Source organism: Tigriopus californicus, chromosome 11 (genome assembly GCF_007210705.1).
Source record: "Tigriopus californicus strain San Diego chromosome 11, Tcal_SD_v2.1, whole genome shotgun sequence".
In the NCBI taxonomy this organism is placed as follows: Eukaryota; Metazoa; Arthropoda; class Copepoda; order Harpacticoida; family Harpacticidae; genus Tigriopus; species Tigriopus californicus.
In genome coordinates, this window is record NC_081450.1 from 11,641,829 (window position 1) to 11,749,295 (window position 107,467).

Sequence of the window (107,467 nt, forward strand, 5' to 3'; positions counted from 1 at the left end):
CATTCCAGGGCCTCTTAACCTAATGAAAGCTACTTCACCAGGGGAAGTAAGACCGATGCCCTTGAGCATGGTACACAGTCAGGAAGACCCACATATCCGTCGGTTTTCATACTGTTTATGAAGTACGAGTACTTCAGCATGTGATGAATAGCGTATTTTTGGAAAAGCTGAGAGAGCGATGAAATCAAGACATTTTCCTTATACGACGCATACATTTTTGGATGGTTTTTTTATCTTTGAATAGACCTTATCACAGCAGTAATTGTTTGAAGCATTAAAAGACAGAGGGATGAAGAAAATCTTTGAGGTCATAAAACCCTGATAATGAAAGCAACGAAGCTAATGAAGGACCAGTGGTGTTATGCATGATAACCTAAAACAAAATATTTTCCCACTTTCTAACATGTTATCCCCGAAGTATGTTACGATCATCATCATTACTCGAAAAAATTTGGACTGGCGAACCAGAATTCTTCTTGACCTTTGTACCTAGATTCCCAAGTGCGAGAGTTTATCTTGATTCATTTGTGGGTTTAGCCACGGCTTTAGCTGTTCCTCATTCAAAGGATCGATTTGGAGATCCCGTTTCTTTGATCAAATTGAGCTATTCAATACAAAACCATTACTGGTGAAAAAATGTTATGTTGTAAATCAATTGAAATGCAAACCATTAGGCAAAATTTACAAAAAACGAAAAATACTCGACACTAACCAAAGTGAGTAATGTTCTAGATCAGAATCTAGGATTAACACCAAAACCAATGAGTGAAAAGCACAAGGCAAGGGAAATTTTCTGTCAACCAATTCATTGTTTACAAATTTGCTTTTGTTTTCAAGTTCAACGATATTTTATTAAGAAGATATAAACTGTGAGTGATTCCTAGGGTTCACAAAATCATGCATAAAATGGACCCGAATACGCAAATAAAGATGCAGAAAACAAGCCCAGGATTCAAATAAGGATGCAAATACACTTCAAAGATGCTTTATAGTTGTATAGCATACTGAGTTATCTTAAGCAATTTGTTAAGCTGGACACCAATATTCTAATAGCAGTATGCTCTGCTTCAACTGGATCAGCATCTGAACAGTAACTAAACTTCCATACCAATCACAGATATTGTCAATGAAACAGCCTTGACCAAATATGCAAAAAGATGTTCATAAGGTAGAAAGATGCACTTAAGGGCCCAGGATGCAAATAAATGTAATTTGCGTAAGTTTGAGTACACTAATGATTACAAATATAACAAGATTAAAGGACAAAAACGCCCTCAACATTGCTAAAAGAGCAAGTAGCAATTTGAATTTTGATCTTCACGGTTGAGAATACATAATGACAAGATTTTCTTTGTTATTTTCATGTTTTTGGTATTCGGCAACCACTGCCGAAGATTCTAGAATAAAAACATAAAAGTTGAGGCCGCTTTGGGGGTTGGAAAAAAGGAACAAGTGACAAATATTTTTGGGGCTCTTTGGTCCATTTCAACTACACCATTTGAGTTGTAGTCATATGTAATTGATTTGTCATTGCTGACTTGGGTTTTGCTCGATCTTACACACCTAGGCTTCAACAGTAACTTTTATTTCATTTTTAACATTTCAAATCCCTTAGCATGAATCATTGATCAAAGTTATACAGACAGTCCAGGAGAAAACTTTTCTTTTTCAGACAAATATGTAAATTCGTAAAGAACATTTGAAGGTTTCCAAAGAGCTTCCTGTGTTATACAAAGTTTTCTGTTTGACACATGTACATTAGCACAGATAAAACAGTTACATTACAACTATGCATGAACGGTTTTTGTGCTTTTGGGGGGTAAAAAGCACATTGCTTTCAAGCTTTTCTCGAAGCAATAGTAAGACCTTCTGTTGCCTATGAGTATCTTTCATCGTAGGTTGGGAATGGAATCATTAAGATGTTAACGCTTCGAATAACAGGCAATAACAATGTTCCTGCCCCAAGAAATTTCCATGGATATACACGGTGATTAAAAAGCCGTATCAAATCTCCAGGGAAACACCCAAGCTTATCTTTTTATTTTTCAAGCTCAAGGGTCATAAGTAACACCTTTAATTTCATTATCTGAGCTTGAATCACATAAAATTACAGGCATAAGATATATCGAAAACAATTATCGTCAAAACCTACTGGATTTGCGTTAGGAACACGCCTAGTGAGTACTTGATCAGGCTATTATCTATTTCATCGTAATTGATTTGCATGAGATTAAGCGGTTCTATTTCATTGGTTTGGCTCTAAAATATTCCTGTTATGTTCATATTCAAATCCCGAGACAATTCAGACCGATTTTGAGTCGCATGGAATTAAGCTATTACTTTTCTTCCATAAAAAATAACTAGACCATGAAAATAGTGAAAACATGAAAAACTTTAAAAAAAATATTTTTATGGCTTTTTTGATTTGAAAAAGAAACCCATTTGGGGGCAAATTTTCAATTTTGCAACCTTTCTTAGTTATTTTTGCAACTTTTCCACTTCTACGACATTTTTCAACTCTTTTTTGACTTGCTATCACAGTTTAGAGCATTTTGAGCCATTTGGTCAAGTGGTTCTAGATCTGCTTTATTTTTTTCCTTTGGAGAAGTTTTTTTACCTCCGTGCAGCATTTTCTATTAAATCTAAATCAACTCTCATTTACTGTTTAGGAAAGTTACCAAAATGGTAGCTGCACTTGAGCAAGCCAGACCAGCCATGATGAGTTCAATCCAACCAAAAGCCAAAATCATTTAGTGAACCAAAGCGCCGTAAGCAGTAGCACATGGCACCAGAAGAGAATCAATTGTATGCAACACCATTCGTATTAACAAAAAAACTGTCTTCTTGTCAAGCACTGCTAGAAAGAAATGCTAATTTCTTGTACATAAAAAGAAGCAGCTGAATGTATATAGTAAATCCAAATGTATTTCAGGCAATTTGTAATTGAAAAAAACCGCAGCAAGGGGGCTAAAAACTACCATTTTGTAATTGTAACAACTTTCTGCTTTTGTACTTTTCTCGTCTTTCAACATTTTTTTTCACATTTCAAAACATTTTCGTCTTAAGCCTCCTTTTTCGTATTTTTCCCAAATAAAAAAAACAGTCAGCCAAGTTAGCAACTTCTCTTCTCTAGTCATAACTGAACGCTCTCTTAATATGTAAAGTTCAAAAAATTCATTTTGGAATTAACAACAAAAATCACTTACTTAGCTGGAAAAGCAATGAAGGTTTCATTAAGGTAATGATGTCGCAAAGATTCTTTTTTTCAATTTTGACAAAATCTTCGGGAAAATCCTGAAAGCAGATACAGGACTGTCTGTTGTATCCATTCGCTTCAGAATTCAAGTGCATGCTTTGAGCGAATAAGCTTTATCTTAGCAAATGTTTCAACTTTATTTGGTGTGTTTTAGGCGATGATGCTACATGCCATTTTGAGATTGGTTTCCTTAGACCCTGATTTCTCTACAACTCAGTAGTGATTAAAGAGATCATGCGCCAATTTTTACTCAAGAACTAACTAAGTGTGCCGTCATAATATCCATAAGAAAGGTTTTTGAAAAAAACAATAATTGTACACACGTTTTCAGATATGTAAGTTTTCAATCTGAGCTAGATTTCTTTGAAAACAAGAAAGTCAAAGTTTTTGTTCAATATTTTGCGGGCTTGAATAGTGCCAAGATGTGATTAAAAATCCGATTCATTGCACAACACTCATCAGATATATTTGCCATCAACTTGGTTTTGACAAACATTGTAAAAATATACATATAATGCAAATATGAATTCGCTGAAAACAATAGTTCTCCTTTTAGAGTGGAACAATTCAGTTTGCTGCATATTTCAGGGAGTAAAATCTTTTTTTTTCAGAATAGTTAGCATTACAAAAATGACGTATATTGGGTTATCGTTTTTGGTTTGGTTGGTTTTTCACGGGCTTTTCTAACCGCTAAAGGGAATGTAATCCCCAGTACTATTAAAATGAAAGGCTATTATTCGTTTATTAATTATCTTTCAATCTTTTTTTGATATTTGGTCTACCATCGAATTTGAGTTGTGCAGACCGAGCTAGTCCTTGAATGTAGGCTTAATCTGGAATGCTATCTAAAAGTTAGTGTTACTAATGTCATTTCTTACAATAAAGAAAACAAGCGCAATTTTCTAACTCAATGTTTTGCAATTTTGTACCTACATAAAGTACACTTTGAGGCTTTTTTTTTCGTGTGCCAAAGTTATGTGGTACACTATGTTGGTCGTCCTTTGTGCTCTCATTAAGAGGCCTTTCTCGATCCTCCCATGTTTGTTAGCCATATTCTAGGGGAATGTCGACAAACAACTAACTGTACGACTACTACTACTACTTCTACTACTACTACTACTAAACAGGCCTACCTCCTAGTGACATTGTTAGTCTTTATTGGAGGTGGACAATTCCATAAAATGCACACTCGGAAAGTGCGGTTTTGAGAGGAGGGCTAAACATTCGTTTATTATTCATGGCCGACAAGTGGAAAACGATTAGTTTGCCCTGAAGAGGCAAAATGGTGCAACATGAGGAGGCATTTGAGAGAGCACATCGTTTTGTACCATTCTTTATCCAAAGATCATTGACATTGAGCAATATTTTAATTCAGGGTTCAGTCTTGCAATGATGTTTCCTTTATGATTGGAGAACTTTATGAGAAATACAACTTCAAATGCCATCCATGATCATGATATGAAGAACAAGCTCGTGTAACCTTTCAGACGCGATTTTAGCCTTATTATGTTGAAAACCATCTCTGAAATGCTCAAAGCAATGCCAGACACAACCTTTTTGGACTGGGTTTGTTAGCGAACAAACCTGGGAGTACAATCGACAATTTGCGTGATTCAGGTTTGGTTTTGCACTCTGTTGAACACAAGATTGAAACTTTCTTCTGCCAAGTGCTGGAAAAGACAGATCGATCCCAAAAAGGCAAGAAAAGAACAGCAAGCTCAATATTTATATTTCGTACAAGTCTCTCTCCAATAGAACATCCGTCGTTGTAATGTACATAGTTCTACAAATACTACGGGATCATCTATTTTCAGTCAATAATGGCATGGTGAGAAAATGTTCATGGGACACAATAGGGGACAACCATCCACATTTAAGGGCATAACTGAACCTTACTAATTGGTTATAATCCAAGTTTTCCTATTTTCTGAGTTTGAAGCATCAAGCCACATTTCGAGTCTACGTAAACGGGTTTATAAAATTGCAAATCTCTCATAGCAAGACACAAATTGAACAGGAATCTGTTGACACGTACATGTTAGGGTAGAATAATACATGTGGTTACTATTACTAATATCATGATTATTGTTTCATCAGTTTAGTATCTACTATATCTAAGTAATTGCCGCAAGTAGCACCGTATGGATGTAAAACCCAACGAAATCACAGAAAATTCTACTTTATTATTTTCCTCAGAGTCCTGATGTTTTTTCAGGTTTTCAAGTCAAATCCAATGCTTCGAAGCCAAGCAGACCGGTCCTTTTTTGAGTCGATCACAAGGCATTTTAGATTGCTTCTCAAAATATCAATTTGGAAAGGAACTAATACTGTCTCTAAAAGGAGTTGGCTCACAAAATTCCGATCTGAAGATTTCCAATGATGTCCATTTCCGTTATTATCTACTGCTTTGCAAAGGATTTCCAAAACATACACCAATTTATAATTGGTTGCTGTGCAGAGATACACCAATCAGCCTCCACAGCCTCCACAACCTCCGCATCCACCTCCACCCCCATCTCCTCCTCCATCACCTCCATCGCCATCACCAAAAGATCCTCCCCCGCCTCCGGCCCATTCCGACCAGCCTCCACCTTCCATGCCAGCATATCCACCGCCATCAAAGAACCCGTTACCACCTGCAGCGCCTAGGCCACCACTCCCGCAACCCCCACAGCCTCCACAACCGCCCACGTCACAACCAACTTGGCCTCCCATAGAAGCATCGGCCATGATCAAGGCCCCGCCCACAATACTAATATCGGCCATGCAGCCGGCAGCCGCCCCTTGGCCACAGACGTTCTTCAAAGTGCTGTTGGTGGGGATTTCATTTCGAAATTTCCAACCGCAGTAGGTGAGAAATGCCAGTTGAGCGCACTCGAGGAACATGGGGCGGATTCTGACTCCATCGTTGGCAGTCATGATGATCTTTTTGGAGTCTTCGTCTTCGAAATTGGCAGGGTGAGGTTGGACCATGAGATAGAGGAGTGATGTGGCGAACGCCAAAGTGACTTGTTGAGCCATTTCATACGGCTTGGGAGTGGCGGGCTCTTTGGCCGCAGCTTTCCCATGATGTCCATTGGGGACGGCGCTGGTACTGGTAATGTGATTGGGCGGTGTGATAACCATGGACCCTTTCTCGAGGTCCACGAAGAGGTTTGGAAGGGTGAATCTGTATTTGTGTCCTGAAACCGCGGTGAAATTCTCCGGAAACACGATGCTTTTGTGCTCTTTAGTTCTGGAACGAGAAATTCAAGATGTCTTCGTAGACAGGACCCTAGAGGACTGGATATTTGACGGTTGACCAACCTCAGGTTAAAGAAGTACATCTTGAAATATCCAGGCTTCCCTGGAACCCCTGGGACGCCTCTTCGTCCTCTGGAGGCAGGAATTCCCGGAGTTCCAGCCTTCATTCCAAGCCAAGCGGCAGTGCAAATACCCCAATCCCCATCGTTGTCTTTGATCAGCATTGCTCGGTAGGGCTTATTCCTCAGCTGGAAAATAGTCCAGAAGTCACATGAGATCAAACATCGAGTAGCAGATGTGTTTTCTTGTTGAGGGCTACTTTTTTATCCTAAGCGGATTAATACCTGATCAGCAAAGACTCGACAAGCTTACATAGAAGAACTTGCATGTGACTATGTAATATGTACATGTTAAGTATACGTACATCTTCCGCAAGTCCTAATCTGGTTTCGTCGGTCCCGAGGGTATCTGGACCCACCAGATGGGCCACCGTGGCCATTTTATCGCCGACGAATACTTGAATGGCAGACATCTCCAGCGGCAAGGAATGAATCAAATAGACCGAAAACATTTTCAGGCCATTGGGATCGTAAATCCTGCGGAAAATTACACTTCAGAGATTCCCTTTCATGGGCTATGGACGGCTTAAGTGCTCTTACCCGTGTGTGACAGCTTTGCAGTGATTGTCGACACCCTCTGGTAATCTTTCTAATGGAATTGGTCCCCACATGTTCTCGATATTCTCGGGGATCACACAATCGTAGTAGCTGCCCTCGGCGATGTAGAGCTTCTTCATCATATCTTGGTGCGTGTCGCTTTTTCGGACCACAAACCCAGTGAGGATCCCACCTGGGTAAAGCGATTTTTTCACCGGATTGTCTCCCACTTTCAAGTCCTTACATATTAGCGTCTTTCTGGATTCCCCAATGGACTTGTCTTGGGTGGAGAATCCCAAGCAAGAGAAGATGGAGGGTTTTTGCGTCTTGGAGCGGCGCTCGACCTCGAACTCGATTTCCCCGTCACAGCCTTCGGGGATGGTAAGACACTCCGCTGGATTAACAAATTTGATCACATTGGACTCTGTCCGCTCTCCTTTCAATTTCATGGCATATTTCCTCCGACGTTCGCACTTTCCTCCCAGATCACTTTTCAGCGTGAATACTCGAAGAATGTACTCGTACTTTTCCGAGGCTTTCAGATCTTTCTCGGCCTCGAATTCGAAAGAATGGAAAATTATGACATCCATTGTGCCTGTATGTAGAGACCTCTGGAACTCTTGGGTCAAAGACAGTAATCGTCCTTTGGCTGTCGGTCCTCGATACATCGCTCCTGGCTGGGCAAAGTCCATACCGAAATTATCTGAAAGATCCAAAAGGGAAAAAGGTCCAGTCAGCAAACCATGTTGTTCTCTGAACAAAGTGCGTTTTGAGTGAAAAGATCTTACGATATCCCGGGTGACCACATCATTAATGACCGTCCCCGTGGTCGATGAATAATTGAGCGTCGCTCTTCTTGCCAAGCTCAGCAGTTTGAGAACTTACCTCTCCAGAGAGTTCTGGTTTCCGTATCTGCATTGTTGAGTTTGGATCCAGGACTACGATCGTTAACCGAGTCATCGTGGGGTAAAATGGAGCCGAGGATGGTAATGGTGTCGTTTTGATAATCGGCCGGTATCACTTGGTGCGTGTGCCAAATGATGTCGATGTCATAACATGGGACAAGGAACGTGTTTGGGTTTCTCTGCTTGAGTTTGAGGTACATTTGATAGCGCATGAAGTTCTTTCCTATGAAGCTCTTGAGACGGTAATGAGGCAATGATACTTGATAGAAGAAAGATCTTTGTCTGAGGGCAGCTGCTAGGATATCGTAGCTGAAGTTGGTTTCGAAGGGCACCCCCTCTGGCACCTTCAAAGGATCGACCGAGAGGAAGTCGAAGGGTTCCTTTGGAAACTGTCGCTCCCACAATTTTTGGGTGTGGTTTCTTAGTGTCTGTAAGGTGATCGAGTCCAAGGGTTGATGATGAATGAACCGCCCTAGTTGCGTTCTCTCAAGGTCAGTTTTGTACTTGGTTGGACAAAGCATGTGGCAATGCCAAACCCAATGGACATCTGAGAAAGAAAAGCATAGGTGTCTGGATATGATAACATCTTTCCAAGACTCGTTTCAACCACTTACCCAAAGGTGGGGCCACATTCAAGTCTTTGGCCACGGTATCTCCGGAATGCTCTTTGATGAATGGAATCCAGAAGGTTTCATAGCGCCTGATGGCGTTTTGAATGTATCCCGGGTCGTAATAGATGTGCCCTGCCTCATCAATCGTTTCCAAGAACTCCAATTCGTTTCGAACTGCACTCAAATTTAACTTGGGAGTGATGGCATTGCCCAAGGAGGCCGGAGATCCAGCCTCATCTTTGGGATGATGAGCCTCAGCCACATTCACTCGGGTCACCTCCATCCGATTGCGTTTCATGTTGACGTCTATCACAGTGGTCGAAACTCAAACCCAAGACACCTGTCTCCCTTGGCAGTATGAGTTCATGAATTTTATTGTGGGAGGAACGGTTTCTCCTCGGTCACCGAAAAGATGACCTTCCCAATTCCAAGGAACTAGCACCGAGAAAATATTTGATGATCTCCACCACTGATCCGCCACAACAAGAGGCCCCGCAATGGGTGTACGTATGTATATGTGTGGAATAAGTCACAGACAGTACAAGAGAAGAAAGTGAGACAGAAAAGAAGAGGGAAGAGGGAAGAGAGAGCGAGAAGGAGAGGAGTGTGCGTGTCCCAAACCCTGGTTCCACTTCCAGTTCCCATTCCTCGTTCTCTCCCACTCTTTCTTTCTTTCTTTCGTTCTCTCTTTCTCTCTTTCTCTCCCTCTCGCAGCCTCGGTTTGCAGTCCGTTGTGCGAGCTTGTGGATGTGCAAGGAGTGGTGTGGTCTGCTGTTGCCATCCAACGAGGTCGGCTTGACATGAACGGAGGAAAATTGGCCTCTATCCTCCACCTCCTCCTCCTCCTTCCCTCACCCACTCACTTCTTCCTTCTCCTATGGAGTTCCAAGCTCGAACCCAACCCACATTGGTAGCTCGTTTCTCAGCTTGGGAAGGAGATTCATTGAATTCTCGAGCTGGAAATCAAAGGAAGAATGTGCTAGTTGGTTAAATCCTTGATTCTGAGAAATGCCCCCGATGAAGATGTCCTCGGTGTTCTCGCCAATTGCTCTTTAAATCAACAACCTCGGCCTTGAGATAACGTTAGTCTGCAAAATTCTTGCGCGCCTCATTAGAGCCATCAAGCAGTGCTAGAGTGCAGGCCTGAGAGTATTGTCCACGTAATCGCACAGGGAGGGATCATCCGGATAATGGTTAGAAAAAAGTCCGACCTTATCCTGCGGAGAAGACGCTCACATTCTTCCTCCCGTCTTAAAGGCCCAGTGGCCTTGCCCAGACGGCAACGAAGGTCGTCGGCCTTGCTCGCGCAGCAAGGAAGTGTACTGAACTCAGCTGGCGGGAAATATTCTGACGAGGAACTGGAACTCTATGGAAGCAGGGAAAAACCAGAGGAAATGAGGAACTATAAAGGAAAGCACCTCCCCAAACAGGAAATCGACGTTTGAGTGCTATGTAATGGGCCGTTTGTTTTTGGCCCTCAGAGTAGAAAGGGGTGTGCCAAAGCAGACTCAAGACGATGGCCAAGTGTTGGGGCAAACAATGTTTTTGGAGCCTTCATCTTGGAGGCATTGGAGGGTCCAAAAATATCCCGTCAGAACATGGGAAAATGTAGCAAAATCCGAAAATCGCCCTTCAACACAAAAGACAAACAAGATGCACTATACCTGAGTCAGCATTTATATAAAACTGACTCTGACTCGACGATGCATTTGCAATCTCATAACAAAAGGGCACCAATTCATTTTTAAGCTTGTCTGAGCAAATGAAGAATACAACTTGGAAGAAAAAGATGCATCGAAAAAATGGATGATCAAAGAGACTGACTGAGTTGAGACAAATTATGTGTTCTGGTTATGATTAAGTATGGGGAAGTGTAATAATACATATACGCACTTCGTCAGTTTTGCACCCTTCAGTGCAAGAAGACGGTTGATTAACTTAACATAAGGAGTTAAAAAACGAAAGCAATGTTTAGCTGGATTTCTCACAAGGTCATCATGGGATCCTTGCTATGTTTTGAAATCGTCAATTTTTGTTCCTTGAGCCAATAACGAAGTGAGTACTTTTGTCTTTTGGGCGATTTGTCATTGCTTGTATGCAGCACTTTTATCAACTAAACACATCTTTTCACATGATTATGAATGTACCAGGTACATGGAGGTACGTAAGCACAAGAGTCTTCTTGTTTGTTTTGTTTTTTGTTACGCAAAAGTGGGCTTGGTGACAGCGCCCTCTATCGAGTCTCCCTGCTGATCTATCTGAATGATCTGCATGCAAGCTTAAATCACGACAAAGCACGATTGGATGGAGCTTTGTGGCAATATGGTCAAATTCCTGCATTTTGAAACCACGATTTTAAACAATGTCTTTCAACTGCAATGGATCATTTGCTTTGCCAGTATATTGAAAGTTTGCCTTCAACTAATATCAGACTTCCGCCCAATTTCTTCCTTCAGCATAACCTATGGACACGAAGTCACGTTTTCGTGACCATTTTTCCACGTAAAGGAGGTGCTACGGCTCTAAAGAAACCGAATCTAACTACATTAAATGACATTTTTTGTACTCAGCTTGTCAACGAAATATAATTTATGCGCTCGGTGCAACAATGGCATTTTGGATCATTCTTTGGCTTGGGACTTTTTTTTTTTGGATTGTTCTAGACTCTGTCAAAGTCCCAATTAGTGGCTAATTATCTATTTTCTGTATGTTGTGTACTACAAGCCAGAATATAGTTTATTAACCAGTGGCGGGTAAAAGATGGATATGTACAAATAGGGTCATTTCTACTTGGTAAATCCAGATTCCAAACCTAACAAAACGAGAATCGGGCTATCTGATAATCAAAAAAGCTCGATTTGTCAATATTTTGGGGGGAAAGATGTAGAACATTTTCCTTAAAATCATAACGATATAAAATCGTGATGGAGGTTTTTTGTTTTGCCTTAATTTTTTTCTACCAGGCCAAGAGCCTTAAGATCCGTCCTCCAAATGTGTTGTCCTCCACAAGATCTCATTAGTGGAAGAAGAACCACCCAACTTCAGTGCTTGAGACAAGATGATGGACAATTTTGAGACCTCGGCTATTGATTCCACTCGGAGGGTCTTCAATATTCCAATACTTGAGTGTCGGATATTATTTGCAACTTTTACGTCGTCGGTGGTAAGTGGGACCTCGTTGTTGTTTCTGCCCTCCTCACTTGAATTACTACTGAACACACCTCTGGGATTGGATTTGCAAGCCACGGCTCAAATCACATTAGACTCTCTCACTTGTAACGATAATGAACTCGAGAGCACTTCTAGTGTTGGACCTAGCAATCCTACTTGTCCTTGGATCCCACTCTGTGAGTGGTGGAATTCAAGTGTTCAAGTCCCAAGAACCCATTAAAGGGGCGTGTTTGGAGACATTGGACTCGAAGGACTTCCAAAGCCTGTCCTTTTGTCTCCGCTTCAATACCAATTCGTTGGCAAGTCGATTGATCTCGATCTCATCGTGGATTCGGAACATTGATGACAAGAAAGCTCATGCTGAACTTCTATTCCTGGAGGGACGATGGCCGGTTCCAGCAATGATGGGATTTGGAACGCAGGAGAACTTCTATGCTTACAAGTAAGTGGGGCTGGGTTCGTCATGAAATCTGATTAATTAGACAGATAACCTTGACACTTACTCGATCACTCGGATAGGACTGAATGAACGGAGTGTTAGGACAACTTTTCGACGTCAGAATTTCTTTAACGATCCTTTGAGGTTGGAATAAGGAGGAGTGACTGACGGTCCATTATTTAAGTCTTTGAAAGGATTCTTCTCGCATTTTGAACTGAATTGCTCTTCCGAATTTCTGGAGCAAAAGTTGCTTTTTTTCTCGATACTGTGAGGGCCAAAGGAAGTACTTCGTTTTTGATCAATCTGGCGATAGCTCCTCTAGTAAAGAAACATAGCATTTTTGCCTCTTGCATCGCATTAAGTAGAGCTCTTCCTATGATAAAGTCCTTAATGATTAATCTTGATTGATGGCATAAATTATAATGTCTACAATTTAGTTTTTCAATTTTACAAACGGGAAATTTATCTGCTTAATAATCTAACTCTATCGTAATATCTAGGCTGCTTTTTTTAACGGCAGTGGAAGTGGATTGGTCTTAAGCTTAAAGAAATATAAAAAAAGTATTTCACCCCAGGGTCCAAATAACTTAAATGTAAATGACCTTTTAAAAAGCAACAAATTGCAAAAGCATAGATAGAGAAGACGATCAGAATATAATCAATTACACCTTGGCAAGATTGTTTTTAGTTCTTCAGAGATATTTTCATTGAAACAAACATTCATATATATGACGAAAAAAATATCAAATCAAAATTTCCTTCTTTTACTGCAAAAATATGATTGATTGACTACAAAAGAAACACTACGTGAATATCAGCATCAATAATCAGTTTTTGTATAACTGAGAGTCGCATTAAATGGAATTATCACCATTTAACTATTTTCAAATAGTGTATCATTATGAAAACTGTGCAAAACAGATGCTTGATCCTATGGTAGCACTTGTTTTTTAATTGTTATTAGGTTTGAAAAGGTCTTTTGATGACGTTATGAAAGCACTAGAAGCCTTTTTCAAATGTAATTTGATGGCCAAAACATGTAAAAAGTAATCTAAAACAAACTTCTGGATTCGTCGCCATGTATTCAACTAGAATCATTTTGAAGCTGAGTTTTATTGTAACTTCAAATTTCATGCATATGTTCTTAACGCCAACTTCATATATATTTTTTTTTAAAGTTAAATCGGTCAGGGCATTTGATCGTCAATCTTTATGAAAACAGCGCCATTTAGATTGCGATAGGCAATCACTTACCAGATAATAGTACTAAATACATATTGATGAAATATGAGTTGAGTGTGAAGTAGGCTTGAACACGATTCTAATTTAATATATATTTTAACAAAAACAATTGACAAACGGTATTAGTTACCTGAAATAGATATTTTAGATGAATAACACAGTTTACTTGCCTTTTCATGATAAAAGGTCCTAGCGATATAGGGAATATAAAGTGATTCAAACCACCGCGAAAAACCAGTAGCAGATGTGATTCAATGAATCAGGAGCAACCTGCACCATGCTTGAATAAAAAATGTCAAAGGTACACCAAATATGGCATTTGACTTGGTATTTTATCATAACTAGGCTCCGACAAAATATGTTGGTTTTTTTGGCCCAAATATGTCATTTTTATGTTACTTGAAACAACCCAAATATGCTGATTTTATGTTAACAAAAACGTTTTAGTTTGTTGTTTCTGTCCTGTTCATTTTTCCTTGTATAAAAATAAGGGCCGGCCAAAACTTGCAGATAAATATGGTCTTTATTGTCAGTAAATTTGCATAAAAATCAAACAATTTCACCCAAAAAATTGCGAATACACTTTCCAAAACATAGGCAACAACACGATGGGGGGGGGCTATTTTTGCCTTCCATATCAAGCAGCACATAGATGAAAAGGAATATTACTTTATAATATCTTCAAGCACCGGTAATTGATCCTGCTATCACTAAGAAGCAGATTCTTGCCATGTCCATGCTGGCTCCTGATTAGTAGACCTTGTAGATAAACAGTTGCCATATTGGCCGAACTTTTTTGTTAGTTGGGAAAAGATGAGAAAAAGCTGGAAAATATGCGAAAAAGTTGAAAGAATACCAAAAATATAGCAAGTGCGAAAAAGTCGAGAAAAAAAGTGTTGGGAATGAACAAAAAAAAGCGATGAATTGTAAAAACGTTGCTGCCATGACCAAAGGTCATTGTTAGTAATGTTTATTGCCTTTTTCTGTTACTAAATTCAAGGAAAACAATTGCATATACTGGGTGATCCATTGAGCTTCTTTATTTCATTGACAAAAAACTAAATCTTTTTTATTACAATGCTTGACATTAGGACACTTTTTAAGTGATTCCAAAGTTATGGTACAGTATACAATTGATTCTTTTTGAGAGTCTAGTGCTATTGCTTAGGCAACTTTTGCTCAAATAATGATTAGATTTGTGTCCTATTTGATCCACAACTGAATATAGTCCTTGTTCTCAGAATTCATCTTTCTCTTTGTTACGTATCATCACAGGAAGAAAAGAAAAAAGGTCAAAAAGATGAATATGGACAATCATATTTTTGGAGGGCCTCAAAATCCCAGAATATGTGTAAACTATTTCTTATCTAAAAACATTTTTGGTCTGACTCTAATCATAACTCTTCCGATTATCAACAACTTAGTTAGCTTACAGTGCCAGTGGGTCGTGATATTTGACTTCGTTTTAACATTGCAAAATAACAATAAAGGCCAAAATCTGGGTGCTAAACTTAAGTCATAACTTCGCAAGCGTAATAATTGAAACAAACCAATTGCAGTTATCTCTCAATTCCTCCATCAGCAATCTCCTTAGATACAGATTTCTTTTGCCAAATGAACTTGCTCGGGGTGACCATAAACTGTGTGGACCTGATTAAGGTTATAGGGGTTAACTTTCACTTAGTCCACGGGTAAGCCGCCATAGATGTCCTTGAATAGGTGATCTTTGGCAAAGTCCGCTTCGTCCTCAGGATGTCTGGTTTACTGGAAGAGGATTCTTCTTCGCCTTTGTACTTGGACCCACAGTGCTCTGATCGATCTTGACATGGTGTTCTTAGGGAGCAGCAGTGACCTTAGCTAATTCATTTGAACCCTCTAAGAGAGTAGTAATTTTGATGGTTTTGCTCCACCTTCTACATCAAGCCATTCGGACATTTAGGCAAGCTCTGGTACCAGTAAACAAACTTGCCTGCCAATGACAGTGACGCAAAATTGGCGTTTCAAACTAGCTTGAACGAAACTGACCTTTCCTCGTAAAATAATGTGAATGAAGGGTCAGCTTCTCGATAACGTGTTTGAAGCTCCAAACTTGCATCACTGACATTGATACCAGCAAACAAACGAACCTGCCACAGCTTGCCTAAGCGTCCCCATAATGATTCAAGGGAAACTTGGGCAAAAGGCATTTTCTATATATCTTGGCTTTGGTTGAAGCAACGAAACGCCCTCCGAATGGCTGCAATGGCAGATTAAAATATCTGAACATTCTTTGTATAGCCTTAGTCCTTCTTGTGGCGTGTATTCATTGACACTTTTATCTCAGAACCTAACGCTTTATCTGGTCCTAATTTACTTGCTTATTTGTCCCAAGCGTTTATGTATTTGTTTTTATGTTTCACACAAAACAAGAGAGGATAAAGAATAACGTCCTCGTACATTTCTTCACTGGTTCATGGTTAGATTTTTGCTTGTTTTCATGTCGATTACTTTGAGCTCCATGGTGGAATTTCTACTTTTTGTATATGTACGAGTAACATTCACAGTTCATTTATCATAATCTTTATCAATATTACGAGGCTCCTTGCCTCATTGGATTTTTACAGTTTTTATGTCAGTTTATCATGTTTTGCATTTATTGAGCCCTTTTTGAGTATTGCTGCTAGAGAGGTGCAGGGTGGGGGATGGATCCCTGGATTTAAAGCCGTTCAAAGTGTCTATCCACTACAGTGTTTTTTTGGGAGAGCTATTTAATAACAAAAATTGCCTGTATTGGTATAATGTTTTGCGCTCGGTTCAAAACAAAAGATCAATTCAATTTTAGGGTTGCAAATTTGATCAAAACTCATATATTTTTATCTCAAACCGCCAACGAAAAAATTGCAAATCAAGTGTGGCAAAAAAACTGAATCAATCTGAAAATCTAAGCATCATGGCAAAGCAGAATTTCGAAAAGAAAAAAGTTCAATTTGGTTCATATGGACTGGAACCTCTGACATACTATTCATCTTCATTGCTTTGTTTGATTTAGCACTTTGTCCTGTAATACTGTCATTCTAAGGTGTTTCAATTTAAGGCCAAACCAAGCAATCATCTGGTGCAAGAATTGGGACCAAAGGTTTTTTTTGAGTGACGTTGTTTGATTATTGCTTTCAGTCTTTTAATCAGTAGAACTTCAAGAGTAAACATGATTAGTTCAAGTGTTCATGGACTTTTTAAAGGTGGGCAGTTACTCGATCATTGAGTACGCCCTTGTATGTTAATCTGTCAATTTTCTTGTCATCTGTAGCGTTTACTGAATTATACGTTCTCCAGTGTTGGTTCAAAGAAAAACGTATCTGTTTCTTAGGTTCAGGGCGGTTATTTCCTGTTTCTTCCTGTTTACCGTAGGGTTCTTACTCTTGACAGAAGAAATGTAATTTTTATTTGATTGACATCTGAGGCACTAGATATCTCCCCCAGTTTCAAGTAGAGTTATGCATCAATGAGACCTTAAAGCAAGGTTAGACTAATGCGTTACTTTTTGAGTAACGCTACCGGTAACGCTTTACTTTTGTGCAAAAGTAACCGTAACAGTTTTATTAGCCCACTGGTTAACGTTTCTTTCTTCAGTTTTAAACGATGTATGAAGGTTTCCTTCCCGACTGAAAAAAGGTTCAATCTCATGCATATTCATTGACTCATTTGCTATTTAAGGGATCAAGATAAATAAACAATGGAGGCTCCAAATAGGGTTATCAATATACATATCCGTGGCATATGACATTACTAGTTGCATGACAGAAAACCGTAAGTTAGGCTCAAAATGTAACCCTGATTTTCCTCTCGCCAAAGTAATGGAAAACATACCCAATCTTAACTTTTTTTCAAACCATGAAAAGTTTCATAAAAAATTAGCTGTCATCCTGTTAAGTACAAGTGAAAAAATATTTACACCAAATAACCCTTAATCCTCAAACCCTTGTATCCTTTTACCCTTGTTCCCTCATATATTCATCATTTGTTTCACGTCATATTTACTAAGCGTTAAAAAGAGCGTTTAAATTGGTTTTTTCTTGTACAGGGTGGCCCAGGTCAAGTGTTAAGAACAATAATTCTCACATTTGGCTCTTTTTTCCTAGCAAACCAATTTTTGATAGTCTTGTGATGAAACATTTATACCCATTAAAGAATCGAACTTGTTACTAATTTTGTTGAAATGGACCTCAAAGCCAAGCAGTAGATGGTCATCCAACTTTTGAAGGATTCGCCTAAACCCCAGACCCTTTATGAGAAAGATGTCCAAGGATATGGATGTGAGTAGGACAACTAGCTGAGCATAGTGCAAGAGGACATATCCCATATTAGCTACAACGTCGTCAGCTCCTTAGCCAGGCCACCTAGGCAAAGAGGTTGATGCGGAAACGGGATCGCCTGAAGAGGCTCAGGTCCAGCATGGTGCCAAACTTGGTGTTCTCAGATGAAAAGCTTTTTACAATCAAGTAAGATAATATTGCTCAAAATGACAGGATTCTTGCTCAAACACAATCAAGCAATCCTTCTGGAGCTGGTGTGGTACTCAGGACCCAGAAGTCAGCCAGCATCATGGTCTGGGCCCCCATTAGTACCATGGGCAAGTCCATGGATCTGATCTTTTTTAAGGACGAGGTCAAACCTCACAAAGAAGTGTGTATCAAATCCATCCTGAAGGAAGGCCTCAAGACATGGGCATACGACCCATACAATAAGCTATAGACCTTCCAGCAGAACTGGCATTTAAATAATGCCAAAGTCACCCAAGAGTGGCTCCAGATGAATATTCCAGCTTTCATTTTTAAAGAAGAATGGCCCCGCAGCAATCCTGGCCTTAATACTCTGGACTTTTCCCTGTGGTCGATCATGGAGGCCAAGGCATGTGCCAAGCATCACATGAGCCTGGACCATCGTAGGCGGGACCTTGACCAAGCTTAGGGAAGAAATTCGACAGATGCAAGTAGCGTGAGTTGTCCAAGATTTCAACCGCCGTCTTCAGGCTGTGGTTAAGGTCAAGGGAGTTCATTTTGAAGAATAGGTCTAAAATTCCATAGGATAAACTAAACACAGGTATGTAGCCTATTAGGTCACGTTTTTAAGTTGCTTCATGGCCATCATCAGCTGAAAAATATCTATAACATTTGACCCGAGCCACCCTGTAGCCCTAGGCCATCTTTTTTCTGAGAAAAGTATCGGTAATGCTAACGCGTTACTTTTTCTTAAAAGTAACGATTATTTTTTAGGTAACGTTTCAAGCCTTGCTTAAATGCAGAATCGCCAAATAGGATTGAACCAACCCTGATGTACTACGAATTTTTTCCCCCCACATGTTTTCCTTGTCTGAGGTTGCGTGTGTCAAGCTTTAAAAATGCGTGGCATATATGACATTCATTCTCTCCACTTAAAAAACAGTGTATCAGGACACTTGTTCCATGAGCCACCGAAAGAATATGTTGATTCCGATTTACATATGATCTCTATACTAAAACACTAAAGTGGGGAGCTTTTCAAACTTTTGGTGGATATATCAGATGTTTAAGTCCGGAGATGGTATCTGATAATGAAAATCTTAAAAAGGGCTCCAGGACAACTCGACCCAGAACAACCCGACCCAGGACATCTTGACCCAGTGGAAAACTCGTCCCAGTACAAAAATAAGCCCAATATGCTGGTTTACAAATAGTTAGACTTCAGAGCAAAATTGAAACTAGCAAAATTGAAACTAATGCAAAACATGGGGCTATTTGAAAAGCACAATTCATTTTTTGATTCCTTCAAGAACAGATTTATTTACATCAATAACGGTGGGAAAGTTAAGTTTGCTCATGTTTTTATCAAATTTGATTTTCTTATGTAATGCCTTACTGATGCTAAAATCTTTGCAAGCAAATTGAATGTTAACTCATCAAGCTTCAGTTTTGTTCCATAAGCGAGATTTCATTATAGTCAGTTTGTTCTGTTTAATTATTGCACTGGGTTGAGTTGTTTGTTGCGTCGAGTTATCCGTTGGGTCGAGTTATCCGGTCACCCTTTTTTGCGGACTTCCTCACCGCTACCGGGATTTGAATCCCAGCAGTTCAAGACGAGAAGATTATTCAGATTATTCCTTTAAAAGTATTCTTGAGCTTTGTGCCAAGCCAGGATTTTTTTATTTCATTTTATGGTTCGTATATTTATTACCTTCCAATCTTTAAATGATATTTTGTCTACCAACGAACTAGAGTTGGCAGACCGAGCTAGTCCTTGAATGTAGAGTTGATCTGGAATGCTATCCAAAAATTTGACCAAGTCTGACTTGAAAGATGCAACCGGATCAAAAAAGCCTACATTTTCCCTACGAATATTAGAGGGGAGCAAATTAAACAATGAAGGAGCCCGAGAAAGAAGAGAAGAGAAGTGGACTTCATTGTTCGAACTAGCCTGGATTCTCGAGTGCTTGAAGGTGCTCTCAAAATGCACATTAAGCCTCTACGGTCACTAGAATTGACCCTGAATCCTGGGTTGAGACAAAGCTTATGGAGGCTTTTGAAGACGTACAGTATCAAATCCCTTTCGTACCTTCTCTGAACACTTTACAATCCCATCTTTTTTAGTCTCTCCCAATACGAGAGCTCTCTCATTCCTGTGATGTTCCTAGTGAAACATCTTTGGACTTGTTTGACCTTGTGCAAACCTGCTGAACTCATTGGAGCCCAAAAGGCCATGATCTACTTTATCAGAGGCCCTGGTAAAATCAAGATCGACAACATCAACTGACTCGTGTTTTTCCAGTCCCTCAGAGACCTGCTCTAAATACTCAATCAGTTGGGTAACCGTGCTCGAAACCCGTGCTGGCTAGGAGGAAGGACTTCATTAACTTCAAGAAATTCAACAAGTTTGAACTTCATGATCTTCTCAAACATTTTCTCAATATTTGAACTGAATGAAATCGGCCTATAGTTACTGGGGAGCGGCTTATCTCCCCTTTTTGAAATTGGAGCAACATGAGCTAACTTCAGAGAGAATGATGGTTGCTTGTCCCGATCCAAGATGCAACGCATCAAGTACGAAAATAGAGGAGCCAGAACCTTTAAGCATTGCATCATAAGCTTGGATGTTACATCATCTGCAGCGCTCTACTTGACACTTTATTGTTATAAGTGTTTGATCAAATTTCCCGCATCAACCCTTTATTCAAGGGTTAGTTAGCTCCCTCTGTGACTTGGAATACAGGTCACTGGGGCTAGCAAGATCCGCCAACTTGTTGACAATTTCGAATGGATGAAAGGTGCAAAACATATTTGTTCTGAAAGCATTGTTACATCAACGCCATTAATTGAATACTGTGATAGCAGGTAATCGAAGCCAGACTATGAATGTTCACTAATTGGTCGCACTGACCGCCATGATTGTCCCGAAATATCTTTTTTATGTTCCAATATTTGACAGATTCCAATATCTGACTGTCAGACAAGGTTCCGACACAAAGAGGTTCTAATTTGCACACCAATGACGTGCTGATATTGCTTAACGCTTATCATACACATTAAACATATTTGAGAATCTTCCCTTTTCTCCTACGTGCACCATCACAATTGACTTGTTTTCGAGCTCTGCGGTTGGCTATGTTAGCTCTCGTCTTGGCAATAGCATTGTTAGCTCCACACATGCAAATTAAGGCCTTCAGGACTTTTAAATCAACGCCTAGTGGCAACATTGATCCCAAAGGAATGTATTTGCTATCCAATGATTCGTTTCATTCCGAGAGCTTTTCGTTGTGCGTTCGAGCTGATCCTCAAACATTAGGAGGAGCATGGACCAGTCGGTTGTGGATGATCTCAGATTGGTTCGAATCTAGTAGAATAGAACCCATCTCTATGGTTGAATGGATTTGGCCCAGGTCCTTCTTCATTTTTGGCATCCGCGAACATCAAGGGTAAGACGGTTGGAATAACAGCATTAAGATACCGAAGTTGGTTTCAGATGCCTGCAAATCATAAAGTGAGGTACTAGCAGAAAGTAGAGGCACAATTCCTGGAAATGATTTTGGCCAAATCCGAAAGGCACGTAGTCGGAAATCGTAATCATGAGTGGAAGTAGTGACTGATCTTAAGCATGTGGTAGAGCAAAACGCGTCAATCAAAAATACTTACTGATCAATTATGTCCCCTCCCCCTCGGCACAGTATAGACAAGCTCTAAAATCCTATCCTCAAAATTTCATAAGCGCATTTTTCTAAACCCCAAGGAAGAGTGTTATTTAACTTCGCATAATTGCCATTAAAAAGCGTGTTGATGATAAAAACGATCACGCCTATTTATTAGCAAAACCAACAATGAGATTGTATCACGTTGAACGAGTCTAATCAAGGTGCCACGCGTTGTGAAATGAAAGGAAGGTGGTAGTGCTCAGCCAATGGTCTATGGCTCAGCTTATAGAGCACCAGAAAAGGAATTAAAGATTGATTAGTGGGTGGACGGAACCTGAAGGTTTTGCTTGAAAAGTAATTTTATGAAACCTAGTACATGACCAGAAGTACGTAAACATTCATTTTTCCAAGACACTGTAGATTTCGAACTGCGATCAAGACAATTTGGTCCCCGAAAGTTAACTAGGAATTAGTCTTTATCTGTTGAAGCAGATGATATGGTCAACCATACACGTTAGGTAATGAGCCTTTGATGGAAACGTGATTGTAATGGTGATCGTAAACCGTCCAAGTCTGATTAAAAAGATGCTACTGGATCAACACTTACATATCCCCTGCGAATATTTGAGGCCCTCCTCCTCCCCTCCCCAAAAAAGAGAGTTGGACACTTCGTACTAAGCATCTTTAGTTCGAACTAACCTAGATTCTCGAGGGCTTGAAGGTGCTCTCAAAACGCACGTTAAGCCCCTACGGTCACTAGAATTGACCCGAAATCCTGGGTTGGGACAAAGCTCATGGATACTTTTGAAGACGTACAGTATCAGATACCTTTCGTACCTTCTCTGAGCACTGTACAGTCCCAACCTTTCAAGCCTCTGCCAATATGAGAGCGCTTTCATTCCTGTGATGTTCCTAGTGAAATATCTTTGGATTTATTCGACCTTTTACAAACTTTTTGAACTAGTTGTAGCCCGTTTGAGCGAAGCATATTCAAGATGTGGCTCTAAAGGTTTGCATCTGGTCAGGGAGTGTTGAATCCACAACACCAGGGGAGAAGATGCTGGCCTTGTTTGCGCTGCCTCTCAGACCGCCCGGCTCCACTACCTCTTTGCAAATGATGGTTGCCGTTAGTTACATTATCAAGGATTCAATAAGGGATGATTTTCAACGTTTAAGTGATTTCATTATCTTCTCACCACAACGGCTAAACAGCTCGCCATGAGCCGTTTGTGCACTCTTATGACGACTCTGTAGTCGCCGTTACTTATTTCTGCTTTTTTAGCTGTAACATAGCCTGCATCTTGAATGTTTTAGCTTTGAATCAAAATATAAACACCTAGGCACGCATCCATTCAAAACTGATCAATCATTTATCTGAAGAAAAAATATGCTTCAAACACTTTATCGGGGGTGTTCGGAAAAATAATCTGTACACTTTGTTTTTGCTTTAGCAATCAAGGTTGCGCTCTCAAACAGGCAATGCTTAAATGAACCCGATAAAATAGAAATAGAAGAAAATAAAGAAAAGACAACTCAACTCTGTGGGTTGAAAATTGTCCGAGAAAATAAGGGAATGAATGCCTTGGAGGAAACTCGTTGCCAGGTCTCAGGGCAACTTCCCGGATGGGAATATGATGCTCCAATAAGATATGGCATTGGCACACACCTCCAACGTGGCTCAGAAGGGATTGATGGACAACATCCCTTACTGGTTCAAGAACGGGTGGCCCTCCCTACCCGTTAGATGTGAACCCCTTGGACTTTACTTTTTGGGCGCATGTTGAATCCAATGCATGCACTATCCACCACCCAAATGTTGATACTCTCAAAGCCTCCGTCGGTGAGCACTGGGACACCATGTCCATGGAAAACAAGCACCTGGAGGCCATCATCAATGCCAGTGGAGGCTACATTGATGATCAGTACAGACCAAGCAACCACAAGTAACTTTGAAAATGTTGTAGACCTAATACTACTTGTTGCCGAAATGGCTGTTGATGAAGTTTCAGAGTAAGGGTGTAAATATTTTTTCCGACCACCCGGTAAACTTTTTGAATCAATGAAACTGGTGACTGAATTGAGTTCCGTTTTGCCGCTCGAAATAATATAAGCCAGTGACGATCAGGTTAGTTGATTTGACAACTTTCAACTTGAAATGGAGATAATTGGCTAGCGGGCAAGTAAATGAAATGTTTTGAATGAAATGTGTGCCTAAAGAATCTATCTATGCCTTGATTCTAAACTATAAAATCTATGATTCGGGCCTCTGTAGTGTTTCAAAAAGTGCAAAAAAATAAATAGTGGCCCAAACTAGTCCCATCGCCTCAGAGTGCCCAAATGGCCCATGACACCTTTTTGCAAAGAAGACAATGGAATCACCTAAACCTGCAAAGTCAATCCATACTGAAATGAAAGTTAAATCATTTTTGACTGTGAAATTGCAATTGATTAGATTAGGTCGAGCAATTTGACAATCTCTGATACATAGCAAACCTGACGAAAGAAACACGACTATTAGTTTCTTCATTATATCAAAAGGCGGTAGAATGATGAAAATGTTAAAAAGACGTTCAACAGGGGTTGTATCCAACATGTCAACCGAATAGTTGATAATTTTTTCGATTTCGTCTGTTCATTTTTGAGGGGAGATCGATATTCTTGTTTGCCTTTCCTGAATTCAATTACGAAGACCATGTCAAGTCTTCAACCCATTTGGCAATCAAGTTAACCAATGACGAAAACCAAAACGTTAGTGTCCGTTGGAACATGGCCAACTCCACGTTTCGGTTTTCCATGGTATTGATCTTTGCATTAACTTCAAGAGGTTTCAAAATGATGACACCTATTCGGGATAGTCGAGAGGCTAAAGGGCTTTCACTCATTAATGATAACCCTCTACACTGGGACAGTGTGACAATGTGTTTCTCGTTTCAAGTGAAGAAATTGACCCATTCTAATCATGTCCATTCGCTTCTGTTTGTGTCAGGGTTTAAGGCCCATGGAATATACAATTCCTTCCTTTTAATCGCAAGCCATTATCCTTATTCCTTTTTGGAGTTCGGGAGTAGTTCGGTCTTGCAAGGTTATGGGTAAATTGAGAACTTGCGACACTTCCTACTTGACTTTCAATCATATTTTATCATCCCTCTTTCAGTTCTTGGATTTTGACCGATGGAGAGAGCGGAAGTTCTGAGATCTTCAAAACTCATGAATGGAACCATGTTTGTTTCTCATTTGATTACCACACCAAAATAGTTCGTTTGGGAGTAAACGGAAGGTTTACGAATGTCAATGGAGTGGATCATCGATTAGAAAAGATAAAGCTCCCGTCAGACCTCCTTCAAAAGATTTACTTAGGACGATGTCCGTGGAACTTTACGGACCCCTGCTCCAAACATAACGGTATGTTCACGGATTTCAATTTATGGGATCGGCCATTATCTCCTAAAGAGATTCTTGATTGGACGGGATGCCGGTGAGTTTAGATCATTTTTTGGATTGTTTATCCGATATCTCGAGATGTTCTTTTGTTTTCTAATAAGCAGAGGGGACAAATTCTATGGCAATGTAGTAGATTGGCGGACGTCCAAGTGGAAGATTTGGAATATGGAGGTGGTGGAAGACTACTCTTATGAACAGATCTGTCGATCTCGAGTGCCCGGTATCACCCATTTTCCAACCCAAATGACCTTCGAAGACGCAAGTGTACTTTGCAGTAAAATGAGAAGTTCATTGACTGTCATTTCGGATGAAGCCACTCAAAACAAAACAATAGATATTTTCTTCAAGCATCATGACGACAAGGATCCTCTAGGACTATTATTTTGGAACGGATGGTCCGATCAACACACCGACACCGTTTACCAGTCTCCCGATGGCAGAATTATGGGTAATGACAGTTTCCAACCCTGGTATCCCGGAGAGCCGAATGGCGGGAAATTTGAAAACTGTGGCGTAGTCTGGCCCCATTTAAATGCTTGGAATGACGAGGCCTGTTCCACTTTGGCCAGCTTCTTCTGTACTTTACAAGAAGGGCCAATCTTCTGGATGCGAGGGTTACCCAAGAACTCGAAAATGGATTCGAAGTTCTCATGGACAGGAGAAATTCCTTCCAACAGCAACAGGTACATTCTCCAGGGTTACACCGATAGCCTTATCTTTTGGGACGTGCAAACCCAGTCTTGGAAGCTGGAGCTCTCGAGCAATAAGTCCATATATGCCGAGGCAGACGCATCAGAAAACTATCCGTTAGGGTTGCAAAATTGGACTTTTCATAATGCCCCTGAACTAGGCCGATCACCGGCGTCTTTTACATTGAGCTTGTCAGCGTGTAACGAGGAAGAGTTCAATTGCGCTAATGGTGTCTGCATCAGTATGTCCGAACGCTGCAATAATGTTATAAATTGTCCAGACAAGTCCGATGAGATAGATTGTAAAATGATACAAATTGATGATTCCTATATAAAACATGTGCCACCGATTCCCATACTCGACCAGAAAACGAGTTCCAGGCAATCCAGTCAATCTCACGTGTTCATGAACATGGAGATTTTGGAGATCTTGGAGATATCCGAGGTGGATTACAAATTCACCGTCCAATATCAGCTGAATCTCAAATGGTTTGACCCTGCTCTGACATTTGCCAATCTCAAGGAAAATTCCATATTGAACGCCATCACAGTGGATATGATGGACGATATCTGGTTGCCTCAAATCACCTTTGAGAATACCAAGCAGAAAGACGTAACCCAATTTGATAAAACGGCTTTTGGGTATGTTGTTTTGAAAGGCAGTAAGAGCTATCAACCCCGGGTTCTGTCCAATACTCATACTTATCAAGGGAGTGAGAACCCAATTGTCATGAAAAGAATCTATTCAACAGTCTTCAGTTGTGATTATCAGTTGCGATATTATCCTTTCGAGAAGCAAGAATGCTTCATGGAGTTCTCGACCTTGGGCAAGGACTCATCGTACGTCAGTCTGGAAATCGAAGAGCCTGGGGTTCAGTTTAAGGCTCCCAAAGAATTGACCCAATATTACATTGTCAATTTCACAGCCGAGAAACTTAGTGACCGCGTCCGGATCCGCATTGAAATGAAGCGCCGGATAATTGAAACGATCCTCACCACTTATGTCCCTTCGCTTTTGATCTGCGTCATTTGCCACTGCACAGTCTACTTTCGAGATGGACTTTTCAAGGCCGTAGTCACTGTCAACATCACCTGCCTTCTGTGCTTAATCACAATGTTCACCAGGTAGATATCCAACAAAATATGCCAATTATTCAGGGAAAGTGGCCCATTCTCTAATGTGAAACTGCACTTGAAAGCTAGCCCCTCAATTTCAAATCCTATACATGTCAATATCCGCAATAACCATATTTTTTTACATCCAAAATTGGCCTGCATTTGAATTTGAAAATGCATAAGGGTTATACGTACTTTTTTGTTCGTAAGCTTTACAAGTCATTCAAAGCCATTTTCTGTAAAAAAGAAAGAACTCATGTAAAAAGGCATAAGGCCAAATGCCTTTCTTGATGCATTCCTCAAGAAAACATCTTTTAATAAAATAATTCGACTTTTCTCTGATCAGCGTTTCAGATTCGCTTCCGAAAACTTCATACGTGAAAATGATTGGCATATGGTTGTTTATGACAATATGTGTACCTTTCCTGGAGGTCTTGCTAGCTACTTGGATCCATTGTCACAAGGATGATGTTAATCTAAATCCTGCACCAAAGGAGATTGCGGTTCAACCGTTAAAGCGGTTGAAAAAGGAGAAGGTGCAACCAGTTTTGACAGAACTTGACGGAATCTTCGGTCAACCTGGTGCGCAACCTCCAAAAATGGATGCAATATTACCGATCTTAACATGGATTGCAAATTATGGAATACCGTCTGTTTTCATCTTATTCGTGGCAGTGTATTGGATAATAGGGGTTTCGATCTACATGAAATAAGTTGATGTCATGTTAGAAAACAATGCAATCGAATAAAGGATTCTATCGTGGACTTCGAGGTTCCGTGGCCTCCGATATAATGGATAGAACGTCCTCCAATTTTCTCTGGGAACTCTCTCTCTTTCCATATTTGCCGTACTTGGGTTCATTTTCCACTATGACCGATTTGGCGATGTCTTGTATGACCTCGTAAAGGTTCTCCTCATTAGTTTTCCCATAAACAGAAAGTGGGGCACTTTGTGTGACAGAATTAGCTTTTGAGTAGTAATCCGATTCCTTCAATTGCTTGCTTGATTTTTCCCGCAACACGAAAAATACACATAGGCAAAATAGCACCAAAACCAGAACGAGGCCACAAAATCCGCCTAGTACGAGAGCAAAGCTGACCGAAGGCTCTCCCTGGACCAAAGAAACTAAATTAGAACATACTTCTCAAGTTGGAGCAAAACGAATATTCTCTTACCAAACCAGAATCCATGGCCTCTTTCGAGTTTTGATTGGATCTATATTGGGCGGAATATCCCTCTCGATGAGGTTTCCAAGCGTCCCAAAGATTGGGCTGAACATTGCACCCGTAGAATTTGAGCTCCGCAAACCCGCCGAAGCTCATACCATGGACATCCAAGATATCAATCCGAATAATCGATGCTTTCACTTGGTGTGGCAATGCCAAATTGATCCAGTTGTCGTAGCGACCAAAGTCCTCGGGGATTTGCAGCACGTGTGTTTCATCATTGTTGAACACCAGTCTAAAAATGCCTCGTTCTAACCATAATCATGTTCCACCAAATTCTACAGACCAAAAAGATGCACTTCACGCGTTTTGTTTCCGATGGTTAAACGTGTAGCAATGTTACGCAAAGGTATTGAATTCATTCTAGCTTTAGGCAAAGAAATCGAGCACTATCCTTGATTGTAATATCATTTTTTTGCCATCCTAGCAACATTCATGCAAATAAAAGCTCGTGTAGTACCCTGTTTTGATCTGCAGAATACGTAATCAAAGATTAAGAGACTCGAATCACCTTAATGTTTTGGCCGAACCATGAGCCCATTGGAACTGCAATGCCTTCAAGCCACTGACAAGCACATGTTGATTCAAATGCAATTCGAAGAACACCGGTACACCAGACAACATTCTGTTAATGTTGGGAGTCCATAAGGTGTTTGGGTTCCCATCAATAGCCTTCTGACAAGGAAACGGTCGAACCTCTGAATTGGTGTGACACATGGCCCCAAGGGCCCCTAATCGGAGGATCTCAGGTTGAAAACACGGCTCTGAATGTGCGAATTCAAAGATGCACAAGGAGCAACAGACGATGAGGGCTAACCAGATGGTATTCATCCTCATAGAGTGATTTCTAGTTTAGATCAGACCCTGAGTAAGATGAGTGTCAGATTGATGGAATCTGAACCGGTCCAAGATGTTTGACAAGGTCAGTTGTCTATTGTTTATGTATGAATGACTTACTCACTTCTTACTGGATCGATGATCGTGCAAAAGGATATTCGCTTAGGATCTTGCTCTTGTTTTGAAATATAGAGAGATGCACATTCCCCGTTCGTTTTGACACGATTTTCTTCATGCAGATGAGATAGCCAAATCCGGACAATGCTCTTACAGAAAACGTTTCTCAAAGGTAAAACGGATTCTTACTGATGAATGCAGGTTGATTTCTTAACATAGTAAAGTGGGAAATAAATTGATCAAATATCTTTATCGCAACTAATGAAATCAGTACCATTAATGACCTATTTTTTCTTTCGAAATATGATTGATAATGTAGATATCAAACTTGGACATGTTTCTTCAAATGTTCGTTTCTTCTTCGGCCATAATTCATGGCCTTCTTTATAGTGTCTTTCTTCGTTACCTTCATTTTCTTGTCTGTACCTTCCTTGGAATTTCAAACCCTTTCATGTCGTTACAAGTTTAAATCTCGACGTGCGTTTCCTGCTAATCCTTACCATTACGAGTACTTGTCGACAAGGATACTTGACGAAGTAAACTTTCTCATTGAACTTTAACTTTTATTTGTACTTAAAACGAAATAATGAAACGCAGAAGACGTTTAGAGAAAAAATCCAATCTCCCCTAAAACCTAAGACCTGCGCACCATGAACACCCAATGTAATCAGGGAGAGGCTTTGTTGAATGTTGTTGTTCGTTCTCCCTTGCAATCTCCGCCCAACGACAAGAAGCACGCAACCGTCAAATTGAGTCAAACTTTTTGTGTATTTCGGGATTGGTCCAGTTACTTTTCGCTGGCCTGATGATTCTGAGTCCCTTGTGCATGCTTTGACTTCGTTCGACATGTACCGCAAGAGGCCCTCTGTCATCAAGCAATCCAATATGTTGCTGTTCTTGGGCATAAAACAGGTCTAATTTGATATCTGATCTTTGCGCCTTCAAAGACTTATTGACGAACTTCCCCGTTCTCACATGGGCTTGGCACGTTTTCCGGTTTGAACCAAAGATGCTTGCTCTTCCAAAGCTATTAGCCTAGCTACCAAGACTATGAATGGTTGTGCTCATTAAGCCAAAGCAGTGGTTGATAAGGCTATTTCCTGCTAAGGAGCCGAGTCAAGCCTGTCAGACGCGACCCGCAATCAAGTACAATGAATTGCCCATGAAATGACCCCTCCCCTCCCCTCTCTTGTCAACCACGCCTTCGAGGCTCATTCCTGCGTCACTTCCGCATCAATTCAATTCTTTGAAGAGGTTCAAAGAGTTGCCATTACCTATGCTGGACTTCATACAATCGAGATGGCTCTAAATTGGTAAAGTGTATGATCGACCTCGACATGTGTCACGTTGAGGAAAGGGCTTCAAACAAAGCAACCCTGGATATTTGTAATCTTATTAGATTTGTTCATCTTTACATCTGAACTTGAGACGGAAGGCAGGAAAACGCATCATTTCCCGATTGTAGGACGAAATATTCTAACAAGCTTCACCTCAGTTTGAGTTGTTGGTGGCGAGGAAGGTTTACCATAATTCCTACTTCCCCAATATGACCTTTCTTGCATCGAATGTGCACAGCAATATTGATCGCTTGATCGCCTTGCCAAAATCATATTCAGAGAACCAACACTCAGCTTCGGAATGGAAGTTCCAACCCTCGCCTATTCCTACATACTGTAAGCGTACTGTAAGTGGTAAGGGCATGATGATGACGTTGTTGATCATGATGATGAGGATCAGCATCGTCTTAGGCGTTGGCTCCGACCACCAACCACCACCTTGAAGCATCTCCCAAAATGTTCTTCCTTGCCCGCCAATAGAAACTGCCCGAGGAAACAGAAAGAACGCACCCGAGTTCTGAGTCCACCGTACTGCATATCCGACAAAGACGATTGGGATGAACAAACGGGCGTCAACCACGGACAAGCCCCTCCAAAGCCAGTCTAGAGTACTGTAGGTTACGCTCTGGATTCGGAGGAGTGCCTCAGGGTACAATTGTTGCCTATCTTTTTGGATTGACGCAGGTTTAGCGTCAAGGGTGGGTAAACGGAGAAGGCAAGCCAATCTTACGAGCCAAGGAATCCTGGATCCCAAAAATCAGTCCAATTTGAACTCTCAACCATGAAGGTGAGTGTTGCAGATAAATCATTGTGAAGTTTTTGTCTCTCTTCAAGTGATCTTCCTCTATGTTTGATTTTGTTCTATTGTTTATTCCGTTTATTCCAGTGCTTTGCCGTTATCTCCTCTTTCTTGGTGGCCAGCGCCGTCGCTGACCGTGCCCCTTACCAGCCGGCCCCTTACCAACCTGAGCCCGCCCCTTATCACCCAGAGCCCGCCTACCATCCGGCTCCTGCCCCTTACAAGCCTGCTCCTTACCATCCCGCCCCTTCTTACCATAAGCCCGACCCTTATCACGAGGAAGAGCCCGTAAGTGACTCGGAAGTTACGGCAACACGGATTTAAGTTTCAATTCTTCATGTTTTGTTTTTTGCTTCAAAAATTCCAGAAGAACTACGCTTACGGCTATGACGTGAAAGAGTATGACGAATACGGTAACCCCAATGTGCACTCCAAGCACGAGGAGCGAGATGGATACCAAGTCAAGGGTAAGTGGTTCGCATTGTGACTTGCCATTGGGAATTTATCAAATATCTGAGTTATTTTGTTTGATGGATTTGAAGCGCAGATCAATCCAATTCCGATGGCTTGGCATTCACAATCTATTAGTACTTCCTTGTCATGGTTGGAGTGGCAACATTTTGGAAAGAATCTTCAAAACTATGTTTCGTTTCTCATTCTTGCCTCGATTTTCACCTTGGAGCGCTTTATTTTCGCTGCGGTTGTTTCAGTCCATCAATGGTAAAAACTTACCCATTACCTTGAACGGCAAAGAACTGACAACGTGCTTATACGCACGTCGGCTAAAAGTGCGTGGACGTCTTTTCAATAGCTTACGAAGTTTAGTCTGAAAATTGGAAATTGGCAACGCCAAAGGTCATTACTGCATCCATAAAGGGCCTTCAATTACTTCAGATGATTTGAACCGCGAATGATGCGGAAGTTCTTGAACCAGTCATTCTCACTCTCCCTCATCGTTCTAGGTCAATACCGTGTTCAACTTCCCGACTGCCGCACTCAAATCGTAGACTACTATGTCGATGAATACAAAGCGTACCACGCTGATGTGAAATATGAGGGTGAAATCTGCGAGGATTACACCACCAAGAAGCACCACAAGGCCGAGCATGGTTCTTACCACCCCGCCCCTGCCCCCTACAAGCCCGCTCCTTACAAGCCCGCCCCTTATAAGCCCGCCCCTTACAAACCTGCTCCTTATCAACCTGAGCCTGCTGCTTATAAGGCCGAACCTGCACCTTATAAGCCTGCCCCAGCTCCTTATAAGCCCGCTCCTTATAAGCCCGCTCCTTATAAGCCCGCTCCTTACAGCCCCTACCAGGCCTAGGTCTGTCACCTGCAATATGATCGATGTCAATTATTAAGAATCCTCTTTTCATTTGCCATATTTATTCATATCCATACATTTCCTCTTGTTATTTTAAAGACTGTGATTTCTACTTGAACACAATAAAACTCAACAAAGAGAATAATAACGATGAGCCAACTGAATTGAGCTATGATTAAAAAGAAGTGGTCATGGATAGAATTGCGAGAAGGACAAAAATATACATGTATTGCATTTGGGATTGGAATTGTATTTAGAATGAAATTTGACGGCACCATGTGCAAAAATACCGTGTCAAAATATTACTATGAAGATCTCATTGGCCATCAATATTTTGCTTAGTTTTGTCCAAAAATACTGCAAAATTGTGTGTTTTTGGATGGATATTGTCGTGTTTCTTATTAAAAATATGTTCTGCACATTTTAGATGGGATGCACTTCGCAAGGTATCAATATAATCACGAAACCTCAGACCATTCTGTTTTGATCTTCGGCTTCTCGGTAAGAAGTGCTTGGGTTGGGCGTCCATCTGACTTGATAATTTGGCTGGTGGGGTGGTGTTTCAAATGAGAAGTTGTGCTATCGGGACTGGCCACGTCTGCCAGGGCTTTCGAACCGGAATTCACCAATTTACAGCCATTATTGACGTGCCACCGCAATTCTTGCTTCAATTCATAGATTTGGGCCCGGAGCTTGTCCGAAAAGGACGCAAGTTTTTCATTCTCTTCACGCAACTGCCGGGCTTGGTCGTCCAAGACTGCAATTCGTTCCAACTTCCTCATTCGGCATTTGGAGGCTGCCAGTCTGTTACGGGCTCGTTTTCGTTCCACCTAAAGAGAAGGTTGATTATGACAAAAGTTAACACATTTCAAAATGACATTGAATCGTGCCTTGATGGTATATCAGAAATCGTTGGAAGCGTACCTTTAAAACTTCATTGGCATCCATATCCACTCGCGGCATCATGGTCCTTCCAACTTTGGTTTGGGAGAATATTCCCGCTTTGATATCACTGTCGCCATCCATCTGTCCACTTGAAACCGTGTCTTGGCCAGGGGAGTAAGGTGGAGCATGGCAATTGGACATGGAATGGGTATCTTGATAGGACGGGTGTGGGGGCATATTTGTATATCTTTGTTGGAAGTCATGAGAATGTGTCGAGAGATACCCGGGGCCAGAACTTTGCTCAGGGTAACTTGGATGAGGTAATTCGCTTTCGGGTACTCCATGCAGTACTGAAGAATTATGTTGAGGGCCATGGCCAGCCCCGCTGTTTCCATGATAGTATTGATCTAGTTGGTTCTCGATTCCCCAATCGTACAGTTGTTGGTCATCTTCGATAATAGTGCCGTTGTTTTCAGGGACCATAGCCCCAGCAGGTTTGTTTCCGTCCATAACTGTGGTAGCCCTGAATTACACATAAAAGTCGTCCTAGGTTGAAGCACTCACTTCATTTCACTTTCACACATTTCTATTGAACTCCTCAATAGTAGATTTGCTTCTTGACCGATCCTAAAGCGGCATCATCGAATTCCAACAATGGATCTCTTGATTGAATGGATACTGTTTGGACTCTGGAAGTCAGCTACCCTCGTTCAAGACTCCGAAGACCATCGCCATCCGCTTCCATTTCTATTTTGGAACTGGCCAACAAATGTATTCTCCTTAATTCCACTTGTTTGGAATCAGCCTCCACCACTATGGCACACTCACTCACGCACACTCACCATTCACCCACCACCCTAGCAGGGTTTGTATTGGCAAAAGTTGTCTTCGTTCCCTTCGGGACGCTTGGGTGAACAAGGAACGTGGAATATATCGAGGATTTACTGCCGTACTCCCTTGGTGTGGTGGGTTGGTGCCAAGTCGCTGGCGCCATTTGGATCTCAGACTTGGTCGAGATGGAGGGAAGCGAGTTAGGAGATCCAACGACGATCGTCCATAGAAAGGACCACGATCTAGAAGAAAGATGGAAGGAAAAACGGGGGGGGGAGGGGGGGAGGAGTACGTGGGGGGTAAATATGGCGGTATCTAGAATTGCTGATAATGAACAATCCATCCACCAGCACTTGAAAAGACGGTTCAATTTTTGCGCTATCATTTTTTCCATTTTTGGACCACTTTCATCTGTTAAGGATCCACGGTCCTCGAAACTATTCTAAAAGTCAAGACGAGGATCCGTCCCATGAACGAATCCACTCGGAATATCGATCGTTTCGGAACAGGATCCACGTTTTTCCCTTGGAAGGAAAGGGGAGGAGGGTTGTAGAAGCCCTTGCTCGTGGTCGCTCTTTGTCCTTCGCTCGGTTCTGTTTGTACGCTCAAGGGTGGCACGCGCAAAAGGAGCTTCCCTCGAACTTGGTATCCGTCCCATAGGGCAGGATACGACGTTCTCTCTCTCTCGCTCCATGTGCAATATGTGTATGTGCGAGAGGAAGTTGTAATGGTAGAGAGGGCAATGAGCTTTGCCAGCCAATTCGGTGGCGCTATGCTTTATGCTGTGGAAATCCTTCTTTTATATGTCCAGGACCTATGAGACGACGAGGACAGGGAATGGATACGAGACAGTGATAAAGTGGCAATGTTTCTAGGGTCGCCAACAATACCCTTTTCCTACGTGCTCGAAAGATTGGTCTGGTTTCAAAACTTGAAATTGATAATCAACGTTTTGATTGAAGATCTTCATCCATGGGTATACTTCGGATCCGATTTCATTTCCCCCAAAAAATATCTAGTAGAATCCCTGATATTCATCCTCGTGTGTAATTGCTGATGGCAATTCTTAAAGTGTTCCCGGCAAGACACCGAGCAGTCCTCATCCACCATCATTTGCAACCATGGACTAGAAGTTGGCAAAGACCCATTAACATATATAGCAAACACCGGGGCTCATTCACACCCGGTCCTCGGAGATGTCGAGCTTTTGCCAAAAAATCCAACCCAACCAGATTAGCTACGGTTGCTATGGCGAAGTGCTTTATTAAATGCCATCCATATGTGTGGGGGAAACAGGCATTTTGGAGACCTTTAAAAATGAGCCTCTGGTTCCTAATCAGGCGCTCTATTCAAGTGGGATCAAACACATTGTTGAGCGATTGAGTGGTGAGAAACTAATGGACTTTGATGTTTTCGATGGCTATGTCTGATTAAGGGATACGATACTTGACTCACTTGAGGTTTGGTTCATAGAACGTGATGAACTCAAGCGTTGCTTGGAACAACAAACCGGAATGGTTGTCCGAAATTGGTTTAACTGACAAGGCCAGATGGGTGTATATTATAACTTAGTTTCCCATCATTATGAACAATACTCTGAAGTGTTTGTTCCTTTTTGAAAAAAACACGTCAGATATTTTTGAACGCAAGCTTACATTTTTTCAAACTAGGGATCACAAAGTTCCTTCGAAATTCTCTACATGACAAACTCTCGCTCTCTTCTTAATTTTTTCGATTCTTAAGAAGCCATTTTAAACAAAAATTATTTCAAATAGTCAAGACAAGGCCATATTATTACTGGGACAACTGAAACTACTTTTTTAAAACTGAGGGCTTCAATTGTACGTAATCACTAATTAGCTTGAAAATCTCCCCTTGATTTCTACTTGTCAATTTTTCATGATCCATTTCTTACGAAGTGTAACCTTCAATTTGGTGTACCTAAAAGAGTTGGTCGTTCCCCATTGACATTGCAATGCGAGCAATGCACCGTCATATAAAACAGAAGTTACTGTGGTACATGTACTTACTTTAGTAACATATTGTGTTGAAATACGATTCGTGTTGAATTTTGTTACTTCGTTTATAGCATACATGCGCAAATATTCTCCGCTCTAAGTGTCTCCAAGCATAAATGTACCCTTGCCTAGATCTGGTCAAGCTCTGCAGAGCTACTATATTCTAACAAAGTGGATGTTCCCTGGCAACTTTGAGGAGAAACCCAGCGCAATGCCAAAGCAAAGCATAATTCAGAATTGGTCCAAACCAGTTTGGAGAAATGGAACAAATTAGACCCAAACCAAGCGCGATCACAAAAATGTCTAGCACTTTTCACATTGCAATCACAAGGTTTTTGGGTTTCTTGCTCATCCTATCAGTCTAATTAAGCCTCTTTACACGTACTCAGAGATCCCCCTCAAGCATTTGGATTACACACCAACATAATGAGAACGTTTAAGGTCAAATTGTGTTTGTAAGCACTATTGATTTGTGTCTCCCCAATGTATTCCATGCATTAATCGGGGTTTAGGATTAAGAGTACGACCGTCCAGGTTCAAGTCACAAGGCTAGCAACCGTATCAACGAGAACAGCGACTAAATGATAAAACAATGGCATACGTCGAGATCTCGTTCTAATGTTTGACACTTGAGTGAGCTAGAGAGGAGATGTCCTAATAAAGTGAAAAGCTGCATGGCGTAGAACTGAAGCAATGAATGGAACAAAACGCCTTGCACGGGCATCTCGCCATGTCACGCATTACCTTTTCCCGTGTATTGGAGCCTACTCTCCACGACCACTTAAACCTGATATTGATGGAAAGCAAGCTTCAGATGGGCATTAATAGGTTTCAGCAATTTGCCAACAGTTTTTTCAGGTTGACCAGATTTAGGTGAAGACTCTTAGATTTGGGAGGTTGTAGGAACACAATTTCCAAATTAGCTACGTTTTTGCGCCCGTTGTACCCTGTTTAATGTCCAGTTATTTTAAATTGGCAATCTAGCTTCTTGTATCTCAAACTAAAACTGATGTTCAAACATTGCCAGAGTCTAGGTTTTTCGTGAGCTGATCATTGGGCCACGCTGGATTTCTAGGTACTCTCCCCCACACGACCTCTGACGGTCAAATTATCCCCGACTTGTGCCATTGCCTCAATTCAATTTTCCCTTGTACCTGTTGGAACATTTTAGAACATCTAAGCGTATTTAAGCATCTGTATATTGTACAATAACCACATATAGTTGGTTCTGCAGTAGAACATCTTTTCCATGGTTTTAGTAAAAGTTGGTTCGAATTGTAACTTGTAACGAAAATGTCGTGCAGGCTCAATAACAAAAGCTTTTTAATCAAGAATCTTGTCGTTAGAAGGGGTTTGAAATAGTTTGATTGCTTGGTTTGGCACAATGGAACATGTATCTCCATGGGGAACATTCCGTGTAATGTCGATTCGTCGAAGAAGGCGGTGGTATCATCTTGAGTCGCTTCCCATTCTCAATGTTCTCCCAATGACGGGTGTCGAATTGGTTATCCTCAAAAGCGACAGAGGATCGTGCACGTGCAAGACTATAAAACCACATGGCATGTGTTGCCATTCCGGTGGAACAACTTGGACAACATGATCCCATGATCATTGGAGCTAAGCGAGAGGCTAAGGTTAGATAGAGAGCCAGCGAGAGCCTCTCCTCGGACTGAAAACGAGTACGTACTGTACAGTCAAGACGAGGATGGAACAGAAAATTGGGTCCAAATATGGAAATGGTTTGATGGTCCACGGGGACATTTGTATTTTATGGTACACTTCACTCATTGCTCGCAAATGTGGGCAAACCTGAACTTTCCATTTGTCCATATTGCAACAAAGTCGATGGTTCCTTACCTTCATCTTCAATGATCCATTGGTTCAAAATTTGTATGTTCATCAATTGCACATATGCCGCTTCAGCTCTTCCAACCCATGAAAAGTGGTTAAAATCAAATGCCACGGTTTATTGGGGAGTTCTCATCCGGTTTGTTTTGAGCCTCCTAATCAGATTTGGGAGAGATTTGTTCCAAGACCCATGGCCACTCCTTTTCGTACAAGCTCGCGGACTCAAAGAAGGGGAAGATTTTTTAAAGTGTCCTCGAAAAGATCAAGATGCACTTTGATTTTGAAAATATGCTTTTGGAGGATTTGCTTCAACAGAGAGTGGCTTTCGACTTATCGAAAAAAAAGATAGGCAATGCAATGCAGTCAACAAGACTAAAAGGATTCTGTACATCAAATTTCTAATGCCCTCGCCCACGCTCTAAATTTGTCTTGTTTACTATTTTGCCACATTATTGCGCACAATTCGAACCTCTTGTAGAGAACATTCAAGGTCTTCACGGTCTTTCGAAATGCCCTTTTCTTAATGTTAAAGGGTTTCCTGAATCTAGTAATTTGCCGTGGGAGACATTTTTGTATTTTGTAATATAGCCTGGGTAAATTCTTCTTTTTTTGCCTATGTCTAGCCACGTTCATGACGCCATGTTAAATAGATGGTTAAGACTAGAAGAATTAAGTCTTTTCGAAAGAAATTTTATATAAATCAAACATTTTATTTCAATGAAATATTGGTAATCGAAATCATGAAGTACTCTTGAAGACTCTAGCGTTGACTTTAGCAACAAATGGAAAAGGAGGGGAAATGTAGCAACTTTTTCGTTGAAATAGTAAAGATGATTACATTCTTTTGGGGACTTTTCGTTAAATCTGAGTATTTTTGACAGCATGTTTGAACTTAGTGCTGATGAGTAGTGTAGTTGTCGTGACATTATGAATCTCTTCCCTCCTGTCACTAATGTCACTAGTTCAGCTTGTTCTCCACTCGCTTCTTACCTTCTTCGCCACATACTCGGACAATGAGGCATGCTCTGGTACCACCAAACAAACTACCTTGCCAAAGATTGCTTAAATGTCCCCATTTAAGCTCTGCATGTTCACATACTTCTTTCCCACCCATCCATCCCGTCAACAATTGAATTCATGATCCCCTCAACTATATGGGTTGCGTATTTGGGTGTGCGTGCAACACAAGTAACGGTGGGGAAAGGGAGTTGTTTGCTTTTCGCCACTTTTTAAGAAATTAATTCTGTTACAAGGTGTCTTTTGAAGATGTAGTAGATGTAACTAGAGGGCTAGATGGAACTAAGACAGTAATGCAGTTGAAAATAGGCATAGATATACCTAGAGACTTAAGTACTTTCGTCTCTAGATATTTCCCCGAGTAAGTACACTTCAAGACTGAGAGGCTATGTTTTGGAAAATGGGTGTAGCGCCATCCAACTCACCGAGAGTCTATTTTTTTTCCTCAATGGTGATAGGCCTTTGGTTCAAACTGACCTCAAAATTTGCGGCACATGAGGGCACGAGGAGAATAAGGAGACCGTTCAAATTGACTCCTCGTATGGTTTGTACTGCGCCTCTGGCACCAAGACGCATTTGCTCCGACCCAATGATGTACGAATGCCTAAAAAATTCCTTTGACAGGGCCTAATTAAGACAAGATTGAGCCACGAGATTAAGTCCACCATATTTCGTGCTCGTTCTATTATAAGGATTTTGGTTGCGTGTACGCCTTTTTAGTTATGAACAAAACGTATCATATAATCTCCATTGCCACTCATGGTAATGCCATGGCGAACAAATCAATGAGAAAGTAGGCGGGTACCCAATATACAGGTATGGTTTGATATGTAAAAAGGTTCGAATGGGTTGAGCAATAGATTAGTCAATTATGATTTGATATCACAATGTTCATGACTAGAAATTGGTCAGTGTACTTGAAAGCAGTCAAGAGGGAAAGAGAAGACAGAACATAAACAGGATGGCTGCCCAAGGAAAATAGGATGTTATCAATTCCCTGACCGACAAGGACAATTGGTGTCTGGGAATCACCTCCGGAAAGGTCAGGTTCCCAACAATCTTAGACATTGACCTTCCAAGTCCAATCAATCAATATAAATGTTTTGATTTGGAAGTGACCAAATACAACCCTGTTTAAATAATTGTGCTACTGAAGTCTGGCTTTTCGGTTAAACACTTTTTATTCACCAATTATATTTTAGTTATGTGTATCTCTAAGACAGACTAGCCATAACATTAAATATACAGCAGCTTGTTCTACTTTCCATTGCAGATTACACATCAAATGAAGTCACTTGACGGAAATCTTCGAACCGTTTGGGTTGCTCCCTGATAATCGAGCTAAACGACCCCCGCAGAGATTGCGTGAGTTTGGAGGGCCGGAGATTCCAGCAATATCGCAGTGGGCACCCGTAGGTTTCAGCCCAAGCCAAGCGGAATTTCTCTCCATTCATGTAGTAGATCAAGAAGTTCGCCGCAGAATTGATGCATACCAACAGATGGGATAATCGCATCACTGAGTTACTGATGCCCTCCATAGGGCATTCCTCACCGGGAGAGCACCAATATATTTCGTATAGATCTGGGACGATCTTGAATGACTGACAGACGATGAAAAGCGAGGACAAGCCAACCAAGATGATGCCAAGATGGTGCTCCTCCGCCTGCTTCTGAAGAAAGCGCTTTTTCGGGTACTTCTGACTGACTTCCCTCATCATTAATGAGGTCTGGACATGCGGCTCAGTCTGAATGACTGTTTGTAACGGATACCTGGCCACACTGCCAACCGGTTGAATTTCCTGAACTGGATTGGACCGACCTCCTGATTCGGTCACGTTGAACTTCCGGCGAAACTGTTGGGATTTTCTGATCTTCACGATGATGAAAATGTTACAGATGAGAATCGTCACATACGGGATGATTTCAAAGAAGATGAACTTGCTCCAAAAAACATACAAGGACACATATAACGCGTTTTTCCTCAATGCCGTGGTGAAGACGTGTTTTTGGCCAGACCGCGGGTTGGTCACCACGTCAAACTCGAAAAAGCGCGGAAGATCGTATAGAACAGCAATGATGATCGCCAGTGGAATCAGATATCGTTTCCAACCACATGGCTTAAGTGGAAAGACAATCACACATAATCGATCCACATTGACACTCACGGTAAAACAGACGGATCCAACGCGGGACGTGTGAAGTAATCCGAATAAAAGGTTGATCAGGTCCATGAAGAGGCCCTCCCGATACCAAGGCCACAATTTTGGTAGACCCATGTTAAGAAGAGCCATGAACAGGAAGAAAGTGTCGAAGATAGCAAGACCACGCAGATGATTGGAAAAGGCCGCTCTAGCCGAGCTCTTCAACATCACAATGAGTGATAGGAAGTTCCCAACCATGCCGAATATGCAAACGCAACTCAGGATTATGCCTTCTGTCACGTACGTAAAGATCTGATCTTCACCCATATTGGCTTGATCTTCCTGATCCATTGGCACCACTTCTAAAGACCGATTTACGGTGTGGATCTTCCAAGTTTGGTTCATGGTTCTGTCCCAAGCAGACAAACTTATTGAAAAAATACCATGCTCCTCTTGTCTTGTAAATGCAATCTTCTAATGGAATCCCAGTGCTCAATCTCTCTTCAGACCCCAAGGTTGACTGACGATTGATGTACCTTGAAATTCCCCATCTCCATCCGTCGCAGAGAAATGAGACGATCGGAGAGTGGATAGAGAGGACAAACGTGGATGGACCAAGCCATCGCCGACCGATGATTCTCACGAGGAGAGAAAGACCGAGCGAGTAATCATGGATGGTGTTCTTGCTCTTTCTCTCTCTTGATTCTTTAGAAAGGGAGTGGGGAGGTGATTAAATCAACCTCTGAAGTGGACTAAGATATGAAATCTCATTATCTGTAAGAAAAGCCTGTACTAAGAAAGACCTGGTCACTGGTTCTACGAACAGACGGACCGTGGTTGTAAGAATCCGAATCCCAAGGAATTACCGTCAAAATAAGGCCAAAATTGCCTTCAGTTGCGTTCTTGTGAAATGCCACTTCATCTTGAGTGTTTCCAACTCCTGTGCTTTGTTTCTACTGAAATGGAAGCTACCGAAGAACTTGAAGACAGGATTGGAAGTCTTGCTATCAAAATAATTGGGAATGACTGGCATTAACTGAACGTGTTTGAAATTTGGAAAAAAAACAGATGGACTGATGTTAGGAATGGCGTTAATTGGCATACTGAAAATGTAGAAGCACCTTTCTAGGCAATGAAGTTTGTAGATCCTGTTGTGGGATGCAAATAAAAACACTATTTTTCTTTGCAACGCCTTGGATGCCATATTCATCTTCATGTAAAGAGCACTTAAATATTTCTAGGTATCCGTGCTTAATGTCATTTGGATTAATACTTCATCAATACTGCAATTGAGAGTCAATCATGAGGATTGTCAGATGTGTATTTGAGTAGGGAAAGACAATTAATGTCCCTTAAAGCAGTTTTGTCTAAAAGTAAAACCGTTGGCGAGTATCCTGCTTTTAGCAAGTCATTTTTACCTAAGTACATCTATTTAGGCCCAACAGTGTTAATATTTTGTGTCTGGATCAATCTTTCACAAAGGTTGTTCTTTCCAGGGAATAGCTGAAGGCGTGCCTACATCCACCTCTGTTTCATAAAGAAAGGTGGCTACAAAAAGCGCCACAAAAGGCCATTTTCATCTCGATGTTAAGGTTCCATCACACAGATATGACGATTAATGTTCGCATCCCTGGTTCACCAGACCAACAGAGCTATTCCAAACTTTACTTCGGGTCCTCTTCAGGATGATAAAACGAGTAGCCGTGCAACTGCGGTAGAATGGTATATGAATGAATATCTTGTCAAGTTTGGGTTGGATGAATAAGAATGAAGGAAAACCAAACAGTCATCATGTCAAAATATCACACACCATAATGCATCCTACAAAAACTTTGGATCTAGTTCCATGGATTTGGCACTTATTGGGAAGCACAGGTGGTTGTTGAATGGTACAAAAGAATTCGATGACGGCCCTTGAGAGTTACTTTTCTTCCTTAATTAAGGGAATGCCCAGATCGCCTCATTCTATCTAAATCAACCGTTTTATGAAGTTATGCTCCGCCTATGATGACTAATTTTGGCCCTCCATCGTTTTTTGAAATGGATGGCTCAAAACATTTCTGTAGCAGAACTTACAATACCAGCCCAAACATATTCATGTACAAAATATGAAAGCATAAAAATTTAGTCCAGTTTTAAATCCCAAGCAAGCATTGCCGATTTTGACCTAAATTAAGAGCAAATCATTTTCATTAAAGCGAAAACCTATTGCTTAACAATACCCAACTCTGCCAGAAATGAGGTTATTCCATATTACGCAGTCAACGTACCCAAGAAGTCTCCGTACATCTTCTTATGTAACTTTCGTTAACGAATGTCTCTTTCCGATCCCAAGAAACAGACACACTCCCTAGAGGGATGGCAGAGAGAAGATATTCTCTTCCTTCCGCTTGGCTCAAACTTGGCGCCTTTTTGAACCGTCAGCTGTTTGATAGACACCAACCATCCAATCTCTAGACGTGCGAGACTCTTACCCAAGGTGACCATACTTAAGACATTTTGGCCTCGTTTTATTTTTCTCGGGCTTCTTTGGCCGCTTCCAGGAATTCTATTCCCACTCAATTCGCACTCTATTGAACAGAAAGATTATTTGCTACCATTTGAACTTGATATAATATTTGGTCAGCCAACGACTTTGAGTTGATGGACCAATCTGAATTTACTACCAGCTANTGATAGACACCAACCATCCAATCTCTAGACGTGCGAGACTCTTACCCAAGGTGACCATACTTAAGACATTTTGGCCTCGTTTTATTTTTCACGGGCTTCTTTGGCCGCTTCCAGGAATTCTATTCCTACTCAATTCGCACTCTATTGAAATGAAAGATTATTTGCTACCATTTGAACTTGATGTAATATTTGGTCAGCCAACGACTTTGAGTTGATGGACCAATCTGAATTTACTACCAGCTATAAGACTTGCATTTAGATCCGAACGGATTTTTTATTTTTTGCTTTTAATACATATTTTGACACACTAAAGGTGAGAATACCATATTCTATTTGCATCTCAGCCTCTATGTTGCCATTAGTGCTTTCATTGAGTGATCAATCGAGCTCTCTTGAAAAGAATCCCCCATCCATGATTCTCACCCCGGCTCATAATCTGGTCACCTTGAGGCCGTGTGTCTTATTGTGTGCTCCACTGACTGGCAAAACAAATTCCTATCCAAAAAATCCCGTTTCACAGACAACCATCTCCGTCCAGTTGATGTTGAAGCATGTCTTTCTCCTCGGGCATTAGTAACCGAACTCTGGACGTGATTCGACAAAGTGTCTTCTTGGACGAATCCACACCCACAGCCACTTCCGTTGAACAGGTAATCAAAGCTTGATAGAATCTGCTACCTAGGTATATCAGAATATCAGACTACTTTCACCTTTTTTACGCGGTATGTAGTATATTGATGCATTCCTGAGCTCTATAAATGAAGGTTTATGCACTATAAAAGAGCACAGTGACGTTATCTTGTCATATCAGCTGATGTTCAACGCATTTACAGTTGATATAAAGTTGTAACATGTTTTCATGAGAATTGAGGCCATAACTAAATTTTACATAAGTGTCTTTTCCATGTATGTTTTGTTTGATATATTTTGTTTCCCTCTTCGTTATTATCCACTGATGGATGTAAGAATGAATTCTTAGGATAAGCGTCTTTTACTCAGGGACTTGACGAACTTCGTCCCGCCTTGATTGAATATACCCGCACTTTGGGCGCATCTCAGTTCGGCTGGGAGTCTATTGTATATTCGAATGCCCTTGGTCGCGAAATCTTTCTTAGTGTTTGTTATATTCTAGTCACCGATATCAATCTGCATTTATCACCACTCCTGCTCCTACCATCATACTCGCCATAGACATTTTCCCTTATTATAAACACCTGCACAAACGATCAAACAATATCTAGTCAACAGCCACCATCCGGCAATCCTACAGTGTTGGAGCTGGGATGAAGGATGTAAAGGAAGTTGCTCCCACATGATCTATGGGTGGTGACGCCCGTCGATGCTTGGAACCGGAGATGCTCCGAGAGAGACGAAATGTCGCAAATCAAGGCCTGGAGTATTGAGCCAACCACTAGTTCAATGATAGAGATCACTTCGATGAGGTGCCGAGTGCTGAGCCCATCGCGCAGTTTTTTCCCTCCTACGAAGCGCATAGCGTGATTTTGTGTTACCTGTAGACAGTTTCAATGACGTTTGAACATAATGCGAAAAGCAGATTAGTTAAATTATTGCCCCTGATGTGAAATACCAAATGCCAATTTTTGTACTTTTAATGCATACATGCGATGCACTTTCATTTCTAATGTAATTTGAACACACCAAATATTTCAGTATGAAATATCAATCAATGTCCAGATTACATCGCTCAATGATTAGAACTTACAAAGGGATGCCGTTCCTTCAATGGGAAATCATGTCATGAGAAGTTAATGTACCTTTGACTTTTTGGCGTAACCAGTAAGTGCAAACTGAAGTCTGACCAAAGATTATTGCATTAAGATGAAGCCCCTAGGTCTTAAAATTGGGAAAGCATTTTTCGTTCATAAGTAATGAAGGGTGTGTTTGCTTTCCAGAGGGCCGTGGAGGCCAGTTGTTTGCGATTGTACGAGTCGAGCCACAAAAGTTCAGCTCTTCCTAACCTAAGGCGTTCGGCTACCCAAAAGTTTTGCCGTCGTGGTTTGGAGGAATTGAGCGAAGGCTATGCGTGCCTTGATGCCTCCAGGCCCTGGCTGATCTATTGGATTTTGCATTCATTGGAACTTTGTGATGCTCTCATCGAGGATGAGCTCAAAGAGCGAGTGATCGAGTTTTTGGGAAGGTAGGCCAAAAAACGGACAATAAATGTTTTGACCAAGCTAGTTGGCGGAATGTGCGAGAACCAGGCTTCAACAGTTCCATTACGTTTGCTTCTGTTTTTCGATTGGTGTTTTTTTAAACTCCTGTCTAGATGGAACACATCCCCTATAACTGCTTGAGAAACCATGCCAGTTCAAGAGACTTTGTACCGTCGTCTATGGTATTTTCTGACTCTTGGATTGGAAATCAGGAAACTGATTCCTTGTCTCATGTTTGGGCTTGCACTTTTGATTTTCATGTCGAGTATGAAAAACCCATTTGTTTGTTTTTTGCATGTATTCAATAGCCGCTTTAAGGATCAGACTAAGATAAGAGCCACTTGTTTTACGTATACCAAAGATAGCTCATCCAATCCATGTCGTTTATCTTTTATGCTTACTGGATATGCCCAATCTATGACGCAGGTAGTGCTTATGAATCTTGAAGAGGACCCTTCAAAATAGCGTGAAATGTCGTCGATATTCTCTCTCTATCCGGGAGATTTTGTTCCATTTTTGCCCAACAATTGCGTTGATTCTCAAGGTCTTGTCAAGGTCCTTTGCAACTCTTTTACTTTCGCCGTGGAACAATAATAAATATTTTTTCTTGGGTAGATCAATCAAGTCCCTTTATATGATATCTATTTCACCCATTTTTCTTTTGCCAATTTTATCATCAAAAGAAACAGTTGAATGTAATAACAACACCGATCTGACTTAATAATCGGCAACGCTCATAAAGTACAGTTTGGCTCAAAAAATTGGCAAGGTTTGATATTTTGTCAAATTTAAAGTTTTGGCTCACTATTTGACCACAGGAATGGAGTCAATTGTGCTTTTGGAGTCAAAACGTATAAAATACGGGTTGCAATAAAGTCAACTTTTTTCTTGGTTAAAGTTCATCTACTGTATATTATCGTTAAGGTGCTCTTGAAACTCCATTCGATCATTTTTGTACAGGTAAAAGCGACGATTCCACTCAAGTATGATCAATTGTCATCTTTTCCGAATACGTTAGCTTAATCAGCTTTGGTGAAGGAATTGTGTCCTTTTGTGGTTTTGTAAAAAGGTAGCCTTTTTCTTTCATATTTTACTACGTCCGTGAATGAAGAGACGCATTGAATAGTTAATGAAATCATTTTGTTTCCTTAAAGTTAGACGTTGAAGAAGAGGTGAAATGAAATCTATCCCTACAAGTCACTTATGATGAGATGAATGGTCCAAATGTATTTGAAACGGCATTATTCAAGAAATGCGAGGGTTGCCCAGACACGCACATATGTATGGTTTTAAATGATTGGGGTGGGCTTTCGCAACTGCAGTGCTTTCAAATCCAAATTGACGCCCTTTTCAATAATCGGTTGTTCCTCCTTCATGATGCGAGTATCTAGCACCACGATACTCAGCTCTTGCAGTTATAATTAGCAACGTTCGAGTGTTTTTTTTTCTAAGCAATGAAGAGAAAGAGTAGTGATTTAAAGACAATTGCTTTTTCGGAGGTCGAAAGGCCCTTCCCAGTCGTCTACAATGAAATGGACAATAAGGAAAAGAAATGTCTTTGTTGGCAAGGATATTTGGACTCTTAGCAATCGAGACCTAACTCCTATGAAATATTTTGTTTAGGTCAAAGTTGAATCTAATACCAACAGAAACGCCCATTCAATAATCCATTCAAGCCTTCAATCAATTTTTGAGACTAATATCTATCGTTTCGATCGGAGTTTTCTCCCTCTTAATACCTGTTAGTCATGGTTGCTCACCTTTTCCTCAATATGCGTGCCTTTGTTCATGATTGGCCTATTGGTGTTCTCATGTTCCAGCAGAGACCAATGGAACTGCTCTCTAATGAAGTGGTATAGATATTCAATAAATTGCTAGCTTACAAGGCAGTGCTGCTCAGTAGTAAAAGGATCTAATGAACCAAAGGAACAGCCACATTGTACGCACTGACCGGCAGCAATTGAATGCTGGACGGCGTCAGACATGGACTGAGTTCAGTAATGCGTAGTCAAGCAAAACTGTTTCAACCAATGATATGCCATCTATGTTTGTGTAAGTAAGAAATTAAAGTCGAAGGGGATAGTTTGGCTATGGTCGAACAAACTTTTGACATAACAATTCTGTTTGGGATCAATTTCTGAACGGCCCAATGTTGCTTGTTTGTGTGTAATGGTCACATCATGTGGTGGGCCTAATCATTATGTCCATGATTAATATTCTAGATATTCGGTCAATGTTAGAAGAAGACAATTGTATGAAACAAATCTGCTAATTAGCTTAACTTGTGCCTTGACGTTCTCGGAATAAGATTTAGGGTCAGATAGTAAGGCTGAATGTTCCAAGACCAGTTTTATTGTCATAAAACAGATCTATTCCCCATAACATAACCCAATCGAACACACCTCAATATAAACACAGTTCAATATTGATTTGAAGAGGTCCAAATTATTCAGCAAACTTAACAGTGGTATAAATAAGAAGTTGAACAATCCATTTTCTTTTCATTTCAAGACTACGATCTACACGGATTGAAAATAATTTCGTGTGAAATATCCAATAGCGTGTTTTAAAGTATATTATGTCCCATATTTAGTTGACCACTATATCACCTTTTTGTCTAATGATTTCAAATAGTTTCTTCGGGAAGATATAATTTTATCTTGCAATATGCCGAGCCCTTTAGTCAGTGCACACGTGTTTGTGTTCTGTGTGTGTGTGTCTGACGTAAAATTCCACTTGTAAAAGCCAAGTAACCGCTTTATATCTAGTCAGGATATTTCTACTGAAATTGCAAGTAACACATAAATTGATTTTGTTTTTCTATGCGTTTTGTCAAATGTGCCGTTGTGACAGGTTGAGCCCATGACTAAAAGCCAAATGACACCAAGATAAACATATCCCGCATTCTTGCTCAAATATCATGGTTCAGGATCAACTTGGCTCGTCAGAAAAGCCATAGCTTCCCATCTAGGCGCAAGAAAAGCCAAGATCGACTTTGGTCACGTTGTAAATTTAGCTTCCAAGTCACTTTCATCCCCCTTGGCTTTCTGTAAAGTTGTCAATTTATCGTAGAGTGTGACAGCTGACCATATGTTTCCGTATTTTGAGAATGCCCATTAATTGCCTTGCAAAAGCTACCTTATTGGAATTCGTCACATAACTTGACACGGTGTTACTCACAATACTGATAAAGGTTTTTTTTTGCAAATGCCAAGACTTCTAATAATGATTTTCGTTGTTATTGAAACAAAAGGAACAACTTTTGTAAAAAAAAATCATCTTGGAACCTAGCTCAGATTATTATTATTTATTGGTTTGGATTTTTCACGGGCTTATCTAACCGCTACAGGGAATGTAATCCCCAGTACTATTAAAATGAAAGGTTATAATTCGCTATTTATTGCCTTTCAATCTTTATATGATATTTGGTCTACCAACGAATTTGAGTTGGCAAACCGAGCTAGTCCTTGAATGTAGGGTCGATCTAGAATGCCATCTAAAAATTTGTCCAAGTCTGACTTGAAAGATGCAACCAGATCAACAAGGCCTACTTATTCCCTATGACTATTAACGGGAAGCAAATTAAACAATGAGGGAGACCAAGAAAGAAGAAAAGTGGACTTCATTGTTTAAGCTAGCCTGGATTCTCGAGGGCTTGAAGGTGTTCTCAAAACGCACATTAAGCCTCTACGGTCACTACAATTGACCCTAAATCCTGGATTGGGACAAAGCTCATGGATACTTTTGAAGACGTACAATATCAGATACCTTTCGTACCTTCTCTGAACACTGTATACAGTCCCAACTTTTTTAGTCTCTCCCATCAGGGGTGAGAAATTAATAAAATCCATTTTCTACCCCCTGGCAGATGTTGGTGGCAGAAAATGGCAGAAATTGGTCCAAAATAAGTTTAAAAAAGTTCAATCGTATTCAATAACCATTTTGATGACTATGAAAAAAACCTTAATTGTTGTGTCTAGGCCTTGGATACTGCAAGTGGTCTATGAATACTGTTGTCAATTCAATCAGCCCATCAAACAGTAAAAAAATTATACCCAAATTTCATTTGAGGAACAGTTTGCATTTCAGCCAATGCTATACCAAATTGCTTTTTAGCAAAGTACACTTGAAAATCTTATACAACCCATATGATCCTTCTTGTCTTTGACATCTTTTAGAATCTAGATTGGCCATGGCCACTTTCCATGGCAGAAAGTGGCAGAAAGTGGCAGAAATTCAATCAATCTCGATTTTTCCCATCGCTGAAACCAATGCTTTATNTGGCAGAAAGTGGCAGAAATTCAATCAATCTCGATTTTTCCCATCGCTGAAACCAATGCTTTATCCACAAATTGTTCTATTTTCAAACATGGTCAATATAAAACTGGAACTTCAAACGTACCTGCTTAATTTTTCAAACTTGGAAATTTTCGTGATATTCCTTGAATAACAATTTGTGAACCGAGATGCCCGAAACCATATGTCATAACGTTCCAGTCAAGCCCAACTTAAGCCAAAAGAAAGGCTTGAACTTTTCCATTTCGAACTTGTTGATGCACATTTTCATTTGTTTCACTTTTCGTCGGAGTCAAAGAAGCTTGAATGAAGTTTGATTACATGCATACCTTCAACCTGCCTCTTGCACTGGCTTTTTTCCCGCTTGTTGAAAGAATAAATGGCAGCAAAACTGGCCATTTTATCAACATTATCCAGTACATCCTGAATATCGAAAACAATCCACGGTTTGTGGGAGCAATCTTAATCGTTCAACCGATATTGGCTTTTGCTTGTTATCAAGGAGAGACGATTTCAATTCAAAAACTCCTTTGTAATGTACTCAAAAAATACAACTTGTCACATCTTTATCAGTAAGAAGAGTGCAATTCAAAATAGTGTATAATCGTTCAGATTTTAATTTCTAAATCTCCGATCATATTTTCTCTCGGATGCCTTGAGGATATTTGTCAATTATTTTTCTTCTTTATTTATTATCTTGCCCCGAAAAGTCTTCAGTACATGTTTTCATTATCTTCAATTGTGTTGTAACTTGATTGTTACCACTAATTCTCTGAACAATAGTTCCCTGAGAGTAATCAAGATGATCTTGATGTACTGCCCTCTGTACGAACTTCATTCGAGCAAGAACCTTTTCTTGTGGCCAACTTTCGTGGGCATTGGGTGCGTTTCAAGTGCTCTAACACTTTGTTCAAATGGTCATCTTCTATAGAGCCAAGACAATTGTTAAAGAAAACCTATCAACAAGGTCGATTGTTAGTCCTTCAGTCGCCGACCAATTATCCAAACATTCCCGAGGCTCCGCCCTTGACCTCTGGCCTTGATCTGGGTCATTTATGTATCCATTACTAAATACAAATAAGAGCTGAAGCCAATAAAGCAATGTATTTTTAATTCTATCTGACAGTTGCCAGAACCCTGATGGAGGGTTCGGGGGCGGTCCAGGACAACTCTCTCATCTGGCCCCAACGTATGCCGCCGTGAATGCGTTGGCCATTATTGGAACCCAACGGGCCTTTGAGGTGATCAACCGACAGACTTTGGTCTCGTGGCTTAGTAGCCTTCGAATGGATGATGGAAGTCTGGTAATGCATCAAGATGGTGAGGTGGATATCCGAGGATGCTATTGTGCCTTATCTGTGGCCAACTTGACCAATGTCTACACGCCTGATCTATTTAAGAATACGGAACAATGGCTGATCAGGTGAGCTGGCCATCTACTGAAATGTATTGGTGTGAGATCCTTTGGTTGAAAAATGGTTTCAAAACCTGGTTGACTAAGCTAAAGATTTCCTGTCAGTCTTGTGTGTTCTTGAGGGAAAGAAGGCGCCAAAGTGAAGACATTTCCTCTCGTAAGCGTTGTACTCCCTGATTGTTCCAAGTTTTGGCAGGGACTCAGTCCTAAAATCTATTTTCGTTCTACTTTACCTAATCTACCTACCCCCTAAAATTGCCTTTCAAAATTCAACGTTGACAAAGCCTTTCTTTAAATTGAGTTTTGCCGCAGGTGTCAGACTTACGAAGGTGGGTTTGGTGGAGCCCCTGGAATGGAAGCCCATGGAGGTTACTCGTTCTGTGGGTTTGCCTCCTTAGTGTTTTTGGGCAAAGAACGCTTGTGTAATGAAGATCGATTGTTACGATGGGCTACTAGTCGACAAATGCGACTTGAAGGTGGATTTCAAGGACGTACCAACAAATTGGTAGATGGGTGCTATTCATTCTGGCAAGGAGGAGTCTTCCCAATCCTTCACAAAGTACTCTCTAAAAGAGGTAATATTCACATCTCTGCCAAGATATCGATTGAATATTTCAAAAATGTTCGTTTTAATTGGACTAGTTGTCCCAGAAATTATTGAAGGAGTAAATATTTTGTTAACTAACTCTTTGTTGAAGCGTTATTTGCATAGTGTGACCAACATGTCACCTAGCCATGATAAGTCAGAGAGATCTTGAACTGTCACAGGAATCCTTGGTTAAATAAAGGAATTTCACAAAAATGTAGTCCAGTAGCCAGATTTGGGGTATTTTGCGGACGAAAAGTTTGGGCAAACATCACAATCAACCTGAAACTGGCATTGACTCAATTTGCCGATTATTTCCCTTGTCCGGCTTGTTGAAGTAAACAGAATCCTGATATTGAGCCATGATGTTAGTGTGGTGCTAAACTGCACCAAAAAATGACATTTTTTTGAGTTTTGTAATACAACTTCATTTGATTATTGAAAACTCAAATGGGTCACTGTGCGGGGTGACAGTGATGGTTGTCTCAATTCTCCCCTTCCCCCACACACAAAATGCCCAAAATCAGGGTGTTGCGCTACATATTTCCTCTAGTTTCCTTTACTTCACATGGCTAATACACAGATTTTCCTGTCACTTAAAGAGATCATGGTTATCGTTTGAGGAGGAAACAAACTGATAATTGAAATGTCAATCAGCCAGAATGCACATTGTGGACTAAATTAGAGCAAAAAAGAAATAGCTTTGTAAACTTTTCTAGATGTGTGTTGTTCTGCCGACAGGAGGAGCAGTGTAGGAATCTGTACTTTTTGCACTGTTCATCTATAATTAAGGCCAAGTTCAAGTCATGTATTGCACCCTTTTACGTTAACACGATTGGTATCTTATTTGCTTTTCAGGAATCCAAGTGCACCAGGAAAAGAGTCGTGACCAACCCCAAAGACATCAACCCTTAGTGTCGCAACATCGTTGGCTCTTCAACCAAGAGGCTCTTCAAGAATATTTGCTCATATGTTGTCAGGAATCTCGTGGGGGCCTAATTGATAAGCCCGGAAAATCCCGTGACTTCTACCATACCTGCTACGGTTTGAGCGGACTTTCCATGGCTCAACATGGACCTAACAATGGAGAATCGACAAATGAGTTAATCCTTGGTGCCTCTGGAGACAATAAACTGGTGAGCTTTAAGCTTTGAGGGATAGGAAACTTACTTCACTTTAAGGCCATGAGTCAATTTTTAGACACAAAGAACCCTCTGCATGAATGGGATGATAGCGTTATAACCAAAGTGACGATGTTAACCATCTGTTCCACTGTCAAACTAGAACGCTTCACATCAATACCTCTGTAAACTCCAATCAATCAAGTATGAGCCCACAGGAAGCACTTTGTTGCACGAGAAATTGGAAAGTTATCTTATCCCTTGGTAGATCTAACGTTAAGGAAAACCAATGGACTTACGAAGTACTTTGACATCAAAGGGTCCTCGAAATAAGATCCCTGCAGTTCATTAAAGTGCCGTTTCTCGGGTTTGACCTTGCATCAGGGAGTTATTACTTGAACCGAGAATCTTCGTTTGTGCCGTTTCTATTTTAGTTCGCGAAGATAGCAGGGACCTGATCGATGCATAAAAGAAGAGTATTCGAGGAAAAACAAGAACCGCTCTCAAGGGAACACCTCGAGTTAGTGTGCTTACTTATTTTACTTCACTGGATACTTGGGAAGCTGAGGTCCCCAGGGTTGAACCTCGTTCGGCCATTAAAACCTTTCATGACATTGTCTGTTGGCAATTCTAAGAGACGGGTGTTACTCAGCCCCACACCTCGAAAAAATTGAACAATTTTTGGATGTATTGTTAGAAAATGCTTCTACAGTGAGAAGACGTCTGTAAAAGAAATATCAAATAAAAACTATGACATATCAACTTTGATTAAATATTGCATGTAAGCTGTCATGTTTGTTTTTAGAAATGTCCAAAAATATCTCAAAATTTGGATTGCTATATTTAAAATCAACAATTGCTAATGAAGGAGCAATACTTCAAACGATTTTTCGTAATTCTGTCGGGTGTTGAATCGAAAATCATTTAAATGGGACGCCAACTTCTTAATTAACAATTGATTGAATTTTTAATGAGAATAAGTTTTTAATAATTTAGAGTCATCAGAATAATGAGTTGGAATACATTTTTGATCCGATAAAACCATAAACAAATTTGCTATTTTGTGAAGCCATTGTCATTTTGACATCTAGTGCCATTTCATTTGGCCTAAAAACCAATTAGTGACAAACTTGTTACTCCTGGACAAGCATAGCAAACAGAGGGCCCTTATTAATAAACAACGGATTCAGGATTGATTTTGGTCACCAATGCCCACCGTTGGTCCTTGCAACATGATGCAAAATGAGAGCTGTCTTTGCAAGTGGTCTCGTTGCCCATTAAGCATTTCAATTTCATGTTCATATTGATATGTCATGTTGCCTTTTAGCTTGCGGCTAAGACAAGGTATATAACAAAACTTCAACTGCAGCTCGTTTTGTGATGACTTTCCCAAACAGAAAACAGGGAGTTGAATTTCATATCCAAATTCGTTGGTTAACCAAATATTGTATAAAGTTTAAGAGTTATGAATTAGACGAATCATTATCGTCCTCTTAGTAGCACCGGGGATTAAATTCCTTATTGTAATTAGTAACACGTGAAAACCAAAACCAAAAGATAAGATTCCTAAAAGACTTCTGGATGCTGCACGGAAATAAATTAAAGAAGTCCCCAACAAGGAAAAACAAGTTAAGAAAGAAACAGATTAGAACTCAAATTGCACATGCAAATGTGAGAGAACGAAGAAACAAGTTGAAAAAAGGAAGGAAAAATGGTTGAAAATTGGTTATTTGCCACAAAGACACCGACAAAGTTACCTTGCTATCATTCTTATTTCCAATGTGATGCACAAGGATTGCTCTATAATCTTTATTAGAATTTAACCGTTACAATAGCAAAGATGCAGCGCTTTTCATTCTACGCCTCTCACGTTCCAATTGGAGTGAGAGGTTGCGGAAAGTCATCTACGTATCGCGCCCTACGAAAGCATGTCCGGTTTAGAAAGAAGCGCTGTCTGCAGATTGGAATTTAGCTTCGAAGAAAAAGTTTCCTTGATACGGGCCGGAGAATCGAACCAGGTACCTCTTTCCAGTTAGAAAACTGTGCTCACACTGCTTCCACGTCTCTTTACTTATCGTTACCTTGCAGTAGTCAATTTATTACATTACAAATTGTAGGTAGGGATGACCTTCGCTTCATTGTCTCAAGAAGTGATTGGTCAGTATATGAGAGATTATTCTTTGGAATGGTGAAGATTTCTTAGATCTTCATCCAAGACCAGTTGTTGGATCCTCATTGAAGAGCAGTTCTTAGAATTTCGGACAATGGACATCCATCTCTCATTTTACAATGTACTTACTTTATATGTGCACGAGTGAATGTGGATCCGAAGTGGTTGTTGGACGCTCCTTAGAGCTGAGCTTTGGGCCCAACTAGCGTGAACATCAACGAACTAGTTAATGGTCAAACCTTTTGAAAATGTCTGGAGCTCCCTGACAAGTCTTCTTGTGTAACTTAGTAGCCTCCAGTTTTTGTCAGACTACTCTACACGAAGATGCCAATTAAGAGGCCTTTTTGATTCAGATTGTGAGCAGACTTTGTTTCGAGCATAAAAAAACGGCTCGATCAGCACATGTGAAGAGTACAGACGTTATACTGATACACTTGCTCTATTGTTGATTGTTACTGAATGTTTTCAATTTTCTTTCAGGTGGAGCTTCACCCTCTTTATAACATTGGAGCAACATCGGCTCTCAATGCAAGTGAATATTTCACAAAATTGGAGATACCTCAACCGCAATAAGTCTGACATTGTGTGATTATCCCTTCCGAAGACTCTGCCTCTGACTTTGATATGTAACGTGTGTAAAAACGAGTGATCTCAAGCGATTAAAATGGAGATGCTACAAATACTAATATACCTGCTTTCAATGACACGCCATCTTTTCTTTGAGCTCATTTCGAACACTTTTGACTTTAAAAACATATTTTCTCCTAACCTTGGTGTTGGGGCTTTTTTCGTGCATCTTTTTTTTCTTTTCATTTTGTATCAGAGTGTTAAAGACTTTGATCCGATTCGGCAAAACAAAAAACAGGGCATAACTTTTTTGGGGGGAACGTGATGTCACTGGAGATGGTTATTCTTACAAATATACCTTTGTAATCGAGGTAAGACTGGACTTGAGTCCAGCCAAGATAATTATGTCAATGAGCTTGGATGTCAGAAATTCCAATAGATCGAGGCACAAAAAAGGGCACAAATTGAAGAAATAGAGGCTGTACGCCAGGACTATGTGAAAATGCTTTTGGGTATTATTGTTCACAATCTCATTAGGGTGGGTTTTTTATTACCAAGTTGTTTTTTAATACCTTTGTGATCGAATTATAACTGAACTTGTGTCCAGCTAAGAGAACGGTATCAATGAGTTTGGATGTCGAAAATTCCAATAGATAGGGTCACAAAAAGTGCAAAAATTGAAGAAATAGAGGCAGTACGGTAGGACTATGCGCGTAAGAATAGTTTTTATTTTATTTGAAATTTAATTAGTTGAAAGAAAACGGAAGTATTAACGGTCTAAAGCGTATGAAAACAGTACCATTGAATCTCTGTTACCTCAGTAGCGGTTGAATAGATCACATAAAAATTGATATTCAAGTTCTTACTACTGTAAAAGTGTGCTCCTAATGTTAGCCAAATAGGTTTCAGAAAATATTACGGTACGTTTTTAAGAATGTGAGTTTTTTTCCTCCATAGACCAATATTATCAGAGCTGTTTGCTAAAATTGTGAAATATTTTATCAATGAATTTGAAAGTGAAATGGCGTCATCTAATTCATTACAAACCTGGCATTTGAGAACCAATAAAGAACCGAACCAAAGTCGTTGTCTGCGATGGATTAATATCTGGCGTTGAATTGGCTAAACTATCTCTCAAACCCAGCTAAGCTGTATTAAGATGTATATGTTCTGAGTAAAAATTGACACTCGGATTTTCTTTTCAGTTCAAGGAAGCCCGCACTCTGTTTGTAGCGCAGTAGATTAAAAGGCTAAAATGGAATGGAATTGAAACTGAATCATACCATTTCCCTCCAAATTGTATCATAAGTAGTTAATGTGCTTTCAAAATCAAAATGCAATCGCTTTTTAACTATTGGTTTAACCGTTGTGATTAAAAAAATTAAATGTGGGCCACTCTGTAATTGGCAGCTTTTGCTCAATCCATTTTTTGCTACCGCTGACCATGATATAACTATTTCTTACCTGAACTATCCTTTTGCTTGATGGTAGCATTGCTCTCAACTGTTTTATTGGTGCTAAGGTTGCAGGTGAGACCCTTAGAGTGCCAATGAAGCCAATCATAACATCAATGAATGCATTTTTCATATCAAGTGAATTATGTTCAAAATCGAACTTGATCTGGCTTTTTGGTCACAACAAATACGCCATCCCGTAAATAAAACTAATTGATTTTTTTTCACATAAGAAATTAAACAATCGGAAACATCTAAAAATATTAGAAGCAACTATGTTGATACACTTTTATACGGTGGAATGTGCATTTTCGTTTACAAACTTACTCCTGGGAACTACGTCCAGTTCTATTATTTGATCGTCACACGTATAACAATAAAAGACATGGGCGACATATTTTTATATTTAATACCTGTATCAGATAATTTAGAAAAAAGACAATGAAAATTACTTCCAATTCATCTTCATTGCTACCCGAAATTGCAAAACGTAACCACGAGGAAAACAGATCGAGTCCTTATCAGTGAAAACCCTTTAATGGCAGTTGCATGCAATCGACAAAATGTTAATACCTATCTCCCTGCAAATAAAGATCATCCAGAAAAAAACCATCAGGTATCCATTTACCCTGATACCTGATACCTTCATCAAGACAAGTCATTGGGAGTAATGCAAAATTTCAAAGGAAGTTTATCCATTCTATGGATTCCCATATCAATTATGTATGTATGTATGTATGTATGTATGTATGTATGTATTTCGGTCTCGAGTATTAGTATTTCAATAAGAAGAGTGTTTGAAATTAAATGATATGAGACCATTGATCCATGTAAGCCGTGACGGCTTGTTTTCAATGGATCATGGATGGGACAGATAGGTTGTTGTGTCCATCTTACGGCTTCAGGTACCGGCATTGGTCTTAGGGCAGGTCAGTCGAGGACAAAATCGAGGCACGGTCCAGCACAAACTCTAGGAACCCAGATCCTTACAGAGAAACATTCTTTAATCGTACAGACCGTTGAGTATGAGCTGATGACTAGATCTTTGACACGCCCTATCCATCGTTTCGAATCCAACAGCAGGTCGAACTTAATATTATTTGTTCTTTGAATTCGTTCCATGTTTGCGCGAGAGAGTAGTCTGGTAGCTTTTATGCAGCCAAGTTTTGCGAGCAAATGGAATTATTTGTTCCCATTTCTCTTTAGCTCAAAGGGCGCAAAGTATTTGGCGTCAAACTTATTTGGAGAGGAATATTCTTTAGGAAATTGAATCAAAAATTCTCTGAAATGTTACATTTGGATTTGGAGCTGAAAACTGTTTTTTTCTACCATTGGTCCTGCATGAACCCAAGTAGATATTTGTAAATGCACGTTGTATCAACTTAACACTTTAATGTATGGTTTCTATACAAACTAGGATGAAGTGCAGGATTTGCCAGCCTTTTCCATTAGATGGCCAACTACTGGAACATGCACACAGAGAGAGACTCAAGGGCTCACACATGCATTCTGTGTGGAGTCATGTATAGTGAGTTTTGGGAGGGCAATACTTTTGGCCCATTCTCTTGTTTGAGTTGAAATTTGAATGATGTAGTTATATAGATGTCGTCAGACAAGGCTCATTTTTTGAAGGAGAATGCTGAACATCAACTCAGATTGGAAATGTTCAAAATCTCACACTTAGCGTCCAGACTGCAGGCGTTCATAGACAGGAAATTTGTTCAATGCCCTGCAGTGCAAATCAACCGTAGAAATTCATCAAACCCATTGCTGAAAATGCTGAAAAATCTGAAATAAGAATTTCACACACATCCCACAGACAATATAAGAGTACATTTTTGGGCTAGCCATTTGATGTAAACTGTTATTGCTCTAATTTTAGAACACAAAAGGGTATCCAAATGAAACTGGCTTCTATATCAACACGTGTGAAAATACTGAAATGCCATATTTGCAAGCAACAAAAGGCTACATCATCACATACGGCTACCATAAAAAGATCATTCAAACATGAACAGCCATCAGTGATCATTGCACCTTCCGTGTGTTCAGACAGACAATAAATCATGGCGGTGAGTACAAGCATCAAATAATATTAGGATAATCTTGACAACTATCTGAACTTGTCGTCATCTTGACCTCTTTAGTCCAATTGGTCCTTCATTCTTGGTGTTTTCGCCACTATTGCCCTCCTTCTTGGGCTTGGAAGTGCCAGTTATGGAGGAGGCCACGGAGGCCATGGAGGCCATGGAGGAGGTGGAGGGCATTACTCCTTTGGTTACAAGGTTCATGATGGATACAACAACTTTGGCCATTCGGAAAGCCGAAATGGAGGCTCAACTAAAGGCCAATATCATGTCAAACTACCCGATGGCAAACTCCAAACCGTGAATTACCATGTCAATGGATATTCCGGATATGTGGCCAAAGTGAACAATGGGTACCGGCGTTAAAAGCAAGACTGATTTTGCCGTGCAAATCTCAATCAGATATCTATTATGTGAATGAAGCAATGATGCCTTGAGGGTTGTTATAATCATGAAAGTTACTCAATAAACAAGCAATTTCACTTCTCTGACATGCTTTATCTTGCTTATGCTCTCAGTATGCGTTGATCATGTTTGGTATACAATTGGATGCCAAAAGTGGTGTTGGTTACTTATCACCAGGAGTTGGAAAAATAGTCCATGATTTTGTTCTAAATAGTTTGTTTTTAAAGAGTGAAAATCAGCCAAAATAGGTTGCGAAACCGTCAAAATAAGTTATAAAAAGGTATTGTTTGGTTTTTCAACTATTTTGGTGGCTTTCAAGACAAAAAAATGGTCCATGAGTATTTTGCACAAACTTCTTGCTCTTTGGGTTGAGTGTCAGCAAAGATTTAAATTTCAAAGCAGACACATATGAACAACTTCCAAGTGAGGTTCATACTTTGAAGCATCCAAAACTCACTGATGGTTAGTAAAATCAATACCATCAATTGTGCTAAGATAATTTAGGGCATAAAGTAATATACTCCTTTGGTTTTTATCAATGTCAACCAAAACAAGCATTCCTAAGAAAAATCGTCACGTCAAAATTAACAAACTCGCTATACTTGGAAACATTTAAAAAAAAATTGCCATACTCGTAAATGTCATCATTCAGTTTTCTACTGGAAAAATTGGTGCATGAAAAATTTCACTTGGAATGAAGTTCTTCTATCTGTTTTTTCAAGAAGTAACAAAAAAAAACCACCTCAATTTGCCCCCAAATCGTCGGTTTTAGGTTTATTCATAGTGAAAATTCGCGAAAATTTTCATTTACCTCAAAATGGCCAGAATAGTTCAAAACATAAATTAACCTACAAAACTATCTTAATGACTCTATTTATCACCCTGGGGTTTTCTTCCAAACCTTTGGGAGAGGCCCAACCAAGCCTTTGACAGTTCCAATGGAAGAGACTAAACAGCCACTATTAGTAGCCATGTCTTCTCCTTTAATTTGCGGTGTCAAGGCTCAAATATATCTTCTGGACGCAGGAATTAAATTCTCTGGGCTGAAATACTTAAGTACTCTATGGTAAAGGCTAAGTGCATAAAAACACCTATGCAGCATGGCGAGCAGAGAAACAACTTGCCCAAAGCCAGATAGTTCATACGGACGTTTTTTTCAGATCCTCTGCAATCGTTTCTTAAAAAGAGGTTAATAATCACCGGGTGCGCCATAATATTGTTGCATAAGCTTCAACATGAAGACATGTTAATTACTTTGAGGGTTTTGTTGTCATTGTTATCAACTTTCTTCATTGTTAGTATTTATAGTATGACTTATCATTGTTTCAAATTGCATATTTGTTGATTAGATCTGACCACACCATAAAATAGTGAAGTTTTTTACAAGTAGATAATGCTACTGCAAGAACGTAAAATGTCCTCATTCTCTTGTATGACAAAAAATGAGCTTGAAAACTGCACGCGAAAATCCCTAAGACACACTATTCTATGTTCAAAATCGCACTTGAACCACCACCCTTCTCTTGGAGGCTACAAGAGAGTTAGCATGCTTAGTGTGATGCAGCAAAAACAATCATTTGACAGTTTCTCGGTGTTTTAAGTGCACAATCATGGTCCTACTTTCGACATCCTCAACCAACGTTCTACTTCTGATGGTGAAAATGATTCTTTTTAACAGGGAATTATAGCTCCATGAGGACGGTATTGCTGTAGCAGTGCGTAAACTAAATAGAGAAGAGCAGGCAGTATTGATAAATGATCTACAATGTGTAAAACGTATGGGAAACCATTTTTCTTGCAACGAACGATAGCACGTGACCTCCTTTCCCAACGACTTTCCTAACACATTTTTGTTCAATCTGTGGCAGTTAACGATCTGGTACTGTTTTGGACAAGGTTTATTTAACAAGGAAATTTTTTCCCGTTATTTTTTGAGTATACACAGAATTAGGTTCTATTTTGTTGCTTTATGACCTGCAAAGTTTTTAGATTAGATAAAAGCAGGTTTAATAAAAGAATTGAATTTGTTTAAATACTTCACCACTTATTCAAAAATAATATTTTCATTGTGCAATCTGATGGGAAATGAAGATTGCATAAGTGATGATACTGATGATACTTTTCAATCAAACAGTTTTTAACTCCTTGCTCATTTACTATTTAGATGTCAAAAGTGTTTGAATTACATCCTTACACAGTTTAAAATAACTCCCAGAAAAACTGATTGGTGATATACATTAATTGTTTCATAATGTTTAAACAATAATTGGTTCAGCAGTATCATCTTCAAAAAGCTTGTCATCTTGTGAGCGTATTTTCCCCCTTTTATGTTTGAGTGTCCGCACTTAGAGGAAGCAGAGGGCACTCGCTACCATTGCTCAAAGAAAACGACGATGTAAATTCTTCCAATGTTGTAAAAAACCCGATGCCTATAAAATGGCCTCCCGAACCGAATCATCAGCACTCCGCACCGAATAAGCATTGTGCTCATATCAGCAGACTTATTACAATGGAAATAAGATTTTCAGTCCCTACCAGGGCTTGAGTAACGTGTTCCTTCTCTGTAAAAGTACCGATACCGTTACTTAAAATACGTAAAAGTAACGGTATCAGTAACGGAATGGCTTTTAGCCCTCCCGTTACCGTTACTTTCCTCTTTTTTTAACGAGGGCTCTTTTTAACGATGTAGAAGGGATATCCATGAAACTTCTGATGAAGGTGCTACTAATGTATCTAATGGCTTTGCTTTTCAGCACTTGTAGGCTAATGTGTCATTAAGTGTGTTATGAGTGTCAGTTTACACTTTTTTGATTGACAACTGACTTTTTTCGAAACAGAAATTGAAATCCTTGATTTACTGATATCAAGAACTGTCTTTAAACCCCTTGAGAGCAAAGCTGACAGTTACCTAATAACATTCTAAACACCATGCTTGGGATCTGACTGATTGAAGTAATTCAAGACAAGCATTTGGAGTTGATTTAGAGGCCATGCTGAGCTTTCACCTAGAATCTAGACACATATTTATATGCCAGATTTGCCAAATCTGGTGCTAGATATGCCAAATTGGCAGCACTAGCATTTCAGTTGATCATGTTGACGGAACTCAATTCAATTTCAGCTGATTATGACAAGTTCAGTGACTAATTCACCGTCAACTGAACACGAATTAGCTATGATGGCCATGATTCAAAGAACGCAAAAAAAGTCCGTGAACTAAGTCACCGCTAATTAACTGTGAGCTAGTAAATTAATTTGTGCATGAACTAGACGCGATTCAAAGAACAGGCCTCAGCTGGAACGACATTATGATTGGTAAATCACTTTCACCTTTTTTCCCATGACTCGTTCAAACAATGGATTAACGAAAAACAGACCTGAGGACTTCCTCGTATCCTATCACATTAAAAAAAAACCTTTCTTTTGTGCGCGTCATCTAAGTTCGACCTGGATCGCAATAACCTTTCATTTTATTAGTCCTTGGATTACATTCCCTTTAGCGGTTAGAAAAGTCCGTGAAAGTTCAAACCAAACCTAACTTACAATCTGTGATCAACTACCTTTTCTTGGGCAATGGATCCCTCTGTACCTTCCAAAACTGAAGACATTCGGCAAACTGGCGAGGTGGCGAAACTTTATGAATTAGAATAAGAATTTATTTGAAAAGGTTTCTGATTTATCTATATGACTGTTTTGACCGATGTTTGACTTTTTTGATAAATAGGTTCCTTCCCCTGAAACAAAATGTGCCGTCAAATATCTTGAGAGCATAATTGAAACATACCTAAAAGTTATTCTAGTATCATGAGCACACTTTTTGAAAACTGAATTTTAGAATAAGTCTTTGGTGCCTTTAGCTTGTGCAATTAAATTTTGAAGAATTGTCTTTCATTTGAACTATTACAAAGAGTATAAAACTCAATTTGGTGTCATTCAACTACAGAATAATATCACAAACCAACAATTTGATAACTTTTTTTTCAGATTTCCAACTGAGATGCCTAAGCCACCAAAGATTAACCAATTTAAAAATGGATTTTATTGCAGTTCAAATCTTTTTTGAACTCACCTACCGTGCTCAAAAAGCAAGCTTTCATTTCTTTCCTGCCTTTTGACAGTGGCGACGTCATTTGTATTAACACTGCATTCATAGGTTACATCACCAAAACACATCCTAGTTGGTCAAAGGCATTGGATTACAAAGTGCTGACATTTGGCAGCTAAAATGAAGACAAAAAGAGCAACTGTACTAAACACAACAGGAAGAGATGAGAGGCTAAGCCGGACAAAAGGAAATAATAAAGACTTTATTTCCATGTCAAAAAGCTAGAATGAGTATCATATTGGAAGACCCTACACTTTCCATTCTGCTACCTTGCTGAAATCCGGGGCTAATCAGGTCCAAGTTTCTTTAACTAATTTGTCGTACGAGTTGTGCCTTTCCCAGCTGAAATGGGGAGCCTGTCAGGTTTTCGCAAGATAGCGGTACGAATCAAACAAACAAATTCTGTCCAATTGAAGCGAAGGAATTTAAAGTAAGTCTTTATTTCCATTTGAAGTCGAGCAAATGAATTTTGCGTCATTAAATGAATATTTCATTCATTGGGGCATAAAATCGAAATTTGGGAAAAATAACAAATTTTAAAATCCTGATTTTTCCACAATAAAATGAATAAAACGAATAAAACATGCGTGATACAGTCTTGATCTACAGACGTTCTGCAGAAAGTCCCTATGTAAAATTGCAAAGCTTAAGTTCATCATCCACTGTTGACAAATGTAAATCATTAATTCTCTTAAAATCCCCATGTACAAACAAGCTACCTCTTGCATCCAATTATTGCTTTTAGCATTCTTCAAGCAGTGTGCGGTACCTGTTTATATTTAGGCTGTGCATCTCTTTGAGCGTGTCTTTTCAAATTGCAATTGCATTTTCATACTTGTTGAATATTTGGAATATGAAATTAAAAATTAATTCTTGAGGTTCAACGTCGTAAGTAATTCAAGCTAATCTTTATCTAGGTTGAAGATTCAACGCATTCTAACAACAATGAAGTCTGCCTCAGGGGATGCCATCGTATTCAAAAAGGCACCTTTTTGAACTCTTTTGAACTCTTTCACAACAGGGTCCATCCGAGTCTGGTCGAGTTGATTATACTTTTGCGCAAAACCCTTAGTGGTAGAATTTGTCTGATAAATTCGAAATGAAAGCTTGAATGGCTCCGAAATGTAGCACCGTAATAAGGAAAATACCAAGATTTTTGGAAACACAACGGACCCAAGTGATCACAAAAACCAGACTAGACGAATTGCCCCGAAATACATGAACAATTGGGTACAAAAATGGGAACAAGGAGCGAAAAATCGCAAACACAATGGTGGTCTTCATCGCTTGAAAGGAGGATTTCAGTTCTGGATCCTCAATTGGAACGGGTGGTGGACCAATTTGATTTTCCACACACCCTGTTGGACCCGACCAAATCTCAGAGTTCGTATTAGCCTCAATCTCGTCCTTGATGCTCACTTGAGCCTTATGTCTCACGATTCGGAAATAGAACCCTAAAGTGAGGCAATCTGCCACGATGGGACAGAGGTAAACACAAGCCAGGAACAACGTTTGATAGCCAATGTTCCACGTGAGAACGTCCGGCGTTCCCATGAGACCTGTGATGATTTTTCTTGACACTCCACTCAATCCCAAATGGATCACCAGGCCCAGCCACACCAACGATGCTACACACCGTCGAACTTGGGCTTTATTGGACGTGTTCCAAGTGCCCGGTTTCACCATTTTCCAATAGCGGAGACAAGCCACCAGACTCCACGTAATGTCGTGAAATGCCAAGGGCAATGAGGATGTGAACATGTAAGTCTGAGCCCAAAACTCCGAGTCTTCAATGGTGACCAAGCCATCGAAAATCAATCGAAGGATCGAGGATAGCGTGAGCATGAGCGAGTCTTGGAACAACAGTAAATACACGGCATGCTGAAGGTCACTACTCACTTTGACCAGGATCATCCCGGTCAATCCTAGAACTACGCCCAATACCTCAAACCCCGCGATGAGGACCTTTATCCACATCTTCGGGTCATCGAGATGGACTGAGATTGACTAATGAGGGAAATGAAGAGCATGCCACATGAAGACACGGATTGCCATGGTAACTCCCCTCTTCACTAGCACTCTCAGGGATAATTAGTTTGGTTTGTTCTCGGGAATACATATGACTGAAGAAGGGTATTTTTGGGATGGGAATAGACTGACTACCTTTAACGTAAGCGACAAGTAGTTTTGTGGAAAATGCTCAGAACCAGCTTAAGGCTTATTGTCAGGTGGGTCTGGATGCTTCGACAAGGTATCAAGATGTAATTATAGGACAAAAAGGTACCAATCGAATTGATTACGGTTAAGGTACGAGGGCTCAAACCCCTCATCGAAAAAGTGCCATGGTCAAAGACTTAAACGGTGAACTCGTGGAGCAACGTCATGTTGTCTTTCAGATGATAGTGCTTGCATTTAAATGTGAAGTCAATATTGGCATCCTCCAAGCAACGACTGCATGTTGGTTTCAGGCCGGACGAAGCATATTGGCATTGTTCGGCCTATTTCTAGTTGACATGGAATGGACGTCCATCTCGTTTTCACGGGAAGTTGTCTTGCTAGAAATGTGCCACATGACATCGATCGTCAAAACCGCCAAGTGACAGGTCAAAGTCAAAATTCAGCGATATCAGGAGACATAAGATTGCCCTAACAATCCCTCCAATTTAATGTCATTGATACTTTTAAGGCAGTTTTAAGAGTAAAAACCAATGTAATTAATCAGTACAACATAATAAAATCATGAGGAAAATAATGGTTGTTATCAAGCACCTTAAGTGCCAGGTCCCAATGGCGACGATTTTCACTTAGTTTATAGAAATTGCAGGGCAGACGGATTATTAAACATCTTATAGATTATATTATTTGAGCAAGTAATCATAAATGATTACATTTTTAACCATTCAAATGACCACTTTTAAGTCATAAATTGCTCATCAATTACTGGCTCATAAATGCATAAAATATAGAAGCTGTCTTTTCGCACATCGCTTCAAGATTGCAATTTCGCCTCATGAAACAGTATATCTATAGTTAAAAATCATCATACTGTTTCATGAGTACAACCTGCACAAAAGTGTTCCGGTTTAAAAGGAAGTTTCAACTTCAATGAATCGACAGAAAAAGGGCCCAGGTTTTTTTTCTTTTCTACACCAACATTCGCTATATCATCATTGGTCACTAGAAGAATAAATATGGTAGCAAAAAAAATATATAGGCATCCCACCTGATGGTAAAGATGGCATAAACCTGGTAAGAACCTTTTGACGAAGTCACTAGCTCGTTTCTCACTCGAGTAATTTAATGCAGGATTCCGCATATTACCAAAATACCTTGCAAATTACAGCCATATTTCAAAATGTTGTCAGCACTTCAGCATTACCTCCATTTTGCTCGAACTAAAAGTTTGCCAACCGCTTTAATTGCAACAGCTTCGCAAATTTCAAGAAGTCTTCCGATCATTGTGCAACAGCATTTTATTGCTCGTGCATCACCCACCATTGCAAATCGTTCAAGTACTTCCGGATACAATTTCGTTCGACGCCACTGACATTTTCCAGCATTGGATGTTGCTCCCAAATTTTCAAAACATTCACCAATCTCGTTAGAATGAGGTATCCTGGATGAGTCCAGCACGCAGAAAAACATCTCAATCCCTCTTCATTACACGGAAGATAAGCACTCAAGGCCTGGGCTTCACCCACAATCCTTCCCACGTCCAAATTCAGCCTCAATTGGTTTCCGCCCGCTAGCCATTCGATCAGACAGTTGAAATAAACAATGTTCAGGGCGACCTCCTCGGAGAAAACGTTCACACCTTCGCCGCTCTCAAACAAATACCGTCTGTTTAGAGAGCCTTCGAGCATTTGGGAATTGTTTTCCCGCCAAGGCAGAAAATACACATCAATGATGGGCTGAAACCATTCGCTGCAGTCGGGAAATCCATCGAGTCCGTAGAATACAAGCTTCTCAATAGAATAATATTGGGATAAACTGGGCTCAGCCACGGGCTGTTTCTCGTAAGTCAGGTTCGAGACGAAGTCGGTGATGAGACCACGTACTGAGGATTCTTCATCCACCAAGAGTGTGAAGCAAGCATTGAGGATATTGACAAACCCATATTGCATCACTAAGGGTACATCGGACTTCAGATCTCTCTGATTGAACATAGGTAGCAAGTTCAAAATGGCAGAGGCCGAATTGAACCGGGAGGTCTCCATATTCCGGGGCTGTGAGAACTTCAAGATTTGCTCGGAAAACTCCATGAAATGGGAGACGTACACACTGTCATCTCTGAAGAACATGTTGAAGTCCTCCTGAACCATCATCGCGGTAAAGGCTGTGGATGAGGCCAAAAGAAGGCTCGTTTGGGCGGTCAAGCCCCAATCTTGGGTGGTTAGGCGCTCATCGGTGACTAAATCCAGGAGGTCTAAAGCCGCTTCAGGATCTGGTATGAAGTTTTCTTGGTGATGGTGAATGATTTCATGGCACAATATCAAGGCCTGGCCATTAAGGTGTGGATGATCGAGGTTGTCCGTGAGGTAGTCAACCACTTTCTTTGGATCGCCTTGGCGCGATTGGACCGCATTTAAGAAATCTTGGTTGGAACACACTTCTTTATTTTCCGCTTGGCACTTTCCCTTCCACTCCAAATATCCGGGGTCAAACTGTTTCCCAAGATCATCATGAGGGAGATAATCTAATTGGACCACATCGCAGATGTCCCCAATCAAATTACGGTTGATATAACAACACGGCTCCAATTGAGAGATCTTGGCCAAGGGTACCAATAATTCGCCTAATCGCCCTTTGGAACACACTTGCAGCTCCAATAAAACGAGCTGGATCATGGCTTTGAGGTTGAGTAACAAACCATTTCTAAAGTTGGTCTTCAGTTTGAAATTGGATCCTAAGGTTTGGATCCTCGACACAATTTCTTTTTCCAATTGACTCGGAGCTGTAAAGGAGGCAAAGCTTTTAGCCGCCAATTTTCTTACATTGATCACAGGACTAGACAGATGGCGATAAAATGCGTGCCTAAACTGCATAGCTGTCTTTGTAGTGTGCGCAGAAGTCAATTCACATGGCGATATCTTGGAGAGCAAACTCAAAAGTGGAACCAGAACAGGATTCACCAGAGCCAGCTTAGGAGCAGGTTGGAGCAGTTTGTCTAAAATGAACTGGATAATGCTCGAAAATCTGGAGAGAAACTCGGACACATTGATGGAGTTGGAGATGCACTCCTCAGATCGGACCTTTTTCTGTCCAAGAATTCGAGGAGCCAAGCTGCCAAAAAGTTGTAAGGTGGCATTCCTCACTGACCAATGAGGGGATTCAAATTGATCCAGACAACATCTCAGGATCTGAGGCACATATTCAAGGATGTCTTGTGACAAGGCACTATCATGAGCCAAGCTCCGGAGAATATGCAGAGCGTGAGATTGAACTTGATCCTTTGTTTCATGAACCACGTTCAATTCCTTGACTTGAGTCATCCCAACCAGGCGATCCACAGCAAGTCCCAAGAGTTTTCGGGTGCGGCCTTTGGGCTCACTCACCACAATCTTGGCGATGAGCATTGGCAAGCCTGCCGATCTTCTGGTTATGGAGGCGGGATAATCCTCTATTTGGTTTAATGTCTTCACCAGGATTTCCAAAGGGATCTGGTTCAACTCGGGGTTTCCAGCCGAGAGCAGGGTTTGGAAGTAATCCGAACTAGCACTCATTGTGGCTTCCATAGCTCCCTTATGCCGACATCGAGTCAAAACGGACGTGAGAATGGCGCCACATTTTGATATTGATGGGATATCCAACTTGGAACAGGTCTTGACTAAAGTTCCAGCCAAAAGGGAACACTCTTTTAAGTTCAACCAAGCACAGGCTAATACTAACTGATGATCCACTGAGATCTCCACAGACTCCTCTTGAGCTTGGATCAGTTCTTCGATGGCTTCGTCCATTTCCGCAAATGATGGCGACACGTTTGAATTGCTAAAAAGAAATACCACTTTATGTTTGCAAATTGATACTGAATAATGATTCTACCTGGTTACCGCCCCGCTTTGAAGTTTTCCATATTTGGTTTTTCATGACCAGAGGTATCAGTAAAATATTTTTGAAGTAAATGAACAATTCGTTTCAAACCATGGTCATACATAAAAAGAAACCGGGCAAACACATATTTCACGTTTTCAGAGAATATGAACATATCTGTTTCAATTCTAACGTTTTATAACTTGCAGCTCATTACTTAAGAGGACTCATTTTATATGCTTTTTTTTGATAACATCGAATGAAAATCCCAAAAATAGCCAGCACGGGTTCTATCATTTGGAACTCGAATTTGAAGGAAAATGGGATATTTTAAAATTTATTTCTTTTCTTCCGACTCTTAGCCCCTCAACCTTACGGGAGTTAAAATGAAATGATTAGGGAGTATATAGAATGCAAGATAAATATAATTTCAATACCGATTTTTTTTTCTCCACCTTCCTGATAACTAAGATTTTTATCGCAAATAGTGATAAATTGATTTGACTATTTAAAAAGATTGTAGAATATAAGGCGGGAGTTTTCACAAGAAAAATTTATTTTTTGAGAGTGATTTTCATAAGTCAAAATTTCTTGAGTTAGACTTTATTTGAAGTTACATTGATCACATTTTCTTTCCTCAATTTCTAGAGATTTGTCTTTTTCCTAATCCAAAAAAAATCATTTAATATCCAACTCTCAAGGCCAAAATATTATTCCGCTACGACAATTTAGTATCGAGCCTTTACAACCTTCACCAACTGCCCAGAACCTTTTTATTAAGACTCAAGAAAGTTCACCAAAGCTTGTTAAAACGACTTAAAATAATTCCCATCCAAAGACAAGTTACATACTTAATTCTCACCTGCTATCGTGGCTTAGCGTAGCTAACATGATCCCGACACTTTTCTGCAGGGTTGCTACTAAGTCTGACACAAACTCAGAGCTCATTTGACCGGCAACATCACTCAAACCAAACCGAATGCCAGTCAATAAGCCGTGCATGGGGCAATGTTTAGCCACGGTCAAGAAAGTCTCTTCACTCTTTTCCAAGAGACTCTTATACATATTCAATAGGAGATCGAATACGTTCTTGTAGCTGGACACTTTAGGTATCACATCGTTAGGCAATTTTGCTTGTTCATAAATGTCTCCCAGCAATCCGGGTTTCATACAGGTCCATTGACCCACTAAATGAAGAAGACAAGCTCCACTTTCGGTTTCTGAAAACTTTGGACTACTGACAAGAACAAGAGCCCGTTCCAAGACCAACTTCATGTCCTGAATCTCGGGATGAAAGCCTTCCAATAACTGCTTGGCCAAGTCTCTTACATCGGTCATATAATAAGATGCGCATGAGAGTAAAATCTCAAATCTGGGCCTGGAATAGAAAGCGAAAAAATCCATATCTTGGAAAAGACTCAAGAAGATGCCCATGATTTCCAAGCACGAGATTAGTCGCTGATAATTGGCTCCTGGAAAGCAATTGGCAAAAACACTCGACAAGAGACCTTGAACGTTTCGAATCATTTCTTGGGCTTCATCATCTGCCAAAGACTTCTTGCGGCTCTTCATGGCCAAAAAGTCGTGAACTCTCGTCAGTAAAATAGTCAAATCACTCATCATAATTTGACGGAAGGATGCTGAGTCGACTGTGAGATTACTATTGACGAATTTTGATATCAGTTCCATGTCTTTTGCGTTGGGTGGAATCCCGCGTTTCTTGACGTTACATATCACGGACAATGCTAGATTTCTCACTTGATGATTAGCATGAACCAATCCAGATTGAACGAGTCCATAATGCCATTTACTTAGCTCATTTAATTGCCCTAGTTGCCTTTGGTTTTTGAAGATGCACAAAATTCCACTTAATTTGGAAGCATTGAAGTCCTGGGAGTGTTCCAATTTCTGGATTACGTGTTGAACATTGGATGGGATCAGGAACTGAATGGTGGGCAACATCCATTGGTTCTTCATGTTGGTTAGCATCAATTGATCGTGTGAAGAGAGGCATTCGATAAAGGTCGTCTGGAAATGGGTCATCCAAGTCTCTTGGGAGATCCTTTTTAAGATAGCCTTATACAAAGTGGCACCAATCGACACCAAATGAGTGATACTCAGGCTCTCCGTGAGACCTCGAGGCAAGTCCGGATATTGCACGAGAATCGTTTCCACTTTCATAAATTGGACCAACACCAACAGAACCGGATACTTTGCCCGGTTTTTCCACAAAAGGGAGCTCATTGTCCGGTTCAAATGACCCTCCAGGAACTGTTTCACCTCACGTGGCTCGTCAACCGTCTGTAGAATTCGAATCACGTTGTGGTAAACGACCAACAGGAGATCTGAAACACCCTTTAATGGGTTCTCCCAATTCGTTGACAAGAGGGACATGATTTGGCTTGTTTTCAACGAATCACAACCAAATTCAACTTGTAATGGAACAACGTGACCCTCCATTTGAGAGCAATCAAGCATCGTTTGGGTGAGAATTCGCAGACTTTGGAAACTCTGGAATTGATAAGACGTGACTTGAGAGCACATGTTGATCACAAAGGGAAAAATCACGTTTAACAGCAGTCCTTCGTTTTGCAGAAGAAGCTCTGGAGGTCCGGCATTCATGATTCCTTCTGCCAAGCAAACTTGACTGAAACCATTTTCAGCTCGATGAAAAAGGTCTAGACAGATCTGCGGTAAAAGGTCAGGAGTATTTTGAGTCTGCTTCATTGTGATCTTCACGAGGGTCGTGGCAGCCACCAAGGACACGTCATTTTCGCCAGATTGGTGCTCCATTATGGAGAAAAGTAGGCGTGTTAAGTCCGGAACCGCGGCGAGATCGTGCACATCAGAGAGTAAGGCCGCTTCCTAGAAATATAAATCGTCTAGTTACTTGTGCTCTCTACTGTAATTCGTTACATAACATGACAAGAAAAGGTGAACTGAGTTGCTTAGGTCATACTACATACTGCAGTCATATGAATCATGAAGTAAAAGTCCATCTAAATGACTAAAGTGAAAAGAAAGTCATTAATAACAGTACATTTCTCACTTCGGTACATTGAGAGCCTTTCTTTAGATTTGCTTGACGAAAACAAAATGTGATGGAAATATGAAGCTACTGAATATTGGTTTGTACATAATTTTGTCGAGTATCTTGGAACAGTCTTGTTTAATTCAAACCATTTTCTAGTACCAATGTTCTATTAGTCAAAAATTGCATTCTGTTACAGATTTTGTCTCATGTTGGGATTTCTTTTTCATTTTGAAGACATCAAAGTCACGCAACAATACTCTTTGATTTTTACAGACTTTTCGTAAAACCTTGGAGCTTTAAACGAGTTTATTCAGGCTGAAAATGCTTCGACGATCAGGCCAACAAATCAAAACCGCTAGACAAGATCAAATTTGCACAGATCATCCAAAAGAAGCTATGATACCCGAAAACCCGAGGTTTAAAAAATACGCCTGTTTTTGGGATTCATCTCGTGGTCAACCCTAACTTATCGCACAGCATATTCTTGGCGGATGCTTCATGTAATAACGAAGGAAAATGCTAAAAATGTACTAGCATGCATTACGGCTTCCATATAAGAGCTGATAACGTATGGCAAGCCCTTGTGACTTTTTAGGGCACTCCGTTCTAGTGATTGTAGTTCGATTGCAACCATTCACGCAGTAGGATCTAATAAACTACCAACAGCCAATGACCGTCTTCAAGTTCATTTGAAACGCCAACCAATTGTCCATCAGTGCCATCTCACTGTAACTAATCTAGCGATTGATGGCCAAACGAGATCGAAAACAATGATTATTTGTCAAGGGGAAAGTGGTGCCAATACTCATATCACATTGCCGTTTAAACTATTTCACGTAAAGACTGTGCAAAGGCCAGGGTTGATAATTTTGGGTGATTATCTGACACAGCCACTGGCAACTCAATCACTAACAAAAGTCTGACTGACTCCGTTGTTGGCCACTAATTAGTTCAAGGTGACAGCAAACTAATAGAAAGTGTACCGGTGGTTATTCTCATTTTAGATTAGCTTAGGTTTGATAAGGCTAAATTAATAAAAAAACAAAATCTGACATGTAGCATGTAACATGTAGTACTTACTTTGAGACAAGCCAAGATGTCCCGCGTGTCCATTTGAGCAGACGGGTGGTCCAAAGTGGCCCATTGGCGTAAATTTCGCCACACCTGCGGTAAGATCAGGGTTCGATCCTCAATCAGTCGGGCTCGAACTGGCGGACAGTAATCCCAAGCCTGCAAAACTAATGTGAGGCGGGTCCATGAGCTCGATGCAAACGTTCATAACCGCTCAGTCACGAGCAGGGAGTCTGTAGGGTACGTACACCTACGATCAACGTTATTCTCCACCGATGAGTTGTTGGCGGTGCTCATTTTTAAATTTGTGACAAACTGTTAGCAAGCTTTGGAGAGAGAGTTTAAGGGCTATTAATATCGTGTTAGGTTGGGTTGGTTAGGTGAGGTTAAGTTTAAAAAAGTCGCACCGCCCACTCATCGGTGGAGAATAACGTTTACCTACACCTACCGGCATAGGGTCGAAATGGGTCTTGTCCATGGGCTTGAAGCACGTGTTGTCGGTAGAAGGTCGTCAAATCCGGGTCATCAGCGGGAGCGTTTCGACTCTGTCGCGCCCATTGTCGGAGTTCACGGGTATAGGCGTGTTCGAGAGTGTCGGTCCACGCCATGGTCCGGACTTGGTCAAGTTTATCCAAGTGTATGCCAAACTACACGTGCACAAAAATAAACAAAGCCCACGTGTGACCGAAATTCTAAGTGACCTCAAACGCCCTAAGCTATGATTACGGGCAAAGCTATGTATCTAGATGAGGGATTTGAAAGTTATGTTTTATGCCATAAATCTTTCATTTTCCTTAGAAGTCAGAAATGGCGGGTGGTTCCAATCTGTTTCACTTTAAGTTCTTAGATAAGAATATGGGACACGGAAATGTCAAATACATATTTTTGTTCTTGAACAGGCATTAATGGATATTTCCGTGAAAAGTCAAATGGATAGAAGTAGCGAGTAAAGAAGGAAGCAGAGGAAACCCAAATTAAAAAGCGGCTGAAAATGTTCTAGAATGGGAAAACCAGTATGCAATATGTCGGAAAAGAGTCAAAAAAGTGGAAAAATGGCTAAAGTTGAAAAATTAGAAATTTGGCTCAACAATTTTGATTTTAGGTTCAAATTTGTTTTCGAGGTTTACTGATCAAGATTGAGGATAAGGGCGGTATTTCAACAAAATGCCCCGTAGAAAAAAATATTTGTAACTAATACATTACCTCATGTCAAATATCCCTGTGAAAATGTTCAAATCCGACCTCTGGCCATCCATCACCCACTACCAGCAATTTAACGACCCATCGAACGAAATAGACTCCTTACAATTTTTACCATGTGTAATCATGGTACGTACGAAAGATCATGGCCAGATAAATTGACTGCCCAATATTTATCTTCCACTAAAAGTTCTAGCTCTAATGACCAGCGTGATGCTTCACGATCTTGAGCAACTCGTTCGGCATAAGTCATTTGACAAACCAACATTCCATACCAAGACAAGACACTTTCAAAGCTTTTTTTTTCTTGCACTAATGTTGTCCTTGATCGTCTTTAGGCTGGACCTTATTTTTCAACCTCCTATCAATGTTCCCAATTCTATACTTGTCGTCACCTTTGTTGTTTTGGGTCCGTGTTCTGACTTGGTCTCTCTCTTAATGTTGGACTGTTAGCTTTCAGAGGAGCTTTCCTCTCCTCCTCCTCTTTCGCCTTTCGCCTTTATCCTCTCCATCCCAAGTAAGTAATCACTCCCATGGGTCCCGATGGATCCGGATGGTGAGGTAGTGGGGTTGATCTTGGCTCGAGGCGGCTCTCAAGCCATCCCTTTGAAGAACATCCGGCCTCTCCAAGGTCGACCTTTGATCTTGCGCAGTCTCGAGTGTATGCTCGAATTTGGGCGTTTCTCGTCTATTTGGGTCTCCACGGACCACCCCCAGATTGCCGATTGTGTTCTAGAAGCCTATCCGTGCGTGCACATCTTCCATCGATCCCCGGAACACGCCCATGATACGGCCAGTTCCATTGCGGCCGTGCGGGAGTTCATTCACGCCCAATCGGGTATCACGCACGTGGCTTTGATTCAATGTACCTCGCCCTTTTTGGGCGTGGCGTATTTAGAGCGGGCTTGGGACTTGACGCTCAATCAGGCACGCCTCTCAAAATGAGGATTGACTATTGAATAGAGGAGATTTGGAACTAGGTTGGCTGAAACGCCACATTTCAATGAGACTACTTGAGAGGCCCAGAACAACCCGAGCGATCGAAAAAACAACATTTGTTGGGTGGGGGGCGGGGTGTAAAACTAATGTTGTAATCGGTTGAGATATAATATTGGCCATCACACATCAGTGCCTTCACGCTTTTTGCCTGGCACCGAATATTTTCCGGTCCTGGTTCACCAATAATTCTGGTTCAAGCAAATACAGTTGATCGGATTGAAACGATTCAATTCGGAATGAATGATTTTCTATCCACTTTTTGTAGCCAACAGTTATGTTTATCAAAGTACGCCAATGTCGTGGGTTTTAACGCCGGCTCCGAAAGAATTGTGGTGGAGTGGCTGGCTCAATTTTCTGGCCTGAGAGAATTTCCCTTTCGATTCTCCGCCCGAACTGTTCATAGCAAACTTGTGGAAGTGAACCATAGCCACAGACGAAGAACCGACTTGATGCGGACCAGACATTGTTTATTAGAAGTGTAACGGTCGATTTGATTGCTTTGCTAGGTGGACGAGGTTCATCTCTCCGACCCTAATATCTCAAATACAAAGGGCAAATCTCTTTCTGAACTAAGTTGATGAAGTCATGTAAGGTTCAGATTCAATCTGAACCTCTGTTTCATGGATAGACCATTTGAGAAAATTGTTACTTAGCCATTATTTGGTCTTTTGGGATTGACGTAAATTGCCCAGAGTCAATAAAAAGCGTGAAAATGTTCTGGATTGCCTAAATCATAATGGAAAACGAGTTGTCTGTTGACAAACATGAATCACTATAGCTGAATAGTTCGATCTTCACAGTTCGTTTACCCCTTTTTTATGTACTTTAATGGTAGTTTCAAATATCTCAAAAAGAATATTTAATTCAAAACCAAATATCGGTTTGCTCTCCCTTTTTCAAGACTTGAATCCTCCATTTTGTTGCCACACAGGGTTATCAATCGGTTTTTAGTGTTACGCGTCAGAAAAAGTTGCGTTGGTCCGAGATCCGACCAGGGGCGTGTCAATATACCACGCCCCTCAATTTTGACCCGGCCCATCGGCCGCGCCGCCAAGATTGGGCCGGTGAATTAGTGGAGAATGGCATGTTCTATTGGGCCAGTCGAGATCTGATCGAACAAGGGGTCTTGCAAGGGACCCAATCCGCTTATGTCGAGGTTGATCCCGCGGACTCTCTTGAGATTGACACTGAATTGGATTGGATGTTGGCGGAATTGCGCTTATTAAGAGAGTAACGCCTGCCCATTGATTTTATGCTCCTCGTCCACTTCAGAATGGATCCATATCTCTCGCCCTTGTCCATTTTTTTGGTCAAGCGCGGTGGGAGTGGGGATCGCATTTTGTTCCGTTATCCCTATTCGGAAAAACCAAGGGCCAAAGAGAAAGCTGGCCAGTCCGATCAAGACAACCCGTACGCCATCATTCCGGAAGATTTGTACAATGTCGAACGAGATGACCAGGATCGCTTGGACGCCTCGTCTCTGATCACTTTTCCCAATAAGGAATTGTCCAATCTATTCGCCGTCAGTCAAAGCTTGTGCGGTTCCAAATTTGAGCTCAAGATCGACGATGTTCGCTTTGTCGGTCATCCTTATAGCTTGGAATGGACCGAGGAAGAGCGACTCAACAGTTGGAGGTCAGTATATGCTTTTTCTACTCATTGCGAGGCCATCATGTCGACTGAAATGTGTCTTCTTTTATGTTAGGAGTTATATCGAAGGTGCCACATTTAATCAGACCATGAGCATGTTCCATGTGATCATCGCTCTTCCCGCTGAGACCATGTTCTCCGTGGTCAATTGCTATTATAAGCTGAGCGTCATGTTAGGAAGCGCCATCCGACATGAAGAAAGGTAGGGAACCAAGTTATTAAAATTAGACTATTTAGGGGTATACACAATGTGGTTCTTCATCAGGCGTTGCGATTATCTGGACAAACAAGCCACAATCATGCTGAATGCTCAAGATGAAGTGTCTGCTATGTCAGAAGATGAAGCTCGGCCCTCCCAATTTGGTCTGGCTCTGGAAAGGTCACCTTTGGCCCAAACACTGAAAAAAGCCTTTGAAGACGTGGCTCGAACAGGTTGGCTTTCAGGACTTTCAGAAGTGAGATGACATTGATACATGGGGGACGAATAATTATTTTTAAATTCCAGGCGTGACCGAGGTGTCGATCAACAAGTGGCCTTCGGTCAGTTTTTGCCTCCCTCAGCGAGTGCACAAGTTTATTAATCCAAGATTATTGGTTGAGCCGCATCTCATTGACAAATGTGTCAGCTCGATTCGGCCATATCATGCCATCCTTCTTCTCAAAGATATCAAGGAGATCCTCGAAAGCTTCCCTTTAGATGGGAATGGCGATTTCAAGAAGATTGTCATCCAAGCTTCTCCGGAAAAATCTATGCGGACCTTAGCTTTGGATTGCAACCTGCCCAAACATTTTGTAAGTCACATTGATCAGATCAATTCACCGTCTACTGTGTTTCAATTCCAATGAGTTGATTTTGATTCTAGCTCCTCATGGCCGCTGCCAATCTCATGTATTGGGGCAAAGCCACTTTTGTCTACCCCGTTTGTCAGTCCAATATCTACGTGGTCTCCCCGAACGTGCCCAACCCTCTCAGTCCTCATCTTATGGAGAAGTTCACGGAAAAGTTTCCCGGGGAATCGTTAGGCAATTATCTGACCTTGTTTTCGGATCCGAACTCCATTCAGAATGCGATGAACATGTTGTCAGATGGGAGTTCGGTCAAATTTCTCACCCGAGTCATCGTTTGGTGTCTCCAGCATCACCTCTTGGTCCAGAACCACACCTACATCACTCTTTTCATCAAGCCTGATGGCCCTAAAGTGCTTCAAGACCCATTGGAAGATAGCACTTTGGTGAAAAAGGACCTCATCACGAGACTTCGAGAGAATGCGGATAAAACCGTGGATGACGTTATATCAGCCTACGCTAGAGAGGGATTTGGTCGGACGCCTCAAAGTACAAAACCCATTGATGAACAACTCATCGACAAGTTTGACGAGGATGAAATCACTATTCTGAAGGAGGTTGAGTGCACCGAAGAGGATATGCGATTGTTCATCCGATGTGCTCCCTATTTCAACGGCCAATATCATATTGAGGAGATCATGTTCCATGAGAATGTGAATCGGCACGCTCTTCTTCAATTGATTCATAAGTTCAAAGATGTCCTCATTGAGCACGAACATGAGGACCCTGCCATTACGTCTTACTTTCGACAAGCCATCAAAGAACCGAATGGTCACCAATGAAGGAATGGTTGGGCTTTTCTATCGCACAACGGCTCAAACGTCTGGCAAGACATCGTTCCTTCCTATGAATTGAGAGGGCGTCCAAAAGCAGCATACTTAAACTATGCTGTAAGATTTAGATTGAATAGTATAGCTGACCAAACCAATTCGTTCTTTGGAATTTGAAATATATGCCTGAACATCGAATGCACGAGGCTCATCAACTTGAAGGACGATTTTGAAACCAGTTTTCGATTATGTTGACGGGTTCAATGAGCCGCCTACACATTCACTTATTTAAACAACACATCACTCTCAAAGTGATTTGTTTACTTTGGTATCGAGAGGCAGACGAGGACTTCATTGCTCGAACTAACCTGCATTCTCAGCTACGGTTGAGCTTGAAACCTGGGTTGGGACAAAGCTCCTGGATTTTTTTGAAATACTGTACGTACAGTCCCAACATCTCCAGTTGGACTGAAACAAATCCAGGCTGTCAAAGGAAGTCGATATTGTCACCGCATAAAATTTTAAGTTTTGCAAGAAGTAAGTGAATAAATAAAGCATTCAATGACTTCTTTGATTAGACTTCTGGGGTAAGTTGTGAGAGAGTATAAAAAGGTTTCCAATTTCGATTACGATGATCTCGAGATGATTTATGAATCATACTCAGATCATTTCTTGTTTTGTATGGAAGTGAGTTGTGTATTAGGAAACCTTCCCCTGTTACCGATCAAGGTATCAATTTCTAGATTTTCATCTACAAAAAATAAACTTACCTTTTTTTGCCAAAGCATCTGGATGGCCAATATGTTTCGATTTTGTTTCGCAAGAAGTTCTTCAATTTTAAATCCACTAGCTACTATCTGAGACCAACCAAATCATTTTAGCACAGCACATTTTAGCACGGTTACCCAACTGATTGAGCATATAGAGTAAGTTATTGAGGGACTAGAGAGCCGTGAATCAGTCGATGTAGTTTATCTCGACTTTGCCAAGGCCTTTGACAAGGTAGATCATGGCCTTTTAGTTAACAGGCTCCATGAGATTGGGATCCAAGGCAAGGTTCTCAATTGGCTAAGAAGTTTCATTTGTGGTAGGAAACAATTAGTTAAGGTTGAGGGATCGCTTAGTGACATACATGATGTTAAGTCGGGTGTCCCTCAGGGCTCCATTTTGGGTCCTCTCCTTTACATTATCTTCATTGCTCCGCTTCAGAAGCTTGGTAGTAGTAATGTCAGTATCTCTCCTTATGCTGATGATACAAAATTGGTAGTTGGTAGGAATGGTCAGGTTTCCGGTTGTCTGGCAAAGGTCCTAGACCAAATTTATTCTTGGGTTGCTGCGAGTAGCATGGCCTTGAATGGAATGAAATTCCGTTCAATGACCTTTGGGTCGACGCCATAGACACTCCACTATTACATGATGAAGGTAAGGACATTGAGTAGGTCTCATCCATGAAGGATTTAGGTGTAGTCCTCCAAGATAATGGAAAGTTCGATGAGCATATCCAGTTGAAAGTTGGTAAGGCTTTTCAAATGTGTGTTGGATATATCGCACGTTTAAGTCCAGAGATAGCATCACGATGCTAACTCTGTACAAGTCGATTGTTCAGCCGCATCTTGAATATGCCTCGCCCATTTGGGCTCCAATGAGTTCAGCAGGTTTGCAAAAGCTCGAACAAGTCCAAAGATGTTTTACTAGAACATTGAGGATATGAGAGAGCTCTCGTATTGGGAGAGGCTAGAAAGGTTGGGATTTTACGGTATTCAGAGAAGGTTCGAAAGGTATCTGATATGTGACGTTTTCAAATGCATTCATGAGCTTTGTCCCAACCCAGGATTTAGGGTCAATTGTAGTGACCGTAGAGGCTTAATGTGCGTTTTGAGAGCACCTTCAAGCCCTCGAGAATCCAGGCTAGTTAAAACAATGAAGTCCAACTCTCTTCTTTCTCGGGCTCCTTCATTGTTCAATTTGCTGCCCTCAAATATTCGTAGGGTTTATGTAGGGGTTGATCCAGTAGCAAGATTTAAGTCAGACTTGGACAAGTTTTTGACTAAAATTTCCGGATCAACCTTATATTCAAGGATTAGCCAGATCAGCCAACTCCAATTCGTTGGTCGATCAAATAATATTATATAAATAAAGTCAAGTATAATAAATAATCTTCTCGTCTTGAACTGCTGGATTCCAATCCCGGTAGCGGTAAGGAAGTCCGCACAAAAAAAAAAATCACACCAGCTTTAAAGTTAAAATCCCAAACTAGTCCCAGCCGCCTAAGAGAGCCCAAACGGCCCGTGATACGCAATTTACCCGTGGTGATAAGAGGCTTGGAATCACTTCAGCATTCAAATTCATCCCATATTGTGCATAATTTATCGGTAAAACCTCCTTTTAAAAAAGAGACGTAAGCCCCCTTGCGAGAAAATGGGATTGTCACGGCGTACTAACTTGAAACCAACCCTAGTTAGTTCTTCATGGAAGACCCCCGGTCGAACACCTTGAACTTTGCGCTGTCCTTTAGAAATGAGACAATGCTTGGTCAAATTTAGTTTACACTGGGCTTCAGATCCGATTTTTCAACCACTCAATCCAATCCAAATACGCTCAATTCGAATCAAATCCGAATCCGAAAATTAACGCTTGATCCAATGCGAAAAGTCGGATCCGATGCAGAGCTCTACGTCCTACCCTCTTTGCATAAAAATCCAGCCTCAGCCTTACTTTTTTGTTATTAAAAAACCCTTAGAATTCCATCGGTATTGAATTATCTCATTGTTGTCAAATAGAAAGAATAGCTTTTGGAAAAAACATCATCATCATTCTGAGTATCCTTAAAAAGGAGCATTGTTTCGTTCACTTGATAAATATCATACGTTTTTGCAGAGCAAATTCAGTTTTGCTTTCACCGCCGGTACCCATTGTTCACTTTAGCCACATATCCGGAATATCCGTCCACATGGTAATTCACGGTTTGGAGTTTGCCATCGGGTAGCTTGACGTGATATTGACCTTTGGTTGATCCTCCATTTCGGCTTTCCGAATGGCCAAAGTTGTTGTAACCGTCATTGACCTTATAGCCAAATGAGTAATAGCCTCCACCGCCTCCTCCGCCACCACCACCACCATCACCTCCTCCGTGTCCACCATGGCCTCCGTGTCCTGCTCCATAACTTGCTCTCACAATCCCAAAGAAGAATGCCAAAGTGGCAATAACACCGAAGATGTAAGCTCGATTTGACTGAAAGAAAAAGAAAAGAGATCAAACGTGGTCGAATTATGAGACATGATTATTGTCCTCGGATTTCGTGTTATACCAGCATGTTTTTTCGATCCTTTTGTGTGAAAAGTCGGAAGGGACAATGAAAACTGATGATTGTTCAGGTCTGGACAATCTTTTTATATAGTAGGCCAGAGATGGGCTTTAACATTTAGCCGATGCAAGCAATTGACATTAAAGAGTTTTCACGTACCTCCGTCATCGCATTTCATTTGCAACTCTGTTTCGGGAAGGCAGAATAAGATCAACGAAATAAGAGCAACCTAGCTACTAACTACTAATGGAGGAAGATCAACAAAAAACACCTCGAGGCTCAAACCAACAATAATGAATAAGTAAAGAAACAAGACCAATATCTTAAGAATGGAGTGAAGTCAAATGTGACATGCACTGGCGAAAGATTAATCGTATGTACTCTATTGTAATAACAACAACGATTTTTTTAGTATTGCCAATGTCTATTCTACCGTCAATTTGATGTCGACAAACTGATCACGACCTTTCAAGTTATAATTTTACCTATACAATTAAACCTCGTTGTAATTTTAGTCTCAATACAAGCACGAATAGAAAGATTGTTTTTGGTAGATAAAGTGGATAAAGTTGCTGGATTGGTTCTGTCCTTTCGATACGTACTTAATCTACAACTTACTCAAGCGCTTGATCGGCTAAAGATGGACGTTTTAATGAGTTCCGTGAGTGCAGAGGCCATGTGTTGCTTAAGGAACGGACTTAAAACGTTCGATGAACAAACCGAACATTATTGAGGCTTTTCAAGCATGGGTCACCAAGACGAAGTGCTATAATTGAAGCGAAGCTGAAGAAAGCGACCCAAAATGGCTCCCAACTATTAAACGCAATTACTTGAGAGGCAGTTGTAGAAGATACTCACACCCGGCGAAACCTCTAATATAAATGACCAGAAATCAGATAGGATTTGTAAAAAATCTGGGAAATAGAAATCTGAAAATCTGGAAGTAAAAAACACGGATGCACTTTTGATTTCCGCCCAGGTGCTTTAAGATTCTAAATTTCGCATTAAAGACACACAATACGAGAGGATCACAGCAAAGGCGAAGAAGATTTTCCACCCATGCATGTGTGGTGAATCTATGAAGTCCAAATTATGCCACACTCCCAAATGCAAAAATGGTCATATTTGTGAGCATTTTAAAGCAAAAATATTATTTTCCAGATCTGAAGTATACAATAACAGATGTTGAACAATGCGCGAGAGTATTTGACCTCCAATATATCATGTCTATGGGAACCACCCATGGCAAAACATTGTAGGTACGTCTTCTTGTTTGATTATTTGGTAACACTAAATCTGATAGCGTGCGTCGCCTCCCCTTTTCACGCCGGTACGAATGATGCAGGCGCTAGAAGATTACCCATTTTTTCGTTAAAATGCTCACAAAGGACTTTTGCACAAGCAGAACCAAAGATGCAAGCTATGGTAGCACTCGTAGCACTCGTGTAAGAGATCGGGGTGTCAAAGAATACCGGATTAAAATGCAGTATGTTGGAGGATCAATATTGCATATTGCACCCATTCGAGTCATTAGCCCTTACTTGGGACTGGCAAATTATGGAAAAAGGTTTTTTGTCATTAAAGACCACTTTTTTACATATTTTCGCTTTTCATCTTTATTTGCACCTTTTTACTTCTGTTTTGCACTATTTTTGCATATTTGGCCTCAACCTGTTGTTTTGGTTGAAATCATAACTTTCTATGCTTTAGAATTGGTCTTAGAGTTTGAAATCAAAGGTTCCCGCCGAAATAAAGATATGAAAATCTGAATTTAGATGTGTAATATTATATTGTGCAGGGCCAAAGTACTTCACTTTTGGTTGAGAAACAAAGGAGAACAAAAATGTAACTAGCCAGTTTCAAATCAAGAGACAAGCTAAGGTGGGGGCTCATATAGTTAAGCATCCCAAAACACGCAACATAGCTACTTTCCTTACCTCCTTTAGGCTAACTATATCCTCTTTTTAACAAAGAAAAATTGCAACCTCTTCTTCAGTGGGATCAATTTAGAAACTAGATCAGTGTTACAAATCTACGGCTGGGAAAAGAGGAAAAAAAGCAAAGGGGAAGCATTCCTTCGCCCAATTCAAGGAATTATAGTGGTTAGCTCAGTTTCCTAACGTTAGAGAGGGCCCTGGTTTGATTCTCGCTCCTGACCTTTCTCAAGGAAACTGTTAGACGCTAAATATTCCCACAGACAGAGAATCAATTTGATGCCGACTAGAACATTATCTATTAGAATTACATGCCGACGATGTGATGGAGGTTCACCCCTCCGAACCTGGCACCCCAAATGCAAAGTCAAAAAATAAAATTGAGGGAAATTTGGTTTTTTTAAGATTGCGCTTTCCAAATTTGCACTACTCGGAAAAATAGATTGAAATTTCCCTTCTTTTTCCATTTTGTTTGCTATTTTTGGCCTATTTTGCACCTTTTTTTGCACCTTTTGGGCTGTTTTTTGCACGTTTTCATCTCTAAAAATCTTTACTGTTTTGCACATTTTGCCCGTTCCTAGCCATTACAAATGTAGCATTTCTCGTCCAAAATTGGGACAAAATTCGGTTTTTTAAGAATGCATTTTTTAAATCTGGGCTACTTTTAAAAGCTACTTTAAAAAATAGTTATAAATATCTCTTTAGAATGCTCTGCTGGTCTACACATTTTGCTCGTTCCTAGCCATTACAAATGTAGCATTTCTCGTCCAAAATTGGGACAAAATTCGGTTTTTTAAGAATGCATTTTTTAAATCTGGGCTACTTTTAAAAGCTACTTTAAAAAATAGTTATAAATATCTCTTTAGAATGCTCTGCTGGTCTACACATTTTGCTCGTTCCTAGCCATTACAAATGTAGCATTTTTTGTCCAAAATTGGGACAAAATTCGGTATTTTAAGAATTTAAGAATGGGCTAAAGTTCATGATGAGTAAAATGAGAAAGTTTATCGGAGCCCAATTCATTTCAATCCCTTTTGCTTCTCAAATTCTACACCAGACTCCATCCATCTTTGAGGACTACCATTCATTCTCAACCAATTTCATTGCTTAACCAAATATCATACAAAGATTAGACGTTCAAGATGGTGGAATCATACGCTTTCAATTCGATAGTATTGAGAATTGGGATGGCGTTTAAACATTATCCTCGAAAAAAAACGATAAAAGACTGGACGTTAAGAAATTGAGGCATTGTGCAATTGTTCATATTTCAAGCACTTTAGCATGAAAGACTTGGAAAAATGATTCATCTTTAGTCCACATAGGTATTATTCAGACAAGTCTGCAAATGGTATTGTTGCAATTGTTGTAAGCTAAGAAGCATCATAGCATCTTTTACCATCCCAAGAGCTCATTGCTTAAGGCCACGTAAGGGTGACGGTTTTGGGCGTATTCTTCAATGTAATGTCAAACCCTAAAGCTTTTAAAGTACTTGGGATCGGACCTTTCCTACCCCAGACACATCTTTCCTTTATGAAAACATCATCTCTATTAAGCAGAGAAGAGTAACAATAGCAATCGAATTAAAATGGCAAACTTGCAACATTAACAATGACATATCATTCTAGCTCCTCATACTCTCGAAATCCCAATTCAAAAATTTACTTTTGATTTGACATGATTGAAAAATCGCAAATTGCTCGTATAGCAATTCCACCGGAATGAATAAATGTCATCATTGTAAATATGGAATAATATTTTCAACTCGGACAATAACAAAAAGCCCACTTTTAGGTACATTCAGGAAACGCGCAGAATCCTTCACTCAATATATATTATTTATTGATATTTGACAAGCAAAAACTTGTTTCCTTCTAACGCCGGTACCCATTGTTCACTTTGGCCACATATCCGGAATATCCATTGACATGGTAATTTACGGTTTGGAGTTTGCCATCGGGTAGTTTGACATGATATTGGCCTTTAGTTGAGCCTCCATTTCGGCTTTCCGAATGGCCAAAGTTGTTGTATCCATCATGAACCTTGTAACCAAAGGAGTAATGCCCTCCACCTCCTCCATGGCCTCCATGGCCTCCGTGGCCTCCTCCATAACTGGCACTTCCAAGCCCAAGAAGGAGGGCAATAGTGGCGAAAACACCAAGAATGAAGGACCAATTGGACTAAAGAGGTCAAGATGACGACAAGTTCAGATAGTTGTCAAAGATTATCCTAATATTATTTGATGCTTGTACTCACCGCCATGATTTATTGTCTGTCTGAACACACGGAAGGTGCAATGATCACTGATGGCTGTTCATGTTTGAATGATCTTTTATAGGTAGCCGTATGTGATGATGTAGCCTTTTGTTGCTTGCAAATATGGCATTTCAGTATTTTCACACGTGTTGATATAGAAGCCAGTTTCATTTGGATACCCTTTTGTGTTCTAAAATTAGAGCAATAACAGTTTACATTGATGGCTAGCCCAAAAGTGTACTCTTATATTGTCTGTGGGATGTGTGTGAAATTCTTATTTCAGTTTTTTCAGCATTTTCAGCAATGGGTTTGATGAATTTCTACGGTTGATTTGCACTGCAGGGCATTGAACAAATTTCCTGTCTATGAACGCCTGCAGTCTGGACGCTAAGTGTGAGATTTTGAACATTTCCAATCTGAGTTGATGTTCAGCATTCTCCTTCAAAAAATGAGCCTTGTCTGACGACATCTATATAACTACATCATTCAAATTTCAACTCAAACAAGAGAATGGGCCAAAAGTATTGCCCTCCCAAAACTCACTATACATGACTCCACACAGAATGCATGTGTGAGCCCTTGAGTCTCTCTCTGCGTGCATGTTCCAGTAGTTGGCCATCTAATGGAAAAGGCTGGCAAATCCTGCACTTCATCCTAGTTTGTATAGAAACCATACATTCAAATGTTAAGTTGATACAACGTGCATTTACAAATATCTACTTGGGTTCATGCAGGACCAATGGTAGAAAAAACCAGTTTTCAGCTCCAAATCCAAATGTAACATTTCAGAGAATTTTTGATTCAATTTCCTAAAGAATATTCCTCTCCAAATCAGTTTGGCTGATAATGGATGTACGTATGCCAATGTACTTTTGGTTCAAGTTAGGAATCTATGATCAATCCAGGGCTGCATTGTGGATCAGTCATACTTAGATACACACAATTTTTCTAACATTACTAAATTCTTGCCAAATTTTCGAGATATTTGCCATTTTTGTAACTGTAGTTGCATCATTGCTGTGCCATTTGAAGATTGATTTGTTAATAATTTTCCATATTTACATCTTCTATTTCCATAGGTTGGTTTTTCCAAGACTAATTGAATTTCTATCTGGAACCTTGGAGCTGGTAGCATGTTGCCATGAGTGTTATCTTGCCGGATTGGGTTTGCCTAGGCAAGGACGGCTCTTCATGCCTGCTACTCCTTGATCTAGGGTTAGTTAATACATCCGCCGGATTCGCCATTTTGTGTAACACTTTATCAAGATGCCAAGTACCATTCTGTCATCTTGACTGTTAAGAGAAACTCCACTTGCAGCTGAAAGTTTGTTAGTGCAATGGAAGCCAAAACACAGGTTTGCTTGCGTCAACAAGCCAAATCCTTTGCAGACAAGTCACTAGGGCACCTTCAAATAGATTTCATTTAATATACCAGGTGCATCATATTATTGTTTGAATATTGATTTTAATGGACTTAATGAAGTAAAACTCATTGATAATGATTTGGAGGGCTTGACACGTAAGATTAAAGTTGAAAGGCATATATCATAGAGTTGTATTTCTCAAATACACCACCGCCTTTGACGGCAATGCAGAGCTTGAGCCTGAGGACTATTTAGCCAAAATCTTCTTTCTTTAACCATTGTCCATGGCGGCCGAGGCCAGAGGGCAGAGAATTTAATTCCTGCGTCCAGAAGATATATTTGAGCCTTGACACCGCAAATTAAAGGAGAAGACATGGCTACTAATAGTGGTTGTTTAGTTTCTTCCATTGGAACTGTCCAAGGTTTGGTTGGGCCTCTCCCCAAAGGTTTGGAAGAAAACTCCAGGGTGATAAATAGAGTCATTAAGATAGTTTTGTAAGTTAATTTATGTTTTGAACTATTCTGGCCATTTTGAGGTAAATGAAAATTTTCGCGAATTTTCACCATGAATTAACCTAAAACCGACGATTTGGGGGGCCAATTGAGGTGTTTTTTTTTGTTACTTCTTGAAAAAAACAATTAGAAGAACTTGATTCCAAGTGAAATTTTTCACGCATCATTTTTCCAATAGAAAACTGAATGATGACATTTACGAGTATGTCATTTGTTTTTGTTTTTGTTCGTTTGTACAATGTTTCCAAGTATAGCGAGTTTCTTAATTTTGACGTGACGTTTTTTCTTAGGAATGCTTGTTTTGGTTGACATTGATAAAAACCAAAGGAGTATATTACTTTACGCCCTAAATTATCTTAGCACAATTGATGGTATTGATTTTACAAACCATCAGTGATTTTTGGATGCTTCAAAGTATGAACCTCACTTGGAAGTTGTTCATATGTGTCTGCTTTGAAATTTAAATCTTTGTTGACACTCAACCCAAAGAGCAAGAAGTTTGTGCAAAATACTCATGGACCATTTTTTTGTCTTGAAAGCCACCAAAATAGTTGAAAAACCAAACAATACCTTTTTATAACTTATTTTGACGGTTTCGCAACCTATTTTGGCTGATTTTCACTCTTTAAAAACAAACTATTTAGACAAAAATCATGGACTATTTTTCCAACTCCTGGTGATAAGTAACCAACACCACTTTTGGCATCCAATTGTATACCAAACATGATCAACGCATACTGAGAGCATAAGCAAGATAAAGCATGTCAGAGAAGTGAAATTGCTTGTTTATTGAGTAACTTTCATGATTATAACAACCCTCAAGGCATCATTGCTTCATTCACATAATAGATATCTGATTGAGATTTGCACGGCAAAATCAGTCTTGCTTTTAACGCCGGTACCCATTGTTCACTTTGGCCACATATCCGGAATATCCATTGACATGGTAATTCACGGTTTGGAGTTTGCCATCGGGTAGTTTGACATGATATTGGCCTTTAGTTGAGCCTCCATTTCGGCTTTCCGAATGGCCAAAGTTGTTGTATCCATCATGAACCTTGTAACCAAAGGAGTAATGCCCTCCACCCCCTCCATGGCCTCCATGGCCTCCGTGGCCTCCTCCATAACTGCCATTTGCTATACCGAAAAGGAGGGCAGTAGTGACAAAAGCACCAAGAATGAAGGACCAATTGGACTAAGGAGGAAAGGGTTGGCAAGGGTTGAAGGTTTAAAAGAAAATTGAAATTCACTTTCAAGATTACCTGCATGGTTTTTTAACAATGTGAACACGAGGAAGTTGCCACGAAATCTGATGATTGTTCTTTTCGTGATGATCTTTTATAGGCAAAGAGATGGGCATTAACATTTTGTTGATTGCAAGCAAATGCCATCAAAGGGTTTTCACACGTACGGGTCCAATCTCGTTCTTTCTTGATTTCATTTCATGTTCGAGAAGTCGCAAAGGTGTATTAGATGAAATCTTTTTTTACCTTTTGGCACAACCACTAAATGAGTATTCATTCTTATGTTGCTTTCTTGCATCCTTGTTGGGGTGCGTTTTGCTCGTGACAAATCAATCAATTTCAAAGCGGAAAAGGAGAAAAGATGTTGAAAGGTTCCCTCAGGATTTCCAAGTCTATGCTGAAAAGAATATTCACAATCTAATTGTTATTTATGAAGCGAAAGGAAGTTGCTAATGAAGAAATTCCCTAGAACCAAACAATTTCTTGTCTGCAGAATATTAAAATTCTAAGCAATAGACTGTGAGCTGAGTTCAACGACAAACGGAGCCGCTTGATTTCGGTTGAAAAAAAAAACAAATTCAAAATTGATTATGGGATCTGGGATCGTTAACAAAAATTGATTAAAACTTAACAATTGGTCATCTAATGCATAGAATCGTCTAAGAGAGCACGGCAGCAAGTTTTACAAAGCTGGTGCCCGGTTTAAGACAAAAGAATATTTTAAGCCCCTCACAATCTTTTTATCCAAATGATTGGTTTTATGGCGCATTTCACATGAAATGCCTCGTATCTCGCTAAATATCGTATTCCGGGGTGAGGACAAAGGGAATGGAGACATTTGAACACATAAAGGAGTAGGTAACGTCCATACCTACGCTGAATACTGTAAATCCCAATGATTCGAGGCGTTCCCAATAGCTTAATTTCGACATCTCGTCAATAAATCTCGTGAAACTTCTTTGTACTCGTTCAATCTTATTTAACCCTCTAGCGGTCAAGGGGGCCCAGATTGGGGAAGCTTATTCCAGGTGCGGCTGGACTATTGATTTGCACAGGGTTTTCATAGTCAGTACATCTCTGGATTAATATTCGATATATCCAGCCGCAAGTCTGAAAAGCCTTGGTCACTTTTGACTGTACATGATCTTCAAATTTATCATCGTCTTGAAGGCTTCTCCCGCGATCAGTGATTGAATTTCCCGATTCGGTTGGGTTCCGGTAATTATCAATATTAATCGGGGGTCTATACCAACTTGGTCATATGTCATATTACGGATATTATCCCCATTTAACTCCATGTTCTGTGCTTGCACCAAGTCATATATTAAGTCGCTTTGCAACTCTATTAATAGGAAAATGAATGTACACAAAATTAGAAAGTGCAATCCATTGTGAAATGTCGAGTCATGTATTCAAGAAAACAAAGTCTCATGTTCTGTTGGTTGAAATCCAAACCATAAACAAACTATAATTATCAAGTCAAGTAACAAAATACTTAAACCCTCTGGTTTTGAAATATCATAACTCAAAGTTTAGGTTGTTGCATGAAGATGAAAATGGCAACAAACTTTCATGAATATTTTAATCATTGAGTTAAATATTTGCATGTTGTTCAACATTTAAAGAACGAGGAAAAAAGCTCACAATATTTTCAAATGTAGATTGCTGTATGGAAAATTACTTACCTACTATGTTTTTGTAGAAAACTGTCATTGTAGATGCGGGTCCCAAAAAACGTTTTTAAAAACTTGTTTTTTAACGCTAAAAGATGAAGCGGTTGGTTTTGGTATTAATGTCTTTGATCTTGGAAGACCAGTTTGAAATCCATCATAGACGAAACCTGGCAAATACTTTTTACCCCAATTACCTTCCAGTGGAATGGTCAATGGCGTTTGAGCGGAATTTCATTCTGTTTATTGCCATATTACTCTCAGCAAACAAGAGCAAAATCGAACCAAGTCCTTATCCAACTACTGGAACCTTGACCACTACATACTAATTTCGTATAGATACTGACATTACAACTAAGCTGATATGGACCCCTGTGGGACACCAAACTTGACATCACCAGGGCTTGAACTGTTACCCAAAAAATCAGTGTCAAATAAGCCATCGCTTTTAGACAGAGCTTTTAAAAAGTCAGGGAGGAAACCTTTCACATTTTTTCTTTTCCTCATTTAAAAGAGAAGAAAGTAACAATGACAGGAGAGCTAAAGAACCCCTTCTGTTGCCGTTCCTTTTGCAGAAAAGTAACGCATTACCCGTAGTCTTAGTCAAAAAGTAACGCGTCCCTCATGCCCTGGAGATCATTTATGTAACTGAGGGATCCCTTGACTTTGACCAATTACGAGACTTCCTACCACGAATGAAACCTTTTAACCAATCGAACCCTTTTTAAAACAAGGTCATCATCTACTTGATCAAAGGCCATAGCAAGATCAAGATGTGTCACATCAATTTGCTCTTGACATTCTAACCCCTCCATAACCTGCTCTGTCTATATGATCAATGAACTGGAAGTTGTCACTTTTTGTAATAGTTATTTCGTAAGTACTATACGCTATTTTGACCGCATTTAGTAGAGTTTTGTCAAACTTTGATCTCATGCTTAATTGTACTTTTGGTTGACAAAGAAGAAAATTCCATGTGATTGGTTTTAATTGATATTTTACATGGCTGTCAGCTTTTTCCTAATGTCTGAACAATGTTTTAATTGCTTATTTCTTTTTTTCTTTTGGCGATGAAAATCTTTCTTAAAAGTCTTTATGGAGCAAAGTATTGGCAAGTGATGTGGGTATCACTGCGTCATCCAATATATTCTGGATGTTTTTCAACAATCTACTTTGTTGCTGATGCACTCGCTCACTCCATTTTAGTCAGTATTATGAAGGAGACTTGGAGCTTGCAGTGCCAGCAGGGCTTGTACACGAAAATGCAGGGTGTGTACGTTGAACATGACTGTGCATCGATTATATTTTTCACGCTATCATTTCTCACCTTTTTATGCACACAATGAGACATGAAAACAATATCAATAATAAAAACAGACATTTTTTGCAGTGTTAAGTAAATCCGCGGAAAATATTTCCTACAAAAATCAAACAACCTTACACATGGCCTATAGAAAATATGACGGACACAGTGACCACCCACCATGTCAAAGAGGCTAGCGAGGGCGCAAAATCTTTGTTGTTTCCCCAAAGGTCATAGCTTTATATTCATACAAAAATTTAATTCCATGTGCAAGCTGAGATAACTGCGATTCAAGGTGGAATAGACTGCAAAAAACCGAGACATTTTTTTCACCGTACCCTGTGTGATCAAGAGTTCAGAGCAAACGTTTCTGTCGTAGAAGCAAGCCATGGTGCATTTATAGCCTGGCTTGAACATAGGCAAGCGAGAAGTTCGTAAAGAGAAGCTCAGTGAAAAAATATGTACACACGAATCAAGACCTATCCCAAAAAATGTTAGTGGAATTGATAATTGGTGTATTGTGTGTCATTGGTTATTTTTACATACGATTGAAAATCAAATGGAAGTTTTGGAAGAACCACAATGTCCCTTTTCATCAGCCCGAATTTCCTTTCGGGTCATCGCCACTGTTCGGTTGGAATTCTTTCACCCAAAAAACAAATATGAACCAGCTGGCTAAAGATCAAGGAATTGGCCTTGGTTTTCCCAAGTTCTACGGTAATTACATATTCGGCGCTCCAAATATGATCGTTTGCGATCCCGAATTGGCCAAACAAATCATGGTCAAAGATTTCGATCACTTTGTTAACCGCCAAGGGGAGGATTTTGTCAAAATATTGGAGGGTGGACATTTTGTGGACACAATTTGGGCAAATCAGATGACATCCTTGCAAGGGGACAAGTGGAAGAACACACGAGCTACATTTACACCCATTTTCACCGCTGGTAAACTCAAAGGAATGATCAAGTTCATCCACGAAGTCACCAATGATCTGGTCAAGAGTGTGGGTGAAGAGGCCAAAAGTGGGAGATCATTTGAATTGAAAGAAAAGTTCGGAAAGTTCAGCATGGACACTATTGCCACTTGTGCCTTTGGCGTGAAATCAAATTCTTTCCAAGACGAGAGTTCAACCTTTGCCATGAACGCAAGGGCAGTTTTTCGGAACTCAAGGGCGGATATTTGTCGAATTTTGATGGCTTTTGTTCCTGGTGGTAAAGGCCTTTTAAATATGTTTGACATTCCAATTAATAAAAAACATGTCACGACCTTCTTCTACGACATCATAAAAGGAACGATCGAGCATCGAATCAAGACCAAAACAAGACGGAACGACCTTGTGGATTTGATGATTGATGCCATGAAAGACGAAATTTCCATTGAACATGACAATGGCATGGAGAGTCAATATGACCGAGATTCTAAGTTGAATCACAAAGTGGCGGATAAGGAAGTGGACGAGATCACATTGGTGGCGACAGCTTTGGTCATTTTGGTGGCCGGTTATGACACAACGGCTCAAACAATGGCAATCACCAGTTATTTCTTGGCTAGATATCCAGACATCCAAGAAAAATTATACCAGGAGATCATGGAGTGTGCAAGCGGAATGGAAGATGAAAGTGGTCACCCTGACTATAACATGATCCAAAGCTTGCCTTATCTGGACATGGTCCTTCACGAAACGTTAAGAATCAATCCTGCTCTCGGCCTGATAACCAGGGCTTGCACCAAGGATTATATTATTCCAGGCACTGACATTCCTCTGACAAAAGGGAACGAAGTCCACATAAATGTAATGGCTATTCATTCAAATCCTGATATCTACCCAGACCCTGAGAAGTATGACCCCGAACGTTTTACAAAAGAGGCCAAAGCCGAGCGACATCCCTATGCCTTTCTTGGATTTGGTCAAGGACCTAGGAATTGCATTGGTATGAGATTTGCGCTCTTGGAAGCCAAACTGGGGCTTTTTGCAGTTTTGAGGAAGTACAAATTTGTGGCCACCCCTGAAACAGTGGATAAGTTCACCCTGGATCCAAGCGGTTTTCTTTCAGCACCGAGGGAAGCATTGCTCGTTAAGGTTGAGGATCGTTGAAGAAGAAGATGCTTAGTTTATGAACTATGAGTATGTAAATTTGAACCGTCGCATAAAATTGGCTAATGTTGGCAAAACGACCCTCCCGTCCCCAATTCCTATGAAAAATTCATCAATATATGTGAATGAGTAACAAATCAAAAAGATCCAATATCCAATTTTTGCTTGAAAACTTACAGAGTATCGGCTCTCATTACAATAAAAATACTTCCTTGTTTGATTGCAGGGCGACCAAGTCTAAACTTCTTTGCAGTATTTAAACTACAACCTGAGTTGTCTTAAAGCATCGTAAATGGGCAAACCTGTGGTTTTATCCAAGGATGAGGTCAAAATTTAAAACTACTATAATCTTGGAGCTGAAACATTTATTCATTGGGGCATCCATCATCAGATGACAGGCCAAGCCTCCATCGCTAGCTACCATCTGAATCCGTAACAAGCAAAAAACAAATGTATCAAGGCAACATAGTTTTTTTTTCATCTAGAGCTGTTAGGTATTCCATTCCCAGGACCGGTAAGGAAGCTCGGGCAAAATGCCACTCGACGTCGAGCGGGTTGAAAGTTTTGCTTTAAGTTTGTTATTGGTAATAATATAAACTTCGACAAAATATGCTGTTTTGGCGTCGAACAGAAATTGCAGAGGTTTGACGTTTCGGCTGTGCGAAAAGAACCGGTCAGTGTAACCCTCTCAAATTTCTACTCGACAGACAAGCAATCTTTTTTCAGAGTCTGGAAATCAATAGTAATTGGGGTCGGTCCAACAATCATTATACAATTTTACCCCCATACGATTTAAAAAAGGTCTGAAAAAAAAGGCATGCTTCCTGAAAAAATGACCGTTCGAAAGCACAAAACAACTTTTCAAATTCAGATTTGATTGCAATCTCAGATAACAACTTTCACACGAGCAGCAATATCAATTAGAACAAATTTATTTGTCTGAGTGTTCCCCAATAGCAGGACAAGACAGGACGATTTGCCGGAGTGCAAAGTTGAAAAAGGTAAAAACAAGACCAGGGTATGGATAAGAATAACTCTATTACCATTTCATGACTAACTTTATGACAAGCAAGCATAAGCGTAAATAATTTCCTGGTACAGCCTTCCCACCTACTGGAAGTGGCTAAAAATGGAGATATGTTTACCACTTAAAAATTTGCTAATGTCGCATTTACACGAGATATATTTGGACACATAATTTGACAAACAATTTTGGAAATGTTATACATCTGAAAAAGTGGACTAAATGCATTGTTTTAAGTATGCCCGCGTAGGTCTCAATTCGAAAATGTAACCAAGGTTTCAATGCGTTGATGCACGTCAATGTCATTTCTATATCAATTCGAATTAGTTCATGCCCTGGTCTTGGCCCTGGTCCAAAGTCTTGGTCACAATTTCGAGATGAATCAACATGATTGATATAAAAAATGCAAGGGGATTCGGACAAAGTTATGGTAAAAATAAAATGAATTTTAGTCCACTTTTTCAGCAGGTGCATAACATTTCCGAAACTGTGTGACCAGGCATATCTAGTGAAAATGTACCGTAAGAAAAGAGACAAACTGCAACATGTATCAATGCATAAAACTCATAACGCAATTTTTTTATCTTATTTCTACCATTGGAAAAACTATTAAGCAATATCTATGTGGCTTTGTATGTGGATGTGATTTATTTTGCACGGTATATAAATGTTTGTTATCATCAGCGGTATCCGTTGTTCACTTTGGCCACATAGCCCGAGTATCCATTAACGTGGTAATTCACAGTTTGGAGTTTACCATCAGGCAATTTCACATGATATTGGCCTTTAGTTGAGCCTCCGTTTCGACTCTCAGAATGTCCAAAATTGTTGTACCCGTCATGGACCTTGTAGCCAAAGGAGTAGTATCCTCCACCACCTCCTCCACCACCACCTCCTCCGTGGCCACCTCCATAGCTGGCGCTCACTGTTCCAATGAGGAATATCAAAACAACAGTGACAGCCAGTAGATAGTAAAAGGGGATTCTAATTCCACCATTTTTTCGGCATTTCTTCATCCTCATCATGGTTCTAATTTTATGTCAACCACATACAGGTACCCACCTTGATTTTCAACCTTAATGTGGTTGATTTTTTATTTCAACCACATTAAGGTACCTTTCTTGATTTTCAACCAGATTATGGTTAAATTTAATTTAACCTGAACATGCTTTTAAAACCTTTTTAACCTAATTATGGTTAAAAAGTCTTTTTAACCTTAGTATGGATGAAAATAATCAACCAAAATAAGGTTAAAAATCAAACTTAGTAAATAATCAACACCTATATTTTGACCAGAAAAAAATCATCCTTAATAAGGTTACCAGATAAACATGTCAATAAAATGTTTTTGATGCCGAAAAAAATTGACTTAAGGACAAAAAATCTATAATAAAAAAAACAAGATGGCAGAAAATATACCAAATCTAGAATCACTTGAATCTTTAAAATTATCGGAATTACGAGCAATTACCAAAGCACATAAAATTCCTAAAACATGGAGTTTGAATAAACGTGAATTAATACAAGCAATAAAAACTTTTTTCAATTCGAATGCAAGTGTAGCGAGCGGGGCTTCTCAAGCACCTGCTCCACAAAACCAACAAGGTTTTGATAGATTTGATAAAATGAATACAGGAGATTTAGAAAACTATGTCAAAAATGTTCTAAAAATAAAAACTAAAGCTACTACAAGACGAACCCTCCTAAAACACATTTATGACTCAGCAAAAAATAAAATGGTTGTCTCTGCACCAAGAATGAGAGAAATTGCTAACAAATTAAACATTCGTGGAAGTACAACAAGAAAAAAGGATGGTGTAAGAATTTTATTACAGGATAAGATAGCTGAAACCCCTTCACTTATAAATCCTCAAAATTTAAATGAACAAGATGTATCTGATCTACTGAATATTTTTGCAGTCCCTTTAAAAAGCAAGGAAGTTAGCAAGGAAGATAAAATAAAAAGGATAATAAAGTTTATCAATAAACAGAATGGACAATTAATCAATAGAGATGTAGATTTGGAAGAACTACCAATGAAAATTGACCAATAATGAATTAAAATCAGTACTTAAAAAAAGAGGAATTAATTTACCAGAAAACGAAGCAAAAGCAAAAATTCTTGAAAATGTATCTAGAGAAGATGTCTTTGAAGGAATGACAAGATTGTATACAATCATTAATGATGATATAAGCCAAGATTGGATGGAAGATGTAAAAAAAATATTTGATGATGAGGAAGATGTCCATATAGTTATACATCAAGATCTCCATGAAAGAGGGCAAATATCTAATATTACTACATTAAAAGTAGATTTTGAAAATCCAAAAACTTAAGATATTATTGAAGTTCATTTCTCCCAGGCTTATCCTAATAGAATAATTTTATATTCTGATATTTCTGATTATCTCAAATATATGTCAGATACCATGATCCATAAATTTGATAATTATGAAGGGCGAGGAAGTGGACTGATTTACAGAGGAATACAAATTATTAAACTGAAAAACAGTAAATACAATCCTTCAACAGCTTCAGCATATATTCCACTATCTGAAAAACTGAGCAAAACTAAAGCATACTTGAATGTAAAAAATGACAATGAATTCTGCTTTAAGTATGCTTTAATGTCATTATCACATCCAAAAAGTATACATCCGGAGAGGCCAGGTCCATATGAAAAACATTTTGATGAAATTGATTGGAATCCGTTGAGTTTCCCATTCAAATTGGAAAAAAATAAACAAAATATATAAAAATTTGAACTAGTTAACCCAGACATTCCCCCCTATTTATTCATCAATATTTAGAAGATGGAACTTATACTTCCCCAGTTCCAACTTACACATCTTTGAAAAAAACAGATGATCCAAATAAGACAATAAATTTGTTATTTTATTCAAATGAACAAGGAGAAAGTCATATTGTAGGTATAAGACATATGTCAAGGGCTTTGAGACATCTAACAAAACACAAGGCAAAGTATGATTTCATTTGTTCAAAATGTTATGCTTTTAGATCTACATTCGAATTGTGGCAAGAACATGATAAATATTGTGCAAATACTGAAGGAATCATTCAAATGCCAAGTAAGGCATGTAAAAAGCATGAAAAAAATGGTATGAAAATTACATGTACAGAGTGCGTTCAGAAGAACATAATTAAATTTGAAGATTCTCATAAGCAGCAAAACCATCCTGTTACAATTTATGGAGATACAGAGGCATTGAACATCAAAGTGAACTTTTGTAGGAAGTGTAATGTTTCTGCCACCGAAGAGCATATCAAAGAGTGTAAGAGCAACTGTATTATTGAATCAAAACAACAATTATTATCCATTGGATTACATGCAGTCATATTGGATGAGTACAAAGACATATTTCCAAGTCTTAATACAAGAATTTTTATGGCAGATAATGAAAGAGAAGTTAACATTAATTTCATGCAGATATTAAAAGAATATGTTAATAAAGTTCAAAAGATAATTGAAGAAAGATATATACCCCACAATTATGATACAACTGGGGTAAATAAAGCTATATGTCATATATGTAAAGGAGCGCTAGGAGAAGACAGCAAGGTTATTGATCATGATCACTTAACTGGTAAAATAAGAGGAATGGCTCACAGTCATTGTAATTTTTCATTTACATTTAAAGGGAAAGCAATACCTGTAATTTTTCACAACTGGAAAAATTATGATGGCAAAATATTAATAAAAGCTTTTGCCAAGGAAGATATAAATGTGAAACCAATTGTTCTGAACAGTGAAAATTTCAAAACTGTAAATATAGAATGGGGGGAAATATTGAATAAATATAATGCAAAAAGCAGAGCAACTGAAGAAAAAATAATCCCAATTAAAGTTCAGTTTGTTGATTCATTTGCTCATATGTCAACAAGTTTGGATAAACTAGTAAACAATCTGAAAACAACACACCCGGCAAATTATAGATTGATATTTAAAGAATTGTCAAAACAATTTCTTAAAAATGAACAGCTTGAAGTTTTAGTTAGAAAAGGAGTTTATCCATATGATTACATGGATTCATATGAAAAATTCAAAGAAACAAAATTACCACCAAAAGAAGCTTTTTATAACAATTTAACTAATTCACATATATCTGATAATGATTATGAACATGCATTGAATGTTTGGAAAGTATTTGGTATGACGACACTTCAAGACAACCATGATTTATATTTGAAAACAGATATTTTACTTTGAGCAGATGTTTGTGAAGCACATAAATCCCTAGCTATGAAATATTACGATTTAAATCCTTGGTGGTATATTACTACCCCATCATTTGCTTGGAGAGCAATGTTGAAGAAAACAAATGTAAAATTAGAACCTTTATTCGACACTGATATGTACAATTTTATCATGAAAGCAAAAAGAGGTGGTATTTCATACTGTCCAAAGAAACATGCAAAAGCAAACAATCCAAATATTAAGGATTATGATCCCTCTCAACCAGAAACATATATTCTATACATTGATGCTAATAATTTGTATGGATGGGCAATGTCCCAACCACTTCCATCCTCAGGTTTCAAATGGGTAGATGAAAATGAATATAGTGATATTTTATCTAGATTAGAGATGAATGAGCCTAATAAAACAGTAGGTTATACTCTTGAAGTGACTCTAAAGTTATCCCAGACCAGACATTTTGAATATTCAGATTTTCCTTTATGTCTAGAACATATAAAGCCTCCGTGTATAAGACATAGATACACAGGAAATTCTAAGGATTGTGCAGAATGTAAAAGAAAAAATGTTAAGCTGATAAATCATTGTTGGGTACATTATAACTATGTCATTGATAGTGGATATTTAAAAGTAGCCTTAGCTCATAGTGTACAAGTTATTAAAGTCCATAAAATATTAAGATATAATCAGGCCACTTGGATGGAAAAATATATAAATTTCAATACAGAGAAGCGGGGTGCTGCAGAAGATGACTTTTCAAAAGACTTTTTTAAATTGATGAATAATAGTGTGTTTGGTGGAACACTGCTACAAACTGAAAAATTTGTTAATTTTGAGTTAATTACTGATATGAACAAATATCATCAAAAACATAGGCATCCTGAAAAAATTAGATATGAACATTTTATTCATAAGTGTGGCTATTGTAATCCAAACAATGTCCCCAAAGGAGAAAAGAAACCTGATAAATGTGAACGTGAAGTAGGAATGGAACTCAGGAGACAAAAATGTATAATTACTCGCCCTGTTTATGTTGGAATAAAGATTTTAGAGTTATCCAAAGCCCTAATGGGAACTATTTGGTATACATTTAAGCATTATTTTGGTTCAAGAATTCAACTTATTTTGACAGATACTGATTCATTTATAGTTCAATTACAAACAAATGATATAAATAAAGAGTTCTTTCAGCAATTTCACGACATATTGGATTTCTCTAATTGTGCTTTTCAAGGAACTCCCATGGATAAACACATAGATCTAAAAAGAAACAAGAAAGTATTGGGGAAAATGAAAAATGAAGTACCTCCCTATTGCTTTGAAACTAAAGATAGTGGTGAGAGTGAATATAAACATATAACTATACATGAAATAGAAGCGTTAAGATCTAAATGCTATTCAATAAAACTAAATCATCATGCTTTCAATGATGCAACTCCATTTCTGGAGGAGCATACAAATATTTTTGAGCAAAAAGACCCAATGAAGAACAAAGGTGTTACAAAAACAAGCAGGGATAATATTACACATCAAGATTATAGTAATGTACGGTAAACAGGGAAAAGCTTAGCAGTAACTGAGCGTACAATGAGGTCAAAAAATCATAACATAACAATTCAATCTTTCAAAAAGGAGGCTCTGAATAGAGATGATGATAAAAGACATTTTCTTCCAGATGGTATAAACTCAATTCCATATGGATACAAGGGACCAGAATTTGTGAATCGCAGGACTTTAGAAGCAGCACGACTCACAACATGTGCTGTTGATTCCAACTAAAAGCCTCAGGACTTACGGGCTTCACATGCTGCAGTAATTTTAACACAAAGCGAACAGTGCAGCCGGCTGCACCGGTGTAAAAATTTTGGTGATACTCATGGTGATGCTCGCTTCGCTCGCGAAGATCGCACCGATATGGCACAGCCGGGGATAATTCAAAGTTTCACACTGTCATCCTGCAAAATCCAATTATTAAATTTATTATCATAATCTTTCCATTTCACTCTCAAATATACCTTACCATCAACAATTTTCTTCCTCAAAACCTTTTCTATTCTAGCATAATTAGGTAATTTTGTTTTGAGGAGTTCTTCATTATAGAAACAACCTTCAACTGCTTCTCCAGACATATCCTCAATATGATATGTAGCAGGTGTGGTTTCAAGGACTTTCCTGATTTTAAAAAGTTCTTCTGACCAATTAAACTTATAACCTTTATCAAAAATCCCTTTTGCCCTAGATATTCTTACAATATCACCTTTTTGGAATTTGGTTATTTTTGTGGTTTTGTTGCTTTCTACGGCGCAGCCGGGGCTGTGCATCTTGCTGCGCTGTGCTTTTTGTGGGCTTTGTTGTAATAATTCTCTTACCTCACCTTCATTTGACTTATTTACTTCCACTGGTGCTCGTTTAATTGTTCTATGATAGCTAGCATTATATTCTTCGATGAGGTCATCTAATATGTCAAGCCAATTGTGGGAATTTAACTCAGTAAACTTCTTCCACATGCGTCCTTTCAATGTTCTGTTAAATCTTTCAACTATGGCAGCTTTTTTATTTGAAAATGTATGATAGTGATTAATTTTGTGTTGTTTCATCAAATCTTGGAAAGTTTTGTTAAAAAATTCCTTTCCCTGATCTGTCTGTAGGTTATTTGGTTTTCTGTGTTTCAAGATTCCTTCAAATGCCTCAGTTACAGCTTGTCCTTTTTTATTCTTAATTGGAATAGCAAAAGCCTGTTTTGAAAATGTGTCAATTACAGTAAGCATGTAATTGCATTTCTTATTTTTACTGGCCAACTCATGCATTTCCACTAGATCTGCTTGCCAAAGGTCATCAATTCCAAAAGTAATTGTTTGTCTTCGAGGATAATTATTCCTGGCTGGTTTATGTAATTCACTTGCCAATTGTGCTTGTTCATCCTTAGCGCTGCAAGCCTGCGAAGCGGTAATATCCATTTTGTTTTAAATGTATCTTACTTATAAGTAAAAAAACATTATGATCAAAAACAAATATTTCAAAAACAAACCCAAAACAGGAGGAAATGTAAGAAAATTGGATGGTCATGGACCCCCGTGCAATCCTGTTCGAGACGCTCTAGCACCTACAACTCCAAGTAGAATTTTGTTATGTGGTCCATCAGGTTGTGGAAAGACAAATCTTCTGTTAAATCTTATATATTATCTTTTACCCTGGAGTAAATTGTATGTATATGCAAAAGATCTTGAAGAAGAGAAATATGTGGAACTAAAATCAGCATGTGAACAAGCAAAATTGATTGACAAAGACTTTGAATTTATTTTTGATACAAGCAATATAGTTAAAGTTGATGAACTCAACCCAGATGAACACAATCTAATAATTTTTGATGACTTTATTTGTGATAAAGGCAGCTTTGATGATATATCAGAGCTTTTTACCAGAGGAAGAAAGAAGAATGCAACATTAATATTTCTAACTCAAAGTTATTTTGACACTCCAAAAATAATTCGCCTACAATGTAATTACATGTGTTTTTGGAAACTTAATGATCACCGTGAACTAGCAGACATTTATCAGAACCATCCTTTTGGATTGAATAAAAAAGATTTCACTGGAGTGTTTGAAGAAGCAACTAGGGATCCACATACTTTTCTTTGTCTGGATACCATTCATAAAAATCCAGCATTCAGAATAAGGAAAAACCTAAATGAACCCGTAAATATTTGTATATCCTGAGTATGCACTTGCGCCGTGCTTCACTCGCGAAGATAATTGTGTTATGCTGTGTAAGCCATTAAACAAAACAATGAATAACCTTCGTTTATGGGGATATGATCGCAGCTCGCTGCGCTTGCAAATGCATGACACACAACACAGTAGAGTTTTAAATGCAGGATTAATTGATAAGCTGAATCAATTAAAAACAAATATCCAAGAGGTCCAAGAAGAGGCCCGCACAAGCGCTCTACAAACACAGGAAGCAATCATTGAGATAAATAGTAAAGATAAAGCTGTTGATGCACTTGTTATGTACTCACAGCAATACAATTACAACCAATTTGCAACAAACACAACAACAAATGGAAACAAAATTAAATGGTCATTTGAATAGTTTTGAAGTCTTGCAACAAAACTTGGTTGAAATATCCTCTAGCATTGAAAACATTGGGATTGCAGAGCATGAAAATATTATTAAGAACCTCAATCTTAGTATGAAAAAGTTCCAAGAATACAAGGAAGAGACTCTTGGTCAACACCAAAATCTAATGAGACGACTAGGGGAATTATATGCTGAAAGACATTTGCATAAACTTACAGTTTTACAAATTTGGTCAAAAAGTACCAGTTTTAGAAAAAATAAAAAAAATATATTAATGAATAATGAAATTTTCTATCAATTTCCTATTAAATATAAGCTAACAAAGTTAAAAATATATTCTTCTAGTAACTTTATTTCATCACAGCCTCTTAAATTTACCATACATTTAGAATCAAGAATTCTAATTACAGCATGGGGACCTTTTCCAAAGACCTTTGAAGTTAACAAAGACATTGAGCCGAATATAAGATTTTATTTTACACCAAGTAGAAACACTAATGAGGGCCTCTATGTTGAATTTATTGGAGAAGCAGTTGCATGATATTGTGGCGCAACAAGCAAAATGCGGCCCTGCTGCGCTCAGTCATGTGGGTGCCGAGTGCAGTGTGAGCGCAGCACGCAATCCCCACTTAGTGAGCTTTGCTCGCCGCGCGTGCGCATATTCCCATATAAATCAAGTAGATATATACTTGAAAACTGCCGCAGGCGGCCGTGCAAGCGCATAATTTAATTTTAAACTTGAACTTCAGTAATAAATTACTTATAGCATATTAATGTTAGAACTAAAGCACACAAATATGAAACAAACAAACAAAATACCCTACCAACACTAAATGAGAAAGTTAAAAAAAATTTTGGAAGCAAGGGCTATTCAAAAAAGAAATATTGAAAGTGACGAACTTGAAAGAGAAATTTATGATGATAATTTAGAAAGAAAATCCAAACCAGTTGTGCAGGCAATTAAAGCGAGTACTGCAACACAAGCTATGATACCAACTGTTCAAATGATGCGAGTGCAGCAAGCCGCACAACAACTTGCTCCTCCAAGTTTAACTCAAGATGGAAACCGAGACGCAGCCGAGGCTGCGCTCACAGCTAAACACAGCACATCAGGTTCCAAAGGCACCCACGCAAGCGCTGATGAACCTTGGATTCAAAAACTCTACAGAAAATATCGTAATTCTACCAAATGCAAGACTACTCAATTTGAAATCGCTGAAAAGGGAGTTTTAGGACTCTATGGACAAGTAGATGTTGCTCTTCTGTTTAATGAAAATATTTTGCATATCAGAATACCTGGAAAAGCAGATATATATGAAATCAAGCTTTCTGTTGGTTTAGTAGCTTTGTTGTTATTGCCATTTGAAGATTTAAAACGTTCAAAAATCACTCCCACAGATCAAGATATGTCTTATTATGTGGATATTATGAGTAGAACTGGTTTTTCTTCAGTTAATAGGTGGAAATATCAAACATACATCAAGACAAGATTAGCATCAAGAACACAGAGTTATCGTTCTACAACTGAAGTCTCTGACAGTGAAGATAATGTATTTGATGCGGCGGGCTCTGCCCGCTGCTCGAGAAGCGAAGCTTCTCTCGCTGCACATGAAATGCAAAACTTGTCACTTCAAGAAGAAAAATCTGGTTAGTGAATTTATATGTATCAAAATCCTAGAGAATTAGAGGCAAGACTAATGATTATGATTGGATCAATAAAAGCTGGAAATACGAGCAGAGAACTAAAAAGGAATGTTAGAAGAATTGTTGATGAAATGTTAAAAATCAATTACATCACACTCAAACAACACAGACTGTTGTATCCAAAAACCGTCGCAGGCAGGACGCGCTTGCGCTCAGGAATAATGCCTTTGGTGGCTGCTTCACATTCTGCGAGCCGGCATAAGCAGGCTTACACAGCTCACGGTGTCTTGGCTGAGCAGGCACAAGCCAGCTTGTGCGGCTTGCACATTCACCAGAGCTAGGCTGTATTATAAACATGTTAAAGGTGAATAAATAAATACAAAATGGATATTAAAATGGGAGAAATGACAACTATGCCTGAATATAATTATGTTTTATTAACTGTTGACAAACCAGTATATAGATATGATTTTCATTCAAACCATTCTCTAATTTTGGGTAAAAATCCTGAAATTGGATTAAAAAGCATATTTCTATGGTACACATACCCCTATGTATCTGAAAAATATGGCAATAACAAAGTAACTTTAACCTATAACAATCTCACTGTACCAATCACAATTCCAAAGGGAATGTATGAAATAAGTGCTCTTTCAAGATATTTCAATAAACAACTTTCTGATGAGCACGACAATCTTAATGCAATTTTTGGCGAACAAACTGAAAAAAGAACTTTATTGCACTTGGGTGTAAACGAATCAACTTTTAAATGATATGTAAAATTGATAGAGGGAGCACAAATGGACTTTTCTGAAGGAAGTTTACATAAACTTTTAGGTTTAGAGCCTAAAGTATATGATCAACCTTATGAAGAAGG

The 107,467-nt window shown here is 39.6% G+C and overlaps 15 protein-coding genes and 1 long non-coding RNA gene across 20 annotated transcripts; 7 read left to right on the forward strand and 9 right to left on the reverse strand.

Annotated features, from left to right (window-relative positions):
* Positions 1–5,725: 5,725 nt before the first annotated feature.
* Positions 5,726–10,809, reverse strand: LOC131891171 (uncharacterized). Its single transcript, XM_059240697.1, has 6 exons — positions 8,675–10,809; positions 8,041–8,607; positions 7,159–7,858; positions 6,924–7,095; positions 6,563–6,747; positions 5,726–6,491 (listed from the first exon to the last, which is right to left on the reverse strand). Exons 1-6 carry the CDS (start codon positions 8,967–8,969, stop codon positions 5,726–5,728), a joined length of 2,685 nt encoding a protein of 894 aa, XP_059096680.1. The 5' UTR covers positions 8,970–10,809.
* A 1,014-nt stretch (positions 10,810–11,823) lies between these two features.
* On the forward strand, positions 11,824–27,626 carry LOC131890013 (uncharacterized). 4 transcript variants are annotated; one of them, XM_059239268.1, is made up of 4 exons: positions 11,827–12,284; positions 24,815–25,135; positions 25,206–26,915; positions 27,253–27,626. In XM_059239268.1, the coding sequence occupies exons 1-4, from the start codon at positions 11,956–11,958 to the stop codon at positions 27,617–27,619; spliced, it is 2,727 nt and encodes a 908-aa protein (XP_059095251.1). In that variant the 5' UTR covers positions 11,827–11,955; the 3' UTR covers positions 27,620–27,626. The 4 variants fall into 4 exon arrangements, with proteins under 4 accessions (XP_059095254.1, XP_059095251.1, XP_059095252.1 ...); XM_059239269.1 differs by lacking the exon at positions 11,827–12,284 and adding an exon at positions 21,115–21,447; XM_059239270.1 differs by lacking the exon at positions 11,827–12,284 and adding an exon at positions 24,464–24,749.
* Positions 27,562–29,012, reverse strand: LOC131890014 (uncharacterized). Its single transcript, XM_059239273.1, has 3 exons — positions 28,645–29,012; positions 28,083–28,368; positions 27,562–28,018 (listed from the first exon to the last, which is right to left on the reverse strand). Exons 1-3 carry the CDS (start codon positions 28,968–28,970, stop codon positions 27,662–27,664), a joined length of 969 nt encoding a protein of 322 aa, XP_059095256.1. The 5' UTR covers positions 28,971–29,012; the 3' UTR covers positions 27,562–27,661.
* A 2,071-nt stretch (positions 29,013–31,083) lies between these two features.
* Positions 31,084–32,711, forward strand: LOC131890281 (nematocyst expressed protein 4-like). The gene is made up of 4 exons (XM_059239592.1): positions 31,084–31,211; positions 31,311–31,511; positions 31,591–31,690; positions 32,186–32,711. Exons 1-4 carry the CDS (start codon positions 31,206–31,208, stop codon positions 32,545–32,547), a joined length of 669 nt encoding a protein of 222 aa, XP_059095575.1. The 5' UTR covers positions 31,084–31,205; the 3' UTR covers positions 32,548–32,711.
* On the reverse strand, positions 32,688–34,430 carry LOC131890280 (transcription factor JunB-like). Its single transcript, XM_059239591.1, has 3 exons — positions 34,275–34,430; positions 33,472–34,190; positions 32,688–33,377 (listed from the first exon to the last, which is right to left on the reverse strand). The coding sequence occupies exons 2-3, from the start codon at positions 33,940–33,942 to the stop codon at positions 33,006–33,008; spliced, it is 843 nt and encodes a 280-aa protein (XP_059095574.1). The 5' UTR covers positions 33,943–34,190; positions 34,275–34,430; the 3' UTR covers positions 32,688–33,005.
* Positions 34,431–40,420: 5,990 nt separating this feature from the next.
* On the reverse strand, positions 40,421–41,692 carry LOC131891172 (FMRFamide receptor-like). The gene has a single exon (XM_059240698.1). It carries the CDS (start codon positions 41,690–41,692, stop codon positions 40,421–40,423), a length of 1,272 nt encoding a protein of 423 aa, XP_059096681.1.
* Positions 41,693–44,343: 2,651 nt separating this feature from the next.
* On the forward strand, positions 44,344–56,425 carry LOC131890702 (protein farnesyltransferase subunit beta-like). Its single transcript, XM_059240109.1, has 6 exons — positions 44,344–44,610; positions 45,874–46,118; positions 51,557–51,853; positions 52,157–52,419; positions 53,289–53,566; positions 56,202–56,425. Exons 1-6 carry the CDS (start codon positions 44,512–44,514, stop codon positions 56,292–56,294), a joined length of 1,275 nt encoding a protein of 424 aa, XP_059096092.1. The 5' UTR covers positions 44,344–44,511; the 3' UTR covers positions 56,295–56,425.
* A 3,301-nt stretch (positions 56,426–59,726) lies between these two features.
* LOC131890527 (pro-resilin-like) lies at positions 59,727–61,381 on the forward strand. The gene is made up of 2 exons (XM_059239883.1): positions 59,727–59,814; positions 59,890–61,381. Exons 1-2 carry the CDS (start codon positions 59,809–59,811, stop codon positions 60,193–60,195), a joined length of 312 nt encoding a protein of 103 aa, XP_059095866.1. The 5' UTR covers positions 59,727–59,808; the 3' UTR covers positions 60,196–61,381.
* Positions 61,382–67,029: 5,648 nt separating this feature from the next.
* LOC131890227 (thyroid adenoma-associated protein homolog) lies at positions 67,030–75,140 on the reverse strand. The gene is made up of 4 exons (XM_059239533.1): positions 74,923–75,140; positions 74,484–74,641; positions 71,232–73,234; positions 67,030–70,327 (listed from the first exon to the last, which is right to left on the reverse strand). The coding sequence occupies exons 1-4, from the start codon at positions 75,080–75,082 to the stop codon at positions 67,813–67,815; spliced, it is 4,836 nt and encodes a 1,611-aa protein (XP_059095516.1). The 5' UTR covers positions 75,083–75,140; the 3' UTR covers positions 67,030–67,812.
* Positions 75,141–75,900: 760 nt separating this feature from the next.
* LOC131890451 (GATOR complex protein NPRL3-like) lies at positions 75,901–80,137 on the forward strand. Its single transcript, XM_059239791.1, has 6 exons — positions 75,901–76,191; positions 77,946–78,308; positions 78,379–78,525; positions 78,589–78,755; positions 78,829–79,115; positions 79,187–80,137. Exons 2-6 carry the CDS (start codon positions 77,947–77,949, stop codon positions 79,949–79,951), a joined length of 1,728 nt encoding a protein of 575 aa, XP_059095774.1. The 5' UTR covers positions 75,901–76,191; position 77,946; the 3' UTR covers positions 79,952–80,137.
* On the forward strand, positions 76,209–77,939 carry LOC131890452 (N-acylneuraminate cytidylyltransferase A-like). The gene is made up of 2 exons (XM_059239792.1): positions 76,209–76,596; positions 77,603–77,939. Exons 1-2 carry the CDS (start codon positions 76,218–76,220, stop codon positions 77,905–77,907), a joined length of 684 nt encoding a protein of 227 aa, XP_059095775.1. The 5' UTR covers positions 76,209–76,217; the 3' UTR covers positions 77,908–77,939.
* Positions 80,138–82,690: 2,553 nt separating the features above from the next.
* Positions 82,691–84,290, reverse strand: LOC131890365 (uncharacterized). Of its 2 annotated transcripts, none has more exons than XR_009374304.1 (3): positions 84,103–84,290; positions 83,863–84,027; positions 82,691–83,171 (listed from the first exon to the last, which is right to left on the reverse strand). It is a non-coding gene; the product is annotated as an uncharacterized LOC131890365 (long non-coding RNA). The 2 variants fall into 2 exon arrangements; XR_009374303.1 differs by having other exon boundaries at positions 83,863–84,010; positions 84,075–84,290.
* Positions 84,291–86,924: 2,634 nt separating this feature from the next.
* On the reverse strand, positions 86,925–87,726 carry LOC131890586 (pro-resilin-like). Its single transcript, XM_059239957.1, has 2 exons — positions 87,435–87,726; positions 86,925–87,358 (listed from the first exon to the last, which is right to left on the reverse strand). The coding sequence occupies exons 1-2, from the start codon at positions 87,438–87,440 to the stop codon at positions 87,053–87,055; spliced, it is 312 nt and encodes a 103-aa protein (XP_059095940.1). The 5' UTR covers positions 87,441–87,726; the 3' UTR covers positions 86,925–87,052.
* Positions 87,727–90,200: 2,474 nt separating this feature from the next.
* Positions 90,201–90,579, reverse strand: LOC131891173 (heterogeneous nuclear ribonucleoprotein A3-like). The gene is made up of 2 exons (XM_059240699.1): positions 90,574–90,579; positions 90,201–90,506 (listed from the first exon to the last, which is right to left on the reverse strand). The coding sequence occupies exons 1-2, from the start codon at positions 90,577–90,579 to the stop codon at positions 90,201–90,203; spliced, it is 312 nt and encodes a 103-aa protein (XP_059096682.1).
* A 3,370-nt stretch (positions 90,580–93,949) lies between these two features.
* Positions 93,950–95,855, forward strand: LOC131890505 (probable cytochrome P450 6a14). The gene has a single exon (XM_059239857.1). It carries the CDS (start codon positions 94,020–94,022, stop codon positions 95,622–95,624), a length of 1,605 nt encoding a protein of 534 aa, XP_059095840.1. The 5' UTR covers positions 93,950–94,019; the 3' UTR covers positions 95,625–95,855.
* A 1,473-nt stretch (positions 95,856–97,328) lies between these two features.
* LOC131891174 (pro-resilin-like) lies at positions 97,329–97,670 on the reverse strand. The gene has a single exon (XM_059240700.1). The coding sequence runs from the start codon at positions 97,668–97,670 to the stop codon at positions 97,329–97,331; it is 342 nt and encodes a 113-aa protein (XP_059096683.1).
* Positions 97,671–107,467: the final 9,797 nt, after the last annotated feature.

Bases quoted from the DNA above. Each gene is read 5' to 3' on its own strand.
- LOC131891171 (XM_059240697.1), bottom strand. From the start codon at position 8,969: ATGAAACGCAATCGGATGGAGGTGACCCGAGTGAATGTGGCTGAGGCT. The intron at 7,096-7,158 runs GTAAGAGCACTT...AATTTTCCGCAG, and splicing joins TGCAAAGCTGTCACACACGG to GATTTACGATCCCAATGGCC. The intron at 6,492-6,562 runs GTTGGTCAACCG...TTCTCGTTCCAG, and splicing joins ATGTACTTCTTTAACCTGAG to AACTAAAGAGCACAAAAGCA.
- LOC131890013 (XM_059239268.1), top strand. From the start codon at position 11,956: ATGAACTCGAGAGCACTTCTAGTGTTGGACCTAGCAATCCTACTTGTC. The intron at 25,136-25,205 runs GTGAGTTTAGAT...TCTAATAAGCAG, and splicing joins CTTGATTGGACGGGATGCCG to AGGGGACAAATTCTATGGCA. The intron at 26,916-27,252 runs GTAGATATCCAA...TTCTCTGATCAG, and splicing joins TTAATCACAATGTTCACCAG to CGTTTCAGATTCGCTTCCGA.
- LOC131890014 (XM_059239273.1), bottom strand. From the start codon at position 28,970: ATGAGGATGAATACCATCTGGTTAGCCCTCATCGTCTGTTGCTCCTTG. The intron at 28,369-28,644 runs GTGATTCGAGTC...AGGCATTTTTAG, and splicing joins GGTTCGGCCAAAACATTAAG to ACTGGTGTTCAACAATGATG. The intron at 28,019-28,082 runs GTAAGAGAATAT...TCTTTGGTCCAG, and splicing joins AGGCCATGGATTCTGGTTTG to GGAGAGCCTTCGGTCAGCTT.
- LOC131890281 (XM_059239592.1), top strand. The intron at 31,512-31,590 runs GTAAGTGACTCG...CAAAAATTCCAG, and splicing joins CTTATCACGAGGAAGAGCCC to AAGAACTACGCTTACGGCTA. The intron at 31,691-32,185 runs GTAAGTGGTTCG...TCATCGTTCTAG, and splicing joins AGATGGATACCAAGTCAAGG to GTCAATACCGTGTTCAACTT.
- LOC131890280 (XM_059239591.1), bottom strand. From the start codon at position 33,942: ATGGACGGAAACAAACCTGCTGGGGCTATGGTCCCTGAAAACAACGGC. The intron at 33,378-33,471 runs GTACGCTTCCAA...CCTTCTCTTTAG, and splicing joins ATGCCAATGAAGTTTTAAAG to GTGGAACGAAAACGAGCCCG.
- LOC131891172 (XM_059240698.1), bottom strand. From the start codon at position 41,692: ATGAACCAAACTTGGAAGATCCACACCGTAAATCGGTCTTTAGAAGTG.
- LOC131890702 (XM_059240109.1), top strand. From the start codon at position 44,512: ATGTCTTTCTCCTCGGGCATTAGTAACCGAACTCTGGACGTGATTCGA. The intron at 44,611-45,873 runs GTAATCAAAGCT...TTTGCTTTCCAG, and splicing joins CAGCCACTTCCGTTGAACAG to AGGGCCGTGGAGGCCAGTTG. The intron at 53,567-56,201 runs GTGAGCTTTAAG...ATTTTCTTTCAG, and splicing joins CCTCTGGAGACAATAAACTG to GTGGAGCTTCACCCTCTTTA.
- LOC131890227 (XM_059239533.1), bottom strand. From the start codon at position 75,082: ATGGCGTGGACCGACACTCTCGAACACGCCTATACCCGTGAACTCCGA. The intron at 74,642-74,922 runs GTAGGTGTAGGT...GCCTCACATTAG, and splicing joins CCCATTTCGACCCTATGCCG to TTTTGCAGGCTTGGGATTAC. The intron at 70,328-71,231 runs GTGAGAATTAAG...ATTTCTTTTTAG, and splicing joins ACGCTAAGCCACGATAGCAG to CAATTCAAACGTGTCGCCAT.
- LOC131890452 (XM_059239792.1), top strand. From the start codon at position 76,218: ATGGATCCGGATGGTGAGGTAGTGGGGTTGATCTTGGCTCGAGGCGGC. The intron at 76,597-77,602 runs ATCAGGCACGCC...TTGTTGCCACAC, and splicing joins GGCTTGGGACTTGACGCTCA to AGGGTTATCAATCGGTTTTT.
- LOC131890451 (XM_059239791.1), top strand. From the start codon at position 77,947: ATGGATCCATATCTCTCGCCCTTGTCCATTTTTTTGGTCAAGCGCGGT. The intron at 78,309-78,378 runs GTCAGTATATGC...CTTTTATGTTAG, and splicing joins GAGCGACTCAACAGTTGGAG to GAGTTATATCGAAGGTGCCA. The intron at 78,526-78,588 runs GTAGGGAACCAA...GTTCTTCATCAG, and splicing joins GCCATCCGACATGAAGAAAG to GCGTTGCGATTATCTGGACA.
- LOC131890505 (XM_059239857.1), top strand. From the start codon at position 94,020: ATGTTAGTGGAATTGATAATTGGTGTATTGTGTGTCATTGGTTATTTT.
- LOC131891174 (XM_059240700.1), bottom strand. From the start codon at position 97,670: ATGAGGATGAAGAAATGCCGAAAAAATGGTGGAATTAGAATCCCCTTT.